Below are 117,902 nucleotides of genomic sequence, written 5' to 3' on the forward strand. Positions count from 1 at the left end.
ACCATGAAGGATTTTAATGCTATTCTAAATATGGGGAAATATAAGAATGGGGCTCATAAGGTAAACTCCTGAGAATATCTGTCTAAAGATCTGTTCTGCCAGTTTTCTAGAGCATAGAGTGCTTCATTTCTGCTTTCCACCCTGAATTTCTTCAGAAGGTGTTGAAGGTCAGCAGCTGCAGCTGCACATGATTTAATCCCTGTAGAAGTAGATGGCAAGCACCCATGACAAGTGCCAACTTGTGGCTGACATATTAAACAGGCCCCAGAAGGCTTCCTCAGGAGTGTTTGCAATAACTCTGTCAGCTTAAAAAATATTCACAATCTAAAACTTGAGAGTTATGTTTTGTTTGGTGGGACTTTTTAGGACTTAAGCCCAGGAGACAGCATCTCAAGTTGTCCCGAGAGAACTGGTCTGAGAAGTTGGGGTCAGGGAGGAGTCAAGTTATATAGAACTTTGCAACCAAGAGCAGGTAGTCTGAATATCAGAAGTATTTTTGTGAATTAAAATCAGATATCCCAAGTTAAGGAATTTAGTGCTTTTCTATGTATGGTAATTGTGCGGTAGTTTAAGCATTCTTTAGCATTCCCTTTCTTTGGGATTGGAATGATCTTTTCCAGTCCTGTGGCCACTGCTGAGTTTTGCAAATTTGCTGGCATATTGAGTGCAGCACTTTCACAGCATCATCTTTCAAGAATTGAAATAGGTCAACTGGAATTCCATCACCTCCACTAGCTTTGTTTGTAGTGATGCTTTCTAAGGCCCACTTGACTTCACATTCCAAGATGTCTGGCTCTAGGTCAGTGATCACGTTATCATGACTATCTTGGTCGTGAAGATCTTTTTTGTACAGTTCTTCTGCGTAGTCTTGCCACCTCTTCTTAATATCTTCTGCTTCTGTTAGGTCCATACCATCTCTGTCCTTTATCGAGCCCATCTTTGCATGAAATGTTCCCTTGGAATCTCTAATTTTCTTGAAGAGATCTCTTGTTTTTCCTATTCTGTTGTTTTACTCTATTTCTTTGCATTGATCACTGAGGAAGGCTTTCTTATCTCTCCTTGCTATTCTTTGGAACTCTGCATTCAGATGCTTATATCTTTCCTTTTCTCCTTTGCTTTTTGCTTCTCTTCTTTTCACAGCTATTTGTAAGGCCTCCTCAGACAGCCATTTTGCTTTTTTGCATTTCTTTTCCATGGGGATGGTCTTGGTCCCTGTCTCCTGTACAATGTCACGAACCTCCGTCCAGAGTTCATCAGGCACTCTATCTATCAGATCTAGTCCCTTAAATCTATTTCTCACTTCCACTGTATAATCATAAGGGATTTGATTTAGGTCATATCTGAATGGTCTAGTGGTTTTCCCTACTTTCTTCAATTTTAGTCTGAATTTGGCAATAAGGAGTTCATGATCTGAGCCACAGTCAGTTCCTGGTCTTGTTTTTGCTAACTGTATACAGCTTCTCCATCTTTGGCTGCAAAGAATATAATCAATCTGATTTCGGTGTTGACCATCTGGTGATGTCCATGTGTAGAGTCTTCTCTTGTGTTGTTGGAAGAGGGTGTTTGCTATGACCAGTGCATTCTCTTGACAAAACTCTATTAGCCTTTGCCCTGCTTCATTCCGTGCTCCAAGGCCAAATTTGCCTGTTACTCCAGGTGTTTCTTGACTTCCTACTTTTGCATTCCAGTCCCCTATAATGAAAAGGACATCTTTTTTTGGTGTTAATTCTAAAAGGTCTTGTAGGTCTTCATAGAACTGTTCAACTTCGGCTTCTTCAGCGTTACTGGTTGGGGCATAGGCCTGGATTACTGTAATATTGAGTAGTTTGCCTTGGAAAGGAACAGAAATCATTCTGTCATTAAGATTGCATCCAAGTACTGCATTTCGGACTCTTTTGTTGACCATGATGGCTACTCCATTTCTTCTAAGGGATTCCTGCCCACAGTAGTAGATATAATGGTCATCTGAGTTAAATTCACCCATTCCAGTCCATTTTAGTTCACTGATTCCTAGAATGTCTATGTTCACTCTTGCCATCTCCTGTTTGAACACTTCCAATTTGCCTTGATTCATGGACCTAACATTCCAGGTTCCTATGCAATATTGCTCTTTACAGCACCGGACCTTGCTTCTATCACCGGTCACATCCACAACTGGGTATTGGTTTTGCTTTTGCTCCATCCCTTCATTCCTTCTAGAGTTATTTCTCCACTGATCTCCAGTAGCATACTGGGCACCTACTGACCTGGGGAATTTCTCATTCAGTATCCTATCATTTTGCCCTTTGTTACTGTTCATGGGGTTCTCAAGGTAAGTATACTGAAGTGGTTTGCCATTCCCTTCTCCAGTGGACCACATTCGGCTGTGGTCCATGTGATCAGAATTCTCCAAGCCAGGCTTCAGCAATATGTGAACCATGAACTCCCAGATGTTCAAGCAGGTTTTAGAAAAGGCAGAGGCACCAGAGATCAAATTGCCAACATCCGCTGGATCATGGAGAAAGCGAGAGAGCTCCAGAAAACCATCTATTTCTGCTTCATTGACTATGCCAAAGCCTTTGACTGTGTGGATCACAATAAACTGTGGAACATTCTGAAAGAGATGGGAATACCAGGCCACCTGACCTGCCTCTTGAGAAACCTGTATGCAGGTCAGGAAGCAACAGTCAGAACTGGACATGGAACAACAGACTGATTCCAATTAGGAAAAGGAGTACGTCAAGGCTGTACATTGTCACCCTGCTTATTTAACTTATAGGCAGAGTACATCATGAGGAACGCTGGGCTGCAAGAAGCACAAGCTGGAATCAAGATTGCCGGGAGAAATATCAATAACCTCAGATATGCAGATGACACCACCCTTTATGGCAGAAAATGAAGAGGAACTCAAAAGCCTCTTGATGAAAGTGAAAGAGGAGAGTGAAAAGGTTGGCTTGAAGCTCAGCATTCAGAAAACAAAGATCATGGCATCTGGTCCCATCACTTCATGGGAAGTAGATGGAAAAACTGGAGACAGTGTCAGATTTTATTTTTGGGGGCTCCAAAATCACTGCAGATGCTGATTGCAGCCATGAAATTAAAAGACGCTTACTCCTTGGAAGGAAAGTTATGACCAACCTAGATAGTATATTAAAAAGCAGAGACATTACTTTACCAACCAAGGTCCGTCTAGTCAAGGCTATGGTTTTTCCCGTGGTCATGTATGGATGTGAGAGTTGGACTGTGAAGAAGGCATCGCCGAAGAATTGATGCTTTTGAACTGTGGTGTTGGAGAAGACTCTTGAGAGTCCCTTGGACTGCAAGGAGATCCAACCAGTCCATTCTAGAGATCAATCCTGGGTGTTCATTGGAGGGACTGATGCTAAAGCTGAAACTGCAATACTTTGGCCACCTCATGTGACGAGTTGATTCACTGGAAAAGACTCTGATGCTGGAAAGGTTGGGGGTGGGAGGAGATGGGGACGACAGAGAATGAGATGGCTGGATGGCATCACTGACTCTGTGGACATGAGTTTGGGTGAACTCCGGGAGTTGGTGATGGACAGGGAGGCCTGGCGTGCTGTGATTCATGGGGTCGCAGAGAGTCGGACACGACTGAGTGACTGAACTATGTATGGTAAGATACAAGAGTCTGGGATCACTGAAATCATTCCTTTCATATGCATCTCAACTATGGGGCCAGTACCCTGTGTTTTTCACATCCTGACTTCCTCTGAGCTCACCGCAGGGAATGGCTACAGACTGATGGCGGCCAGATCACAGGTATTAGTTTTCTTGTGTACCATTCTGTTCAGTTCAGTTCAGTTACTCAGTCGTGTCCGACTCTTTGCGACCCCATGAATCACAGCACACCAGGCCTCCCTGTCCATCACCAACTCCCAGAGTTCACTCAAACTCATGTCCATCGAGTCGGTGATGCCATCCAGCCATCTCATTCTCTGTCATCCCCTTCTCCTCCTACCCCCAGTCCCTCCCAGCATCAGAGTCTTTTCCAGTGAGTCAACTCTTCACATGAGGTGGCCAAAGTATTGGAGTTTCAGCTTCAGCATCAGTCCTTCCAATGAGCACCCAGGACTGATCTCCCTTAGGGACTGGTTAGATCTCCTTGCAGTCCAAGGGACTCTCAAGAGTCTTCTCCAACAGCACAGTTCAAAAGCATCAATTCTTCGGTGCTCCGCTTTCTTCACAGTCCAACTTCACATCCATACATGACCACTGGAAAAACCATAGCCTTGACTAGACAGACCTTTGTTGGCAAAGTAATGTCTCTGCTTTTTAATATGCTATCTAGGCTGGTCATAACTTTCCTTTCAAAGAGTAAGCGTCTTTTAATTTCACGGCTGCAGTCACCATCTGCAGTGATTTTGGAGAACAAAAAAATAAAGTCTGCCACTGTTTCCCCATCTATTTCCCATGAAGTGATGGTACCAGATGCCATGATCTTAGTTTTCTGAATGTTGAGCTTTAAGCCAGCTTTTTCACTCTCCTCTTCCTCCTTAATCAAGAGGCTCTTTAGTTCCTCTTCACTTTCTGCCATAAGGGTGGTGTCATCTGCATATCTGAGGTTATTGATATTTTCCCCTGCAATCTTGATTCCAGCTTGTGCTTCTTCCAGTCCATTAGGGCTGAGGAATTTACATGTGGAAGGCCAGAATTGCTGATGACCATGACATCGTTGGACTTCTCTCATGGCTCAATCTTTGTTTACTGTTATGGCAGGAAATACTCTGTTTCTCAACTCCAATAGAAATGATGATATCTGAGATAAGTAATGAAGTATAAGGGATAGATCTGAGAGATGTTACTGAAGTGAAATAAACAGTTTTGTTTGGACAGAAGGATTGAGTGAAGAAAATCTATAGGGGTTTCTGAGTTGGGTGAACAAGTGAAAAAGATAACAAGAAGACATAAGATAGGGAACTCAAGAGGTAGAACAGTTTTGGGGCAGAGAAATGATGAATTCCGATTGGAACTTGTAAATACGAGATTATAAAAGGATAAGTTGAGCTTTTTAATGTACGCACAGGAAATATATACCCATATGTAAATAACATATAAATACATGTTATAGATAAATTAGAACATTAAGAAAGGATGCTGATTAAGAAACATAGCCATTCCAGAAAGAAGTATTTAGAAATGGGACTCAAAAGGCCAGTAACCTCCAAAGGAGACTGTAAAGGCAAGCAAAGAAAATTTGACTAGAATGGTACAACTGAAGATGGAATGCCTCTTTGAAAAGGAATCATCTAAGCTAGAATTGGATGCTGATGTAGGATAGGATAAAGGTATTTAGGGAAAAGGAAGCGTAGGTATTAATGTCTTGAGGTGAGAGAAAAATGAAGTTTAGCAGTAAGAAGAAACAATAGTCTAAGAGTATAAATCAATAAGTAAAATATAGGTACTATATGTAGCAGAAGTATTTACATGGAATACAAGTAGTATGAGGAAAGATATAATTCTGCTTGTGGGTGGAAGGGAGGCAAGTATCATGGAAGCGTTTACAGGGGAGGTAACCGTGTCAGACTTTATTTTTTTGGGCTCCAAAATCACTGCAGATGCTGATTGCAGCCATGAAATTAAAAGACGCTTACTCCTTGGAAGGAAAGTTATGACCAACCTTGATAGTATTTAAAAAGCAGAGACATTACTTTGCCAACCAAGGTCCGTCTAGTCAAGGCAATGGTTTTTCCCGTGGTCATGTATGGATGTGAGAGTTGGACTGTGAAGAAAGCTGATCGCTGAAGAATTGATGCTTTTGAACCGTGGTGCTGGAGAAGACTCTTGAGAGTCCCTTATACTGCAAGGAGATCCAACCAGTCCATTCTAGAGGAGATCAATCCTGGATGTTCATTGGAGGGACTGATGCTAAAGCTGAAGCTGCAATACTTTGGCCACCTCATGCGACGAGTTGACTCACTGGAAAAGACTCTGATGCTGGGAAAGGTTGGGGGCGGGAGGAGAAGGGGACGTCCGAGAATGAGATGACTGGATGGCATCACTGACTCTGTGGACATGAGTTTGGGTGAACTCCGGTAGTTGGTGATGGACAGGGAGGCCTGGCGTGCTGTGATTCATGGGGTCGCGGACAGTTGGACACAACTGAGCGACTGAACTGAACTGAATGCCTTAGCAGGATTTTCTGGGATAAAAAGGAGTTTACCAAGTTAGGGATATTCCTTGCAGGCAGAAGAACATGTCCAGAAGCATATATAATTGAAACACCAAAAATTACCAGTGATTCAGTACTGCAGAAACACAAAATATGAGACACTGCTAGGGTAGAGGCTCAATATTAGGCAGAGGAAGGGAAGAGTCTTTTATCTCTAAGGATGTGGAGAGATGCTGAAGGCCTGTAGGTAGGATATGATAAGATCTTATGTGTATATGGAAAACGATCACCTAAGTGACTCATGTGGCAAATAGAGTGAGGAGAGGTACAGGCAGCAGACAAGGCAAAAACAGAAGCAGAGTGACCTGTTCCAATAGACTTTTACATGCAATGTTGGTGAGAGCCACAATTAAGATGGAGGAGCCATGAAGAAAAGTGCACACACTTTAGAAAACAGGACGAGCTAATGGATTGTAGAGGGTGTGAGAAAGAAAAATGAAAATGGTGATGCCAGTTGTTGATTTAGCAGCCAGATCTCAGAAATAATGAAAAAATATCGTAGGTCCCCTGAGGGGGAATGGGATGACTCTAGAGGGTAGGTGGAGGGAAGGAACAAAGGGAAGATTTAGATGAACTAAGGGAACAACCACTGTAAGAGCAAGGGGGTCTCCTGTGCAAAGTGTGGTAAGGGGCCTCAGGACTGAAGTTTTCAGATGGTAAATGTGGGAAATTTGCAGAGAGAACTGAAGACAGGCAAGCAATGTTGAAGAGTAATTGTGGTTATGGGATTCACTGATAAATATAGATAGACTGGAATAATCACGAAATTGGAAGCGTTAAAGGTGATATTTAGGAATGGCAGTACAAAGAGAAAATTTTGTAAGGACACAGGACACATACGATCAGACAGAGCCTATCTGAGTATTACTTTGGAGATGGAGTAGCTCTAAGTATGGGCACCCACGGTGCAGCTACAGTGGTAAACAGAAGACATGGAATGGAGATAAAGGTCATTGAACTTGAGGGAATCAAAGAACTAAGTCCAGACCAGAGTACTAGAGAGGCCATTCACACTGGTACTGAAGTCTGCATTATGTGGGAGTAAAAGAAGACCTGTGGATGGCAGACAGTAGGGAGAGAGAAACTTTTAAAGAAAGGAATCATATAGCAGATGTGTAGGAAGAGGCCAGAAAACAATAAGGCATTGCATAACCCGAGGAGTTCTCTACAAATCTCCTGAGCTTACTCTTGATAAAGGCTTAATTACTAATAAAAATTTAATGCATTTTCTTCAAGATTACTTAAATACCAAATACGTGAAGCCAATGGTGTATTTGGTGTAGAATATCAGACACTGTGGCAAGGTTTTTCAGAAATTATTTGAATAGTGGGTATTTATAGTAGTTCTATTTCCAGACATTACACATATGCATAAGACATTTAAAAAGACAGAGCGAAATCTGTGATCACTTCCTATTTTGTAAACTACCTTAAATGAGATTTAGTTACACTTAAAAAACTAAAGACTGTCTCTGTGATAGATCAAAGACTCTTACTTGTTAAATTACAAACTGGACTCAGATCTTTAGCCTTATCTGAAAACTTAATAGCCATTTTTTTTCTGTTTTTCACATGGTATTCTAACTTAAGATCAAATGCAGGTATATTTACCAAACATAAAGAATCTTAGTATTTATTTAAATTTGAAACTGAGCATGTAAAATACATATAAAAATTAACTTCTTTTTTTTTTATCATTTGGCTCTACTTAACAATCATTTAAATAAACTGCCATTACAAGAAAAAGAAGTTATTTTAATAAAAACTCATTGCAGGGACTTCCCTGGTGGCCCAGCGGCTAACATTCCATTTTCCCAATGCAAGGGCCTGGGTTCAATTCCTGGTCAGGGAACTGGATTCCCACATGCCACAACTAAGTATTTGCATACCACAACTAAGTTAGCAGACTGCAACTAAAGATCCCAAGTGCTGCAACTAAGACTTAACAGAGCCAAATAAATATTTTGTAAAAAGTAAAACAACTATAAAAACTCATTGTATGTCAATTTCCATATATTTAATATGTAATATCCCTGTAATATTGGTTTTTACTATACATATTTATTTTATTTTTTATAATTAACAAAATCACAGAAAAATTAGTAGGATTATGCTATAAAGAACAATACTGCATAACAACCTGGAATGTTAGGTTCACGAACTAAGGTAAATTGGACATGGCCAAGCAGGAGATGGCAAGACTGAACATCAACATCTTAGGAATCAGTGAACTAAACTGGATGGGAATGGGTGAATTTAATTCAGATGACCACTACATCTACTACTGTGGGCAAGAATCCCTTAGAAGAAATGGAATAGGCTCACAGTCAACAAAAGGGTTAAAAAAAATGCAGTTCTTGGGTGCAACCTCAAAAATAACAGAATGATCTTAGTTTGTTTCCAAGGTGAACCATTCAATATTACAGTATTCCAAGTCTATGCCCCAACCTCTAAGGTTGAAGAAGGTGAAGTTGACTAGTTCTATGAAGACCTACAACACCTTCTAGAACTAACACTAAAAAAAGATGTCCTTTTTGTCAAAGGAGATGGGAATGCAAAAGTAGGAAGTCATGAGAAACCTCGAGTAACTCACAAGTTTGGCTTTGGAATACAAAATGAAGCAGGGCAAAGGCTAACAGAGTTTTGTTAAAAGATTATACTAGTCATAACAAACACCTTTCTCCAACAACCCAGGAGAAAACTACACTTGGACATCACCAGATGGTCAGTGCTGAAAACGGATTGATTATGCTCTTTGCAGCCAAAGATGGAGAAGCTCTATACAGTCAGCAAAAACAAGACCTGGAGCTGACTATGGCTCAGATCATCAACTGCTCATTGCAATATTCAGGCTTAAATTGAAGAAAGTAGTAAAAACCACTAGGCCATTTAGGTACGATCTAAATCAAATCTCATGATTATATAGTGGAGTTGATAAATACATTCAAAGAATTAGATCTGGTAGACAAGAGTGCCTGAAGAACTGTGGACAGGTTTGTAACATTTTACAGGAGGCAGTGACTAAAACCATCCTTAAGAAAAAGAAGTGCAAGAAAGTAAAGTGGTTGTCTGAGGAGGCTTTATGAATACCTGAGGAAAGCTGAGAAAGAAAGGCAATGGAGAAAGAGAAGTAAGTATGAAACTGAATGCAGAGCTCCAGAGAACAGCAAGGAGAGATAAAATTTCCTTAAATGAACAATGGAAAAAAAATAGAAGAAAACAATAGAATAGTAAAGACTAGAGATCTCAAGAAAATTGGAGCTATTGAGGGAACATTTCATGCAAGGATGGGCATGATATGGGATAGAAATGGTAAGGACCTAACAGAAGCAGAAGAGATTAAGAAAAGGTGGCAAGAACATACAGAAGTACTATATAAAAAGGTCTTAATGACCAGGGTAATCACGATGGTGTGATAACTCACCTAGAGCCAGACATCCTGGAGTGTGAAGTCAAGTGCACCTTAGCATTACTATGAACAAAGCTAGGGGAGGTTGATGGAATTCCAGCTGAGTTATGTCAAATCTTAAAAGAGGATGCTGTTAAAGTGCTGCACTCAATCTGTCAGCAAATATGGAAAACTCAGCAGTGGCTACAGGACTGGAAAAGGTGTTTTCATTCCAATCCCAAAGAAGGACAAGCTGAAGAAAGTTCAAACTACCATATAACTGCGCTCATTTCACATGCTAGCAAGGTTATGCTTATTAAATCCTTCAAGTTATGCTTCAGCAGTACATGAACCAAGAACTTCCAGGTGTGCAAGCTGGGTGTTGAAGAGGCAGAAGAACCAGAGATCAAATTGCCAACATTATTGGATCATGGAGAAAGCAAAGGAGTTCCAGAAAAACATTTACTTCTGCTTCATTGACTATGCTAAAGCCTTTGTGTGGACCAAAGCAACTGTGGAAAATTCTTAAAGAAATGGGAGTACCAGACCACTTTACCTGTCTCCTAAGAGACCTGTATGTAGGTCGAGAAGCAACAGAATTGGATATGGAACAACTGGCTGGGTTCAACACTAAGAAAGAATATAACAACACTGTATGTTGTCATCTTGCTCATTTAACTTACATGCAGAGTACACCATGTGAAATGCCAGGCTGGATGAATCACAAGCTAGAATTAGGATTGCCAGGAGAAATATTAACAGCCTCAGATATGCAGATGATACACCCTAATGGCAGAAAGTGAAGAGGAGCTAAAGAATCTCTTGATGAGGGTGAAAGAGGAGAGTGAAAAGCTGGCTTAAAACTCAACATTTGAAAAACTAAGATCATGGCACTGGTCCCATCACTTCTTGGCAAATAGATGGGGAAACAATGGAAACAGTGACAGACTTTATTTTCTTGGGCTCCAAAATCACTGCAGACGGTGACTGCAGCCATGAAATTAAAAGATGCTTGCTCTTTGGAAGGAAAGCTATGACCAACCTAGACAGCATATTAAAAAGCAGAGATATCACTTCACCAACATAGGTCCATGTAGTCAAAGCACTGTTTTTTCAGTAGTTATGAACAGACCTGAGAGTTGGACCATAAATAAGGCTGAGAGCTTTCGAATTATGGTGTTAGAGAAGACTCTTGAGAGTCCCTTGAAACTGCAAGGAAATCAAACAAGTCAATCCTAAAGGCAATCAACGGAAAAGGCAATGGCACCCCACTCCAGTACTCTTGCCTGGAAAATCCCATGGACAGAGGAGCCTGGAAGGCTGCAGTCCATGGGGTCGCTGAGGGTTGGCCACGACTGAGCGACTTCACTTTCACTTTTCACTTTCAGGCATTGGAGAAGGAAATGGCAACCCACTCCAGTGTTCTTGCCTGGAGAATCCCAGGGACGGGGGAGCCTGGTGGGCTGCCGTCTATGGGGTCACACAGAGTTGGATACGACTGAAATGACTTAGCAAGCAAGCAAGCAAGCAAGCAAAGGCAATCAACCCTATTTCATTGGAAGGACTGATGCTGAAGTTGAAGCTCCAATATGTTGGCCACCTGATGTGAAGAGTAAACTCATCGGACAAGATCCTAACGCTGGAAAAGATTGATGGCAAAAGGAGAAGGAGGTGATGGAGGATGAGATGGTTAGATAGTATCACCTACTCAATGGACATGAATTTGAGCAAACTCTGGGCAATAGTGAAGGACAGTGAAGCCTGGCATGCTGCAGTTCATTGGGTCTCAAAAGGTCAGATACAAATTAGCGACTGAACAACAGCAACACATACTGTTAAGATAAAATGAAATAAAATTAATAAAGTTTGGTACAATAAAGTAAAAAATATTTTTAAGCTATAGTATTCTATGGTTTGTGAAATAAATATGTAGGACAAGTATTTTCTTTTCTTTCCAGAGGTGAGTTACACACAGTGAACAGCAGGGGACACAAAATTCTGAAGTTATTCTCTACATAGCAATGCACAGTGAAATCTCAAGTTGTAGTGGAAAGCAGATGAGTTATGGAGACAGACAGACTATTTGATTTCACCTTGCTCCTTCACGCATAAGCTGGCTGTGTTCTGCTCAGTCTCTTAGCCATTTCTGACTTTTGTGACCATTTGGACTGTAGACTTCCAGGCACCTCTGTCCATGGGATTTTTCAGGCAAGAATACTGGAGTGAGTTGCCATTTCCTCCTCCAGGGGTTCTTCGAGACCCAGGGATGGGACTTGTGTCTCCTGCATTGAGAGCAAACTCTTCACCACAAACCATTAGGGATGCCCACATATAAGCTGAGTGATCTTTAATTATCTAACCTCTCTGACTTCTTAGAATCATGATAACTACAACAGAGAGATGAAATCAATATGTGTAAGGCAGCTCAATAAACATTAGGGTTTTTCCTTCAGTGCTTACTATATAAATATGTGCATGTATGATGAAACCACACTGAACAAATGCAAATTTAGATTTTATAGTCATTTTTGCAAACCATGAACATGGCCATGGCTATAGTTTCACGATGGAATAGAAACACAAGTATAGCTAGATCAAAAACAAAAGCTAAGCAAAAGAAATGAGTTGTATATGAGTTGTTACTCACATCCAATCAAGGTTTTTTTCTATATATGAAAATGTGAATGCCAGAGAAAGTGCACCTGAACATGTGTTGTGCACATTTTCAGCATGGTTTAGTGCAGAGTGTGTTTCTCAGAGTATGACCCAGGAGAAACCAACAACAGAATTTAACAGGCAGTGCTTGTTGTCTGCAGTTGCCTGTTCTACGCAAAATCTTTCTCAGATCTTTGGGAATGGCATGTCAATTTCCTCTGGCAAAGGAGAAACAAGAATCCCTGCTTCTTAGGATTCCTGTGAATGCTAAACAGCACATGTGAAGCTAGCACCGTACTTGCCATTCATCATTAGAATTCTTTGTTTTCTTCCAAACTGACACGTGTACACTCACAAACGACTTGCTCAAAAACACCCGGTCATGATTCCATCTTTTCCCTCTTTAATAAGAACTAAGGCCTTTTTTCTTCTTCTTTTTTTTGCTACTTTGGTGCACAGGGGACAAATAAATCCTTCCTTTTCTGACTAGTGGCTATATTATATTCTCTCCAATAATGTTTTCCCAGCACTTTGTGTTCCACTTCTGTACTAGTCACTGGAAGACATGTTCTATTTTAAGTAAAACTAGTATAAGATGTCATAAATTTGGATGTAGTTAATTAAAAATATATGATAATTCATATAAGACTAAAGGCTATGGTTTTTCCCGTGGTCATGTATGGATGTGACAGTTGGACTGTGAAGAAAGCTGATCGCCGAAGAATTGATGCTTTTGAACTGTGCTGTTGGAGAAGACTCTTGAGAGTCCCTTGGACTGCAAGGAGATCCAACCAGTCCATTCTAAAGGAGATCAGTCCTGGGTGTTCATTGGAAGGACTGATGCTAAAGCTGAAACTCCAATACTTTGGCCACCTCATGCAACGAGTTGACTCACTGGAAAAGACTCTGATGCTGGGAGGGATTGGGGGCAGGAGGAGAAGGGGACGACAGAGAATGAGATGGCTGGATGGCATCACCGACTCAGTGGAGGTGGGTTTGTGCGAGCTCCAGGAGTTGGTGATGGACAGAGAGGCCTGGAGTGCTGTGATTCATGGGGTCGCAAAGAGTTGGACACAACTGAGCGACTGAACTGAACTGAACTGAAGCTTGAATATATAATGTGCTAATTTTAAACTTAAGGTTTTAGGAATTAAATTCATTGGCTTGGATTTTAATAAATTTATTTTAACTCTTTAAGAATCTAAATGACAATGTAACAAATATTGATGAGATCATCACTCAGCATTCTTATCTGTTTATCAAAAAGAAACTTAAGACTTTCCAACTATTAATCTAGTACAGAAATAAAGTAAAAATCAGTTATCTTTTATCACACAGAAAACGAATTCTTACATTTAGTGCTTAATTATCCTTAGTTTCTTCAACACATAATATGTAAAATTATTTTTAAGAAATGAATTATACTCTACATATTGTGACCTGATTTTGTCTCACAATATTTTGTAAACATTCCAATTGAACAGATGAAAAATTTAATTACTACATGTTGTTTTACAGTGTAGATATACCATAAATTATTTCACCTGTGCATGCTCAGTTACTAAGTCGTGTCCATCTCTCTGTGACCCCATGGACTGTAGCCCACTAGCCTCCACTGTCCATGGGATTTCCCAGGCAAGATTACTGCTGCTGCTGCTGCTAAGTCACTTCAGTCGTGTCCGACTCTGTGTGACCCCATAGATGGAAGCCCACCAGGCTCCCCCTTCCCTGGGATTCTCCAGGCAAGAACACTGGAGTGGGTTGCCATTTCCTTCTCCAGGGAATCTTCCTGCCCCAGAGATTGAACTGGGGTCTCCTGCATTGGCATGCAGATTCTTTACCACTGAGCCACCTAGGAAACCCTAATTTATTTCATCTACTCCACATGGTTGAATTTTTAGACATTTTCTTTTTAACCCCCATTATAAATTAACATTGTTGTACATATTTAATATTTTATCCATAACACCTTTAGGATAACTTCTTAAGATACAGAATTACTAGGTCCAAAAATGTGTGCATTTTCCTATATCTTCAAAACTGCAGGAATCTTCCAGTGTTTCTGCTCTATTTTACTTTTGTTTTGGTAGGTGAAATTTTTTTCATATAGTTTTTAATATATAATCTTCGACTGTTGGCAAATTTTCAAAGATGATGTTTATTAATTACTGTATTTCTTCTTTTTTGAATGGCTTTAGCATATTAAAAAGCAGAGACATTACTTTGTCAACAAAGGTCCATCTCATCAAGGCTTTTGATGAAACTGAGAAAACTACTGGTTTTTCCAGTAGTCATGTATGGATGTGAGAGTTGGACTATAAAGAAAGCTGAGCGCCAAAGAATTGATGCTTTTGAACTGTGGTGCTGGAAAATACTCTTGAGAGTCCCTTGGACTGCAAGGAGATCAAGCCAGTCCATCCTAAAGATCAGTCCTGGGTGTTCATTGGAAGGACTGATGTTGAAGCTGAAACTCCAATAGTTTGGCCATCTGATGCGAAGAGCTGATTCATTTGAAAAGACCCTGATGATGGGTAAGATTGAAGGTGGGGGGAAAGGGACGACAGAGGATGAGATGGTTGGATGGCATCACCAACTCAATGGACATGAGTCTGGGTAGACTCTGGGAGTTGGTGATGGACAGGGAGGCCTGGAGTGCTGCGGTTCATGGGGTTGCAGAGAGTCAGACACGACTAAGCGACTGACCTGAACTGAATCATGCCTTTAGTCCCTTCTCATATCAAACAGATTAATTCTTTATACTATTTTTAAAAGATCTTCCCCAGTTTGTCTTTTGGATTTACCTATGATTCTTTCTTTTAATCATACAAGCTATTAATCCTTTCTATTAATTTTTAAAAACTGAGGTATTATAATGACTTGCAATTAGATCCAACCAGTCCATTCTAAAGGAGATCAATCCTGGGTGTTCATTGGAAGGACTTATGCTAAAGCTGAAACTCCAATACTCTGGCCACCTCATGCGACGAGTTGACTCACTGGAAAAGACTCTGATGCTGGGAGGGATTGGGGGCAGGAGGAGAAGGGGACGACAGAGAATGAGATGGCTGGATGGCATCACCGACTCGATGGACATGAGTTTGAGTGAACTCCGGGAGTTGGTGATGGACAGGGAGGCCTGGCGTGCTGTGATTCATGGGGTCGCAAAGAGTCGGACAGACTGAGCAACTGAACTAAACTGAACTGACAATATATTTCAGGCATGCAACATAATGATTTGATATTTTAATATACCACAAAATGATCACCACAAAAAAATCTAGCTGCCACCTATCACTGTATTGTTATTAAATATTATTTACTATATTAAGTTATTGATCATGATTTATTACATTCCCTATGTTATACATTACATCCCTGTGACTTATTTATTTTTCTGTTGGACCTATTTTGTAATTGAAAGTCTGTACATACCTCTTAATCTCTCTTATCTATTTCTTTCTCACCTATTTGCTTTCTGTATCAATGAATCCGTTTCTGTCTTGTTTGCTTTGTTTTTTAGACTTCACATGCAAGTGAAATCCCATGGCATTTGTGTTTTTCTGACTTATTTCGCTTAGCATGATACTCTCTAGTTCTAGTGGCAAAATTTCATTCTTTGACAGCTGTGTAGCGTTCCATTGACTATGGATGCCACATCTTCTTATCCATTCATCCTTTAATAGCCACTCAGGCTGCACCCATGTCCTGGCGATCATAGAGTGCTACACTGAACGTAGGGGCACGTACCCCTAATGCTTTTGTTTCCTTCACAAAACCACCCAGAAGGGAGATTGCAGCATCCCGTGGTAGTTCTATTTTTGGTTTTTTGACGAACTGAAACACTGTGTTCCATGTATCTGTACCTATTTGCATTCACACCAACAGTGATCAATAATTCCCTTTGATTCGCATCCTCACCAATACTTGTTATTTGTTATCTTTTTAATAATAAATATTCTGTAAGTTGGTACCTTGCAGCTCTGGTTTGCATTTCCCTGATATTAGTGATACTGAGCATCTCCTCATGTGTCTGTTGACCATCTACATGTCTTCTTTGAAAAAATGTCTATTCAGGTCCTCAGCTCACTTTTTAATTTTTTTTTTTGATGTTGAGTAGTATGAGTTTTTTGTATATTTTGAATATTAACCTAGCATCAGATGTATTGTTTGCAAAGATCTTCTCCCATTCAATAGGTTGCCTTTTGTTCTGTTGAAAGCTTCCTTTGCTGAGAAAAAGCTTTAGCTTGATGTGGTCCCATTTGTTCATTTTTTACTTTGTTTCCCTTGCCTGATGAGACATACCCATAAAAAGATTGCTAAGTTTCAACGCAAAGAACATACTGCCTATGTTCTTCTAGGGTTTTTATGGTTTCATGTCTTATATTTAAGTCTTTAACTCATTTTGAGTTTATTTTCGTATGTGATATGAGAAAGTAGTCCAGTTTGATTCTTTTGTATCTAACTGTTCACCATTTATCGAAGACGTTGTTTTTACCCATTGTATATTCTTGCCTTCCTTGTTGTAGATTAACTGACCACATATGTGTGGATTTATTTTTGACTCTTGATTCTTGATTCCATTGATACTATGCTTGTTTTTTTTTTTTTTTGCCAGCATCATACTGTTTTGATTACAGCAGCTTTGTAGTATACTTTGAAATTGGGGAGCATAATATCTCCAGTTTTGTTCATTTTTCTCACCATTATTTTGGCTATTCAAGGTCTTTTGTGTTTCTATAAAATTTTAGAATTATTTGTCTTAGTTCTGTGAAAGATGCCATTGGTGTTTTGATAGGGATTACATTGAATCTTATTTTAGGAGCATTACATTAATTCTTCCAATACATCAGGATGGCATGGAGAAGGAAATATTTGGCACCCCACTCCAGTATTCTTGCCTGGAGAATCCCATGGACAGAGGAGCCTGGTGGGCTACAGTCCACCGGGTTGCCAAGAGTCAGATAGGACTGAGCGACTTCACTTTCACTTTAACGAGTAGAAGTCTTTCACCTCTAGTAAAAGATTGATTAGATTTAGTCCTGGGTATTTTATTCCTTTTGATACAATTGCAAATGGATCATTTACAAATGATCCATTACAAAAATGGTGTTTTCTTTCTGATAGTGTATACAATTCAATAGATTTCTATATATTAATCTTTTGTCCTGCAAGGTACTGAATTCATTTATTAGTTTTAGTAGTTTTTTGGTGGTGTCTTTAGCATTTTCTGTATTTATATATATAGTATCATATAATCGGTAAACAGTGACAGTTTTACTTCTTCCTTTCCAGGTTGGATTCCTTTTCTTTTCCTGATCTGATCGCTGCAGCTGTGCGTGTATGTACGCACGCACTCAGTCGCATCCGACTCATTGCAACTCCACGGACTGTAGCCTGCCAGGGTCTTCTGTCCATGGGATGTTCCAGGCAAGAATACTGGAGCGGGTTGCCATTTCCTACTCCAGGCGATCCTCCCTGCCCTGGGATCATATCCACCTCTCTGGCATTTCCTGCGTTGGCAGGCGGATTCTTTACCACTTGCACCACCTGGTGGCGGAAGCCCCGATTGCCATAGCTAGGACTTCCAATACTATGTTGAATCAAAGTGGCAAGGGTGGACACCTTGTCTTTTTCCTGATATTTGAGGAAAGGCTTTCAGCTTTTCACTGTTGACTGTGATACTGCTGTAGGCTTGTCATATATGGCTTTTCTTATCTTGAGGTATGTTCCCTCTACACCCACAATGTTGAGAGTTTTTTAAAATAAAAAATGGATGTTGAATTTCTTATGAATGTCTGCTTTGAGGTTCTACTTTGAAAGTGTTTCCTTAGCACAAGTCTATACAAATATCTACCTGTACACAGTATATAAGAATTAACATACCAATTCATTCAATCATTCATTCATCTATTGAACACATACACACTAGGCCTTGTTCTAAATGCTGGAAATAAAGCAACAAATAAGACCAAGTTTCTTGCTATAATGGAGTTATATTCTAAAAGGAATATGGTCATACAGGATATAATTTAATGTGGTTTAAAGTTAATAGGGAAGGAATGTATTATTCAGTATACAATGCTGCCACAACTAGTCAACCACTGAGAAAAAAATAGATAATTTCATACCTAGGATCAAGTATATTACAAATGGATTAAAAATCTTTATGCTTAAATATTTAAAATAAAGCACAAGAATACTGGAAAAAATGTAAGTGAATATTATATAAAGGAACATCATATGCATTCTTGAATATGACAACTTTACAGTAAGAGCTCAAGGCAACTTTGGAAAGATCTCCTTTTTTTTTAAATGGAATAGAACAAGGTAACTTTTGAACAATAATCTTTATTAGTGTATTTTCAAAGATACATATAATCCTGAGCTACTGCATTTATACATTTATCATTTACTCCTTGAAGTTTATGTGCATTTTCCCCAAACTCTCATTGTTATACTAATCAGGAACATAAATAATTAAAAATATTCTTATCCCTGGAATAGCCAATTGATTTACTCAGATCACCTCATTATCTAATTCTATTCAGTACTACTTCAAAAACTTTAGAATATTACCTTTCAGCTAAGTAATTTCTTTTTAAAACTACAAAGATGGGCAGTGCAAGAGGTGATTCTTTAAATCCTCATGGATTCCTAGAAAACTACATTGCTTTTTGTCCTTTATCTGTATTTGGAATAAATTTGGTAATCATTTGACCAGCTATCTTTGAGAAGGATGATAAAACTAACTACATCTAATCTTAATATTTTAGCCAGTGTAAAATGTCACAGGCTTCCTTCACATTTCAGTATTCCATGTGTGTGTGCTCAGTTGTGTCTGACTCTTTGCGACTCCATGGACTGTAGCCCTCCAGGCTCCTCGGTCTATGGAATTTTCCAGGCGGGTTGCCATTTCTTCCTCCAAGGAATTTTCTCGACCCAGGCATCAAACCCAAGTCTCTTGCATCTCCTGCACTGGCAAGCAGATTCTTTACCACTGTGGCACCTGGGAGGCCCCAAGTATTCCATAAATTAAGGGCATGGTAACCCACTCCAGTATTCCTGCCTGAAGAACTCCATGGACAGAGGAGCCTGGCAGGCTACAATCCATGGGGGCGCAAAGAATCAGACATGACTGAGCGACTAAAACACACACACACACCCCAATGAGAAAAATTAACCATGATCTAATGAAAAGGAGGACAACCTGATATGGATACATTTTTGTAAACTGTTAAATATTATGAAACATGTTACATGAAACACTTTCTTCAATTTCCATAAAGGAATACATACACAGAGCTGGTTAATATTAAATTTCATAAATCGAGGCCAGAACTTATATAATTAGAACATTTTCAAACAACGACAAAAATGAAAGACGAAAGTCCTGTGATCTTTGAGAACAAACATTTATCCAACATATCTCCAACGGTGGACAAATAAATATTTTTATTCTTATATTTTAAATTACTACCAAAATATTATTTATTTCTACAAACAACATAAAACAAGCATACAGTATCTAGAAATGGTCTTTATCTGACAAGAATGTCAAGTCTTTGAAGGTACACTAAACATTTTCTTTTTCCTGAACAATGTCACTATGATCTTAGGTTAAAGTTACTATAAGCAGTTCAAGCAAAATGCATATTGCTTAGATTTAAAGCAAGCAATTGTGATAGTTTAACTAAAAAGTGAGTATAAACGTGAAGCTATTATAGCAATATTTATAAACACTCCTTGGGAATACTCACAGACCAGCAAGTAACAGAATAATTGATTTAAAAATAATGAAAGCGTGGTGTTATGTGTAATGATTGGGAACAAATCAAAAATACCTTTAAGAGATGTAAAAGAACACGAAGACCAAGCTTTATTATTTGGAGCTTGAAAACTTAGCAGCAAAACAAACTATTTGCCTATAATGTAGTACAATAAACATTTGTTCATATAAGGCTCCCAAAGTCTTAAAACTTCATACATAAATGAAAATGAAATCCATTAGGTAAATTATTTAAAGATGTCCAGAGTAGCTTATCAAGAACTGCTAGATACCCTCAACCGCCTCACAAAGTCATAAATAAGCTTATGCAAAACTGTGTTCTGGATAACTCACTCTTATGGCTCCCCAATAACAAGCTCGGATAAGGCAGACCAAACCTAAGAGATAAGCAATTGCCCAAGAAACATAGGTTGCATGAAATCGTCTTGCAAAATCTTGGGTGCCAACCTAAAATAAAAAGCAATATAAAAATAAAAGGTTAGAAACTGAGAACTTGTGTTGGCTATTTTGGTGATTTTTATGAAACATATTCCCGAGATGACAGAGCAAAATTTCATAAAATGACATAGCAGATTATGTTAACTATAAATTTTATCAAATCAACCAAAATTCCACTAAAACATTTATAAAGGAATTTAATCTATGACCCTGGTACCATCTCCATATTGATAATAAATCTTTGTTTGACTTGAATAAAAAGAATATTTTTTAGACCATCGTAGCTGAATGAGTATTGCTTCAGGTCTGGCCATGGCAAAATTAGTGCTGGCACTAAACAAAAACAAATGGGCTTTTTGTTAAAGGGATGATAAAAGTTCCCAATATCAAGAACCTTCAGAGGGATCCCAAGACGTGATTTCACCTGGACGGGCAAACTCCTCTGAGAACAAGCCCATGGTTTGTCTTCAGATTGCTCAAAATTTTTTAGAAGCTTCTGGCATGGTATGTCAGGGAGGCAGGTTCTTTAGGGATCAATGAAAGTTGTTCCAAACCTAACCATTTACTACTGATCAAGTTAAGAGGAAAGAATTCCAACAATGAATAGAGTAATACTCACAGTTAATCCAATTCCAATGAAAATACATATCATTCCAATGGTAATATACACACAGCAGCGCCTTCGAGGAAGTGCGCTACCCACTGAAGAACTGTAAATTCATGAGAACAAAAAAGAATGGTTAAGTGTTTACGTGAAGGTTCTCCGTATCATCTTTGTGAGCACTAATCCACGGCTTTAGTAACACATACACTGCCGTTTATTTCTTCAACTTGAGAGACGAGAACGTGGATAATAAGAATGATATTTTGGGGGACTTCCCTGGTGGTCCGATGGTTTAGAATTCATCTTTCAGTGCAGGGGACGTGGGTTCAATCCCTGGTCAGGGAACTAAGAACCCACATACCGCAGGGCAATTAAGCCCTCGAGCCAGAACTAGGGAAGCCCGCAAACTACTCCCTGCAACTAGAGAAAGCCCGTGTACCGCAAAAAAGAGCTTACAGGCCACAGCAAAGACCCAAATAAAAATAATAAAAAAAGTGACACTTTTAATGAGTTGTCTAAATCATAATTAGTGAGTTTTTGTGTGACTCGTTGTGGTTTTAAACAAAATTCAAGTCTTGGTCATTGACAATATCCACAAAAACCCACAATAGTCAACAATGATTTTCCAAGATAAAATTTTATTTCCAAAAAACTCTATTTCAGCATGGAAAATAGGTGCTATATTAAAAATACCATTTGATTCTCTTACATTTATAACTGTTGGTGTATGTTTAGTGTAGAAAATAAGAATAAAGAATAAAAAGGAAAATTACCTATAATTCCACTACCATGAATACCACTGAACATTTTGCCTATTTTTCTACAGCCATCTTTTCTAACTTACCAATTTAGCATAAGCATTTTCTTACATCATTAAGTATTCTCAAACTTAATGATGAATATAACATAACTTAATGAATTCCCTACTATTGGACACTTAGCATTTTCCTTCTTGTAAATAATGCCAGCCAAGCTTCCTTGGTGGCTCAGCTGGGAAAGAATCCACCTGCAATGTGGGAGACCTAGGTTCGATCCCTGGGTTGGGAAGATCTCCCGGAGAAGGGAACGGCTACCCACTCCAGTGTTCTGGCTGGAGAATTTCATGGATTGTATAGTTCATGGGGTCACAAAAAGTCAGACATGACTGAGTTACTTTCACAAGCAACGTCTAAAATCATTGTGCTTTTTAAAAAATGGAAGTAGAGGTGATTTACAATGTTTTTTTAATTTCTGCTGTCCAGCAAAGTGACTCAATTTTACATTATATGTATATATATATAAATTCTTTACATTCTTTTCCATTATGGTTTATCACAGGATATTGAATATAGTTCCTGTGCTACATAGTTGGGCCTTGTTGTTTATCCATTCTATATATACTAGTTTGCATATGCTGACCCCAAACTCCCAATCTATTTCTCCCCTACCCCACCACTATGGCAACCAACTTACACTCCCAGTAACAGTGTAGGAGGGTTCCCTCTTCTCCAGTCCTCTCCAGTATTTGTTACTTGCAGAATTTTTAAACATTTCCTTTCTGACCAGTGTGAGATGGCACCTCACTGTAGTTTTGTTTGCATTTCTCTAATAATTAGCCATGCTGAACATCTTATAATGTGCTTTTTGGACATCTGTATGTCTTTGGGAAATGCCTATTTAGGTTTGCCCATTTTTCAATTGGGTTGTTTGTTTTGTTGCTGTTGAGTTTGCATATTTTGAAAATGTAGCTCTTGTCAGTCACATCACTTGCAAGTATTTTCTCCCAGCCACTAGTTTTTCTTTTCATTTTCTTTATGGTTCTTTTGCTGTACAAACGCTTGTAAGTTTCATTAGGCCAATTTGTTTATTTTTGCTCTTATGTCCATTGCCTTGGGAGACTGACCAAAGAAAATATTGGTGCAATTTATACTGGAAGATGTTTTGCCTATGTTCTCTTCTAGGAGTTTTATGGTGTCCTGTTTAATGTTTAAGTCTTTAAGTGATTTTGACGTTATTTTTGCACATGGTATGACAGTGTTTCTAATTTCATTAGAGACGTAGCTGTTCAACTTTCTCAACACACCTTGCTGGAGAGACTGTTTTTTCCCCGTCGTATATTCTTGCCTCCTTTGTTGAAGATGAATTGACCATAGGTTCGTGGATTTATTTTGGGCTCTCTATTCTGTTTCACTGATCCACATAAGTTTTTGTGTCAATATCATGCTGTTTTGATTACTGTAATTTTGTAGTGTAGTCTGAAGTCTGTTGCCTTCAGCTTTGTTCTTTTCTTCAGGATTGCTTTGGCAATTCTGGGTCCTTTATGATTCTATATAAATGTAAGAATTATTTGTTCTAGTTCTGTGAAAAAGGTAATGGGTAATTTGATTTTAATTACATTAAAAACATTGTAAATCACCCCTACTTCCATTTTTTAAAACACACAATGATTTTAGATGTTGCTTGTGAAAGTAACTCAGTCATGTCCGACTCTTTGCGACCCCATGAACTATACAGTCCATGAAATTCTCCAGCCAGAACACTGAGTGGGTAGCCATTCCCTTCTCCGGGGGATCTTCCCAACCCAGGGATCGAACCCAGGTCTCCCACATTGCAGGTGGATTCTTTACCAGCTGAGCCACCAAGGAAGCTTGGCTGGTATTATTTACAAGAAGGAAAATGCTAAGTGTCCAATAGTATGGAATTCATTAAGTCACGTTATATTCATCTTTCAGAATTCTAGTTTGAGAATACATAATGATGTAAGAAAATGTTTATTCTAAAGGCTATGCCAAAGCCTTTGAATGTGTGGGTCACAATAAACTGTGGAAAATTCTGAAAGAGATGGGAATACCAGACCACCTGACCTGCCTCTTGAGGAACCTGTATGCAGGTCAGGAAGCAACAGTCAGAACTGTACATGGAACAACAGACTGGTTCCAAATAGGAAAAGGAGTACGTCAAGGTTGTATATTGTCACCCTGCTTATTTAACTTATATGCAGAGTACATCATGAGGAACGCTGGGCTGGAAGAAGCACAAGCTGGAATCAAGATTGCTGGGAGAAATATCAATAAGCTCAGATATGTAGATGACACCACCCTTATGGCAGAAAGTAAAGAGGAACTCAAAAGCCTCTTGATGAAAGTGAAAGAGGAGAGTGAAAAGGTTGGCTTGAAGCTCAACATTCAGAAAACAAAGATCATGGCATCTGGTCCCATCACTTCATGGGAAATAGATGGAAAAACAGTGGAAACAGTGTCAGACTTTATTTTTTTGGGCTCCAAAATCACTGCGGTTGCTGATTCAGCCATGAAATTAAAAGATGCTTATTCCTTGGAAGGAAAGTTATGACCAACCTAGAGAGTATATTCGGAGAAGGCAATGGCAAGCCACTCCAGTACTATTGCCTAGAAAATCCCATGGATGGAGGAGCCTGGTAGGCTGCAGTCCGTGGGGTCGCTAAGGGTCAGACACGACTGAGCGACTTCACTTTCACTTTTCACTTTCACACATTGGAGAAGGAAATGGCAACCCACTCCAGTGTTCTTGCCTGGAGAATCCCAGGGACGGGGGAGCCTGGTGGGCTTCCGTCTATGGGGTCGCACAGAGTCGGACACGACTGAAGTGACTTAGCAGCAGCAGCAGCAGATAGTATATTAAAAAGCAGAGACATTACTTTGCCAACAAAGGTCCGTCTAGTCAAGGCTATGGTCTTTCCCGTGGTCATGTATGGATGTGAGAGTTGGACTGTGAAGAAAGCTGATCGCCGAAGAATTGATGCTTTTGAACTGTGGTGTTGGAGAAGACTCTTAAGAGTCCCTTGGACTGCAAGGAGATCCAACCAGTCCATTCTAAAGGAGATCAGTCTTGGGTGTTCATTGGAAGGACTGATGCTAAAGCTGAGACTCCAATAATTTGGCCACCTCATGCAATGAGTTGACTCACTGGAAATGACTCTGATGCTGGGAAGGATTGGGGGCGGGAGGAGAAGGGGACGACAGAGAATGAGATGGCTGGATGGCATTACCGACTCGATGGACATGGGTTTGAGTGAACTCCAGTAGTTGGTGATGGACAGGGAGGCCTGGCGTGCTGTGATTCATGGGGTCGCAAAGAGTCGGACACAACTGAGCGACTGAAATGAACTGAATTTGATAGGGATCTCTTCAAATCTGTATATTGCTTTGGGTAGTATGGCCATTTTAACAATATTAATTTTTTGCATTGTAAGAATTAGGATTAAAAAATTAAAGAGATTAAACTCTTAAAAATCTTAAATACATATGCAAGAAGCCTATGGGAAATTCATAAAATATATCTCTCAACTGAAATTCTAAATTCAATAGTTTTCAGTTCTACTTCTAATTTTTAAAAAAAATTCAGAATAGTAAAAGTATAGCAAAGGTCAAAAAGCCAAACTAGCACTTTCTCCTTTCCTAAACACACACACATTAACACATATCACATATTGTGTTAGTGGGTGATACTGCTGTTGTTTAGTTGCCCTGTTGTGTCTGACTCTTTGGACCCCATGGACTGCAACACACTAGGCCTCTCTGTCCTTCACCATCTCCCAGAATTTGCCCAAGTTCATGTCCATTGCATCAGTGATGCCGTCCAGCCGTCTCATCTTCTGACGCCCTCTTTTCCTTCTGCCCTCAATCTTTCCCAACATTAGGGACTTTTCCAAGGAGTTGACTGTTTGCATCAGGTGACCAAAATACTGGAGTTTCAGCTTCAGAATCAGTCCTTCTAATGAGCTTTCAGGGTTGATTTCTTTTAAAATTGACTTGTTTGTTCTCCTTGCTGTCCAAGGGACTCTCAAGAGTCTTCTCCAGCACCACAGTCTGAAGGCATCAATTCTTTGGCTCTCTGCCTTCTTTATGGTCCAGCTCTCACAACCACACAAGGCCACTGGGAAGACCATAGCCTTGATTATACGGACCTTTGTGGGCAAAGTAATGTCTCTGCTTTTCAGCACACTGTCTGTTTGTCACAGCTTTCCTGCCAAGAAGCAATCATCTTCTGATTTCATGGCTGCAGTCACCATCTGCAGTGATTTTAGAGCCCAACAGGAGGAAATCTGTTATTATTTCCACCTTTTCTCCTTCTATTTGCTGGGTTTCCCTGGTGGCTCAGCTGGTAGAGAATCCACCTGCAGTGCGGGAGACCTGGGTTCGATCCCTGGGTTGGGAAGATCCCCTGGAGAAGGGAAAGGCTACCCACTCCAGTATTCTGGCCTGGAGAATTCCATGGACTATACAGTCCATGGGGTCGCGAAGGGTCAGACACGACTGAGCGACTTTCACTTGCACTCACTCACTTAATGCAGCCAGATGCCATGATCTTAGTTTTTTTAATATCTAGTTTTAATCTGGCTCTTTCACTCTCCTCCTTCACCCTCATCAAGAGGCTCTTTAGTTCCTCTCCACTTTCTGCCATTAGAGTGGTATCATCCTCATATCTGAGGTTGGTGATGTTTCTCCCACCTATCTTGATTCCAGCTTGTAACTCATCCAGCTTGGCATTTCTCACTTTGTCCTTAGCGAACAGGTTAAACAGGGTGACAGCAGACAGCCCTATATATATATAATTATCTGATTTGTCTGTGTATAGCCAGTGTCAACATTATACCTATCATGTGGTAAATTACTCATAGAATGTCTATTGAATAAGTGAAATATAGAAGTACATCACTTACTAGGCATAATTTAGGAGTGTGTTATTCTAAAAAGGTTACTTTTGCATAACAGAAAAGTAACTTCCCTTAAGTCCCTTTTTAAAAATTGATGAATATTGTTGCAAATATGTATCATAAAAATTCCTGCATACTTGAACCAAAACAGAAACATCTTGATGATCTGGGGGTGGGGGGTGGTTATCATTAATTGCAGTGGTATACAGCCTATTATCTGGAGTTAATAGGGAATTTGTGATTCACTGCCAATGGCAAGCCACTCTAGTACTCTTGCCTAGAAAATCCCATGGATGGAGGAGCCTGGTAGGCTGCAGTCCGTGGGGTTGCTAAGGGTCGGACATGACTGAGCGACTTCACTTTCACTTTTCACTTTTACACATTGGAGAAGGAAATGGCAACCCACTCCAGTGTTCTTGCCTGGAGAATCCCAGGGACAGGGGAGCCTGGTGGGCTCCCGTCTATGGGGTCACACAGAGTCGGACATGACTGAAGTGACTTAGCAGCAGCAGCAGCAGCAGCCTGTATGTTATATTTAACCTTTGACTACTTTTAATAACCATGTGTGCATTTGGTGATTTCTCCTGTGTTACATCTCACAGCTGGCCATCATTTCTCACTTACCTACGTACGTATCTGCCTCTGGCGGTCTAATCTACAATGGAAGTGAAAGTTGCTCAGTTGTGTCTGACTCTTTGCGACCCCATGAACTATACAGTCCATGGAATTCTCCTGGTCAGAATACTGGAGTGGGTAGCCTTTTCCTTCTCCAGGGGATCTTCCCAACCCAGGGGTCAAACCCAGGTCTCCCGCATTGGAGGCAGATTCTTCACCAGCTGAGCCACAAGGGAAGCCTAATCTACCATGGATTAGAAGGCAACTAAATTTACTAGAATAAGTCAAAAGTTTCTAAGTGAATACTGTAACAGCTTTTCTATGAGCCAAAGGAACACACTTTTGTGTTTAAAGTGTGCTTAAAAACACACTTTAGTTTTCTAATACTTAGAAAACCCATGCTCATTTTTCATCAACATATACAGTCTCTACCTCTGGGAAATCTTCACAGGAAAGAAATAATTTACTGAGACTTTACAACACAAGTGCCATCTTATCACAAGGAAAGGCAATGACCAAAAACACCCATTGCGTGGATAATAAAATCTCTTATACATTTAATACAATGTGGTATCTGTATGTAACGCATAATATTGTTTTGCAAGTGTTAAAACTTTCTACACATACATGTGTTAAGCTGTATGCTTCTGTGACTTGTTTTTTTTCCCCTTGATACTCGACATGACTTTTCCATATTCACACGCAGAAAGTTACTTCATTCACTGTCACAACTATCTTCCCTTATACACACACACACACACACACACACATACAAACAGCTTTCTCATTCTTGTTGATGGACAGTCAGGGACTTGGAAAAAATTTTTTTGCTATTATAACAAGACTGTTTCAAACACACTCTAAATGTTTCCTTATGTAAATATGCAGGAATTTATCAAACATATACCTAGGAATAGAATTGCTGGGTTGTACTGTAGACATATCTTTAGTTTTAACAAATGTCAAATTTATATCTCCACCAACACTATATGAGAACTTCCATTGGTCTACCTATATTCTCATTAACACTTCAACACTTGGTAATGTTCTCAGGTTTGAGAATTTCATGAGTGTGAAAGGTATGCCATTGTGGATTTATTATGTATTAATATATAACTGATTTGTAGTGAGGTTGGACATCTTCTCATATGCAGGCTGACTACTGATTTTTTCTATTAATTGCTTGTTCACACCCATTGTCTCTTTGTCTTGGGCTGTATTTAGATAATTCATAGATGATACTTATATAGTCTGCATACTATTCCATGTAGCTATATATACCACACATATCTCTTTTTTTAAAAGGATTTTTTTATATGGACTATTTTTAAAGATTTTATTGAATCTGTTACAATAGTGCTTCTGTTTTGGGTTTTGGTTTTTTGGCCACAAGGCATATAAGGTCTTAGCTCCCTGATCTGTGACTGAACCCACAGACCCTGCACTGGAAGGCCAAGTCTTAGCCACAGGACATCTTCTTAGTCTGTTTCTACAAAGTCATCTTTAATAACATATTTTGATATGAGTATTTACTAGTGATACCAATGTAATACAAAGTACTTCTGATATAGTCAAAACTACCAATCTTTTCCTTTAAGGTTTGTACTTTTTTAGGAAATTCTTTTCTACTTCTTTCATAAAAATATTTTTCTACCTTTTCTTCTAAAAGTATTACAATTTTGTTTTTTGCATCGCCAGCTACAAATGGGCACTTGCCAGCTACCTCTACAAGGATTAAATCATGAGCTGCTGCAGCTAACTGACCTTCAACACTCCCTGAAAGGAGTTCAGGGTGTAGTTCAGGAATGAGACAGTTTGTTCTCTGAGAAAATCTGGCAGACAAAGTCTTCAGATAGATCTTTTCAGGAGAAGATTTTATGAGCCCAATTCTTGCAGCTCCTCATTTCTAGAAAAGCACTAATGTCTACTCCTCTTATGTCTACTAGTGGGATTAAGAATCACTAGTAGCAACTAACGACTTCATAAGACCAGCAGCAATCTTCTGCAAAAATAGGTGCTTGATTGCACGTACTCCCCCTTCACCAAAATCACATATATACTGACCTTCCTCCCTACCTCTCTGGACCGGTATCTATCCCCGATGAAACTTAACTCCCAACTCTCACACTGTGCCTTTCTTTTAGTTGACAGCATTTATGTTGATTGTCAAGAGCATAGTTCCTATAATTGTTCATCTTTTATTTTACATGTATCGAAGTTAGATTACTTGTTGCAGACAAGTTTGGAATTTATATTTCCGATGAAGTGACCATAATGGTAATAATACCCTAAAGCATATGAGATAATTAAGGTATATGCTAAAATGCTATAACAGAGAAATCTATAAAACAGTAGCTTTATTTCTCTTGCACATAAGAATTCAAAGGTAAATGTATACCCAAGGGCTGGTAAACAGTTCTGTTCCAGGACTGCCACTGACTCGATATGGTAACAAATGTTCTACTGCAGTTGCCTTCTCCAAGCAACTGGAAGAAGGGAGTAAAAAGCAGGACAAGCAGGTTTTGTCTTTAAATAGAGTTCCAGGAGGATGTATTCATCACTTTTGTTCACATCCTATGGTCCTCAACACAAACACATGGTCACAACCATCTGCAAGAGAGGTTAGGAAGTGGAGTCTGTAGCTGAGCAGCCGTTAAGACAGACAGTTCCACTGCAAGGAAGAGAAGAACAGCAGCTTCTGCTATTTTACCTAGTATTACTATTGCTGTTTTACTGTTGGTTAGTGTTTGCCTGGGATACCATTCCTTTTGGTTAGTGTTCCACGGTTTCACCTTTTACTTTTATTCTATGTTCTCATATTGTACGTGTTTCATCTTCAAATTGCACATAGATGTACGACGTGCATCTAGTAAGTCTAGTCTGATAATTTCTCACAAGTTTTATTACGTTTATATATATTCTGACAACTAATATATGTTGATTATTTCTTCTTATTTTGGTTTTCTACTCTCTGTCTTCTTTGCCCTCCCATCCCCTTTTCTAGATTTCTTTTGGATTGACTCTGATGCTCTTCGGAGAAGGCAATGGCACCCCACTCCAGCCTGGAAAATCCCATGGATGAAGGAGCCTGGTGGGCTGCAGTCTATGGGGTCTCGCAGAGTTGGACAAGACTGAGCGACTTTACTTTCACTTTTCACTTTCATGCATTGGAGAAGGAAATGGCAACTGACTCCAGTGTTCTTGCCTGGAGAATCCCAGGCCAGGGGAGCCTGGTGGGCTGTCATCTATGGGGTTGCACAGAGTTGGACACGACTGATGCAACTTAGCAGCAGCAGCAGCTGACACTCTTATTTCATTTGCTACCTACTATTTTGAATTTTAATGATGTATATTTCTATTCAATTAGCAGTGGAACTTAAATTTTAATATGCATACCTTTTAAAAACTAAAATCATTTGAAAAATCTATCTTTCCAACAAATCCAAGGATCTTAGAAAGCTTTAACTCCAAATACTCCACTCCCATGTTATGTGATTTTGTTCTTCAATATGTCAGTTCGATTCTATTTTTGTTTCTCCAAATTTGTTAGCATTAACAGTATTTCTGTTATTGTTTTCTTATAATTTTATTATTCATTTTTATTAAATAATTTAAATTGAATTAAAAATTAAATCTATTAAAATTATTAAATTAATGAATTAAATTTATTAAATAAAAAATGAAAATTTTATTATTTATTTATTTTGGCTGCGCTGGGTGTTTGTTGCTGTGTGGGCTTTTTCTCCAGTTGCAGGGTGCAGCCTTCTCACTGCGGAGGCCTGGCCTGTTACAGAGCAGGGCTCCAGGGCATGTGGGCTTCAGTCCTTACAGCGCATGGGCTTAGTTGCTCCACGCCAGGTGGGATTCTCCCCGACCAGGGATCGAACCCTAGTCTCCTGCAACTGAAAGGTGGATTCTTTACCATTGACCCACCAGCGAAGCCCATTATTGTTTTTTAAATTTATTCACTTTGGCTGTGCTCGGTCTTCGCTGCTGCACACAGGCTGTCTCTAGGCGCAGTGAGGCGGATCTAAGCTCTGGCTGCGCTGAGCAAAGGTCTCACTGCCCGGCTTCCCCTGTGCTGCAGAACAGTCTCTGGGGCGCGCGGGCTTCAGCATGTGCCGTGCGTGCGCTCAGCAGCTGGGGCTCACGGCCTCCAGAGCACAGGCTCAGTACCGTTAGCGCTCGGGCTTATTTGCCTCCCGGCACGTGGGGAAGGAAATGGCAACCCACTCCAGTATCCTTGCCTGGGAAATCCCACGGACAGAGGAGCCTGGCAGGCTACAGACGACAGGACTGCAAAGAGTCGGACGCGACTAAGCCACTTCACTCACTCACTCACTCACGTGGGATCTTCGTTCCCAGATCAGGGATCAAACCTGTGTCCCCTGCATTGGCAGATGGATTCTTAACCACTGGACTCCCGGGAAGTCCCATTGTTATTGTGTTTGCTACTTTACAGTCAGCGCTTCTGACGAATGTTTAGCATTTCTTGGTTCATACTTTCTTGACTCTTGCAGTGCAGAAGTTTCTTCAAGGATATTTTCCCTAATTTCATCTTTCATCAGTTTCTTTAGTGAGGGTATCAGAATGGTAACCACTCTGTTTTGGTTTTTACTGCTGGTGAGTTGGGGCTTCCCTGGTGGCTCAGCTGGTAAGGAATCCGCCTGTAACGTGGGAGACCTGGGTTCGGTCCCTGGGTTGGGTTCTGACTGGTTAGTTCTGCATTTGCCAATATCTATTTAAAAACTTCATTAGCCTGTGATGGTCTAGATAGGTCTACAACAACAGTGTGACAGTTGATTTCTCTTAGAATTTTGAAGTATTTTTAAACTTGTTGGCTTCCCTTGTTGCTATTGAGAGGCTTGCTGCCAGAACTGCTATCTTTTTCACACTAAAAATCTGCCTTTTCTGTCTCTGCTTTTAATATCTTCTATTTATCTTAGTTGTCTGCAATTTCACTATAACTCATTTATTTACTCTGCTTGGGTTTCATTGTGCTTTTTGAATCTATGGGATCATATCTATTATATCTCTGAAAATACTTAGGGATTATCTCTTCAAAATACCTCTATCCCATTCTCTAGTTTTTCCTCCTAAATTAGAAATATATCAGATGTTCTTACATATATTCCTTTCAATTTTATTTTTATATTTCTCTCTGATGGGTTCTAGAATTAGTTTACTTACTTAATTAATTCTAGAATTAATTTACTTAATTCTGTCTTCCAATCCACAGCTTCAACTGTCAAATTAATCTGATCTGCTGTTTAGCTTGTTCTACTGTATTTTCACTTCTGTAACTTTTAATTTCTAGAAGTTTCATTGTGTTTTTAAAACCCCGCCTGCTTATTGCTTGGGTTAATTAATTTTTTTTGTTTTAGACAAATGTCGACTCAAAAGCCGTTATAAGAAACAATACAGAGAGATCTCATTTGTTCTCTAACCAGTTTCCCCAATGGTAACACTTATACAATATTATAACCAATGTATTGACAGTAATACAATCCACTATTTTATTTATATTCATTTGTGTGTCAGTACTGAAATCAGATTGATTATATTATATTCTCTGCAGTCAAAGATGGAGACGCTCTATAGAGTTAGCAAAAACAAGACCAGGAGCTGACTGTGGCTCAGATCATGAACTCCTTATTGCAAAATTCAGACAAAGTGAAGAAAGTAGGGAAAACCATCAGGCCATTCAAATACAACCTAAATCAAATCCCTTATGATTATACAGTGGAAGTGACAAACAGATTCAAGGGATTAGCTCTAACAGACAGAGTGCTTGAAGAACTATGGACAGAGGTTCGTAACATGGTATAGAAGGCTGTGATCAAAACCACCCGAAGAAAAAGAAATGCAACAGGCAAAATGGCTGTCTGAGGAGGCCTTACAAATAACTGAGAAAAGAAGAGAAGTGAAACGCAAAGGAGAAAAGGAAAGATACCCATCTGAATGCTGAGTTCCAAAGAAGAACAAGGAGAGATAAGAAAGCCTTCTTAAGGGAGCAATGCAAAGAAAAAAAAAAACAATAGAATGGGAAAGACTATGGACTTCTTCAAGAAAATTAGAGATACCAAGGGAACATTTCATGAAAGAAGGGCACAATAAAAGACAGAAACAGTATGGACCTAACAGAAACAGAAGAGATTAAGAAGAATACATAGAAGAACTGTACAAAAAAGGTCTTAATGACCCAGATAACCATGATGGTGTGATCACTCAGCTAAAGCCAGACATCCTGGAGTGTGAAGTCAAGTGGGCCTTCAAAAGCATCACTGCGAACAAAGTGGAGGAGATGAAATACCATTGGAGTTATTTCAAATCCTGAAAGATGATGCTGTTAAAGTGCTGCACTCAATATGCCAGCTAGTTTGCTCATTATAATCACATCTGGAGTTTCCGAATAACAATACCTGGGCATTTGTATTTTTCAGAAAATTCCAAGATAATTCTGATGTACATCTGGATTTTAAAGAGTGATTATAGGTTTTTAAATTAAATGACAGTGTTAGTGATATATAATTCTGTTATTTTCTGTGAGATATAATTCTTAAGTATAATTAGATACATATATATAGTGATATATAATTCCATTATTTAATTCAACATATTAAAATGAATAATAGTTACATAATCACTATAGTAAAAGATATTTATCCATTTTCACAATCAATAGCCAAACAAAAAATAAAAGATAATTACAGTTGCAAGCCATAATGGAAACATGATTAACCCAATAGCACTGAAACATGTACATTACCACATGTAAAACAGATGGCCAGTGCAAGTTTGATGCATGAAGCAGGGCACCCAAAACTGGTGCTCTGGGACAACCCAGAGGGATGGTGTGGGAAGGGAGCTGCAAGCAGGGTTCAGGGTAGGGGGATACATGTATACCTGTGGCTGATTCACGATGAAGGATGGCAAAAAACACCGCAATATTGTCAAGTAATTGTCCTCCAAAATATTTACATACAATCTGAGGGGTTAAGTAGAATGATGTGGTAACTGGAAGTGCATACACGCGCATGTTTTCATCTACCCAGACAGTATGGGTCTTTTGGTTAGTGCGTGCATGCTAAGTCGCTTCAGTCACGAACGACTCTTTGCAACCCTATGGACTGTAGCCCGCCAGGCTCCTCTGTCCTTGGAAATTCTCCAGGCAAAAATACCGAAGCGGGTTGCCATGCTCTCCTCCAGGGGATCTTCCTGACCCAGGGATCGAACTGGTGACTCCTATGGCTCCTGCATTGCAGGTGGATTCTTTTCCACTGAGCCACTGGGGAAGCCCTTGGTTAGTGCATTTAATCCATTTACATTTAATTATCAGTATGTATGATCCTACTGGAGAAGCAAATGGCAACCCACTCCAGTATTCCTGCCTGGAGAATCCCAGGGACGGGGAGCCTGGTGGGCTGCTGTCTATGGGGTCGCACAGAGTTGGACACGACTGAAGTGACTTAGCAGCAGCAGCATGAGCCTATGACAGTTTTCTTATTTGTTTTGGGTTTATTTTTTATGGGTCTTTTCCTTCTCTTGTGTTTCCTGCCTTGAAAAACTGCTTTAGCATTTGTTGTCAAGCTAGTGCAATGGTGCTAAATTCTCTTAACTTTTGCTTGTCTGGAAAGCTTTTGACTTCTCTGTCAAATCTGAACTAGAGTCTTGCTGGGTAGAGTCTTCTGGGTTGTGGATTCTTCCCTTTCTTCACTTAAGTATATTGCATCACCAGTCACCTTTAATATCCCTCTTTCCTGGAAGCTTCCTTTCATATTCCCTTTCCCTCCAGTCTGGATTAGGATATCTTCAGAGCAGAACATGCTAGGTATAACCTTCCAAAGCACTTTATCGTACAACTTCATTGTAATTTTCTGTTCTCTTCCACATACCCATAAGACAAAGTTCCTTGAAGGTAAGATTATATCTTTATTTTGAGCAGCTAGTACCCAGCACAGGACTGTTGAATTAATGAATAATTATAAAAGAAAGCACTAACCAGAAAAGTAAAACGATAATTTATGAGAATTTATCGCTGTCGTTTAGTTGCTAAGTCATCTCTGAGCCCTTTGCCACCCTGCAGACTGTAGCCTGCCAGGCTCCTTCATCCCCAGGATTTCCCAGGCAAGAATACTGGAGTGAGTTGCCATTTCCTTCTCCAGGGGATATTTTTGATCAGGGATCAAACCCATGTCTCCTGCACTAGCAGGCAGATTCTTTACCACTGAGGCACCAGGGAAGCCCCAACTTATGAGAATAAGAAGTTTTAAATTGCTCTTGTTTAAAATGGTAGAGAGAGATCCACACAAAAGTACCTCAGTGATGTAGAAGGAATGATATTCATTGATAATTATCATGGATTAAGTTATCATGTCACCAATCGTAAATCCATTAAAATATTTTCATGGAAAAATGGTTCAGGTTGTCATTTCAGAATGCTAGGACTACAGCTCCTGTCCAGCATTAGCCACAAGTCGCCTAATCGAGAGAGAAACCTCACCATTAGCTGTTACAGCCTCAGTGGTCATATGAATAAGAAACAGTGATATTAAAAAATGTTTCTTGGTCTCTGGAGCCCTGGGGGAAGGTATTCCCCCCACTTGTTTTGTGAGATATAAAAATAATGCTAATTCCACAGCAATGATTTAGTAATTTCTATAACAAAAAATAATTTTAGGATATTTGCTATTTGAGTTTAAAAATCTCAGAATCTCACTTCGATAGATGACTCATCATTGTGTTAAGGAAAATATTCAAAGAGAAAAATCTAGATATGATTTGTGAATGTTCATGTGATAACATGATCTTTCCTCAAATAAGTAATGAATGTCCTAAGTCCTCTCGTGTTCAGCATGTGATTCCAATTCTATACACATTCCTCTAAGAATGACATTTAAGCTGATTCATTTCAAGTGAATTTCTAGGCAAATTGTTCCTTAAGAAAGAGATACAAATTCTTCTTACACTAAGAGACAGTCTTGTGGTAGAATATCTAAACATTCAATACTTCTTTCTTATTAGCAAAATATTGCCATTGTTCTAAACTAAACCAACAAAGCAAGTCACTTGAGCAAAATCAGTATCCTTTCTAACAGCTCCTCATTCATAAAATGAGGATAATAATTCCTGCCATGCAGGATTTGTAAAGATTACAGCTAATATATGTGCATACAAAGGAACGATCACCGTGCTTAGCACACGATCTGCTAATCACTAGAAGTCTCCAGTTTTTATTTTCTAAAATATTTCTTTAAATCCAATTTAATCCTTCTGGTGAGGATGCAATGTAATTGTCTTCATTTTTGGGAAAATATAGGTAACATACAGAAATATGGATTATTCACACACATATTCACACATGTGTGTGTTTGGTATGTCCCTGAAGTATCCATTTTCTGTGCACTAATCTGGGGTTATCCACTTTGCTTCACCATGTGCAGACTTGTCCTAGATTCAGCTAAGTTAAACATTCAGATGATTAATTTCCCAAATAAATAAAAAAGGAAATATCTGTTCCTTTGAAGCTAGAAATATGTTGTAAAGAATTTATTCTCATAGGATTATATTTAGCTGGAATCACAGCAAGCACAAATAAAAGGAGATATCTTGTTACATATGTTCTACTTCTCAGACATTTTAAAATTCTTTCCTCCTATAAACCATTCTGAGAATTACTTTACTCTCAAAATAGATACAGTATTTACTTCATTCAAAGGATCACAAAAATTTAACTATGAGTTCATATTTTTCATTTTCAATATTGAATTACCAAAACATTCCAGTTTAATTTCCTTTGCTTACTTTCCACACAGACAAGTGAAAAACAGTAATTTTTGAATTGAAATTTTATTATCAAAATAGATGTTGTGCAGAAAACAGTTAATATAGCTGGCCTAAGATTGCTATCCTTAGACAAGCTGGCAGACTCCTGGGAACTTAGATTTCAAAATAGTTCTAACTGTTCCCTTACTGATGAGTGGTTTGCTATGACTAAACTGCTTGTACAAAGTAAACTATGGTTTATGTTGAATACCTGCTTTCCTTCTGCGAGTATGGAATTGTGGTATGTGCTGTGCAACAGGTGCCTATGTGGCCAGCTCCAATTATACCTTGGACATTGAGTCTCCAATAAGCTTCTCTTGTCAAAACATTTCACATGTGTGTATGCTTAGTCATGCCCGACTCTAAAAGAACTCATGGACTGTATGCAGCCCACCAGGCTCTTCTGCCCATGGAATTTTCCAGGCAAGAATACTGGAGTGGGTTACCATTTCCTCCTCAGGGGATCTTCCCAACCCAGGGATACGACCCACATCTCCTGCATTGCAGGCAGATTCTTTACTGCTGAGCCAAGGGGGAAGCCCCTCAAAACATTTCACATGTTTTATAACAGTTTACTGATGGAGGAATAAATCCTGTGTGACTCTACTGGGAGAGGACTCTTGAAAGCTTGCTCCTGGTTTCCTCCAGATTTTGCCCATGTGCCTTTTTTCTTTTGCTGATTTTACTTTGCATATGTTCACCATAAAGCTGTGAGTACAACTGTATACTAATTCCTACCAGTTCTCCTAAAATGTCAAAAACCCTTAGGGTGACCTGGGGACTCTCAACACAGATGGCATAAAATGTCTTTAAGCAAAATATCTTCTACTTTTTCCCATTTTTATATTGCCTTTTGTTATTTTTCCTAGGTACACCATTTAGGAACACAGAGAAATTGAACTGTTAAGAGAGATAAATAATTATAAAAACGTTGCCATCCAATGACTTAATTATTAACCCCCCGAAATCTGTCTTTCTCCTAGATTACAGCCCACTTTAAAAAATATAAATTTTAGATTATTTAAAACAAATTATAACCACTTAGAACATTTGCAAACCCTTACTAGGTTACAGTTAATTCTTGCAATTTCCACCTCCTTAGAAATTGCTTTACCTTTAGAGAATAGGTTAAGTCCAATCATTTTAATTGCAAAATGGAATATATTAATCAGTTCAAAGATGTCTTTTTTTTAGTTTTGAAAATCATAAACATGTTAACCATGCATACATTCTGAACTATATCTTAAAATCGAAATTGACTTCAGTGAAAATTCTGAACAGTTTAAATTGTTCTCAAATATTTCCCAGTAGTATTTCCCGTGGTACAGGACTTACATTTTTTTGCAGTGTGGGCATTTTGCCAGAGTGTTGAACCTCAATTCCATCCACTGTAAAATAAATAAGAGAGGTTGAAAAGAAAAACAACTGGAAACCATCCAATCTGATAAGCTGTTTCTTTTGGTTCAAATGTTCTCAGGGATCACAACAGAAGCCATTAACCTTTTCATGTTTATAGAGCTTTCCCCCTCCAACTCATCTACCCCTCCCTTAAAATAAGGGTTACACTTCCCCTCTGAAACAGTTCCCAAGGTTTTCCCAATTTTCTGATGCAATCGAGGTTTGCTTTACAATGAAAACTGAATGTCATGTCATAATTGGGGTCATTTTATTCAGCTTTATGTCTCAGTCCATGCCAGAAAATAAAAGCATATTTCATGTATCTCCAAAGTTGTTTTTTCTCTGAATATTAATAACTAGCTTTTTTAAATACATGGATATTAAGACTCAATACTAAAATACAATTATTCTATTTATGTAGAAAATGCACAAGGTAAATAAATAAATTAGATACAAGTAGAACTAATGGCTACCTGATGCAAAGAGCTGACTCACTTGAAAAGACCCTGATGCTGGGAAAGACTGAAGGCGGGAGGAGAAGGGGACGACAGAGAATGAGATGGCTGGATGGCCTCACCAACTCGACGGACATGAGTTTGAGTAAACTTTGGGAGTTGGTGACGGACAGGGAGGCCTGGCATGCTGCAGTCTATGGGGTCACAAAGAGTCGGACACCACTGAGCTGAACTGAGAACTAACGTGAGGAAACTGCTTTCTGCTTATAGTTGTTTATTCCATGTAAAAAAAAAATACACTCCTATAAACAACTTTCTTTCAGTTTTCTTCCATGTGTTGTTGTTCAGTCACTCACTGCGACCCCATGGACTGCAGCACGCCAGGCTTCCCTGTCCTTCATTATCTCCTGGAGCTTGCTCAGACCCACGTCCATTGAGTCGATGGTGCCATCCAACCGTCTCATCCTGTGTTGCCCTCTTCTCCTCCTGCCTTTAATCTTTCCCAGCATCAGGGTCTTTTCCAATGAGTTAGTTCTTCGCTTCAGGTGGCCAAAGTATTAGAGCCTCAGCTTTAGCATCAGTCCTTCCAATGACTATTCAGGGCTGATTTCCTTTAGGATGGACTGGTTGGATCTCCTTGCAGTCCAAGGGACTCTTGAGAGTCTACTCCAGCACCACAGCTCAAAAGCATCAATTCTTTGGCGCTCAGCCTTCTTTATGGTCCAACTCTCACCTCGGTACATGACCACTGGAAAAACCATAGCTTCGACTTTATTACCTATATCTTCCCTGTAATACAGGCAGTAAAGTGGGCTACCTTCTTCACAGTACTGTTACCCAGATGCTTGATACAGTTTACTGGTATTAAAAGTAGGTTAAACTGTTTGAAAAGATGTGCAATATAAGTTTAAAATAAGTATTAATAGCACTGACAAATATACACTACCATGTGCAAAATAGCTAGCTAGCAGGGAGATGCTAGATAGCATGGAGGGATGGTAGGAGGGCAGTCAGGAGGGAAAGGGTATAAAAGTATACCCTTATATACTTATATATATAAGTATATATATACTTATATATGTCTATATATACATATAGTTATAAGGGATTTTCATTGTTGTATGATAGAAACCAACACAGCCTTGTAAAGCAATTATCCTCCAATTAAAAAATAATTCATAAAAAAGTAACTGATCACCACAAAAAAATGCATTTCCTCAGCCACTTTTCTTCTTTTAACAAAGAAAAACTTAAATTTGTTATTTATAAATACCATTTGCAATGACATTACAAGTTCAACAAGGGTTTCCCTTGTGGCTCATCTGGTAAAGAATCCACCTGCAATGCTTTCACCTCCCTTCATTTGCTTTTCTACATATCTTCTTGTAAAGTGTACACTTCCTTTATAGAATTCCTTCAAGTACGTTAACAGTTTTCTCATCAGAATAACCTTTCTTTCATTAATATTAATTTTTGTTTATGATTCTGGGTCACTCCTTTTTCTTCATAACTCTCAAATTCTAGGTATAGCGGGGCTTCAATAAGTTATGCATATTTAAATGTTTTCCACACAATAGAAGATAATGTTCAGAAAATATTTGATACATAATTTTTCTTTTTAATTTTTAAATGATTAACTTTTAAAAAGACAAATCTGAATTTGGACTTCTTTTTATTCATTTTAATTTCAAACTTTCTGAAAGTTACGTAGCCTTGAAATAATCTCAGTCACAGTAGGAATATACAGACCCAAGGTAAATAAACTAGAAATGAAACTTTACATGAATGCTCACTCTTTTCACAATGATTATTTTTCAATGTTTGAAAAAGCTAAACCAAGGCTACAGTTTTTTCAAGCACCGTTAACTGTTTCTTTCACTACTTATTTTGTAATGAATTTATTTCAAAGCTTATTATTAATAGTTAAAATGCTAAAATTAATGCACTAAACAGAGACTTACATAGATTTCTACATAAATTGGCATAGAACACTAAGAAGTGAAGAATACAGAAATCTTACTAATTACTTTTTATGTATTTGTAATTAGTTATGCGGAGAAGGCAATGGCAAGCCACTCCAGTACTATTGCCTGGAAAATCCCATGGATGGAGGAGCCTGGTAGGCTGCAGTCCATGGGGTCGCTAAGGGTCAGACACGACTGAGCGACTTCACTTTCCCTTTTCACTTTCACACATTGGAGAAGGAAATGGCAACCCACTCCAGTGTTCTTGCCTGGAGAATCCCAGGGACGGGGGAGCCTGGTGGGCTTCCGTCTATGGGGTCACACAGAGTCGGACACGACTGAAGTGACTCAGCAGCAGCAGCAGCAATTAGTTATGAGACAGTTGTTGAACTTGTAGTGAAAGTGAAAGTCACTCAGTCATGTTCGACTCTTTGCAATCCTATGGACTATACAGTTCAAGAAATTCTCTAGGAGTGGGTAGCCCTTCCCTTCTCCAGGTGATTTTCCCAACCCAGGGATCAAACCCAGGTCTCCCCCATTGCAGGCGGATTCTTTACCAGATGAGCCACAAGGGAAACCCTTGTTGAACTTGTAATGCCATTGCAAATTTTATTTATAAATAACAAATTTAAGCTTTAGCTTTTCTTTGTTAAAAGAAGCAAAGTGGATGAGGAAGCAATTATGAAACCCCTTAAAGCTGAAAGCTGAAGCTGAAACTCCAATACTTTGGCCACCTGATCCACAGAACTGACTCATTTGAAAAGACCCTGATGCTGGGAAAGATTAAAGGTGGGAAGAGAAGGGGAAGACAGAGGATGAGATGGTTGGATGGCTTCACCAACTCAATGGACATGAATCTGAGTAAACTCTGGGAGTTGGTGATGGATAGGGAGGCCTGGCGTGCTGCAGTCCATGGGGTCACAGAGTCACTCATGATTGAGTGACTGAACTGAACTAAGACAGTAACTCAAAATCCAAGTTTGAAGGCTAACACATTGGCAAAGATTCTAGAATTTTAGATGACCAACCTATAGGAGATTATTTAGTCAGGTTTTATCATTTCAGCACAGATTATGCATGATAAATTTGATTATAACTGACAAACAACCAAGACTCTGTTGTATAATTAGTAACTTATACAGGCAGCAACTTAGCATATCTGGTTTTGTTGTTATCTACAAGAATTCTTTTAAATGTGGCAAACCAAGACTACAAAAACATGTATTATTAGAAATAACTTTGTCATAATCTATTTGAATGAATGCAAATACCTGTCCTTTTGAAAGGACTGACCACTGTTCTCTTATCTAAAATGCAGCCTCTGCACTCTTAAAATTTTACTGCCAAACCTTCAAGTGTCAATAGAAAAAAATATCTAATTTTTCCTGTTTTTAATCAGACAAATTTGATAGGTAACATTGTATACATTTAAGGTGTACAGTCTACTACTTTGATACACTTATATATTGTAACATGGTTGTCACTGTAGTGACATTTATCACGTTACCTAATTATAACACAGTGTTATATTTATTATGTTATTGCTGTTTCTATTCATTATAAACTCTGGGAGATAGTGAAGGACAGGGAAGCCTGGCCTGCTGCACTCCATGGGGTCACAGAGTTGGATACAACTGAGCGATTGAACTACAACAACAATACTCATCATACTGGGCTTTATTTAGATCTCCATGACCTATTCACTAATTGTTACAAGTTTGTACCATGAGGCTTTCCCCCACCTCCCGTGTTCTGATATCTTCTGGAACCCACCATTTTCCTGTTGTTACAGGTTCAATTTCTTTCCATTCTGTAATTAAGGGATATCATGCAGTGCTTCTCTTTCTCTGTCTGACTTACCTTGTTTAGCAAATGTGCTCAAGAAACCCTGTGTTGTCACAAATGGCAGAATATCCTCATTTCTTGTAGGAATAGTGTAGTCGCTCAGTCGTGTCCGACTCTTTGTGACCCCATGGACTATAGTCCGCCAGGCTCCTCTGTCCATGGGATTCTCCAGGCAAGGATACTGGAGTGGGTTGCCATTCCCTTCTCCAGATCATTTCCTGTGGCTGGATGATATTCCATTGTGTATTTTTGTTTGCGCTCAGTCACGTCCAACTCTTTGTGGCCCCAGGGACTGTAGCTCACCAGGCTCCTCTGTCCATGGAATTTTCCAGGCAAGAATACTGGGGAAGGTTTGCCATTTCCTACTCCAGGGGATCTTCCAGGCCCAGGGATGGAACTCACGTCTCTTGTGTCTCCTGCACTGCCAGGCAGCTTCTTTACCACTAGCGCCGCCTGGGAAGCCCCACATCCTTTTAATCCATTCACCCACTGTGGGCATTTGCATTGTTTCTATATTTTGGCTATTATGAAAATTATTTTCTATCATAAAGGTTAAAAGCAACTTCTCTAAAACCCACTTGTTTTTAGTAGAGGTCTTCCAATATTTGGCTTATTTCTAACCATTCTGTAAATATAATAGATAACTTAGTTTTGCCAAGATATATTTTTAAATTGATCTTAGGAGATACATAAGAAAGTAATACTACTAAAAGCTAGTCAGCTGATAGGACCCTACTAGATTTTATTTTCTAATGGGTACAACGGACAACTGGGGTCATTTGATCTCTGGGATGGAAAGATCCCCTGGAGTAGGAAAAGGCAATCCACTCCTGTATTCTGGCCTGGATAACTCCATGGACAGAGGCGCCTGGGAAGCTGCAGTCCGTGGGGTCACAGTCAGGCCAACTGAGCGACTGAGCATGCACACACACATCAGTCTCTGCCAAGCAGCCGAACTATAGAAGCCTATGAACAAGTGAAGCAAATCGGAACCTGTCTGAAGGTACTGTATTGGCCCACTTCAGGGCAAAGTTTGGACTATCATCTATGATTCAGGCACATATGATAGGCTGTGTTAAATTTCACTGGGAAATGCCAACCCTACCCAGCATGTGGCCCTGCCCTCCATCAGTAAAGGAAAACACCTGCCCCACACAGATGCAATTAACCTCTTTGCTGTTTAGTTGTCTTGCTTGCTTGCTAAGTCACTTCAGTCGTGTCCGACTCTGTGTGACCCCATAGACGGAAGCCCACCAGGCTCCCCTGTTCCTGGGACTCTCCAGGCAAGAACACTGGAGTGGGTTGCCATTTCCCTCTCCAGTGCATGAAAGTGAAAAGTGAAAGCAAAGTCGCTCAGTCATGTCCGACCCTCAGCGACCCCATGGACAGCAGCCTTCCAGACTCCTCTGTCCATGTGATTTTCCAGCACATAATTCTTGTTTTAACTGTCTTTCTCCTGCTATTATTGGAAAATCCCATGAGGGCAGGGGCTGCACTTTCCTGTTTCCCAAGTATGTAACCCAGTGTCTGGTACACACTGAAAATGTATGTTTGAACAACTGAAGTCAGCTCACTTATAATGTGGTTTATAAGGATTATCCATGTCAAGGATTTGGATTATTCAAGGAAGAACTATGGATGGAGGTTTGGGACATTGTACAGGAAGTGGTGATCAAAACCATTCCCAAGAAAAAGAAATGCAAAAAGGCAAAATGGCTGTCTGAGGAGGCCTTATAAGTAGCTGAGAAAATAAGAGAAGCAAAAGGCAAAGGAGAAAAGGAAAGATATACCCATCTGAATGCAGAGTTCCAAAGAATAACAAGGAGAGATAAGAAAGCCTTCCTCAGTGATCAATGCAAAGAAATAGAGGAAAACAATAGAATGGGATCTCTTCAAGAAAATTAGAGATCCAAGGGAACATTTCATGCAAAAATGGTTACAATAAAGGACATAAATGGTAAGGACCTAACAGAAGCAGAAGATATTAAGAAGGGGTGGCAAGAATATACAGAAGAACTGTACAAAAAAGATCTTCATGACCCAGATAACCACCACAGTGTGATCACTCACCTGGAGCCAGACATCCTGGAATGTGAAGTCAAGTGGGCCTTAGGAAGCATCACTATGAACAAAGGTAGTGGAGGTGATGGAATTCCAGTTGAGCTATTTCAAATCCTAAAAGATGATGCTGTGAAAGTGCTGCACTCAATATGCCAGCAAATATGGAAAACTCAGCAGTGGCCACAGGACTGGAAGATATCAGTTTTCATTCCAATCCTAAAGAAAGGCAATGCCAAAGAATGTTCAAACTACCACACAATTGCACTCATTTCACATGCTAGCAGAGTAATGCTCAAAATTCTCTAAGACAGGCTTTAACAGTATGTGTACCAAGAACTTACAGATGTTCAAGCTGGATTTAGAAAAGGCAGAGGCACCAGAGGTCAAATTGCCAACACATGCTGGGTCATAGAAAAAGCAAGAGAGTTCCAGAAAAACATCTATTTCTGCTTCACTGACTATGCTAAAGTCTTTAACTGTGTGAATCACAACAAACTGTGCAAAATTATTAAAGATATGGGAATACCAGAGCATCTTACCTGCCTCCTATGAAACCCATATGCAGGTCAAGAAGCAATAGTTAGAACTGGACATGGAACAATGGACTCGTTTAAAATGGGGAGAGAAATACATCAAGGCTGTATATTGTCACCCTGCTTATTTAACTTATATGCAGAGTACATCATGAGAAACGCTGGGCTGGATGAAGTACAAGCTGGAATCAAGATTGCTGGGACACAGTAACCTCAGATATGCAGATGACACCGCCCTTATGGCAGAAAGTGAAGAGGAACTAAAGAGCCTCTTGATGAAGGTGAAAGAGGAGAGTGAAAAAGCTGGCTTAAAACTCAGCATTCAGAGCCATAAAGATCCTGATCAACTGCCTACCTTGTTGGGAGGCTTTTTTCCCCTCTTGATGCTTTTGAACTGTGGTGTTGGAGAAGACTCTTGAGAGTCCCTTGTACCTCAAGGAGATCCAACCAGTCCATTCTAAGGGAGATCGATCCTGGGTGTTCATTGGAAGGACTGATGCTAAAACTGAAACTGCGATACTCTGGCCACCTCATGCGACGAGCTGACTCACTGGAAAAGACTCTGATGATGGGAAAGGTTGGGGGCGGGAGGAGAAGGGGACGACCGAGAATGAGATGGCTGGATGGCATCACCGACTCTGTGGACATGAGTTTGAGTGAACTCCGTGAGTTGGTGATGGACAGGGAGACCTGGGCGTGCTGTTGATTCATGGGGTCACGGAGAGTCGGACACGACTGAGCGACTGAACTGAACTGAATAAAAGTAAGAGCTACCCATGCCTACTTAGCAGGGCTGAATTAAGAGCCATGACTATTAATTGTGTATGTGGGGGCAGGGGGGTGGGGTGGCTGACCCTCAAGTTTCTGAACATCAAATCTTTACATACATGTGGCAGTCTGCAGTTAGAGGCTGCCATTTCAAAGCTTTTAAGTTACCTGTAAATATTGGAAAACCTTTTCCTTTTTAAAATAAAAGCCTGTAACAGGCTTTTCAGGGAAAGAGGGATGTTGGCCAGATTAATTTTTTCCTTCTATACTGCCATAATCTCCTTTGAGTCTTGCATCAGAAACTCCAACAATATACAGGGGTTTCAAAACTTCCAGTGAAGTTAGTGACTCTGCAGTGTGTATGGATAGCAAACTTGTTAATATAGATTATTTTTATATTCCTTGAAGTGTTCTCAGGAGCCTTTTTTGTGACTGTAAATATGACCTTTTTAAAAATATAATAAAATACTTAAAAAAAAAACAACTCAGCATTCAAAAAAACAAGATCATGGCATCTGGTCCCGTCACTTCATGGCAAATAGATTTGGAAACAATGGAAACAGGACAGACTTTATTTGCTTGGGCTCCAAAATCACTGAAGATGGTAAGTGCAGCCATGAAATTAAAAGACACTTGCTCCTTGGAAGAAAAGCTGAGAAACTTCGATAGCATATTAAAAAGCAGAGACATTACCAATAAAGCTATGTATAATCAAAGCTATGGTTTTTCCAGTAGTCATGTACGGAGGTGAAAGTTAGATCATAAAGAAGGCTGAGTTCTGAAGAATTGATGCTTTTGAACTGTGGTGCTGGAGAAGACCCTTGAGAGTCCCTTGGACTGCAAGGAGATCCAACCAGTCAATCCTAAAGGAAATCAGTACTGAATACTCATTGGAGGGACTGATGCTGAAGCTGAAACCCAATACTAGGGCCACCCACTGTGAAGAACTGACTTATTTGAAAAGACCTGATGCTGGGAAAGATCGAAGGCTGGAGGAGAAGGGGATGACAGAGGATGAGATGGTTAGATGGCATCACTGACTCAATGGACATGAGTTTGAGCAAGCTCTGGGCATTGGTGATGGACAGGGAAGCCTGGCATGCTGCAGTTACAAAGAGTTGGACTGAGAGACTGAACTGAAATGAACTGAGTTTATTCCCTTAACTCCAAGTTTCATATTTAAAAATCAGAAAAAATTTGATAAATTATAATAAGAATATTTCTTGAATCTAGAACCATGAATCTAGAATCAAGCAAGGCCACTGCATGAGGCTGTACATTTTGTGCTCTACTAAGGAGGTGAGGGTCGGAGAAGGCAATGGCACCCCACTCCAGTACTCTTGCCTGGAAAATCCCATGGATGGAGGAGCCTGGTAGGCTGTAGTCCATGGGGTCGCGAAGAGTCGGACACGACCGAGTGCCTTCACTTTCACTTTTCTCTTTCTTGCATTGGAGAAGGAAATGGCAGCCCACTCCAGTGTTCTTGCCTGGAGAATCCCAGGGACGGGGGAGCCTGGTGGGCTTCCGTCTATGGGGTCGCATAGAGTCGGATACGACTGAGGCGACTTAGCAGCAGCAGCAGCAGCAAGGAGGTGAGGGCAGAAGGTAGATTCAATTGCTCACTAAGCCAAGATACCCGTTGCTCTGCCTAGAGGACAAGATGCTTGTTTATTATTGGTCTATCCAGAGAGGCCCCTTTTGCAAACGAATGAGTCAGAAGGTGCACCTTATATGTAGTTTACAAATAATGCAGTATATTATTAACTGCGGTTCTGATTAACTATCTTTCTTTAAAAAAGGTTTTATTTTAATCCTTTGGTCAATTTGCACTTGGACCAAACTATAAGACTACAAGCAGTGGTCAAATCTGTGTGATCATGACCTACATTGAACAGATTGATGTCTCTGACAAAGGTCTTGCTACATACCAGGAATGTGTTTCCACAGTGCCCACACACGACCCTTGTACCTTCTGGTTGCACAGGCAATGCAGGTTGAGTGGGCTGCTCTTCAGAAATAAGCATCACCGGGCCAAGGTTAATTATGCGTCTACTGTGGAAAGAGAAAGGGAAAACCTCATTATCCCACAAATGGAGAGAGGGCAAAACCTACAATATAGGGTCCAAACATGTGATACAGCATTGAAAATAAGATGCTCTTGCTTTATAAATTAAGTGAATTAAGTTTCAGCTTTTAGGGCCAAAATCATAGAAAATAGCAATAGTCAATATTTTAAAAGTAACAAAGCAAGATGGATTGGACCTAATCAAATCACCTTAACTGCTCCATATAATTTCAAATCTTATCATTCCTCATCTTACCTTATCTTATCCTATCTAGGAAGACAACTTGAGTTTGATAAAAGACTAAAGAAGTTAAAATATTCAACATTAACATTTACATGTGTGCATGAAGATACAAAAGTGCTGAGTCAAACCAAATTTTCAGCCTGGGTAGGCTGGTACTCCTTAATATCTATTTAATAAGAGCTGGACAGAAAAGAAAATGGTAGGCTCCTTTCCTTTCTGTTTCCCCAGTTACCATTAGATAGGGTTTCAACTGACTAACATTTAAAATGACAGAAATCACAGGGAAAAAATACAGTTAAGGTTTTGATATATTCCTGTTTGGGCACTCCATATGGCATTTGGCAGGGGCAAATAACTACAGAATTTATTGCGTAGATTATACTCAGCAAGGACTTCCCTGGTGGCTCAGATGGTAAACTGTCTGCCTACAATGAGGAAGACCTGCGTTCAATCCCTGGGTTGGGAAGATCTGGATAAGGAAATGGCAGGCCACTCCAGTATCCTTGCCTGGAAAATCCCATGGATGGAGGAGCCTGGTGGGCTACAGTCTATGGGGTCACAAAGAGTTGGACACGACAGAGCAACTTTACTCACTCATACTTTGCAAAGACTAGTGTATTAATATGTGGTAAAGTGCACAATGATTACTAAAACACTTCCAAATTAAGATGAAATACGTCAAAGATTCAAAGATAAACTAATCAGTTATTTTTAGTTAAATATGATGAGTCACTGATTTATTACAGTGCATTAAATAGTTATATAACATCAAGATAACTTGAATTGTTCATTCAAGAATATTGTTTTATGAATACTTGTAACCGTTGATTTCAAACTAAGCAGTATCATTCATTTAACAAAGAAAAAGTATTGAAGGTCTTATAATTACTTTGAGGATGAAGACTGTTGAGAACAAACCCTTCCACATAATAAATCTTTAATAAGGACTTGTCAAATAAACAAATGAACGAACAGATGAATCTTTATGTCTTACCAGTTGGGTCTTGGACATCCTATTCGCCGTGATGTGTCCTTACAAATGAGGAGACAATTACAAGGGCATCTAACGTATTTCTTCCCTGTTGGGGGATTTTTGATTGGCTAGATAAGAGAAGAAAATACAAACAAAGCAAATTAACTGAAGTACAGATCGCCAAAGCTTGTGTGTGTATAAAGAGGAAATGAATCCTAAAAATCTAAGGCTGCACATAGTGCTGCTGCTGCTGCTAAGTCACTTCAGTCGTGTCCGACTCTGTGCGACCCCACAGATGGCAGCCCACCAGGCTCCTCCGTCCCTTGGATTCTCCAGGCAAGAACACTGGAGTGGGTTGCCATTTCTTTCTCCAGTGCATGAAAGTGAAAAGTGGAAGCGAAGTCGCTCAGTCGAGTCCAACTCTTCGCGACCCCATGGACTGCAGCCTACCAGGCTCCTCTGTCCATGGGATTTTCCAGGGAAGAGTACTGGAGTGGGTTGCCATTGCCTTCTCCGGGACATAGTGCTACCAAAGTACAAATTAAGGAAAGTTACATCATAAATGATTTATTTTATTGAAATATAGTTGATTTGCAACATTGTGTTATCTTTTCAACATTGTATTAACTTCTACTGGCTTCCCTGGTGGCTCAGAGGTTAAAGCGTCTGCCTCCAATGCGGGAGACCCAGGTTCAATCCCTGGGTCGGGAAGATCCCCTGGAGAAGGAAATGGTAACCCACTCCAGTATTCTTGCCTGGAGAATCCCATGGACGGAGAAGCCTGGTAGGCTACAGTCCACGGGGTCGCAAAGAGTCAGACACGACTGAGCGACTGAATGGAATGGATGGATTAACTTCTACTGTACAGCAAAGTGACTTGGTCATACATATATATATTCCTTTCCATATTCTATTCCATCATGGTTTGTTGATGGAATGTTTCATACTCTATTCCATCACAGTTTATTGACAGAATAGTGAATATAGTCCCCTGTTCTATACAGTAGTGCCTTGTGTATCCATCGTATATATCAGGGGTCCCCATCATCCTTTTTGGTAACAGGGACTCGTTTCGTGGAAGACAATTTTTCCATAGACTCGGGTGGGGGGCATGAAGTGCTGGATGTTTCAGGTGTATTACATTTACTATCCTGCTGCTTATCTGACAAGAGGTGGAATTCAGGCAATAATGTGAGCGATGGGGAGCAGCTGCAAATATAGATGGAGCTTTGCTCACTCTGCCGCACTCACCTCCTGCCGCGTGGCCCAGTTCCTGACAGGCCACAGACCAGCGCCAGTCCGTGGCCCAGGGGCTGGGGACGCTGGAGACCCCTGCTGGATCTAAGAGTTTCAGCATCTGCTAGTCCCAACCTCCCAGTCCTTCCCTTCCAACCCCCTGCCCTTTGACAAGCACAAGTCTGTCCTCAATGTCTGTGAGTCTGTTTCTGCTTTGTAGATAGTTTCATTTGTATCATATTTTGGACTCGCCACACGTAAATGGCATCATATGGCATTTGTCTTTGCCTTTCTGACTTACTTCCCTTAGTGTGGTAATCTCTAGGTCTAGACATATTTATATATGTATATATACATCTTCTGTATCCATCCATCCATCAATGGACATTTAGGCTGTTTCCATGTCTTGGCTATGATAAATAGCGCTGCTATTGTACCTTTCCAATTTAGATATGTGACGAGATTTATGCCCAAGACTAGAATTGCTTATCACATGGCAACTCTGATTTTCGTTTTTTTGAGGAATCTCCCACACTCCTTTCTGTAGTGGCTGCACCGGTTTCCATTCCCACTAACAGTGAATGCTGCTGCTGCTAAGTCGCTTCAGTCGTGTCCGACTCTGTGCGACCCCACAGATGGCAGCCCACCGGCTCCTCCGTCCTTGGGATTCTCCAGTCAAGAACACTGGAGTGGGCTGCTGTTTCCTCTTCCAATGCATGAAAGTGAAAAGTGAAAGTGAAGTTGCTCAGTCATCTCCGACTCTTAGTGACCCCATGGACTGCAGCCTACCAGGCTCCTCTGCCCATGGGATTTTCTAGGCAAGAGTACTGGACTGGGTTGCCATTGCCTTCTCCAAAAGCTAGACTAAGTAACACTAAAGAAAACACTCCTTTCATTACTAGGATGGAAGCCCGTTAAAATAAATAAGCTATGGTGCAGTGAGAGGCATAGAACACCACTCCTGTGGCATACTTGCCAAAGATGTATAACCTGAATCTAATCATGAGACAGCATCAGACAAACCCGAACAAGGAACGTTCTACAGAATATCTTACCTGTACTCTTCAAAACTGTCAAGGCAATAGAAGACGAGGACTAAATTTCAGATTAAGGAAGATTAAAGAAACATGATAACCAAATGCAATATATAATTTTTATATATTTTTATAATTTTAATAATATTAAATATATTTATATGTATTATATTTATATAGTATATAATATATTTAATGTATTTAAATTTTAAAAATAATTTTTAATTGACTTCTGGATCCGATTTTTTTCTTTCACTGAAACAATTGGGCAAACATGAATTAACTCGGGACATTCCCAGTGGTCCAATGGCAAGACTCTGCACTCTCAATGCACAGAGCTGGGATTTGATAACTGGCCAGGGACCTAGATCCCACATGTACAACTAAATGTCCTGTGTGCTACAAGTCAGACCCAGCACAGCCAAATAAATAAATAAAAATAAATATTAAAAAAATCATGAATTAAGTCAAAAGATTAGATAACAATATTATATCAATGTTAATTTCTGATTTTATAACTTACTGTAATTATATAAGTGAATGTTCTTTTTATTTTTTTAAAGAAATTCACATTAAAATATTTAGGGGTTGAAGTGCACCATGTCCACAATTACCTTAAAAGATTCTGAAAAAAATATTTATTTATTTGGAGAGAGAAAGCTACTTTGTAAAATGTCAATATTTACAGACTGTGGGTAAAGAGCCTACCCTATGGGAATTCTCCATACTATGTAATATTATTTTTCTAGCTTTCTATAAGTCTGCAACATGTATTTTTTTTTTAAGATTTAAAAATTTTAAGTAAATAACCTTGGTAGAAATATGTATAAGTTAGCAATAAGTCAACCGTAATTTATTAAACTATCTTAGAATCTGATAATCTAAAATATCCAGAATATATTGCTATACAATATAAAGTATCAAGAACCAGAATTTGTGTTAATTTCTCTAAATGCATATTTACCATTAAGTAAACATGTTGACAGAGCTTCCCTGGTGGCTCAGACAGTAAACAATCTCCCTGCAATGCAGGAGATTTGGGTTCTATCCTGGATTGAACCAGGGGTTCTCCATGGGTTGGGAAGATCCCCTGGAGAAGGCAATGGCAACCCAGTCCAGTATTCTTGCCTAGGGAATTCCATGGACAGAGGAGCCTGGTGGGACATGACTGAGCAACTGACTAACTGACAATGGAATATTACCCAGCCATAAAAAGAATAAATAATGCCATATGTAGCCACATGGATGGCCATAGATATTATCATACTAAGTGGAATGTCAGGCAAAAAAAAAAAAGGCCCGTATCATACATTATTGCTTGTACATGGAATCTGAAAAAATGATAAAAATGAAGTTATACGCAAAATATAAATAGACCCATAGATGTAGAAAATAAACTTATGGTCACCAAAGTGGAAAAGGTGGAGGAATGAGGATAAATTAGGAGTTTTGGATTAAATACACATACATACCCTATAGAAAACAGATAACCAATGAGTACCAACTGTATAGCACAGAAATACACTCAATATTTTATAATAATCTATAACGTAAATGAAGATGAAAAATTATATATATATATGAATAACTTTGCTATACACTTCAAAGTATCTCAGCTGGTAAAGAATCTCCCTGCAATGCAGGAGACCCCGGTTCGATTCCTGGCTCAGGAAGATCCACCGGAGAAGGGAAAGACTACCCACTCCAGTATTCTTGGGCTTCCCTGGTGGCGCAGCTGGTAAAGAGTCGGCCTGCCATTAGGGAGACCTGGATTTGACCCCTGGGTTGGTAAGATCCCCTGGAGAAGGGAAAGGCTACCCACTCCAGTATTGTGGCCTGGAGAATTCCATGGACTGTGTAGTCCATGGGGTCGCAAAGGGTCGGACACGACTGAGTGACTTTCACTTTCAAACTAACACAACATTGTAAATCATACTTCAGTAAAAAAAAAATTGCAAGCTAAAGTAACAAGTTCTGATGTAGAAACTGCAGCAAGCTATTCAGAAGATCTAGCTAAGCTAATTAATGAAAGCGGCAACACTCAACAACATAGTTTCAATATATTTTCTTCTTCCCTATATAGGAAAAACGTGTCATCTAGGATCTTCATAGACAAAAAGGAGAAATTAGTGCCTGATTTCAAAGCTTCAAAGGACCGGCTGACTCTCTTGTTAGGGGCTAATGCAGCTGGTGACTAAGTCGAAGCCAATGCTCATTTATCGTTCTGAAAATCCTGGTGCCCTTAAAGAATTACGCTAAAACTGCACTGCCACTAGAACAAAGTCTGGACGACAGCACATCTATTTACAGTACGATTTATTGAACATTTTAAGTCCACTGTTGATACCTACTGTTGAAAAAAAATTCCTCTCAAAATATTACCTTCTATTGATAATGCACCTGGTCACCCAAGAGCTCTTATGGACATGCACAATAAAATTAACGTTTTCAAGCCTGCTCACACAGCATCCATTCTACAGTCCATGGATCAAGAAGCAATCTCGACTTTCAAGTTTCATTTTTTAAGAAATAGATTTCATAAGGCTACAGCTGCCAGAGATAGTGATTACTCTGATAGATGTGTCACTGTGGATTTAACCAACAGTCTAAATCTGGTTCTTTGAAGTGATGAGTTCATACAGGATCAATAAAATTTGGCTATAATAAGCTTCTGGGACATAAAGAAATTTTGGAATTTTTATATGATTTGTTGTTGTGCAGTCACTCAGATGTGTCTGACTGTTTGTGACCCCTTGGACTGGAGCATGCCAGGCTTCCCTGTCTTTTACTATCTCCCAGAGTTTGCTCAAACTCATGTCCATCAAGTCGATGATGCCATCCAACCATCTCATCCTCTGTCATCCCCTTCTTCTTCTACCTTCAATCTTTCTCAGCATCAGGGTCTTTCCCAATGAGTCAGCTCTTAGCATCAGGTGGCCAAAGTATCAGAGTTTAGGGTTTAGCATCAGTCCTTCCAATGAAAATTCAGAGCTGATTTCCTTTAGGATTGACTGGTTTGATCCCCGTGCTGTCCAAGGGACTCTCAAGAGTTTTCTCCAGCACCACAGTTCAAAAGCACCAATTCTTTGCCACTCAGACTTCTTTATGGTCCAACTCTTACCTCCTTACATGAATACTGGAAAAACCATAGCTTTGACTAGAGGGACCTTTGTTGGCAAAGTGATGTGTCTGCTTTTTTAAATATGCTGTCTAGGTTTCTCATAGTTTTTCTTCCAAGGAGCAAGTGTCTTAATTTCATGGCTGCAGTTACCATCCACAGTAATTTTGGAGCCCAAGAAAATCAAGTCTGTCACTGTTTCCATTTTCCCCCATCTATTTGCCATGAAGTGATGGGACCAGATGCCATGATCTTAGTTTTTTGAATGGTGAGTTTTAAGCCAGTTTTCTCACTCTCCTCTTTCACTTTCATCAAGAGACTCTTTAATTCCTTTTTGCTTTCTCCCGTTAAGACGGTAAAGGATCTGCCTTCAATGCAGGTAGACCCGGGTTTGATCCTTGGGTTGGGAAGATCCCCTGGAGAAGGGAGTGGCATCCCACTCCAATATTCTTGCCTGGAGTATTTTGTGGACAGAGGAGCCTGGCGGGCTATAGTCCTTGAGGTGGCAAAGAGTTGGACACGACTGAGCAACTAACACTTTACATGATTACTACCCCTAATAAATAAAGAAACGTAAATAATTGTGAATATTCTAGAGAAAATGAATAGTATTTAATTAGATTGCCTTGTATGGAATTAGTAATATTACAAGGGAGGAAAATAAGATGGAAAAAAAGAACCCAACACTTAAAGGAATGTTCTCAGGCTTCCCAGGTGGCACTAGTGATAAAGAACCTGCCTGCCAATGCAGGAGAGGTAAGAGATGTGTGTTCAAACCCTGGGTCAAGGAGATCCCCTGGAGGAGGGCATGGCAACCCACTCCAGTATTCTTGCCTGGAGAATCCCATGGACAGAGGAGCCTGTGGGCTACAGTATATAGGCTCCTCTGGAAAGAGTCAGACACAAATGAAGTGACTCAGCATGTACAGTGTTTAACTGAAAAAGAAAATAGCTAGTTTTGTAGGTATGATTTATTTGTACAATAAAGTTCCCTAAATGACATCCCTCATAAAAATGAAATATGTTGCTTCATGACTGAAGGTTTTATCTTATGACTTTTCCATAAAACATATAAAGTCCCCCATACTCATCTTTTATGGTTCTTAAAGACACAATAATCATTGGTTGACTTTTTAAAGACTTTTTCTAAGGAGAAAAAAAATGCAAATGCCAAAAATAAAATTATTAATTAATTTCAAATTTTGAGAGATTGAAAATTTAAAACTAAAGCCTAACCATGAGAGCAGAAATATATTTAATTTAACCAGTATACACTTGACCAGTTTATTACTTAAAATCTTAAAAATCTTACTTAAAATTTAGTTGCTCTTCCCAAAGATCAGGGGAAAAAATGCCTTTCGATTTTTTAAAAATATTTCACTAAATTAATATCAAAAAATGGAATAAAATATAAGCTGTTAATAAGTACTTCAACACAAATGTCAGTAACAAACTCACAGTCACAAAATCCCAGAAAAAACATATATCCTACAGATGTAAACAAGTTTAAACAATTTTCCACATAAGAAGTACAAAGTCCACATTTATAGGGAACTTCAGTATATTTCATTTTGGTAAAAACCAGAATAGATTCAGTTGCGATGTGGATAACACTGAAGATAATTATAAACGATCGTTCACATTCAGCTCATTTTCAAAAATAAAGAGTCAAATGGCATGACATTTAAATAATTCCTCATGAAATTTTCATAATGGAGTTAGCTTTAAACACTGGAGGCATCCTTGTATGATAAAAGAGAAACAGCCAGAGAGAAGAAAGAAACGCTAAAAAAAAAAAAAGGCCATTTCTGTATCCAGCCCACATCTACTTTTAAGTAACAATATTGACACACTTTTTTAGGGAGAAGACTTTAAATAATAATTTGGGTTTTATTAATGAAAATCTCCACTTACCGTAGCTTCATTGCAAACTGTGCACTTAACCACATGCTGGTGAAGCTTGCCATCCAGATTGATGAGAGACTGGCACACACGGCAGTTTATGACTGGGATTCCGCTGGCGTCTGGGCTGACAATGGCTGTATATGGAGGCGGGAGTTCCGCTAAAAAGATAGTAGCCACTGAATCAGAGTCTCAGAGCTATTACGACTGATTTGAGCATATAAGCAATAGAAGCAAAGCAGGAAACTATTAATAAATATCTCCTGTTCTTTACGTTTTTAAAGCTGGCCAACATTATATAGTTTCAGAACAGAAACACACAAGAACTATATCGAAAAGTAGAATAATTCCTAACTCTTAAAATCCAAATCACACTTACCTAGGTTCACACCTTTTATTAGCCTATACTCAAAAAATCCACTCCATTCCCATGTGCAAATGGCTAGAGTTTATCATAGGAAAGTGATGATTTATGCCTAAAGTAAAAAATCTTACACTAATGATCTGATTCCTATGAAACAGAAAATCAGTGAGGACAAAGTTTTAAAATCACTTACACTTATGCATAAATTGTGTAGTTGCTGAGCTCTGTTTTTACTAGAACCAGTGTAATAACTGCTGAGTATGACAAGAACAAAACAGGCGTTGGTGGCAGTCAAGAAGAGACAAAAATGAACTTAGGAAAACTAAACTTATCAACAAGGAACATGTTCTAATTTAATGGAACTATGCTAGTTCCAGATAAAAACAAGAATGAAGTAAATTCAACAATTTTTTTCTCAAACTTTCACCTAACATTAAAATACTAGGAAATGTTTCAAAGTATTTATGCATAAAAATATGTTACCTGGGATTTAGTAGAAATGCTGCAAGAAAAATTTTGTTAATAGATGAAACAAAACAGCAAATAACGATATTTATGAATGTAAAGACACAGAAGATATTTTGTTGTTACTACTTTGTGTGTGTTTGAAAATTTCCAAAATACAAGGATCCACAAGCACCCACATACAAACATACATGCACACACACAGACACACTGCTTTCTGAGAGTCCTTAAATTGACTGATTGGGTGATCGGGTAAAGGGTAGAAGCCCAACTTCAGAATTGTGTTCCTCAACCATAAGTATAATTTGTTACAAAGGTCAGAGGAAAGGAAGCTAAATATACTATACCAGGATGGAATTTCTAAAGGGGACTTGCCTAACCTCATTGTGTGACTATCTTAATTACAGGCATAGGAGGCCCTTTCAAGGCAAGGTCTTGTCACAGGCCACCTAGAAAAGGCTACGCCTCAATACATGATTGAATTCCCGGTAAAGAGAACTGATAGGTTCAGAGGCTTCCTGTGACACTATAAAATACAATCACTGCAGCTAATCATGAAAAGAGATATTTTTGAAATAGAGATTTTTCTATTCACTGGATTAGATTCTGAACTTTGGGATACTTTGAGAACAGCACATTATGGTATGTTCAAAATACCACATATTACCACCTGGCATGCTTGGGGTACATCATGGAGATATTTTTAACTTAAAAAAGGATTAGCAACAAGTGATATTCATTCAAATATTCATAATAAGCCAAATTTCTACAGCAGCCAAGGCTCTGAAAGAGGCCACATTGGAAATGATAATATGCACACATCTCTGGGAGGTTTATACCAGAATCCTGCCAAGCACTGAACTTAAAAAAAAGCTATAGATGTCTAAATTATAAAAATAGTTTTAAATCCTTGGAAGAATTTAAGGCTGATGCACAGTGACCTGTAATGTACTAATCAAGAAGAAAAAAACGGGTTAAAGGATCAGTGTGTCAGCAGTACATTTGAGCCCTTGCAATTTGCAGATTACTTTATCAGAACTCAATAAAGAAAGCATTGTCCTGGCAAATAGAATACACACCTTACTAAAAAGTCAAGACACACTGCCTGGTATGCAACAATAAATATTGTTTTAATAACTATTAGCAATAGCATTATTAATAAAAGCTTCTTCTTTTGCCTTGAGGATGAGGGGGAAAGGTCACATATTAAAGCCACAAATAAGGATGGTAAAAATCCATCCATTTCAGCAGGCAAAAGTTTTGCTCAGTGGAATCTCCTAAAGATTTCAATGGTTGATCTTCTGAAGCATCCTGTGAACTTTTCCTTTAAGATATGAACTACATAATTTTTAACCTGTAAAAAAAGAAAAGCTTTCAAGGACAAAAATATGCTCAAACCTTCTGGAGGTTTGGGGAATTGAAGGAGGGGGTAAAGAATGAGTGAGGATTTGAAGTCTAACGGGACTTCTGGGAGGGACTAAAGCCACCATGAGGCCAGGCCCATATCTGACTTGCTCAGGTCAGATTCAGCGCTTGTCACAGTGCCTGGTCTATGGCAGAGGCTCACTACACATTTACGGAATGAATGGTGGGTGAATAAGTGAATCACTGAAATTCAATGGACTCATCTATTTCTCTTGGGAAAATGACACTAAGTGTATTACCACCTCTTTCCTTAAAGAGGAGCTGGGATCCTCGCAGGGGAGCACGGCCTGACTGTGAAAAATGCTTTCTCCTATATGCAGACTAACCTCTCCAAAACATGCAACGAGGCAGGGAGGGGATAAGGAGACACTGGCCTGGTCCGCCAGATAAGTGCAGTCAATCCAAGAGATCAATAGAAGGACAGATGTTACAGCCTAACTGCTCCAGTAAACAGTGCTTTCAGGCCTCCCGATTCAATTTTCTGTCCATTACTTCAGCCCTAAACTCATTTAGAGATATATCCTGTACTTTTATCTCAAGTAAACCTTCACCTACAACCACAACTTCTCTTGAAAAGGACTTGTAATTCTAGAAATTTGTTTCACAGTCAGTAAACCTGCAGTAATTAGTAACTTAGATTGTTCATTTTATTTCTTTTCACTTTAAAACAGCCAACAGATCACTACTATTATATCTATTTTAAATGTCTGCCCTGGATTAAAAAGTCCACTGCAATCTCAGAATGTGGGATGGTTGGATATTAAGAGACATAAAAGTTCTTCATTTTGGAAGAGTCTTACTTGTTATTTTAAATAATGATCATTTTTTCTATGGAGGTTGTCTATGTGTAAAATCTTTTTCCTTCATGTGAGCAGTATTTATGAGAGCAGTAGTCTTCAAACCTGAAACCACCGCCCACAAAGTTCCATAATTGTACAGTGTTAGAAATTTATGCAATCTTAGTCTAATACATAGCCTAATTTATTCATTTTAATGGAAGAGAAAACTGAAGCCCTAAAATTCTAACTTTGGCTAGACTTTTATACAGCACTTCAGCAAAACCAAGAGCTGACTCTTCCCCAGAGGTCTCTCCATGATGAAAGCTGCCTCTCTTAATGAATAATGATTTAATATACGGAAAAGACATAAGGACTAGTTAAAGGGGATTAGGGGGATAAGAAAGAATACTCAGGGAAAACGAAGATTAGAATATAATATGAATAAACAATTAGTTCATGATAAAAATTTCATAGAAAAATAGACTCGATAAAATAATACAGACCACAAGGCACACATAATGGTCTTCCTTAAAGCACTCAAAAAGAGCCATTATTATTCTGTAAACCCAAAGTGATCAAATTACACTTTCCCATCAAAAACAATGACCTGATATTTATCTATTTCATGCCAAAAAAGTCCCTCTTTCCAGCTAAGTCATTCTGGTATAATAATCCATACTTCATTTTTTACCAGATGTACCCAGATACAGCATTTTAAAGGTTGAAAATGTTTTGTTGGAGAACTCTGGTCTTTATTACCTCAGTTATCCCTTTATAAATCTCTGCAATGACAATATTGTCCAGTTTAATTCACTTACTTCACTAATATACTCTTTATATGCAGTAGTTCAGGCTCTTGACAAAGATATTGTATCAGAATTGAAAAGTGACATCAGATTAAGAGATATTTTATAACACTATGATTATAGGATGAGCAAGAAAAGTATAAAGTACCTGCCAGTAAGGAACACTCTGGCTTTCTCTCTTCCGTAGGATCTTTGTAAAGAGTACAGTTAGGGATAGGGTGCACCCAGGTGCTATGGAATATGCACTTCCTGTATAAAATGTCTCCAGTCCAGCTCAACACAAAGAAAGAGAAGACCACCTTCTGTTCCTACCCTCTCTGAAAGCAAAGGAATAAGATTATTCCAAGAGACTCCTTGGTTCTTCTAGAACCATTATACCCTCAGAAGGATCCATCTGGCTAAAGCCAGTTTGCAAGGTAAATGTGCTAGCTGTTAGGTTACCAGCTCTCAGCTCCAAATCCACATTCTACGCTTTGTCATACCAGAACTAAAACTCTGCAAACCACATTTTTTTCTTTGCTAGTTGTCTGCAGGTTATATTCTGTTAATAGGAGGTGATAAAACAGAAACTGCAAGGTTAAAGAAAAAAGAAGGGACTTGCAGCATTTTCCCCAGGTATATAAAATCTTTCTCCAGAGCTCAGAGACATCAGCACCAGATGGTTGGTGCCTCTTGGAAGTCATGTTTCAATTATGTTCCACTAAATTACTAAATTTTATTTTTTTAAATTTATTTTTTAATTGCAGAAAAATTGCTTTACAACATTGTGTTGGTTTCCGCTATACAACAATGCGAATCAGTCATATAATTATGACATATACACACACACACACACACACACACACCCTCCGTCCATCCCAGCTCCAGACAGGGCTGCCTGTATCATATAGCAGCTATCTGTTTCATGCATGATCGTGTATATATGTCAATGCTGTTTTCCCAATTTGCCCCATCCTCTGCTTTCCTTGCCACAAGATCATTCTTTACATCTGTGTCTCCATTTCTTGCATGCAAATAGGTTCAACAGTACTCTATTTCTAGATTCCATATATATGTTTTAATATACATTATTCATTTTTTTTCTTTATGATTCATTTCACCCTAGGTTCATCCACCTCTCTACAACAGACTAAAATTTGTTCCATTTTATGGCTGAGCAATATTCCAATCCTCTTCACCCATTCATCTGTTGATGGACATCTAGGTTGATTCCATGTCCTGGCTCTTGTAAATAGTGCTGAAATGAACATTGGGGCACATGTGTCTTTTTGAATTGTGGTTTTCTCAGGGTATATGTGCAGTAGTAGGATTGCTTGGTTATATGCTGGATTTATTCTTATGTTTTTTATGTAATCTCCATACTATTCTCCACAATGGCTACATAAGTTTGTATTTCCACCAACAGTGCAGGAGGATTCCCTTTTCTCCACATCTTCTTCAGCATTTATTATTTGTAGAATTTTTAATGATGGCCATTCAGATTGTTGTGAGGTGATAACTCATTTTAGTTTTGACTTGCATTTCTCTACTATGAGTGATCTTGCACATCATTTCATGTTTTTATTGGCCCTCTGTATGTCTTCCATGGAGAAATGTCTGTTAGGTCTTCTGCCAATTTTTTTATTGAATTATTTGTTTTTCTGATATTGAGCTGCATGAATATATATTTTGTATATATTTGGGGGATTAATCCATTGTCAGTGACTTTGTTTACAATTATTTTCTCCCAATCTGAAGGTTGCGTTTTCACCTTATTTACAGTCTCCTTTGCTCTATAATTAGGTCCCATTTGTTTATCTTTGTTATTATTTCCACTAGGAGGTGGGTCAGATGGGATCCTGCTGTGATTTATGTCAAAGAGTATTAGTTCAGTTTAGTCGCTTAGTCGAGTCTCTTTGCGACCCCATGGACCCTCTGTTTGTGTTATATTTTATTTCTTTTATCAGTGTCTTATAGTTTTCTGCATATAGGTCTTTTGTCTCTTTGTGTAGGTTTATTCCAAGATATTTTATTTTTTTTTGTTACAATGATGAATGGGATTCCTTCCTTACTTTCCTTTTCTGATTTTTCAATGTTAGTGTTTAAGATTACAAGGGGTTTCTGTGTATTAATTTTATATCCTGAGCCTTTGCTGTATTCACTGATTCATTCTAGGAACTTTCTGGTGGCCTCTTTAGGGTTTTCTATGTATAGTATCATGTCATCTGCAAACAGTGACAGTTACAATTTTCTTCTCCAACCTGAATTCCTTTTATTTCTTTTTCTTCTCTAATTGCTGTGGCTAGGACTTTCAAAACTATGTGGAATAATAGTGGTGAAAGTGGGAACCTTTGTCCTGTTCCTGATCTTAGAGGAAATGATTTCGGTTTGTAACCATTGAGAATGATGTTTGCAGTGGATCTGTTGTATACTGGCTTTATTATATTGAGGTAATTCCTTCTATGTTGATTTTCTAGAGGGTTTTTTTTTTTTAAATCACAAATGAGTACTGAATTTTGTTGAAAGTTTCTCTGCATCTATTGAGATGATCATGTGGGTTTTGTCTTTCAGTGTGTTAACATGGAGTATCACATTATTGACTTGGTATATTGAAGAATCCTTGCATCCCTGGGAATAACCCCACTTGATCATGCTGTGTGATCCTTTTCATATGTTGTTAAATTCTGTTTGCTAGAACAGAATTCTTTCTGTTTGCTAGAACAGAATTCTTCAGGATTCTTTCATCCATGTTCATCAGCGATACTAGCTTATAAATTTATTTTTTGTGATGTCTTTGTCTGGTTTTGCTATCAGGGTAATGGTGGCCTCATGGAATGAGTCTGGAGTTTTCTTCCATCTGTAATTTTTTGGAAGAGTTTGAGCAGGAAAGGTATTAGTTCAGTTCAGTTCAGTCCAGTTCAGTTCCTTAGTCATGTCCGACTCTCTGCGACCCCATGAATCACAGCACGCCAGGCCTCCCTGTCCATCATCAACTCTTGGAGTTCACTCAAACTCATGTCCATCGAGTTGGTCATGCTATCTAGCCATCTCATCCTCTGTCATCCCCATCTCCTCCCGCCCCCAATCCCTCCCAGCATCAGAGTCTTTTCCAGTGAGTCAACTCGTCGCATGAGGTGGCCAAAGTATTGGAGTTTCAGCTTTAGCATCAGTCCTTCCAATGAAAACCCAGGATTGATCTCCTTTAGAATGGACTGGTTGGATCTCCTTGCAGTCCAAGGGACTCTCAAGAGTCTTCTCCAGCACCACAGTTCAAAAGCATCAATTCTTCAGTGATGAGCTTTCTTTATAGTCCAACTCTCACATGACCAATGGAAAAACTATAGCCTTGACTGGATGGACCTTTGTTGGCAAAGTAATGTCTCTGCTTTTTAATATGCTGTCTCGGTTGGTCATAACTTTCCTTCCAAGGAGTAAGCGTCTTTTAATTTCATGGCTGCAGTCACCATCTACAGTGATTCTGGAGCCCCCCAAAATAAAGTCTGACACTGTTTCCACTGTTTCCCCATCTATTTGCCATGAAGTGATGGGACCAGATGCCATGGAAAGGTATTAGCTCTTCTATAATCATTTGATAGAATTCACCTGTGAAGCCATCTGGCCCTTGACTTCTGCTTGTTGGAAAATTTTTTATCACAGTTTTGGTTTCAGTGCTTGTGATTGGCCTGTTCATACTTCCTATTTCTTCCTGGTTCAGTCTTGGAAGGTTGTAATTTTCTACAAATTTGTCGGCTTCTTCCAAGAAGTCTATTTACTGGCAGGTAGTTGCTTGTAGTAGTCTCTTACGATTCTTTGCATTTCTGCATTGTCTGTTTTAACTTCTCCATTTTCATTTCTAATTTTATTGATTTGAGTCTTCTCCCTTTTTTCCTTGATGACTATGGGTAATGGTTTGCCAACTTTGTCTATCTGCTCAAAATTCCAGTTTTCAGTTTTATTGATCTTTGTTGTTTCCTTCATTTCCTTTTGCTATGGTTTCTTTCATTTCCATTTCATTTATTTCTGTTTGATCTTTAGATTTCTTTCCTTCTACAGACTTTGGGGGTTTTTTGTTCTTCTTTTTCTAGTTGCATTAGGGGTAAGACTAGGTTACTTTTTTGATGTATTTTTCATTTCTTGAGGAATGCTTGTATTGCTATAAACTTCCATGTTAGCAATGCTTCTACTGCATCCTACAGGCTTTGAAATGTTGTGTTTTATTTTCATTGGTTTTTGGGTATTTTTTATTTCCTCTTTGATTTCTCAAAACACACAACTGGGCATGGCACTGCCCTTCAGAGAGACAAGATCCAGCTCCACCCACTAAACACAGGCACCAGTCCTCCCCACCAGAAAACCTTCATAAGGCACTTGTCCCACCCCACCCACTGGGGGCAGACTGCACAAACAAGAGGAACCACGACCTTGAAGCCTGCAGAAAGGAGACTTCAAACACAGTAAATTAAACAAAATGAAAAGACAGAGGAATATATAGCAGATGAAGGAGCGTGGTAAAAATCACAGAACAATGAAGAGGAAATAGGCAGTCTACCTGAAAAAGAGCTAAGAGGAATGATTGTAAAGAGGATCCAAAATTGGAAATAAAATGGAGGCACAGATTAAGAAGATACAAGAAATGTTTAACAAGGACCTATAAAAATAAAGAACAGAAAATCAGCAATGAACAACATAACAACTGAAATAAAAAATACACTAACTAGAGTGAACCATGGAGAAGGAAATGGCAACCCACTCCAGTGTTCTTGCCTGGAGAATCCCAGGGACGGGGGAGCCTGGTGGGCTTCCGTCTAAGGGGAGTGAACCATGGAGAAGGAAATGGCAACCCACTCCAGTGTTCTTGCCTGGAGAATCCCAGGGACGGGGGAGCCTGGTGGGCTTCCGTCTAAGGGGTCACACAGAGTCGGACACGACTGAAGTGACTCAGGAGCAGGAGAGTGAACCAAAGGCAGAATAACTGACGCAGAAGAACGGATAAGTGAGCTGGAAGACAGAATGGTGGGAATACATGAGGTAGAGCAGAATAAAGTATGAAAAGAAATGAGAACAGTGTCAGAGACCTCTGGAACAATATGAAGAACACCAATATTTGAATTATAGGAATCCTAGAAGAAGAAGATAAAAAGAAACTTGGGATGGGGCCATCTAACTATACCCAAAGAGACCTGACAATGTTAAACTCCTGAGTCACTCTGAGGCTCCTCTGTGAGTGAAACACAACATTCCTTCTTATGTCTGAGCATATGAGCCTGCTCTTAAAGGAAAACTGTAATAATCTCACCTGAAGCAGTTATCTTACAAGGAGACAACCACTGGCCTTGAGACCCATCTAAATACTTTGGTGCCCCAAGATTTATGAACTAGGATCAGATCTCAGTAAGCTTTAGGAGGACACGTACAACGTGTGACTCAGAAGGAAGCAACTTGTGCATCAAAATAATTGCAATGTTTTGATAATATATATTGTCAGAAACCCAGAGAATATATGTGGGAGTGAATCTTATAGGAGTGAAAGCAAAGATGATGGAATATAACACTGAATCAAACCAAATTTAATAATACAGGGTACCTGCCAGATATCTGGATTCAATGCTTTTTTGAAGCTGGAAGTGGCTCTATCAGTTTACTTGTTGATTGATGAGACTTGGCCTTACATTTAACGAGGCTGAGATGTCAAAACATCCCCAACATGATGCAGAAAAAGCAATCAAAGGTTTTAAGAAGTCAGGAATGTCAGACTGAATTTATCATAGGATATCTGTACCCCACAGCACACTGCATCCCCTGAGGGAAACCCCAAGTTAAAGTTATGCCTTTAACCACGGCAGTGATTTATACACGATTTAGAACAGAAGCGCTCTGCTGTGGTGGCTCTCTTACACAGGTCATGTATTCCGGTGCAGGGTGACTCCAAGTGAGATGATGTAATTCCAGAGTGAAGGTGGTCAAAGGGCAGCACCTAAGAGTCAAAGGCAAAGTGGGTGCATTTATTCTAATGGGAAAGAGTGGCTGTTATAAAATTTTGATCCACAAGGACCTTTGGCAGTGGCTCATTAAAACAAGCTTAAGAATGCAATGGATGGGTAACCTAGACAAATGTTACTTCTTCGTTATACATAATAGAAAAATCGCGGTCTTAAAACCAGCAACCTGACGAGTAGCCACAGTGGCGAGTCAGTCTTTTTACCCGTTTCCAGCAAAGGCAAGTTCACAGACACAGAGCATCTCTATTGAGGGTTTGATGATGTTTCTGAGAAACGGTCCAGCAACATTACTAAAAGTATATATTAGAAATCGCCGAGTCTTCCCTAAAGAGACCTGAGACCATTTACTAGAGTGACTGTTCACTAGGGAAAAAGAAAATACCCAGATATTTCCATTATTACTAGAAATTGGCTTGTAAATGTGCTAATTCTTCAAGACTCAAAAGTCCACTATAGCCCACCAGGTTATAGTCTGTCCCCTGGGCCACAGACTGGTATTGGCCCATAGCCTGTTAGGAACAGGGCCACACAGCAGGAGTGAGCAGCGGGCAAGCAAGTGACGCTTCACCTATATTTATAGTCACTCCCCATTGCTTTCATGACCACCTGAGCAGTAATCCAATGTTGCCACCTCCATCAAATCAGAGGCAGCACTAGATTCTCATAGGAGCATGAACCCTACTGTGAACTGTGCATGTGAGGGATCCAGATGCAGGAGAACAAGCTTGGGGCTCCCAGTGATTCTGCATTTTGGTGAGTTGTATAATTATTTCATTATATATCATAAAGCAGAAATACTGCGCACATAATAGAGATAAAGTACACAATAAAAGCAATGTGTTTGAAACATCCCAAAGCCAACGTCCCGCCGCTGCCCAACCAGTCCGTGGAAAGACTGTCTTCCAGGAAACTGGTCCCTGGTGCCAGATAGGAAAGGGAGTGCTGTTATAAACATAGTCTTACCCCAGATCCACCCGTACTGGTCTCAGTGGACCTGGAGACCCACTTTGAAGTTACTTTCCAGGTTCCTGAATATATTATTGGGGCAGACCTTGCTGTCAACCATCAAAAGACCTAAATTGACTTTCTGGTCCATAGCGTAAGGTAGGAAGGGTCACAAAAAGCAACTATCAAAAGCAACTTCACATCCCTAGGAGGACCACAAAGATAGTGCTGCTCTGAAAGTCACAGGAGTGGTGATAACTGTCACATCTTCGTCCAACTCATTTACTTACTAAGTTTGATGGTTGCTCCAGGGAAATTCTAGTTTTGGAACTGAGGAGACGTTATATAAGCCTCCTCGATGAGCTCTGATGCTAGAGAAAGCCAAAAGGCCTTCAGCTATAATTTGCCAAAAAGCAGCAGCAGTCAGCCAGGCCCTCTATGATGGATTTCCAGGGGTCAGTTGGCACTCAGTCACAAGTACTTAAGCATCTGTTCTGTATCTGGTTCTGTACTGAATGTATGTCAGAGGTGTCACCAGAAAAAGACATACTCCAGGGTCAAAGAGCTCACATGCTTAACATGTAGGAAAACAGTTAAAATGGCAAGTAGATTTTGGTGTGGTAAATGCTCGAATTAGGATGCACACACAGGGGATTTGGGGGGGTACAGAAGAGGGCATATAAATCCAACTAAGGAACAGTGTCGGGAGTGAGGAGTGGAGGAAGGAAGTGGTGACAAAGAGTCACTCTAGCACAATCTAGCATTCAAGTATTGCAACTTTTCTATGTATTTAACCATTAACTCCCTTCAAACAGGAGCCCCAGATAAACAGCTATACCTTATTAAGTTTGGTTGTGACATCAGCTTGGCATTAATGTCATCACTCTACATCCTAGTGCCTTCAGTACTGTTTGGAGGTGTTCATGGGAACCCATGGTAGATCCCGGACTTCCCCGGTAGCTCAGTGGTAAAGAATCCGCCTGCAATGCAGGAGTCGCAGGGGACAGAGGTTCAATCCCTGGATTGGGAAGATCCCCTGGAGGAGGGCATAGCAACCCACTCCAGTATTCTTGTCTGGAGAATTCCATGGACAGAGGAGCCTGGTGGGCTACAATCTATACAATCGCAGAGTCTGACATGACTGAAGTGACTTAACACACACACACACGATAGATCCCATGGCAACAACAAACTAGGCATTCTTATGCAGCCAGTGATGATGAGTACTGAATTCCACTATGGGTAATTGATCTGCTATTTTCCCCTCCCTGAGTGTTCTTAGGCATTTGGGTTGTATACTGCTATATAACTGAAGATACTGGCAAGAAATGCCCAATGATCTGCCAGTGACCAATTCCTGGATGACAAAAGCTTCTGCTCTATTTCTCATTAAGCAGTATTTTTACCTCATTCTAGTGCATTTCATCAGGGGCACTAGTACTTCCTTCTAGTATTGACAGTTAATAAATTACATATTCTTCTCTCATTTCATCAACTACTATGTTTATTTTTGTTGAAAAAAGGCATTTTTTCTGACTCTATATATGTGAAATCATATCGTTCATACGCATGGCTCCGTTCTTGTTGTTTACAATATTGCTTCCAAGAAAGTATGTGTTTCAAGAAAAATATAGAGATACTCTATTTTAGTACAGAAAAATAGTTTCCAAGGCAAAAAAATACTTGCCTAGAAATTTAGACGCTTCTCCTATAGCATGAGGAGAAAACAAATTCCTGCTCTGTCGCTCTTCCTAGACAGCTCAATTTCACTGTCACAGATTGTGCCCATTTTCTGAGGGAGGGAAAGCAAGCCACTCCTTTCCATATAACCAGGTATACACGCTAAATGGTAACTTGCAAGTTACAAGTATTCACGAATCACAGCTGTAAAATACATTTAAATATAACTGAACCCAGATTTTGCTTTAAAACATTTTAGATGAGAAAATATGGGGAGATAACTCAGTGTATGTGGAAAGGAACAAGCTCAGCTGGATTTGTATGTGTTATTTGCTTAAAGACATGAAACAACACAGCATGTTAAGCTCTGATGAAATTAGATGATACGATATATGAAGGATTATATTACACTCAGTAGTTTTCTATTTTGAAATATTTCACTCATTAAAAAAAATGACCTCCGGGAGTTGGTGATGGACAGGGAGGCCTGGCGTGCTGTGATTCATGCGGTCGCGGAGAGTCGGACCTGAACTGAACTGAAGGATTAATAGATTATAGACAAAAGTTGTTGTTGTTCAGTCACTAAGTCTTGTCCAACTCTTTGTGACCCTGTGAGCTGGAGCACACCAGGCTTCCCTGTCCTTCACTTTCTCCTGGAATTTGCTCAAACTCATGTCCGTTAAGTTGGTGATGCCATCCAACCATCTCATCCTGTCACGCCCTTATCCTCCTGCCCTCAATTTTTCCCAGATTTTCCTCAAAATCTTTTCCAACATGTCAGCCTTTTGCATCAGGCAGCCAAAGTATTAAAGCTTCAGCTTCAGCATCAGTCCTTCCAATGAATATTCAGGGTTGATTTCCTTTAGCATTACCTGGTCTGATCTCTTTGCTGTCCGAGGGACTCTCAAGAGTCTTCTCCAGCACCACAATTCAAAAGCATCAATCATCTGGTGCTCAGCCTTCTTTGTGGTCCAACTCTCACATCCATACATGATTACTGGAAAAACCATAGCTTTGACTATACAGACCATTATCAGCAAAGTGATGTCTTTGCTTTCTAATATGTTGTCTAGGTTTGTCGTAACTTTCTTTCCAAGGAGCAAGTATCTTTTAATTTCATGGCTGCAGTCATCGTCCAAAGTGATTTTGGAGCCCAAGAAAATAAAATGTTATTGCTTTCACTTTTCCCTTTCTATTAAAATATAAAAACTGAGAAACCACTAAAAAATCCTCCAGAAGTTAATCCATGAAGTGGGGGAGTTCCTCATGGTAGCCAGCTGGAAGTACAGTGGTAGAGCTTCTATCCAGCTTTTGTTCTTATGTTCTTCCAGATCCTTATAAAACCTTCACTCCCTAAGTGACTTCAAAATCACCATCATGCATCCTTCTTAGTTTTCTCATTCACTCATACAACTGATAACTTGTTCAATGCCTAGAAATATAAGATCAAGTGCAAGGGACTATGTAGAACTCAGAGATGAAAGATAACAAGAATCCTGTCTCCCTCCTTGTCTTCCTTGATAAGGTCATGTACACAAATAAGTTTTAAAATATACAGTAGAGACGTTGAGAGATATTGGTTTGGGAAAAAATGTTGTTCAGCAACAGAGATTAGAAAGGATTACACGGAAAGAAAGGACTTTGATGAATGGATAGAATTTGAATGCTTCATTTTCCAAAATCCCTTTCCTACTAACCTACCCACAGTAAGCAAAAAGTAAATCTTTGTCTAGAGTGGAGTAGAATAAATGATACTGGTATGAAGCAGTGAGTATGGTCTTAGGGAAAACACACACATAGTGATACATGTGTGTCTGCATCATTTCCCACGTGAAAACAGGATGCTTCCTATTCAAATCTTGACGAGCTGGAGCAATGGACTAAATCAAACACAAAGAAATGCAAGGTTCCACTCCAGGGACCTGTACAGAGATGTAGGGATAGGGTCTAAAAATTAGCATATGTTAAAGTACTCAGGGTCCCAGTCAAGGATAAAATCTACAAGAATCAATAACATAGTGTGGCCAAAGTGCTTTCTAATACATTAAATTTTTATAAGTAACATATTTTCATGACCCAAAAATCAATATTCATGCAAAAAATGTATGCTGAGAATTGTTACTCCAATTTCTGTGCTAATTTATCATGGCCCACTTCAAAGATTTCCACGTAAATCATTTTTTTAAAGTCCTTTCAGTGTTTCTTAAGCCTAATACAGGTAATATTAATATACACACACACATATTCTATTTCTCCATCTTGTGTAAAACAAACAAAAAAAAAGCCTTCATCGTTCTTCATCTGATGTTTTTCATTTTATTTTATATCCTGGCAATCAAGATTGCCGGGAGAAATATCAATAACCTCAGATATGCAGATGACACCACCCTTATGGCAGAAAGTGAAGAGGAACTCAAAAGCCTCTTGATGAAAGTGAAAGAGGAGAGTGAAAAGGTTGGCTTGAAGCTCAACATTCAGAAAACAAAGATCATGGCATCTGGTCCCATCACTTCATGGGAAATAGATGGGGAAACAGTGGAAACAGTGTCAGACATTATTTTTTGGGGCTCCAAAATCACTGCAGATGCTGATTGCAGCCATGAAATTAAAAGACGCTTACTCCTTGGAAGGAAAGTTATGACCAACCTAGAGAGCATATTAAAAGGCAGAGACATTACTTTGCCAACCAAGGTCCGTCTAGTCAAGGCTATGGTTTTTCCCGTGGTCATGTATGGATGTGAGAGTTGGACTGTGAAGAAAGCTGAGCGCCGAAGAATTGATGCTTTTGAACTGTGGTGTTGGAGAAGACTCTTGAGAGTCCCTTGGACTGCAAGGAGAGCCAACCAGTCTATTCTAAAGGAGATCAGTCCTGGGTGTTCATTGGAAGGACTGATGCTAAAGCTGAAACTCCAGTACTTTGGCCACCTGATGCGACGAGTTGACTCACTGGAAAAGAGTCTGATGCTGGGAAAGGTTGGGGGCGGGAGGAGAAGGGGACGACAGAGAATGAGATGGCTGGATGGCATCACCGACTCGATGGACATGAGTTTGAGTGAACTCCGGGAATTGGTGATGGACAGGGAGGCCTGGCGTGCTGTGGTTCATGGGGTCGCAAAGAGTCGGACACGACTAAGCGACTGAACTGAACTGAACTGAATCTTTCCATAACTGTACGTAGGACTCCCTCATTACTTTTCCAGCTGCACAGTGTTCCCGTTTATGTATATATCACAGATTATTGTGGTCGTTTTAAATATGGCTGCAAAATTTTTTGACACTCATCTACACTTGAGTTAGACTTGAAGTCTACATTTCTTCACCTTACACGCAGGTGACTTATAACTGTCTTGACCGATTAAGCATGGCAGAAGTGACTTCTCAGACTAGGTCATAAAAGATGTATGTCTTCCATGAAGCTCATCTTATTTTCAGGCATGTCTGGTAGGTTTCATAATAACCTATGTTCTCATTAGAGACTGTTAGTAAATGGAAATACTACTTTGGTTGTGCGAGGCATTGCACAAAGCATTCTATTTATGTAGAGAACCAGAACAGGATCCCTGAATTCTGTAAATTTGGAAAATATTAGAAATAATTTTTTATTAACTGGTAGAACCTATACAGCTCAGTAGAAATCAGCGTTTATTTGGGAAATTCCTATGTGTATGTGTGTGTGTTACTTGCTTAGTCATGTCCAACTCTCTGCAACCCCATAGACTGCAGCCCACCAGGCCCCTCCGTCCATTGGATTCTCCAGGCAAGAACACTGGAATGGGTTGCCATTTCCTTCTCCAAAAGGAACTATAGAAAGAAAGAAAGTGATGTCGCTCAATTGTGTCTGACTCTTTGCAACCCCATGGACTGTGGCCTACCAGGCTCCTCCATCCATGAAATTTTGCAGGCAAGAGTACTAGAGTGAGTTGCTACTTGCTTCTCCGGGAAATTCCTATGCTCTCGGATTAATAACAACTCAGATGTCTGTGAAAGTCTCTTATTTTAAATCTGTTCACTATCATTTCTAAGTATTGCTTTTCCTCTGGACGGTGAATCTTAGCACTTTAATCTCTGAAATTTTAAAACTTCACCTGTTCAGATGATGAACTATTAGAAACTTTCTGTATACTGGTTTTAAATTTGTATTATGGATATGCAAAGCTTAAATATTTCAACTTGACAAGGCATGAGAGGAAAAGAGATTTTTCCACTGCCTTTAGAAATACATGTTTTGAATCAAAGGCTCTAACTGGTCATGTGGCACATACAAATACTTTCTACAGAAGAAAAAATATCACATGCTAGTTGAGCTTCTGATGCTTAAAAGAGCTATGTAACACTCCGTAATATTCAATATATCGTCTTTGCAATTTTCAAAACTATACTGGGAGAAATAGTAATTTAGGTTAAAAAGGGACATTGGAAGTAAAAGAGTGAGGTAAAAACAAAGATAATAACCAGTCCCTTGGACAGGAAGGAGACCAAATCAGTCAATCTTAAAGGAAATTAATCCTGAATATTCACTGGAAGGACTGATGCTGAAGCTGAAGCTCCAGTGCTTTGGCCACCTGATGTGAAGAACTGACTCATTAGAAAAGACCCTGATGCTGGGAAAGACTGAAGCCAGGAGGAGAAGGGGACAACAGAGGATGAGATGATTCGATGGCATCACTGACTCAACTCAACGGACATGAGTTTGAGCAAGCTCCAGGAGATGGTGGTGGACAGGGAGGCCTAGCACGCTGCAGTCCATGGGATCACAAAGAGTCGGACACGACTGAGCAACTGAACAACGACAATATTTTAAAGTTATAGATATTTTTATCTTTCAGTTCAGTTCAGTTCAGTCGCTCAGTCGTGTCTGACTCTTTGCGACCCCATGAATCACAGCACGCCAGGCCTCCCTGTCCATCACCAACTCCCGGAGTTCACTCAAACTCATGTCCATCGAGTCGGTGATGCCATCCAGCCATCTCATTCTCTGCCGTCCCCGTCTCCTCCTACCCTCAATCCCTCCTAGCATCAGACTCTTTTCCGGTGAGTCAACTCATCGCATGAGGTGGCCAAAGTATTGGAGCTTCAGCTTTAGCATCAGTCCTTCCAATGAACACCCAGGATTGATCTCCTTTAGAATGGACTGGTTGGATTTCCTTGCAGTCCAAGGGACTCTCAAGAGTCTTCTCCAGCACCACAGTTCAAAAGCATCAATTCTTCGGCGATCAGCTTTCTTATCTAGATTCCTTACCAAGAACAATTATGTCATGAGATATAAAAGCAAAAGGGAACACACTATACTACTACTTCTCAAGTGGGAAATGGAGGCCTAGAGTTGTAAAGTAACTACTCTGAGGTCACAGCTATTAACTGACTGAAAGAATTCAAAAGTGCCAGGTCCCTTTAGGCCAAACCACATTGGGTGGCAGATCATCTCAGGCTACATAGGGATTTAGTTACACAATGCTTGAGGAACTTGCCCGAAGACCAGGAAGAGGAGACACATTTTTCTTTTCTTTTTTACATATTTATTTGTATTCTTTCGGAGAAAAAGAAATTCACTTTATAATAGGAAAGGAAAAAAATCTAGGGAAGTGCCAAAGCAACACAAACTCTGATGCACTCTCCACCAAACCTAAAAAAAAAAAAAAAAAAAGTAGAAAGTCTCTCAGAAGAACAGAGTAGCAGGCAGAATGCATTCCCTTTTAAAATTGATTAAAGGGTTGTCATTCTTAGGTTGTACAATATCTCTTCATCCTTATAAAAAGGAAACTTGTAACAGCTCAGCATAAAGCTGTATTCAGGGTTGTCTGCTTCCCTCCAAAGTGGAAGGCTTAGGGTTTCCACTGATCACTTCCCAGAAAGTTGCTTACCGCTCTGAAATATAGTTGTGAACACACATCCTGCTATGAGTCTCCTCTCTAACATCTGTATATATCTATCGAACATCTGTATCCATCTGGCAAATCTTGCAAGATTTTAACAGAATGCTGTACCCTAAAAGTCTTACATTTCTGAAGAGTCTGAAGAATCCTTGGGAATAAATGAGAAGCTGAAAGTATCATCTCCCACTACAGCAAAGTCTTACCATACATCTGATAGGTAACTGTTGAGTGAAATGTATTTCTCAGGCCTGATCTCTCCCTAGACTCCAGACTTGTATATCCAACTGCATACTGGACATTTTCAACTGAGTGATGACTGAAGGTATTTCACACTCAACTTGTCTGAAACGAAATATTTACTTCCACTGTCCTTCTTTCTTCTCATCCCCCTCCACACACCAAACTCTTCCGGGTTTCCCACTTTAGAAAAAAAAGTACAATTTACCTAGTTATTTAGGTCAGTTTTGGAAATTTGTGATTCCTTTCTTTCCACTGATTCAATCCTTCAGCAAGTTCTGCTGCTCTTTGCTTAAAATATGTCTTGAATCTAACCATATTTTACTGCTTCCATCACCTCCACCTTGGTTCAGAGCACCATTACCTCTCGCCTACTCCACTCCAACAGCCTCCTGATTAGTTTCATGTCTTATGAGGCTCTTCTCATTCCTCCCCCCCCACCAATAATTCATTCTGTAAACATCAACTAGGATGATCTACTTAAAGGTAAAACATTTCACATTTCATGTCTTCATCTGCTTCAAAATTTCCATGGCTCCTGTTACCCTGAGCACACAGTCCCACCTCTGATGGTGGCTGACAAAGCTGCCATGAAACCTGTTACCTGCCATCTGCCTCTACAAGGATAAAATCCTAGCCCCTGTAGCTGCTGACCTTCAGCATGCCCTGAAAGGAGGTCAGGGAGGCTATCAGGAATGAGGCATTCTGGTTTTGGAGAAAAAACTGGCAGAACAGGCCTTTAGAGAGGTAGGTTTTCTCAGGAGATTTTACGAGCCCAATTTCTTGCATCTTTTTTTTTCTAAACAGATGATTTTATTGAGTATTTATTGATTTTTCTTTTTTGACTGTGCTGAGTCTTCGTTGCTCTAGTTGCAGCACATGGGTGCTACCCTCTAGTCGCTGTGCAGGGGCGTCTCACTGCGGGGGCTCCTCTCGTTGTGGGGGCACAGGCTTCAGCAGCTGTGGGGCCCAGGCTCTAGAGCAGACGCTCAGTAGTTCTGGTGCAGGGGCTGAGTTGCTCCCAGACATGTGGGATCTTCCCAGCATGTGGGATCTTCCCGGCATGTGGGAACTTCCCGGCATGTGGGATCTTTCCAGCATGTGGGATCTTCCCGGCACGTGGGATCTTCCTGGTCCAGGGACTGAACCTGTGCCTCCTGTATCGCAAGGCAGATCCTTTACCACTGAGACACTAGGGAAAGCCCTTTGCACCTTCTCATATCTAGAAACACACTAAAATCATTAATGGAGAGACTTCTGCTCCTCATGACTAGCAGCAACATCCTGCCAAAATGAGTGCTTCGCTGCACACATACCCCTTTCACTAAAATCACATATATGCTGACCGCTGCCTTACCTCTCTGGAACAGTTCCTCAGGGCAATCTGAGGGGCTGTCTCCCAGGCTGTGGTCCCCATTTAGCCCCAAATAAAGCTTAACTCATAACTTTCACTTTGTGCAATTTTTCAACAGCGCTCTCTGGTCTGTCCTAGTCTAGACTGTAGCACTTTCTACCATACTTCCCCCAAGTCACCACCACACTCTAAACAACTGGCCTCTTTGTTTTAAAACAGCATGTTTTGTACCTGTTGCTCCAGCTGCCTGACACACCCCTCCCTTAATCTTCCGACTGATTTCAACTTCTTTTTCAGGCGTCTGAGCAATTGTCATCTCTGAGATATCCTTTCCTGAACACACTGCCTGAAGTACTTCCCATGCGGCCAGTTAACTATCCTCATGGCGCTTTATTCTCTTCAGTTTCTGGAACTGTAAAGCTCAGAGAAGGTATCTTTCACTGAAATGTAAGCTCCTGGTCACCTGGATCAGTGTAACAGGTGCTCAAATATTTGAAATGGTTGAATGAAATATTCCTTGATCAATGTTTTCAAGATATTTGGTAGAGCCAGGAGGCTATGCAGGCATCATAAAATAGAATAAAAGAATCATGGAGCTTTATTCATGGAGTCTGCTGAATAGGATTAAACAGAAAAGGATTATAATAGGAAACAGGTTTGCCAGAATACTGGAAAACTGGAAGAAGATATACTTCAGTAATGTTTGGGCTCTATTTTCCCTTCATAAGGATACGGTCTCAGTGAAGCAGATTTTGATTCAAGAACTGTTTTGTAAAAGCAGAGCACAGGGAACTATATTCAATATCTTGTTAATAAATTATAATGGAAAAGAATCTTAAAATTATATATATATTTATATAACTGAATCACTTGGCTATACACCTGAAACAGCATGGTAAATCAACAATATTTCAGTAAAAAACAAACAAAAAAAGAATTATTTGGGAAAAATCTCCTTAAATGGAGGATGAGCTCCAGCACAGCACGAAATCAAGCTTCCTACCTTCTCAGTGTCACAGCAGGTACACACCCTTACTGGGAGCTTCAGGTAGCTGCTTTCAAATATGCTGCCTCTACTTCCCCTCATTGTGACAACTGGTTTCTGGTGGGTTTTCAGAAACCTTGGCAAACAATGAGAATTTAATTTAATCCTACAGGAGCTAAGTGTAGCTCTCGGGGCCGACATTATCTGTTCCTGCCAATCCACAGCCAACCTTAAACTCTGCAAGGATTCAAGGAGGTTCAGAAATTTAAGACTGCCCCAAGAGATTAAAGAATGCTGGCTCAGTGCAATGGACCGAATGTGGTGTCCTCTCAACATTCATATGTTGGATCCTACCCACCTCCAATATGATGGTATTAGGAAGTGGGAACTTTGGGAGATAATTAGGTCATGAGAATGGAGATCTCATGACTGACACTGGTGTTCTTCTGAAAAGAACCCAAGAGAGCTCTCTTGCCCTCCTTCTGCCACATGAAGATACAATGAGAGGTCGGGGGTCTACAACCCAGAAGAGAGCTCTCACTAGACACCGAATCTGTTGGATCCTCCGTCCTGGACTTCCCAGACTCTAGAACTGTGAGAAATAAATGTTTGCTGTTGAAGCCATCCAGTCTATGGTATTCTGTTATAACAGCCTGAATCGAGACACTCTACAGCGTCTAGTGAAACTCTAGCCTAGTGTAGGAGGTAGCTCTAAGTGAAATAAACTTTGCCCCACTGTAAAGATGTTAAAGTGAGGAACCATTTTCACTTAGATTTCTTCAGGGAGAGGACGTAAGAGAATAACTAAAAATATACCTTGCTTGTTGTACAATTTCCAAGTAAGATGTACAAAGGCTCATATTAGATAACTTATCTCTCCAACCAGGAGTCAATTTATTTTCTAGTCACTGAAAACATTTCCTCAAGCAACTGTGAATTTACACACTTTTTAAAGTGAAACAAGGTGAAAAGGAAGTGTCAATGCCTTCTAAAATGTTTCATAGGTAATCTAAATTTGTTTTCGCAATAAAGGTGTATTAAAAAGTTGGTTTGAAGCTCAACATTCAGAAAACTAAGATCATGGCATCTGGTCCCATCACTTCATGGGAAATAGATAGGGAAACAGTGGAAACAGTGTCAGACTTTATTTTTTTGGGCTCCAAAATCACTGCGGATGCTGAATGCAGCCATGAAATTAAAAGACGCTTACTCCTTGGAAGGAAAGTTATGACCAACCTAGATAGTATATTAAAAAGCAGAGACATTACTCTGCCAACAAAGGTCCGTCTAGTCAAGGCTATGGTTTTTCTAGTGGTCGTGTATGGATGTGAGAATTGGACTATAAAGAAAGCTGATCGCCGAAGAATTGATGCTTTTGAACTGTGGTGCTGGAGAAGACTCTTGAGAGTCCCTTGGACTGCAAGGAGATCCAACCAGTCCATTCTAAAGGAGATCAATCCTGGGTGTTCACTGGAAGGACTGATGCTAAAGCTGAAGCTCCAATACTTTGGCCACCTCATGCAAAGAGTTGACTCACTGGAAAAGACTCTGATGCTGGGAGGGATTGGGGGCAGGAGGAGAAGGGGACGACAGAGAATGAGATGGCTGGATGGCATCACTGACTCGATGGAGGTGAGTTTGAGTGAACTCCGGGAGTTGGTGATGGACAGGGAGGCCTGGCACGCTGTGATTCATGGGGTTGCAGAGTCGGACACGATTGAGCGACTGAACTGAACTGAGCCTCTTTATTGAAGTTGATTTGAGGTAATTTTACGATTAAAACAAATGTATATTAGCACATTACATTAGATGGAAATGAACATTTTAAAAAGTATTTGCATATAAACATATCTAAACAATTCTCAACAAAGTCAGTGATAACTTTCATGACACTAAATTCAAATGACATTTTTTAGATTGTATCTATTTGTTCTTGTAGCTTTTGACATGTTTGATCATTCCCTTCCTGAAATGTTTTCTTTCCCTTGATTCTGTAATAGTATAGTCTCCTGGTTTTCACCCTATATCACTGGAAGAAACTTATCAGCCTTTTCGCAGGTTCATCTTAATGTAGCTGGTCATTGAATGCGGGAGTTTCTCAAAGCTCTGTCCGAGGCGCTCTCCTCTTCTCAAGTTTTTTCTCTCTAAGTGGTCGCACATAAAGCTTCCAACTTTTTAACATTTCAGTACACAGAGAAAATGATCATCTTTGTATAGATACTCAGAGCTGGAGGCCACTGGCCTAAAGGCTTCTGCTACTCCACGGGTAGAGGATAATTAACATCTTAACACAGGTATGTTCTATCTCATCACAATCCGTGGCACACTGGTGCAGATCTGGGCAACTCTAAATCAAGATCCATGTATTTGGCTATCACCAATATGTAACACAATTTTATATTTTCAGCCCAGGCCTCATTATTAGCCCTGCACCCCTAGATCCAATTGCCTATGTGACATCTGTTTTTGGATATTGGAAAGTACCTTAAATACATCATGTCTAAAACTAAGCTCACGATTTGTGTTCTTCAAAACTTGGTCCTCTTCTGGTATCCTCTGTGTCTCAGTGTAAGCACTCATACCAGGCTGCACAAGCCAGAGTTCTAGGAAACAGCCTGACACTTCTTTCTCATTCCTATATTTAATCTATCATCAGCCCCACGTCAGCAATTCCCAATGTCTTCTTATCTCTCCAACTCTACCACTACCTGAGTCCAAGTTATCATCATGGCATCCAGTCCCATCACTTAATGGCAAATGCTAACTGCTACTGCTAAGTCACTTCAGTCGTGTCCGACTCTGTGTGACCCCACAGACGGAAGCCCACCAGGCTCCCCCATCCCTGGGATTCTCCAGGCAAGAACACTAGAGTGGGTTGCCATTTCCTTCTCCAATGTGTGAAAGTGAAAAGTGAAAGTAAAGTCGCTCAGTTGTGTCTGACCCTTAGCGACTCCACGGACTGCAGCCTACCAGGCTCCTCCATCCATGGGATTTTCTAGGCAAGAGTACTGGAGTGGCTTGCCATTGCCTTCTCCGATAATGGCAAATAGATGGGGAAAAAACAGAAACAGACTTTATTTTCTTGGGCTCCAAAATCACTGTGGTTGATGACTGCAGCCATGAAATGAAAAGACACTTGCTCCTTGGAAGAAAAGCTATGACAAACCTAGACAGTGTAGTACAAAACAAAGACATTACATTAAAGGCAAATGTCTGCATAGTCGAAGCTATGATTTTTCCAGTAGTCATGCATGGACATGGAAGTCGGACCATAAAGAAGGCTGAGCACAGAAGAATTGTTGCTTTTGAACTGTGGTGTTGGAGAAGACTCTTGAGAGTCCCTTGGACTGAAAGGGAATCAATCCTAAAGGAAATCAACCCTTAATACTGGAAGGATCGATGCTAAAGCTGAAGCTCCAATACTTCGGCCACCTGAAGAGAAGAGCTGACTCATTGGAAAAGACCCTGATGCTGGGAAAGATTGAAGGCAGGAAGAGAAGAGATGACAGAGCATGAGATGGTTGGATGGCATCACTGACTCAATGGATATGAGTCTGAGCAAGTTCCAGGAGAGGATGAAGGAAAGGGAAGACTGGCGTGCTGCAGTCCGTGGGGTTGCAACTGAGTGACAGAACAACAAATGCTCCAGGGGAAGAGCAAAGAAAAACCTCCAGAAGGAATGAAGAGTCTGAGCCAAAGCAGAAACAATGCCTGGTAGTGAAAGTAAACTCCGATGCTATAGAGAACAATATTGCATAGGAACTGGAATGTCAGGTCCATGAATCAAGGTAAATTGGAAGTGGTCAAACAGGAGATGGCAACAGTGAACACTGACTTTTTTAAATCAGTGAACTAAAATGAACCGGAACGGGCGAATTTAATTCAGATGATTGTTATATCTATGACCATGGGCAAGATTCCTTTAAAAGAAATGTAGTATCCCTCATAGTCAACAAAAGACTCTAAATGCAGTACTTGGGTCCAAACTCAAAAATGACAGAATGATTTCAGTTCATATCCAAGGTAAAAAACTCAACATCACAGTAATCCAAGTCTATGCCTGAACCACTAATGAAGATGAAGCTGAAGTTGAACTGTTCTATGAAGACCTACAACACATTTTAGAACTAACAGGAAAAAAAGATGTCCTTTGGAACACCGGGGACTAGAATGAAAAAGCAGGAAGTTAAGAGATACTTGCAGTAACAGGCAAGTTTGGCCTTGGAGTACAAAATGAAGCAGGGCAGAGGCTAACAGAGTTTTGCCAAGAAAACACTCATCACAGCAAACACCCTCTTCCAACAACACAAGAGAAGACTCTACACATGGACATCACCAGATGGTCAATATAAAAATCTGACTGATTATATTCTTTGCAGCTGAAGATGAGAATCTCTATACAGTCAGCAAAAACAAGACCAGGAGCTGACTGTAGCTCAGATCACGAACTCCTTATTGCCAAATTCAGACTTAAATTGAAGAAAGTAGGGAAAACCACTAGGCAATTAAGCCATGAACTAAGTCAAATCCCTTATAATTATACAGTGGATGTGACAAATATGTTCAAGGGATCAGATCTGATAGAGAGTGTGTCAGAAGAACTATGGACAGAGGTTCACAACATGGTATAGGAGGTGGTGATAAAAACCATCCCCAAGAAAAAGAAATGCAAAAAAGCAAAATGGTTGTCTGAGAAGGCCTTACATATAGCTGAGAAAAGTAGAGAAGCAAAAGGCAAAGGAGAAAAGAAAAGACATACCCATCTGAATACAGAGTTCCAAAGAATAGCAAGGAGAGACAGAGTCTTCCTAAGTGAACAATGCAAAGAAATAGAGGAAAACAATAGAATGGGAAAGACTAGAGATCTCTTCAAGAAAATTACAGATATCAAGGGAAAATTTCATGCAAAGATGGGCACAATAAAGGACAGAAATAGCATGGACCTAACAGAAGAGTTCGGAGAAGGCAATGGCAAGCCACTCCAGTACTATTGCCTAGAAAATCCCATGGATGGAGGAGCCTGGTAGGCTGCAGTCCGTGGGGTCGCTAAGGGTCGGACACGACTGAGCGACTTCACTTTCACTTTTCACTTTCCACTTTCACACATTAGAGAAGGAAATGGCAACCCACTCCAGTGTTCTTGCCTGGAGAATCCCAGGGACGGGGGAGCCTGGTGGGGTTCCGTCTATGGGGTCACACAGAGTCGGACACGACTGAAGTGACTTAGCAGCAGCAGCAACAGAAGAGTTTAAGAAGAGGTGGCAAGAATACTCAGAATAATTATACAAAAAACGTTTTAATGACCCAGATAACCATGATGGTGTGGTCACTCACCTAGAGCCACAGACACCCTGGAGTGTGAAGTCAAGTGGGCCTTCAAAAGCATTACTGTGAACGAAGCTAGTGGAGCTATTTCAAATCCTAAAAGATGATGCTGTTAAAGTGCTGCACTAAATGTGCCAGCAAACTTGGAAAACTCAGCAGTGGCCACAGGACTGGAAAGGGTCAGATTTCATTCTAATCCCAAAGAAGGGTAATGCCAAAAAATGTTCAAACTACCACGCAATTGCACTCAATTCACATGCTAACAAGATAATGCTCAAAATCCTTCAAGCCTGACATCAACTGTCTATGAACCAAGAACTTCCAGATGTTCAAGCTGCATTTAGAAAAGGCAGAGGAACCAGAGATCAAATCGCCAACATCCATGGATCATAGAAAAAGCAACAGAGTTCCAGAAAAACATCTACTTCTGCTTCATTGACTACACTAAAGCCTTTGACTGTGTGGATCACAACAAACTGTGGAAAATTCTGAAAGAGATGGGAATACCAGACCACCTTACCTGCCTTCTGAGAAACCTGTATGCAACTCAAGGAAGCAATAGTTAGAAATGGACATGGAACAATAGACTGGTTCAAAATTGGGAAAGCAGTACGTCGAGGCTGTGTAATATCACCCTGCTTATTTAACTGATATACAGAGTTCAGTTCAGTTCAGTTCAGTTCAGTCGCTCAGTCGTGTCCGACTCTCCATGACCCCACGAATCACAGCACGCCAGGCCTCCCTGTCCATCACCAACTCCCGGAGTACACTCAAACTCATGTCCACAGAGTCGGTGATGCCATCCAGCCATCTCATTCTCCGTCGTCCCCTTCTCCTCCCGCCCCCAACCTTTCCCAGCATCAGAGTCTTTTCCAGTGAGTCAACTCGTGGCATGAGGTGGCCAAAGTATTGGAGTTTCAGCTTTAGCATTAGTCCCTCCAATGAACATCCAGGACTGATCTCCTTTAGAATGGACTGGTTGGATCTCCTTGCAGTATAAGGGACTCTCAAGAGTCTTCTCCAACACCACAGTTCAAAAGCATCAATTCTTCGGCGATCAGCTTTACATCATGTGAAATGCTGGACTTGAGGAACTCAAGCTAGAATCAGGATTGTTGGAAGAAATATCAATAACCTCAGATATGCAGATGATACCACCCTAACGGCAGAAAGTGAAGAAGAACTAAAGAGCCTCTTGATGAAAGTGAAAGAGTAGAGTGAAAAGCTGGCTTAAAACTCAACATTCAGAAAACTAAGATCATGGCATCCAGTCCCATAAGTTCATGGCTAATGGATGGGGAAAAAATGGAAACAGTGCCAGACTTTACCTTCTTGGGCTCCAAAATCACTGTGGACAATGACTGCGGCCATGAAATTAAAACACACTTGCTCCATGGAAGAAAAGCTACGAGAAACCTAGACAGCGTAGCAGGGACATCACTTTGCCGACCAAAGTCCATCTAGTCAAACTATGGTTTTTCTTGTAGTCATGTATGGATGTGAGAATTGAACCCTAAGGAAGGTTGAACAGCAAAGAATTGATGCTTTTGAACTGTGGTGCTGGAGAAGACTCTTGAGAGTCCCTTGGACAGCAAAGAGTTCAAACGAGTCAATCTTAAAGGAAATCAACCCTGAATATTCATTGGAAGGACTGATGTTGAAGCTGAAACTCCAATACTTTGGTCACCTGATGCAAAGAACTGACTCATTTGAAAAGACCCTGATGCTGGGAAAGATTGAGGGCAGGAGGAGAAGGGGATGACAGAGGATGAGATGGTTGGATGGCATCATTGATTCAATGGACATCAGTCTGAGCAAACTCCAGGAGATGGTGAAGGACAGGGAGGCCTGGCAAGCTGCTGCCCACAGGGTTGCAGACAGTCGGATACGACAAAGCAAAAGCTGGAAGACCTCTTGTGGCCTAGTCTCCAAAGTCATCCAGGTCTCTATTACAATATTCTGTAGGCTAAAAGCAATCACAATATCAGTCCAGATTCAAGGAGAAGAACTAGTCAAGGAGTTGAATATCAAAAAGCATAGTTCTTAGGAGAGGAAGGAAAGTCTTTGGAGAGCACGAACCACAGCACCCTCTCCACTCCCATTCCACAGCTCATCTCCTATTGCTCTTTCCACTCTGACCACACCGGCCTTCTCTCAGGTCCTGGTACTCACCACCCTCTATCCTGATACACGCTTTTGCTCATATCCCTTTTTTTCTTTTAGCTTAGTGTGTTCTTTTGATCCCCAGTTTGCCAAATAAACTACAGTGCAGCTTTCATACCTAAATCAAGTCTGAGGAAAGCCTTTCCTGACTTTCCTAACCAGGCTAAATCTTTTCATGATATCTTCTATACTCTCAGGGCACGGGATATATTTTTAGCACTGTCCTCTTCCCCACTGCACTTTGTATTTGTCTGAATGGCTACGTAATTTTTGCCTCAACATCCCCCACTACCCTGGAAGAAGAGCCATGTCTGTTTTTCCTTTCTTACCACAGAGCCTGGCTAGTATTCCAGTATTCACTTTCTGAATAAATAATAAACAGAAATAAACTAAACAAATGAAATATCTCTGTATAACAAAGTATCCTTTTCCCTACTGACTTATAGTGAAGTAGATAATCATATTCCCATAGTCAATGCATAAATAATTAGACAACCCAAATATAAACCATTTTTCACAGATGACGTCTCATGAATTTAGATGTCAAATTCATCTGCCACATCCTACCAATAAAATTAGCAGATGAAAGCAAGTAAATATAGCTAAACAGAGTAAGTTTTGTGGTATTTTCTAACCTCCTTTCAAATGAGGCTAAAACTCTTTGGTTTTAATTTCTATGATTTAAAAAAGCAGAAAAGTATACAAATGGAGAGGTGATTTCCTGCTCTACACAGGAATCCAGTACTGATAGCAAAGACCACTAGAAGCATTCTCCTTAAAAACCCAGGGGGATTTGATGCACAAATGAAATGAGACACAAATATGAACTGCCTCCCACTATGTTATCAATAAAAAAGTGCAAGTGTCAGTTGCTCAGTCATGTCTGACTTTTTGTGACCCCGTGGAGTGTAGCCTGCCAGCTCCTCTGTCCAGGGAATTCTCCTGGCAATAATACTGTAGTGGGTAGCCACTCGCTTCTCCAGAGGATCTTCCTGACCCAAGGATCAAACCTGGTCTCCTGCATTGCGGGCAGATTCTTTACCATCTGAGCCATAACTTGTCTATAAGTAAACATTCTATCAAGTTTCTATTTGAAATTAAATATTTCATCTTGTGGGATCTCACATTCTTATTCTTAGAAAGTTACACAAATGGTGAAAGGTTGAATTGGAGGAAATATTCACTGTGCTTAGTCATTCAGCTGTGTCCGACTCTTTTGTGACCCCATGGACTGTAGCCCATCGGGCTGCTCTGTCCATGGGGATTCTCCAGGCAAGAATATTGGAGTGCGTTGCCATGCCTTCCTGTAGAAATCAAACTTGAGTCTCCCACATTGCAAGCAGATCCTTTATCATCTGAGCCACCAGGGAAGCCCAAATATTCACTAGTTATGGCTATTAACCCACCTATAATTACCCAGACTTTAAAATTATTTTGTAGAAGTGGTTAGTAGCTGTAATATTCACTAGTTATGTTTTTTAACCACTTCTACAAAAATTTTTTTAAGTCTGGATAATTATAGATGGTAATTATCATAAGCCAAAGTTCTTTATCAAAAAGTACGTTTTATTTCTGGTCTTTTGAATCCCAAGCCTCTCAACTCTAATTGATGTCAACTACTGAAAATATTTGGTCCGGTGAAAGACTGTTTCTTGCAATCTGAAATGATTCAACCATGTCTTTACTTATCCCTTCTCCATATTTCAATGTGGATTCCACGAGGGCCTGAATTTGGTTAGTTTTGTTTACCTAGAGCAATCTCTGGCGCATTGTCCTGACCAGTGAATTACTGGGTGAGTGACTAGCACTGGTCTTCTAGAATCAGATCCTCTGTTTTTCTCAAAATATTTATCAATATTCTTGTTTGTTATTTATTAAGAAAAAATATTTTGCCAAAATGCAAAAAAAACGCCTTTTACTTATCATTTATGGTTCTTGCTTCCTGGGTATTATGCCATATGAAATTAGTGTTTCTAATTATCCAACCGGTTTCAACGACCAGTTAAGAAAAAAATTCTACAATAGGTGGAAAGAGCTTTTGGCTAAGTCCATTGTTAAGAGCAAGACAACAATCCCAAGTTGGAAGACCTGAGTTCAATCCCTGGGTCAGGAAGACCCCCTGGAGAAGGAAATGGCAACCCACTCTTACCTGGAAAATCCCATGGTCAGAGGACCCTGGTAGGTTACAGTCCACGGGGTCAAAAAGAGTCGGACACGGCTGAGTGACTTCACCTTCACCTTTCACTGTTCTTGCCTCTCCCAGAAATGGAATATTAACCTAATTAATCAGGAATCTCCTGATCATCAATAGTGAGACAACCCGCCTGATAGAGTCCTGCCATCCTCTAAAGAAAAGTGACCTGCCACAATCAATCCACCTTTTGCTAGTATAATTTCCTTTTTCCACTGCCTTTTGCCTATATCAGTCTTCAAAGTTTGTACTGATAGCTCCTCGGAGTTCCTTTCTATATGCTAGATGTGATGCTGCCTGATTCATGCATCAATAAATGGAGTCAATAAGACTTTTAAAATTTACTCAGTTGAATTTTGTTTTATAACACAATGAATTTCTTTGTTTGTTAAAAGTTTTCTGGAATAAAACTTCATTTTCTTAGTGACTGAGCTGGAACTTTTACCTTATTGTGTGATTTCAGAAGTCTTATCAAACAACTTCATGGCAAATGATAAAGAAGTCTACAAGCAGATCCATGAGTGTGACCATTTTTGTGGGATAATTTAGCTATTATTTGACTAAAAATTAAAAAAAGAAAAGGTACCAGATAGAGGGCATGAAAATCTGTTATAAAACTGTTTCTTAAACCTAAACTCTCTCTTAATAAATTGTCAAATATTTTGTCTTAAAAAGGTGACTTGATAAGTTGAAACAGTCATTAATAAGTGTTTAAACCTAATGGAGACTATAAAATTTAGATAATAGTAAATATATTAACATCAAATTGGCCCATGAAAGGAAATTCCCCCAAGTGGTCCTCGAACACATCTTTAATGCAGGCCAACAAACATGACTTGCGGGTTTTCAATATGTGAGTATCTGTACCATTAGCACCTTATTTCTCAGCTCATCACTCACACTGAATTATTCACCACTAAACATGTTTCCTTGGTCCTGCTTCTTGTTAGGTGTGGATTAAGATCTAGATTGCTGTTCTTAAAGTTACAAAGTGCTAAACAGAAATTTTAAATACTGGACATGTTCAACCTGCTCTGCAGCTGCTCCAATTTCAGACTTGAACTTAGAAAAAGTTGTGCTACAAGAAACATGATCCACTCACATTTTCAAAAGCATTAATGTGTGCCTCCTTAACTGCTCACATTTACCGAAAAAAGAGAGATACACAACCTACATTTGCAAGAGCCATATTTGACCAATCTTTTCACTAGTCTAAGTGTTTTTTCGGTTTAGCCTTCCATTTCCTATAACCCCTGAGTCTGCTTTCCAGTTATCTTTAACTCCTGACTCCTCCTTATTTCTACTATAGGCTTAGAACAAGGATAGTTACTGGAATAATTGAATAGTTGGCCAAATAGATTCCCCCTCATTTTCTTCAGATTCCATTGCCATCAAATCTTTCTTAATTCCACCTTGAGAAGAGAAATAAAGAGAAATATGCAATGTTATCGAGTCCATTTCAGTCTCAGATATGCATCAAAAATATTCCATCTTGCCTTCTACTCCTTTGCATTTACCACTCAGACTAACACATACTCCTTACAAGCAGGAGTAATAAGGGCAGGGGTTTCAGATATATTAGCAACGTCCATTTGACTGATTCCTTTTGGTAAGGCAACTCCCTGATTGAACGGAGTATGGTAGGAGATGCATATTTTTCAAACTAAGCCCTTTCAAGGACAGACGCCAAGGTTGAGCAGTACTCCCGGCTTCTCGGCCACCCGAAAGGAACTGTGAATGACTAGGGAAGATCTGCAGCAAACCATCCAGATGCAGTTCAGGAGCTGCTGCGAAACAGCAAAGCCCAGCCTGGGAAATTCATGTCACATCCCGTACGTGGGTCAGAAGTGGCGAAGTACAGACCCACAGAGCAGTGGATAAGACGGGGTGCACACGCACACATCCCATACCGGGGGGGAAGAAGGGGCGACACACACACACACCCCAAACGACGCCCCGAGGAAGCCGGGGGGCTCCCGGGCAGGCGGGCTCCGCTTCGGGGGCACCGCCAGCCTCCGCCTCCCATCGCGGTCTGCGGAACGCCCGAGGCTTCTCCCGGCGGAGTGCAGAGGAGCGCGCCGGCCTTACCTCGGGGGCTGCTGTCCTGGAGGTACGGGGGCGCCGCGGGAGTGGCACTCCCCGAGGGGGGCGCGGGCAGCAGCGGCGAGCGCTCGTCCACGCCGTCAGCAGCCATGACTGCGGCAGAGGCGGCCGCGCAGGCCGAGTCCCGGCCCCGGAGGCGGCGCCCGCGCCGGGCCGCTCGCAGGACCGCGCAGTGTCACACGGAGGGAGGCGGCGGGCGGGCCGGGGCGGGGCGCGGGGGCGGGCCCGCCGGGAGGCCGCGGGGGGCAGGGCCCGGGGCGCCCAAAGCACGGAGGAGCTGGTGGATGCGGGGGTCCCGAAGGCACAGAGGAGCCGAGTGGGAGGCAGGGGCCACCGAAACCTCAGAGGAGCTCATGGGGGGCAAGGGCCACCATAAACACAGAGAGCCAAGTGGGATGGAAGGGCTACCAAAAGCAGAGGAGCCAAGTGGGATGCAGGGGTCACCGAAACCTCAGAGAAGCCAAGTGGGATGGAAGGGCTACCAGAACCTCAGAGGAGCCAAGTGGGATGCAAGGGTCACCAAAACCTCAGAGGAGCCAAGTGGGATGCAGGGGTCACCAAAACCTCATTGGAGCCAAGTGGGATGCAGGGGTCACCAAAACCTCAGAGGAGCCGAGTGGGATGCAGGGGTCACCAAAACCTCAGAGGAGCTGAGTGGGATGCAAGAGTCACCAACATCTCAGAGGAGCCAAGTGGGATGCAAGGGCTACCAAAAGCAGAGGAGCCAAGTGGGATGCAAGGGTCACCGAAACCTCAGAGGAGCCAAGAGGGATGCAAGGGCTACCAAAACCTCAGAGAGCCAAGTGGGATGGAAGGGTCACTGAAAGCACAGAGGAGCCAAGTGGGATGCAAGGGTTACAACTCTTTCCTCTTTGTACTTGACTTTCCCTTGGCTAAGGAGAAAAAAGGGGAAAGAGGAAGCCTAAAAAGGGATAAAAAGGTCTGTGGCTTGATGACAGGATAACTACAGCCAACACAAATCCACATTTAACTCCTCCAGGGCGGAAAAAGGAGTTCTTAGCTGTCAAACGTGCCGCAGTTATATGAAGAGAGCTTATTTAACCCTAAGAAAGCTTGGGGTTATGAATTCCTTCTTGAGGACTGCTCCTTTTGTCGGAAAATCATTTTTCAAACTCTGCTGTCTAAGAGGAAGTAGACTTTTGGAGCATCAGTGCCATTCCCTGGTTTTCCTTGTTAATTTTTAAATACGTTTCGTGCTCTAGTAACAGTACCTTATGGAGACGATGCATAGTGTGTTGGCTTTTACAAGTTTCATTTTACAAAATGGATTGTCATGTTAGTTTTGTTTTTGTACTGTATTGTCTCTGACACACATATGATAATAAGTTTATGAATAATGTAAGACAGAACTGTTTTTTTTAGCTAATGGTTTAAAATAATCTTTCACATGTAAAAGAGAGCATAGAAAACAAGTTAGGGCACAGTTCTCATCTTGCTTGTTGTCTTTTGCTTTTCTTTTTTTTGGTGGCTCACTAGAATGGTTTTAAATCAAAGTTTTGACCATGCCCAGATTAAAAAAAATGCAATGGGAAGATAGTCATCATCTCAAACTGAAAATTTTTCTGCAACAGTTCTGAGTCATTCACCACATATTTATCACGTGATCACTGGTCTGCAAAGATGAGAAGGGCATGGCCTTCGTCTTCAAGATGCCCATGAAGCAGCAGAGTCAAAAACAAATGAAAAATGAGGCTGACAGTCTTTAAACGGGCTGTGGCTTTAAAGGAGCAAGGGGGAAAGCGAACTGTAGACATTTGAAACTACCTCTTATATTACATGCCCTCTGAAGATGTTCTTTATTCTGAAAAATCCATTTAGGCGTCAGCCGGAAATTCTAAGGGAAAATCAAAGTATAATGTTTTCTATTATGCAACATCTTTCGTGGGTCAGTAGTATCAGAATACAATAAAATATAAGGATTCCTATAGGATATAATCAAAGGGCATTTATAGGTCTCGGAAACCTGGAATGTGAGGGCTCAAGATGCAGCACTCCTTGCAAAAGGGAACAATTTACAAAAGAAACAGTACTGTTTTTACATTTGCAGCCTAGAAGCTGTGGAGATAAAGAAACCTTTAAGACGAATCAACAAAATCCTATTTCTATAAAGTCGGTCCTCCATATACGTGGGTTTCCACATCCACAGATTCAACCACAGTTCAAAATTTTTTGGAAAAAAGATTTCAGAAAATTGCAAAAAGCAAAATGTAAATTTGTCGGGTTTAGGCAACTGCATGTCATTTCCATTGTCTTTTACATATCATTTCCATTGTATCAATATTAGGTATATTGCAAGCAATCTAGAGGTGATTTAAAGTACATGGGGAGATGTGCATAGGTTACATGCAATTCTGTGTGATACTGTGCCATTTTATGTAAGGGACTTGAGCATCCAAAGATTTCGGTATCTTTAGGGGTGGGATGGGATGGTCTGGAACCAATCCCCAGGGACAGAGAAGGACAAGCGACAACTGTAGTGTCTTATCCGGTCATCTGTCACACTTTATTGTAATACTGTATCTACATTTTCATGACCCACTCACCTTTTACCCCCAGCTGACTTTGTGAGATCAGAAACCATCTCTATCCCATTCACTATTCCATGTCCAGTATCTGATACAAGGCACAGCACATTAATAAGCACTCAATAAATACTTGCCAAATAAATAACAAATGAGTGTATGAACAAATCCTACACAGTCCCAGAATCTTACTAAAATAAATCGTTAACAGGAAAAACATTAAAAGAGTATTTATTGACGTTTTGATATCAGAAGATGAGAGTTTTGCCATCTGACTATGTTTTTGTTCTGTTTTATCTTTACAACTAGAGTTCCGTTATTGCCCAGGTATAATGATCATTATCAATTTTTTTTCATTCTTTATTTCTTTATGTGATTTCTCTATTCATTTCAGAATTCATTTGAGGATGATACAGTTAATGGGTATATCGAGATTATATTTGCCACAATGTCAAATTTTACCAAAAGTAAAAAAAAACCTTTTTTTAGATGAGTATCACTTCATTCTAGTTTAAAGATAATATTATAGTTTATGGTTACTCAGTAAATGTTAAATGGTGGTGGTTTAGTCACCAAGTTGTGTCCAACTCTTGCAACCCAGTGGACAGAGGAGCCTGGCAGGCTACAGTCCGTGGGATTCTCCAGGCCAGAATACAGGGGTGGGGTGCTATTTCCTTCTCCAGGGGATCTTCCCAACCCAGGGATCGAACCCAGACCTCCTTCATTGGAGGCGGACTCTTTACCAACTGAGCTGCAAGGGAAACCCAAAATATTGATCAACCTAAGGCATTTTATGATTATGATGTTTTGCCATCACTATTTACTTTCACTTTTGGAATAATAGCATGGTATAAGCAGATATGTATATAATGACAGTATGGGATAAGCGTCTTTGGGCATCTTGTCATCTAAATCAATCCAGGTTTAGACAAAATTCTTTGAATATGATTCCGCAGTTCAGCTCCTTGAGTGCAGCACCCGTTTATTCAGAGAGCCATGAACTGGAAAAAGATAAATGATGTGCCTTCCTCGTCTCCGCCTGCTCCAGTCTCCAACATTTAACAGTGAAACTGAAGAGGACTCAGGGAAGGGGAGGGAGATGGCTTGCATTTAGAACGGAAAAAGCATAACATATGCTGAACCACAGAATTCTGAAATCCAGCTGAGCGCATGTCACTAGTCGCCGCCCACTGGAGCCAGGGAACGCCCCTTTATCAGGGGTGACGCTGCTCCCTGCGCTTCCTCATCTATTGCTCTCCTTGCCTCTTTGCTCTGCCACTGAGTTCCTTCTTGTCCATAAGGTATGGCTCCTGTTTGCAGCCGAGTAACTTCTCAGCCTGTCTCCTGTCTAACGCTGGAGGCCCAGAGGCCTTTTAAAAATTAACTCTTTTCCCTTTAATCCAAGTTGATAAATTCCATTAAAAACTTTACAGGCTTCTTATAAATCTGATTAGGGTTTACTTCCTACTCCCACAACCACAGACATAATTCTTCATGGAAGTGAAGCTAGGCCAGATTTGAGACCCTTCAGATTTGTGGAAACTCCTTTTTCTTGGCTAAGGAAGTCTTTGGGTCACTGCTTGAATCTTTCCGATGCCTTAACAAGGGGTTTTATAGCCATCCCTTGGATTAAAATTTTATCCTGAGGCCATTTCTTATTAAAAATCTCTTACTTGACTGGCTGGTCTGAGCCCTCTGTATTTCCTCTAAAAACTGTTGTAAACTCAAAGTTCTTTTTTAGTTCATCTCTGTGATAGACAAAATAATGACCGCTCAAAAGATGTCTATGGCCAATCCCTGGAACCTGGGAAACCTTACATGGAAAAAGAGATTTAGCACATGTGATTACGGAATGCAGATTTTACCATAGGGAGGCTATCCTGGATTATCCAGGTGGACCAGTGAGTCTTTAAAAGCTGAGAACCTTCCTGGTCGTTGTTAGCAGTATTCACAGGAGAAGAAGGTGGAGAGGTTAGAAGTGTGAGAAGGATACAGCCCACCACTGCTGACTTGGTGGCGGAAGTAAAGAGCGTGGGTGGCCTTCAGAGCTAAGAGTGACTCTCAGCTGACAAGCAGCAAGGGATTGGGGATTTCAGTCCTGTGCACAGCCACAAAGAAGTCGATTCTATAAACAACTTTAATGAGCAAAGAAGAACAAAAAGCATCACTCATCACCCACCTATACAAGGGTTAAGCTGAAATCCACTGCAGTCTCTCCTGAGAGGAATCCAAAATGAAAAGCCGGATGAAGCACTCTGTGGATAAACAGGCCCCTAGATAGACGCATGTCTCCGGAAGAATTTCAATGACCCCGATTTCTTGCATCTTCCATATATAGAAAAGCACTAAAATCATTAACCTGAGATGTCTGTTCTTTGTGATTAGCAATAATCTTTTACCAAGATTTAGGCTTGACTGTTTGTGTTTCCTAGTCCCTCTTCCCCACCCTCCCCGCCCCAAAGCATATATATTCTGGCTCCTCCTCTGCCTCTTTGAAGCACTTCCTCGGAGCTGTCTTCCTGGCTACACTCCTCAGTAAGACTCTGAGTAAAACTTAAACTCACAGCCCTTTATGTCCTGTGTTTTTTCCAAGGTGACATATAGATCTTTCCCTAGAGCTTGTAGGTGGAACACAGTCCTGCTAATAATCCCTTGACTGTGGTCCAGGGAGAACTACTGGACTTCTGACCTACAGAACTGTTAAGTTAAAACAAAATAGAAACCAGGTTTGAAAATCCCACAAGCAGACAAAAATCATTTAAGTTACATAAGCAAAATAAATCTAGCTTATTTCATGGGCAAAAGTAAAAATCAACTTGGGTTTTTTCTTGTAAGTGACTTATAATCATCTTCCTAAAATGATATAAGATAATCCTTTTAACCAATCCTCTACCACCTGGAGACCCCCATTGTAACACCCAATCACTGTAAAAGTTAAACAACTTTTTTGCTTCCACTTTATAAAATCATCCTGTGACGTCATGCCACTGAGCTTCATCTCAGTGTTCGATCTGAAGACTCCCAGTTTGCAAACTATCCTTTTGTACAACAAAACTCTTACTTAATATTATTTTAGTTATCTAGTTTTAATTTTTATTATCCCTAGACTTTGACAGAATTATAAAATGATTAACTTATGTTGTTTGAGCCGCTAAGTTTGTGATAATTTTTACAGCAGCAATATTGTCACCTTGCTTATTTAACTTATATGCAGAGTACATCATGAGGAACGCTGGGCTGGAAGAAGCACAAGCCGGAATCAAGATTGCTGGGAGAAATATCAATAACCTCAGATATGCAGATGACACTACCCTTATGGCAGAAAGTGAAGAGGAACTCAAAAGCCTCTTGATGAAAGTGAAAGAGGAGAGTGAAAAGGTTGGCTTGAAGCTCAACATTCAGAAAACAAAGATCATGGCATCTGGTCCCATCACTTCATGGGAAATAGATGGAAAAACAGTGGAAACAGTGTCAGACTTTGTTTTTTTGGGCTCCAAAATCACTGCAGATGCTGATTGCAGCCATGAAATTAAAAGACGCTTGCTCCTTGGAAGGAAAGTTATGACCAACCTTGATAGTAAATTAAAAAGCAGAGACATTACTTTGCCAACCAAGGTCCGTCTAGTCAAGGCAATGGGTTTTCCCGTGGTCATGTATGGATGTGAGAGTTGGACTGTGAAGAAAGCTGATTGCCAAAGAATTGATGCTTTTGAACTGTGGTGTTGGAGAAGACTCTTGAGAGTCCCTTATACTGCAAGGAGATCCAACCAGTCCATTCTAAGGGAGATCAATCCTGGATGTTCATTGGAGGGACTGATGCTAAAGCTGAAACTGCAATACTTTGGCCACCTTATGCGACGAGTTGACTCACTGGAAAAGACTCTGATGCTGGGAAAGGTTGGGGGCGGGAGGAGAAGGGGACGACAGAGAATGAGATGGCTGGATGGCATCACCGACTCTGTGGACATGAGTTTGAGTGTACTCCGGGAGTTGGTGATGGACAGGGAGGCCTGGCGTGCTGTGATTCATGGGGTCGCGGAGAGTCGGACACGACTGAGCGACTGAACTGAACTGAACTGAAATATAAAATGCCACCTCTGATCAAACACAGATAAATGAAGCAAAATGTTACTTTGTGGATGGAAATTAGAGAGATCAACAAGTTCATTATGTGCATTTTCTACCTTCCAAGTTACTACAAGCTATATAGTTCATTGGTAAACCTCTGTTATCACGTCTTTGTAGCAATCTCCTCCCTTCTTTTGTAACTTCTACTAACAGTTTCCCCTCTACACCTTCCAGCATTCTCAGTCTCCCTGGTCCTGAAGACGGTGGCATACCATATACTTGAGTTTTGTTAGAGCAATACTAATTTCTGTTACATTTATTTATTTATTTGCACTTTAAGTACCAACCTCTGTTGGATTTATCTTTTGCTTTGTACTTCCAGTACCACTTTTTACTGCTTTGTAAGAATCCACCATCTTACAACTTAGGTGGTTAAAACAGCAATGTTTTATTTTTCAGAAAGATGCATTCACCTGGTGGATGAGCTGGGTACTAAGAAAGCTGCATTGACTGAATCTCTGTCTACAAATGCACTTTTACTCTGGGCTTCTTCATTCCCTGTCAGTCTCAAAACAGTGTACCTAGAGGGCAAAGACACAGCTGCCAAGGCTTCACAAGCCCAAGGTTTTGGAACACGTACAATGTTACTTCTTCCATATTATCTTGGTCAAAGCAAAGCATAAGGCCAGCCCACATTCTGACAGGCAGAGGGATGGATTCAGTCTCTTGATGGAAGATGTGGCCTGTTACCTGCACAGGAGCATGGATGCAGGGAGGTGTAATTCACTGGAGGTCATTTTACAATCTGTTGCAAACAAACAAAATATTTTGTGTAACAGAAAAAAATCCATTAAAGACAAAGGAGAGCTCTCCAAGGGACATGACGCTTTGGAGAAGTTTGATTTGGAATTCTTTGCTTCTCTCTCTCTCTCTCTCCACAAATGGGCACTGAGGAGAGACCATGTGAAGAAGCAGAGAGAAGACAGCTGTCTGCAAGTCAGGAAGAGAGTCTCCATCAGAAACAGCTCCTGCTCGTAGACTTCCAGCCTTCATTTCCAACCGTGAGGAAAGAAACTTCTGTTGTTTAAGCTGTCTGTGGCATTTTGTTGTGGCAGCTTGAACTAATGCAATCTACTAGAGTAAAGCTGCTTTGTAAAAATCCTTTTAGCCCTTGGAGGCACACATACACTTATTTCATAGAGAAACCTATTTGAGACCATAGAAGTAGTTGATTCATGTAAAAACACATTTTATGATAAGAAACCTACTTTTCTCATGGCTTCAGAAGCCAGTTGTGTTACTGAGCTGGACCTTATGGAACCTTCCCCACTATCTTCTGCTTTAGCTTTTCTCTGAAGCACCTAGATAGCAGTATTGGACGCACAATTCCTGAGTTGTTTTGCAGAAGTGAAAGCCCCCACCAAATGGAAACTGGTAACTACTCGATGACCATGAGCACATAGCCCTAGGCCTCCTGGAGCCTAAGGACTGATAAAGTTAACCCCACCACTCTGTTCCCTCACCATCAGCCAGTAGAGGATTGTGCATGAGGTGATCAGCTGACCACAAACCCTGAGACCCCACCACCACCTGGCATTTAAAAGTGTTTTGCCAAAACCCTTTGGGGAGCTCAGGGCTTTTCAGGGCATGACCCACCAGTCTCCTTGCTTGGCCCTGCATTAAACCTTTCTCTGCTCCAAACTGACGTTTGGATTTGTTTGGCCTCACTGTGCATCAGGGAGTGTGTGTGTGTTCCCAGGACCCTAACGTTGCACGCTGGTCCCCTGCCTCCCCCACCCATCTCCCTGCACCCCCAGCACCCCCATGGCTCCCTTCCACCCTCTGGTGTTCGGGGTGGTCCTGCTCCAGGCTTCCTTTTCAAGGGGAAGCTGAGCAGAGGATCGGAATGAGTGAGTCTCAGATTTCAGCAGTGATCGCGACAGTTTACATCTCGATAAACAGTGATGAGGGTCAAAAAAAACCAAAACTTGAACTTACAAGAACACATGAACTTACAAGAACAGTTCTGGCGAATGAGCGAAAGTCTGGTTCTGTGCCTGTGGCAGGTCAACCTTGGCCGGGGATAGGCCCTTCCCTGAGCCCCTGCAGCTGTTGGAACCCGTTTTGCTCCAGGAATCTCAGAGGGACTATCGCCAATGGGCACCAGCCACCCATGGCACGAGGCTGTCTAGAGCCGGGAAAACTCTGGGTCTGCAGGCCACGTTTGGTGTCTTTGGGAGTGACAAGCTCCAGTTTGCTCAGGCTGGGAATTCTCTCCACTCCATTTGGGCTGCTTCCTTTGTGAGAAGTGAGCAGCTTGGTCCATGCTCGTTCGCGAGCTGGGCCTGTATGTTTGAAGGCCTCCGTCTGGGAATAGAAGTGGAATTTGAGATTACGCCTCCTTTGATTTTTTTGTTTTGGTGACCATAGCTTAGTCGTCGTTTGTGTTTTTGTGTGTATCATTTTGGGGTGAGCCACTTGTGCGTCATTCTTTTTTGGGAGCCAGGCTACTCTGGAGCCTCTGTCTACTTAAAAAAAAAGATGCACAACGTGTTATGAGAAGCTTTATTTGGGGTAAAATGGGGACTGCCGTCCAGGAGACAGCACCTCAGATAGCTCAGAAGTACTCCAAAGAGGTAGGAGGGAAGGTCAATATATGTGATTTTGGTGAAGTCAGGGGTTCATGCAATCAACCACTTATCTTACAAAAGATTTTCTGCTAGTCACGTGGTGCTGAAGTCACCATGAAGGCATATAGTGCTTTTCTAGATGTGAAGCGATGCAAGGATTGGGCTTGTAAAGTCAGATCCTGAAAATATCTAACCGTTCCACAGTTTTCCTGGAGCACAAAGCACCTCATTCCTGTTATCCACACTGGATTTCCTTCAGGGAGTGTGGAAGGTCATCAGCTGTAGCAGTGTAAAAGCCAGTCCCTCAGAGGTAGGTGGCAAATGCCCTTGGCAAGTGACAATTTATAATTGACAGGGCCCCCTTGTGTTCACAAATTCAACCATACTTTGGGAAGCATTTCATGACCATTTCCTCCCACGGGGCTAGGAAGGCTGTTTCCTAGGTCTGGTGAAGATTTTTCTGATAGGCCACTACTGGACTAAGTCAAAGGTCTCTGGACACCTATCTTCTAGCTATAAAACAGAAAGATGTTCCCTCGTATTGCATCTTCCCATATCTAGAGTGGCACAACTACAATCATTGATTACATACCAAGCAGTATATTTGATCAACTGCTTCAAGTTTAGATATTTGGTAATTGCAAGAAACAACCATCTTGTAAAACAAGTAAATACCAATAACACAGCTAGCCATATTATTAAGGTCATAAATGAGAGTTATGCCAAGAACTTCCATTAGGTGGAGCCCAGTATATCCTTAGGTTGTCTGAGTTAGTCTATTCTGTACCAATCTTTATTTTTTATTTTTTTAGGGAAATTATACACTGGCACCCCCAGCCCAATTTCCTAGTGTTACCAGGCTGATTATCCTTAGTATAATTTAATTGTTCCCAAGATAAAGGAGGGGGCCTTAAAATGTAAATGACTACAGTCAGGTGTTAACCACATCAATCAATCGATAATGGTTGGAGGTTTTATTCCTTGGCTGAATTTTTGCTTATTGTTCTGATTTAGCTTGAGTAACTTTGGAAGAAAATTCATATTTCTGGCCATGGTCAGAACAGGCATTACTAGTTGACCAGGTGAGAGGATCCTATCTACTAATATCAAGAGTAGCCTAAACAGAATTGAACTTTCTTCTAAATAAATTTCCTAAAGGCCATCTTCCAATTAGAGCCTTGGAGTTGAGTGGAGCACCAAGGTAATTTAGAAATACTTGACACAGGTAACTGGCCAAAAAGTCAACGGTTCACCTCCCTGATTGCTCAGCTGGGCTTCCCTGATAGTTCAGTTGGTAAAGAATCTGCTTTCAATGCTGAAGACCCTGGTTCAATTCCTGGGTCAGGAAGATCCCCTAGAGAAGGGATAGGCTGCCCATTCCAGTATTTCCCTGGTGGCTCAGCTGGTAAAGGATCTGCCTGCAATGCTGGAGACCTGGGTTCAATTCCTAGGTTGGGCAGATCCCCTGGAGAAGAGAAAGGCTACCCAGTCCAATATTCTGGCCTGGAGAATTCCATGGACTATATATAGTCCATGGGGTCCCAAAGAGTCAGACATGACTGAGTGAATTTCACTTTAATTTTTCAACAACTGGATTGATTTTTTAAAATTAGCATAGGGTCATGTTCATGATAGAAAACTTTTGATTCATATGTAAAGATCCAATAAGTCAGGAAAACATTGTGAATGATCACATGAGTCAGGTCCAGCATCTTGGGTAAGCTGTCTACTTCGGATGTCTTCTCAGTTCTTTACCAAATTACTAGAAGTTATAATTAGTTTGAGGAGAAGGTTTTCCTTACACCTGGAAAACACAGATTCAAATCAGTAATTTTTCAGATTAAGGAAAGTTATGACCAACCTTGATAATATATTAAAAAGCAGAGACATTACTTTGCCAACAAAGGTCCGTCTAGTCAAGGCTATGGTTTTTCCCGTGGTCATGTATGGATGTGAGAGTTGGACTGTGAAGAAAGCTGATCGCCGAAGAATTGATGCTTTTGAACTGTGGTGTTGGAGAAGACTCTTGAGAGTCCCTTGTACTGCAAGGAGATCCAACCAGTCCATTCTAAGGGAGATCGATCCTGGGTGTTCATTGGAAGGACTGATGCTGAGGCTGAAACTGCAATACTTTGGCCACCTGATGCGACGAGTTGACTCACTGGAAAAGACTCTGATGCTGGGAAAGGTTGGGGGTGGGAGGAGAAGGGGATGACCGAGAATGAGATGGCTGGATGGTATCACCGACTCTGTGGTCATGAGTTTGAGTGAACTCAGGGAGTTGGTGATGGATAGGGAGGCCTGGTGTGCTGTGATTCATGGGGTCGCAGAGAGTCGGACACGGCTGAGCGACTGAACTGAACTGAACTGAATTTTTCAGATAGAAACCATAAAAGTTATAAGCCTGTTCACCAGTTCATTCAGTCCTGTTGTTAACCTTTCGTGACACCAAGTTTCCCATTAGTTTCCTTTAACTTCTTACCCAGGTCAGCATTATGGTCTGAAAGTTAGAAACTTGTATTTATCTATAAGTCCTTTCTATAAATCTTCTTGAAAGGAAGCATTTTTGCAAAGGAATTAGAATCAAACAATAACTGTATATAATGACAGAAGTCTTAAGGCATGTTTAAAATCTGATTATAATGCAATTGACAAAGAAATTTGGGTACTGTAGTGACAACAGTTTAAGATAGTAACTCTAATTATGACTGATAGCATTTTTTACCAGGATGTATCAGAATTTTAAGAACTCCATATAGTTCTAGGATATCCATATTAGTAACATTTACCATTTAATGTAACCTGAGGAGATTTATTACTCATTTGATAATCCTCCCCATGCAATTAAACATACTAAATGGACCTAATTAGTTTAATGTCTCTCTTTCGGATGTTTCAGGGGCCCTTTGAGGCATCCCAAAGTTAGCTAGAGGTTAAAAAGGCTTCATTAGAATTTGATTTAGGAAATTTTGTCAATAAATATCAAAAAGGGTTTATAACATTCAGTCAGATAGGATCACAGGTCACTGTAAAACAGTATTTATTGCTTAGCCAAAATAACAATAAAAGTTTTCAAAGGCATATACATAACAGATCAATTAAGAGGTAATGAAGCATAAAATCTATTATTGAAGACAGTTCAACATCTGAAGAAAGCTTGTCCTCTTCACAGATGGAAAAGCCAAATTCAAGCTTTGTACCATCTTACTTTTAAATTCATTTACTCAATGAAATTTATTTTAAGCTTAGTCAATCCTGACCATGCACAAAACTCTTTTTTTTAGGGTCAACTGTCCACAAATAATTTTATCACTTTTTATGTTCATAACTTTGTTTTTCCATTCAGAAACAGACATCCATGTCAAACCTACTTCCTTTTCCCCTAACAAAATGCAATTCCATTCTTCATACCTTTACTAAAGCACATATTCTACTTTCCTTCAGCAACCATGAACGGTCCTTTAAACTAACATTCTGTAGAATGGTCAACATAAATACCGATGATAATTTCTAAAAAAACATTTGGTTTCTTATAGAGAATGTCTCAGGATGGCACCAAACATATTCATTAATAGTCCAAAATCACTTTAGTTTCTCTGTAAGAGAAAGTTCAGTTCAGTTCAGTTCAGTCGCTCAGTCGTGTCTGACTCTTTGCGACCCCAGTGTTCAGTAATTAATGTTTCAGTGTCTTATTATATTTGGAAATGACCTAGCTATTCAATAATCTTCCATCACTTAGTTTAGGATAACCCTAGAAATTTAAGTTACCAAAATCTAGAGAGACTATTTTAGACAGAAATTCCTGTCCAACATGATTGTTCTTAACAAGAGTTTATCGGAAAGTTCTTACCTCATTTACATTTTCTTTCCTAAGAAGTTTCTTTACATCAGGTTACTTTCTTTGGTGACAAATTTATAACAGATATGACAGGATTTTATTTGACTTAAATCTAGGAAAAATGAAAATACTGTGCTTAATGTTAATGACTCTTAGACATATCTATATTAATTAGATCAACAAACAAACATTGATTTGCTGTTGTGTTCAGTCACTCAGTCATGTCTGACTCTTTGGGAACCGGCATCCCTGTGGGTCACTGTCTCCCAGAGTTTGCTCAAATTCATGTCCGCTGAGTCAGTGATATTATTTAACTATCTCATCCTCTGCCGCTCTTTCCTCCTTTGGTCTTCAATCTTTCCCAGCATCAGGGTCTTTTCCAATGAGTCAGCTCTTCACAAGAGGTGGCCCAAGTATTGGAGTTTCAGATTCAGTATCAGTCCTTCCAGTGAATATTCAGGGTTGATTGCCTTTAGAATGGACTGGTTTGATCTCCAAGGGACTCTCGAGAGTCTTCTCCAACACCACAGTTTGAAAGCGTTAATTTTTTGGTGCTCAGCCTTCTTTCGGAGAAGGCAATGGCAACCCACTTCAGTACTCTTGCCTGGAAAATCCCATGGACAGAGGAGCCTGGTAGGCTGCAGTCCATGGGGTTGCGAAGAGTCGGGCATGACTGAGTGACTTCACTTTCACTTTTCACTTTTATGCTTTGGAGAAGGAAATGGCAACCCACTCCAGTGTTCTTGCCTGGAGAATCCCAGGGATGGCAGAGCCTGGTGGGCTGTTGTCTATGGGGTCGCACAGAGTCGGACACGACTGAAGTGACTTAGCAGCAGCAGCGGCAGCCTTCTTTATGGTCCAGCTCTCACATCCACACATGACTACTGGAAAAACCAGAACTTTGACTATACGACCTTTGTCAGGAAACTGATGTCTCTGCTTTTTCATACATGTCAAGGTTTGTCATAGCTGTTCTTCCAAAGAGCATCTTTTAATTTCATGGCAGCAGTCACTGTCTGCATTGATTTTGGAGCCCAAGAAAATGAAATCTGACACTGTTGCCTCATTTTCCCCATCTATTTGCCATGAAGTGATAGGACTAGATGTCATGATCTTAGTGTTTTGGATGTGGAGTTTTAAGCTAGTTCTTTCACTTTCCTCTTTCACCCTCATCAGGAGGCTCTTTAGCTCCTCTTCACTTTTGTCATTAAAGTGGTGTCATCTGCATGTCTCAGGTTGTTGCTATTTCTCCTGGAAATCTTGATTCCAGCTTGTGATTCATCCAGCCTGGTATTTCGCATGATGTACTCTGCATGTAAGTTAAATAAACAGGTGACAGTATACAATCTTGATGTACTCCTTTCTCAATTTTGAACCAGTCCATTGTTCCATGTCTGGTTCTGTTACTTCTTGTCCTGCATACAGGTTTCTCAGGAGGCAGATAAGTTGGTCTGGTATTCCCATCTCTTTGGGAATAGTCCACAGTTTGTTGGGATCCACACAAAGGCTTTAGCATAACCAGTGAAGCAGAAGTAGATATATGTATATTTTTAATTCCCTTGCTTTTTCTATGATCCAAGAATGCTGGAAATTTGATCTCTGGTTCCTCTCCCTTTTCTAAATCCAGCTTGTACACGTGGAAGTTCTCGGTTCATGTACTGTTGAAGCCTAGCTTGAAGGATTTTGAGCGTCATCTTCTGGCATGTGAAATGAGTGCAACTGTACTGTAATTTGAACATTCTCTGGCATTGCCTTTCTTTGGGATTGGGATGAAAATCGACCTTTTCCGGTCCTGTGGCCATAGTATGATAAAGTGATAGTAGAGTTTTCTTTTTAATTTTTGTTGGAATGTAATTGATTTACAATATTGTGTTAGTTTCGGGTGTACAGCAAAGTGAATCAGTTATACATATACACATATCCACTTTATTATTTTTTAATTTTTTATTTTATATTGGAGTATAGCTGATTAACAATTCTGTGATAGTTCCAGGTGCACAACAGAGTGACTCGGCCACACATATACCTGCATCCATTCTCTCCCAGACTTGCCTCCCACCCACGCTGCCACATCCCTGAGTAGAGTATCCTGTGCTATATGGTAGGTCCTTGTTGATTATCCATTTTAGATGCAGGAGTGTGTATATGACTATCTCATAATCCCTAAGTATCTGTTCCCCCCACCCTTCCCCCAGATAACCATAAGTTCCTTCTCACAGTCTGTGAGTTTGTTTCCGTTTTGTGAATAAGTTCATTTGTGTTATTTCTTTTTAGATTTTGCTTACGGGGGATGTCATGCAGTATTTCTCTTTCTCTGCGTCTTCATTCGGTACGACGATCTCTAGGTCCACCTATATTACTGTAAATGGCATTACTTCATTCTTTTTAATGACTGATATTCCATTGTATACACGGACCACATCTTCCTTTTCCATTTCTATGTCAGTGGACATTTAGGTTGCTTCTGTGTCTTGGCTATGGTAAACAGCATACAGTGAACATTGGGGTGCACATATACTTTTGGACAATGTTTTTCTCTGGAAATATGCCCAGGAGTAGAATTGCAGGGCCACATGGAAGCTGTATTTTTGGTTTTTTAAGGAACCTTCATACTGTTCTTCATAGTGGCTATACCAATGTACATTCCTACCAACAGTGTAGAAGGCCTGCCTTCTCTCCGCATCCTTCCCAGCATTTATTGTTTGTGTATTTTTTCATGATAGTCATTTTGACTGATGTTAGGTGATATTTCATTGTAATTTTGATTTGCATGTCTCTAATAATTAGTGATATTGAACATCTTTTCATGTGTATCTCAACATCTGTGTGTCTTTTTTGGAGAAATGTCAGTTTAGAACTTTGACCATTCTTTCTTTATTTTTTTATTGAAGGATAATTGCTTTACAGAATTTTGCTGTTTTCTGGTTTTTTTTATTGTTTTGATAATATTAAGCCTCATGAAGTGTTTGTAAATTTTGGAGAATATTTTATCCCTGTCTTTTGGTTGTCTTTTCATTTTGCTTGTGATTTCCTTTGTTTTGCAAAATACTTTGAGTTTAATTAGGCCTCACTTGTTTATATTCCTGTTATTCTGGGAGATGGATCAAAAAAGATCTTTCCACAATTTATGCCAGGCTATTATGCCTATATTTTCCTCTAGGCGTTTTATACTGTCTGGTCTCACATTTAGAGCTTCCCTGACAGCTCAGTTGGTAAAGAATCCACCTGCAATGCAGAAGACCCTGGTTCAGTTTCTGGGTTGGGAAGATCTGCTGGAGAAGGGATGGGCTTCCCACTCCATTTTTCTTGGCCTTCTCATGTAGCTCAGCTGGTAAAGAATCTGCCTGCAATTTGGGAGACCCTGGTTCAATCCTTGGGTTGGGAAGATCCCCTGGAGAAGGGAAAGGCTACCCGCTCCAGTATTCTGGCCTGGAGAATTCCATGGACTATACAGTCCATGGGGTCACAAGGAGTCAGACACAACTAAGTGACTCTCACTTTTCTGTGCATTCTTGACAGCTCTTCTTAATCTCTTCTGCTTCCATTAGTTCCTTACCATTTCTGCCCTTTACTGAGCCCATTCTTGCATAAAATGCTCTGTCGATATCTCTAATTTTCTTAACAAGATCTCTGATCTTTAGTTTTTCCTATTCTGTTGTTTTCCTCAATTTCTTTGTAATGCTTATTTAAGGTCTTCTTATTTCTCCTTGCTGTTCTCTGGAACTCTGCATTTGGTTGGACTCATCTTTCCCTTTCTCCCTTGCCTTTCAATTCTCTTCTTTTCTCAGCTGTTTGTAAAGCCTTCTCACACAACCACTTTGCCTTCTTGCATTTCATTTTCTTTGGGATGATTTTGGTCACTGCCTCCTGCACAATGTTACAATCTTCTGTCCATAGTTCTTCAGGCACTCTGTCTACTGGTCTAATCCCTTGAATCTATCCATCACCTCCACTGTATAATCATGATGGATTTGATTTAGTTCATACCCGGATGGCTCAGGTCTTCCCTGGTGGCTCGGTGCAGTGCAGGAGACCCGGCTTCAGTCCCTGTGTAGGGAAGATTCTGTGGAGGAGGGCATGGCAACCCACTCCAGTATTCTTGCCTGGAGAATCCCATGGACAGAAGAGTGTGGCAGGCTACAGTCCACAGGGTCACAAAGAGTAGGGCATGACTGAGTGACTAAACCTACCTACCTGAATGGCCTAGTGGTTTTCCCTATTTTCTTCAATTTAAGCCTGAAGTTTGCAATACGGAGCTCATGATCTGAGCCACAGTCAGATCCAGGTCTTATTTTTGCTGACTGTATAGAGAGTCTCCATCTTTAGCAGCAAAGTATATGATTCATATGACTCTAGCATTGACCATTTGGTGATGCCCATGTGTAGAGTCATCTCTTGTGTTATTGGAAGAGGGTGTTTGCTATGACCAGTGTATTCTCCTGCAAAACTCTGTTAACCTTTGCCCTGCTTCATTTTGTACTCCAAGGCCAAACTTGCCTGTTACTCCAGGTATCTCTTGACTTTTTCCTTTTGCATCCCAATCCCTTATGGAGAAAAGGACATCTTTTTTTGGTGTTAGTTCCAGAAATTCTTTTAGGTCTTCATACAATCAATCAACTTCAGCTTTATTTGGCATTAGTGGTTGGGGCATAGATTTGGATTACTGTGGTGTTTAATGATTTGCCTTGGAAACAAACTGAGATGATTGTCATTTTTGAGACTGCATCCAAGTATTGCATTTTGGACTCTTTTGTTGACTATGAGGGCTACTCCATTTCTTCTACAGGATTCTTGCCCACATTAGTAGACATCATGGTCATCTGAATTAATTCACCCATTCCCATCCATTTTAGCTCACTGATTCCTAAGATGTCGACGTTCACTCTTGCCATATCCTACTTGACCACGTCCAGCTTTCCTTGAGTCACGGACCTAACATTCCCAGTTCCTATGCACTGTTGTTCCATACAGCATCAGACTTTATTTTCATCACCAGACACATCCACAACTGAGCGTGATTTCTGCTTAGATCCACCAGCTTCTTTCTTTCTGGAGCTCTTAGTAATTGCCTTCCACTCTTCCCCAGTAGCATATTGGACCCCTTTGACCTGTGAGACTTATCTTTTGGTGCCATAACTTTTTGCCTTTTTGTATTGTTCATGGGGTTCTCTTGGCAAGAATCCTGGAGTGGGTTGCCATTCCCTCCTCCAGTGGACCATGTTTTGTCAGAACTCTTCACTGTGACCCGTCCATCTTGAGTTGCACTCCTTGGCATGGCTCACAGCTTCATTGAGTTATGCAAGTCCTTTTGCCACCACAAGGCTGTGATCCATGGAGGGATTTATTTTTTAATGAAAAATTAAAGAAAAAAATTCATGAAAGAAGAAGAAAAGTAATTTAGCAAAAAGGATTTGGAAATGGGCAAGAAATGAAAAATGTGAGATTTTTAAACATTGTAACTTAAAATATTTGAACAAAGTAAAACAGAATATAAATCAGAAGGCATCCTAGAAAGTTAAAAGACCAAAATATAAAGTTCTTTAAGGTGTTTCTTTTTATTTACTGGCGTTCTATTATTTGCCATTGGGTAAAAGCTCATCGAAGAGACAAGATCTGATCTTTCATCTTATAATCATGGCTGAGAAATTTTGAAGGTAAAATGTAAGAAAATATTTCTATAACTGTTGAATTCAAAGATAAAAGAAACCTTAAATGCTCTTTTATCTGCCTTTACTATTGCTAAGTGATTATCAGTTCATGTTTGATTTATTAAAATGTTTGCTGAAGGGCTTCTAAATACTAGGCACCGTACTAGGTAATGAGAGAGAAGACACACGTGGAGAAGACAGATCTAGTTAGTCCATGCTTCATGGAAATATATTCAAGTGCAGGATTCAGAGAAGACAAAAATATTATAAAGAAGAAAAATAAGGCACTTGCAATAGAGAATAAATGTATAAGATTGTGAATTACTTTAGATAGAGTGGTCAGAGAGTGATAACAGATCTATATTTGCAGTGTTGAGAAATCACTGTTTCCAAAGGTATTCCATTCCTGGAGAAAAAGCATGGTAGTTCAAGATACCAAATCGCAGATGGCTTAATCAGATCGCAACAGACTGTGGCGCGGGATGAGTCTGGTGGTGGCCCTAAGAAGCACACTAAAAGCTACACACTTACTGGAAAACTGAAGAGTTGGAACTCTTAAATCCGGCTTGCCTTGTTAAAGATCACTCCTATTGTGTTATAAAGAATGAACATGAGAGTGGCATGTTTTTGTAGTACAGGTGAGAAGTGGTTAAGGCTCAGACAGGTGCCAGTGAAAGTTGGGGAAAGTGGATTGATATAAGATATAGTTAAAAAGTAGGATTTAATGATTTGTTGTAGGTAAAGTAGTCAAGAATGATGCCCAATTTTTTTTAAATTTATTTTTAATGAAAGGATAATTGCTTTACAATATTGTGTTGGTTTCTGCCATACATCAACATGAATCCCTCTTGAACCTCCCTCCCACCTCCCAACCCCCACCTCATCCCACCCCTCTAGGCTGTCCCAGAGCCCCAGTTTGTGTTCCCTGAGTCATACAGCAAGTTCCCACTGGCCGTCTATTTTACATACGGTAGTGTATATGTTGGGTGTCCCGGGTGGCACTAGTGGTGAAGAGATGTGGGTTTGATCCCTGGGCCGGGACGATCCCCTGGAGGAGGGCATGGAAACCCACTCCAGTATTCTTGCCAACAGAATCCCATGGACAGAGGAGCCTGGAGGGCTACAGTCCACAGGGCTGTGGAGAGTCAGACACAAGTTCTCCAGGCATGCACGCAGTCTATATGTTTCCAAGCTACTCTCTCCATTTGCCCCACCCGCTCCTTCCCCCTGCGTGTCCATAAGTCTGTTCTCCATGTCTGTATTTCCATTACTGCCCTGACAATAGGTTCATCAGTACCATCTTTCGAGATTCTTCATTATGAGTTAATATACAATGTTAGTTTTTCTCTTTCTGACCCACTTCATTCTGTATAATAGGCTCTAGGTTCATCCACCTCATTAGCACTGACTCAAATGTGTTCCTTTTTATAGCTGAGGAGTATTCCATCATATCCATGTACCACAGCTGATAACATTCATCTGCCAGTGAATATCTCGGTTGCTTCCACGTCCTATCTATTGTAATTGCTGCAGTGAACACTGGGGTACACGTGTCTCTTGCAGTTATGGTTTTTTCAGGGCATATATTTATTGGTTGATTTGTTATAATTTACTATATGTCAATTATACGTCAATTGATAAAGCTTTAAAAAGATAAAAGGTTAAAAGAAGGTGCTATCAGATAGGAAATAGGGCTATGACAGTGAACAGCAGGTAAAGCATTTGGCGGTGCCTTGCAAAGAAATAGAGGAAAACAACAGAATAGGAAAAACAAGAGACCTCTTCAAGAAAATTAGAGATTCCAAGGGAACATTTCATGCAAAGATGGGCTCGATAAAGGACAGAAATGGTATGGACCTAACAGAAGCAGAAGATATTAAGAAGAGGTGGCAGGAATACACAGAAGAACTGTACAAAAAAGATCTTCACGACCAAGATAGTCACGATAACGTGATCACTGACCTAGAGCCAGACATCTTGGAATGTGAAGTCAAGTGGGCCTTAGAAAGCATCACTACGAACAAAGCTAGTGGAGGTGATGGAATTCCAGTTGAGCTATTTCAAGTCTTGAAAGATGATGCTGTGAAAGTGCATCACTCAATATGCCAGCAGATTTGGAAAACTCAGCAGTGGCCACAGGACTCGAAGAGGTCAGTCTTCATTCCAATCCCAAAGAAAGGCAATGCCAAAGAACGTTCAAACTACCGCACAATTGCACTCATCTCACACGCTAGTAAAGTCATGCTCAAAATTCTCCAAGCCAGGCTTCAGCAGTATGTAAACCGTGAACTCCCAGATGTTCAAGCAGGTTTTAGAAAAGGCAGAGGCACCAGAGATCAAATTGCCAACATCCGCTGGTTCATGGAGAAAGCAAGAGAGTTCCAGAAAAACATCTATTTCTGCTTCATTGACTATGCCAAAGCCTTTGACTGTGTCGATCACAAGAAACTGTGGAACATTCTGAAAGAGATGGGAATCCCAGACCACCTGACCTGCCTCTTGAGAAACCTGTATGCAGGTCAGGAAGCAACAGTTAGAACTGGACATGGAACAACAGACTGGTTCCAAATAGGAAAAGGTGTACGTCAAGGTTGTATATTGTCACCTTGCTTGTTTAACTTATATGCAGAGTACATCATGAGGAACGCTGGGCTGGAAGAAGCACAAGCTGGAATCAAGATTGCTGGGAGAAATATCAATAACCTCAGATATGCAGATGACACTACCCTTATGGCAGAAAGTGAAGAGGAACTCAAAAGCCTCTTGATGAAAGTGAAAGAGGAGAGTGAAAAGGTTGGCTTGAAGCTCAACATTCAGAAAACAAAGATCATGGCATCTTGTCCCATCACTTCATGGGAAATAGATGGGAAAACAGTGGAAACAGTGTCAGACTTTATTTTTTTGGGCTCCAAAATCACTGCAGATGCTGATTGCAGCCATGAAATTAAAAGACGCTTGCTCCTTGGAAGGAAAGTTATGACCAACCTTGATAGTATATTAAAAAGCAGAGACATTACTTTGCCAACCAAGGTCCGTCTAGTCAAGGCAATGGTTTTTCCCGTAGTCATGTATGGATGTGAGAGTTGGACTGTGAAGAAAGCTGATCGCCGAAGAATCGATGCTTTTGAACTGTGGTGTTGGAGAAGACTCTTGAGAGTCCCTTATACTGCAAGGAGATCCAACCAGTCCATTCTACAGGAGATCAATCCTGGATGTTCATTGGAGGGACTGATGCTAAAGCTGAAACTGCAATACTTTGGCCACCTCATGCGACGAGTTGACTCACTGGAAAAGACTCTGATGCTGGGAAAGGTTGGGGGCGGGAGGAGAAGGGGACGACGGAGAATGAGATGGCTGGATGGTATCACCGACTCTGTGGACTTGAGTTTGAGTGTACTCCGGGAGTTGGTGATGGACAGGGAGGCCTGGCGTGCTGTGATTCATGGGGTCACGGAGAGTCGGACACGACTGAGCGACTGAACTGAACTGAACTGAACTGAGAGAGGTGCTATATACCTGATGGCAGGGGTGCCCTGTGAGTTTTCAGGCATCTTTGACAAAGTGAAATATATGAATTTTTACCTGAATAGAAGGCCAGCTTTAAAAAACTTGTATTTTTTCCAATTCGTAAAAGTACCTTGAGAAAAGCTTCTGTGGTAAGAAGAAAAAGACACAGAGACCAACATCGCTAAGGTCTGGGGTTGGAAGTAGATGGGATCAGACATGAATGCAGGAACAAAAACAGGTGCGGTCTTCTAAGATGTGGAGTGATGCCATTTAATGAGTTCTTAAAAAATCCTGAAAATATGTAACTTATTTCAAAAAAGAACAAACGTCAAAGCAAAAAATCTGGAGGTCAAATGTAGAGGACTTAAAGTACGTTAAGTCTGAAGTACCTGTGGGGCGATCCAAGTGAAGTCAACCAGGGAGCTGTATACGTAGGTCTGACCCTGGCACTTGGAAGAAAGATTCAATCGGCACATAGATTGGTAGTTACAGCCGTGGGAAATGAAATTGGCAGAAAGTGTGAAGAGTGACAGATGTGCTTGGGACAGAGCCCAAAGGGATCCAGCAAATTTTAGTGAGTGACAGAGAAACAGCAAAGGAGAAAAAGCTGGAGAGGGTGTGCCACAGAGGCCAAGGGGGAGGTAGACAACACTGAGGAAAGTGTATACATACCCTAGATGGTGATAACTGTTATCATTAAGCAGGTCAAACAAGGCAGTAGGAGAGCTAGGTGGGGAGGGCACACTGCTTTTGGTTTTGTTTTCTGTAGAAGGACAAGGGCAGGCTGATTCATGTTTGAGTAGAAGTGTGGACAGGAGGGACAGTCAATGGTGTCTGATATTAGAAAGTAAGTAAGTTACAGGCTGAAAAGTGATGATTTTGACAGTTGTCTTATGTGATGGGAGAATATGTGGCATTAAAAATGCTTTACTGCAAGTGAACAAAGAGCAGAAATTTATATATATTTTTTATATCATCTCAATATGAAAAGTAATTTAAAAGTAATTTCCAGTAAGAAATATCCTGTTCTCAGGACATCCCTGCATAGTGGGTAACACTTATCATCGTCTACAATTTGTTCAAAATTTCTGCAGAAATGCTTTAATTTAAAAAGGTAAAATAACTTATTTTTTTCTGTTAACATGAACATGCTGATGTAAGATAAAGAAATAAAAAATTATCCAAAAGGCTACCACTCAGATGTTCAGTTCAGTTCAGTTCAGTCGCTCAGTCGCGTCCGACTCTTTGCAACCCCATGAATCACAGCACGCCAGGCCTCCCTGTCCATCACCAACTCCCGGAGTTCACTCAAACTCATGTCCACAGAGTCGGTGATGCCATCCAGCCATCTCATTCTCCGTCGTCCCCTTCTCCTCCCGCCCCCAACCTTTCCCAGCATCAGAGTCTTTTCCAGTGAGTCAACTCGTCGCATGAGGTGGCCAAAGTATTGCAGTTTCAGCTTTAGCATCAGTCCCTCCAATGAACACCCAGGATTGATCTCCTGTAGAATGGACTGGTTGGATCTCCTTGCAGTATAAGGGACTCTCAAGAGTCTTCTCCAACACCACAGTTCAAAAGCATCGATTCTTCGGCGATCAGCTTTCTTCACAGTCCAACTCTCACATCCATACATGACTACGGGAAAAACCATTGCCTTGACTAGACGGACCTTGGTTGGCAAAGTAATGTCTCTGCTTTTTAATATACTATTAAAGGTTGGTCATAACTTTCCTTCCAAGGAGCAAGCGTCTTTTAATTTCATGGCTGCAATCAGCATCTGCAGTGATTTTGGAGCCCCAAATAATAAAGTCTGACACTGTTTCCACTGTTTTCCCATCTATTTCCCATGAAGTGATGGGACAAGATGCCATGATCTTTGTTTTCTGAATGTTGAGCTTCAAGCCAACCTTTTCACTCTCCTCTTTCACTTTCATCAAGAGGCTTTTGAGTTCCTCTTCACTTTCTGCCATAAGGGTAGTGTCATCTGCATATCTGAGGTTATTGATATTTCTCCCAGCAATCTTGATTCCAGCTTGTGCTTCTTCCAGCCCAGCGTTCCTCATGATGTACTCTGCATATAAGTTAAATAAGCAAGGTGACAATATACAACCTTGACGTACACCTTTTCCTATTTGGAACCAGTCTGTTGTTCCATGTCCAGTTCTAACTGTTGCTTCCTGACCTGCATACAGGTTTCTCAAGAGGCAGGTCAGGTGGTCTGGGATTCCCATCTCTTTCAGAATGTTCCACAGTTTCTTGTGATCGACACAGTCAAAGGCTTTGGCATAGTCAATGAAGCAGAAATAGATGTTTTTCTGGAACTCTCTTGCTTTCTCCATGATCCCGCGGATGTTGGCAATTTGATCTCTGGTGCCTCTGCCTTTTCTAAAACCTGCTTGAACATCTGGGAGTTCACGGTTTACATACTGCTGAAGCCTGGCTTGGAGAATTTTGAGCATGACTTTACTAGCGTGTGAGATGAGTGCAATTGTGCGGTAGTTTGAACGTTCTTTGGCATTGCCTTTCTTTGGGATTGGAAGGAAGACTGACCTCTTCGAGTCCTGTGGCCACTGCTGAGTTTTCCAAATCTGCTGGCATATTGAGTGCAGCACTTTCACAGCATCATCTTTCAAGATTTGAAATAGCTCAACTGGCATTCCATCACCTCCACTAGCTTTGTTCGTAGTGATGCTTTCTAAGGCCCACTTGACTTCACATTCCAAGATGTCTGGCTCTAGGTCAGTGATCACGTTATCGTGACTATCTTGGTCGTGAAGATCTTTTTTGTACAGTTCTTCTGTGTATTCCTGCCACCTCTTCTTAATATCTTCTGCTTCTGTTAGGTCCATACCATTTCTGTCCTTTATCGAGCCCATCTTTGCATGAAATGTTCCCTTGGAATCTCTAATTTTCTTGAAGAGGTCTCTTGTTTTTTCCTATTCTGTTGTTTTCCTCTATTTCTTTGCATCGATCACTGAGGAAGTCTTTCTTATCTCTCCTTGCTATTCTTTGGAACTCTGCATTCAGATGCTTATATCTTTCCTTTTCTCCTTTGCTTTTCGCCTCTCTTCTTTTCACAGCTATTTGTAAGGCCTCCTCAGACAGCCGTTTCGCTCTTTTGCATTTCTTTTCCATGGGGATGGTCTTGGTCCCTGTCTCCTGTACAATGTCACGAACCTCTGTCCAGAGTTCATCAGGAGACGACCTTAGGTACTGTTAAATTTGAAATATCCAAATATTTTTCTACATTTTCTAGATAGATGGAGAGACAAAGACATTGAACATTAAAAATCATGTAAAAGAAGTATTATTATATTTGCTTTTGACTTTTATTTAGACTTTTTCCTTCCTATATGTCATGAAACCCTTTCTATTATCAATCAGCAGAGATCTCGATCTTTTTAATATTACACATTAATGTATGTAACTAACATCTTATACCTGGACAGATACATTGTCTCTAATTTTTGCAAGTTTTGTCATACTCTTCTATTGTTCAGTTCAGTTCAGTTCAGTTCAGTCGCTCAGTCCTGTCCGACTCTGCAACCCCACGAATCACAGCACGCCTTATCCAGGATAAATTTCAAGAGATTAAGTAGTTGGTTTTGGTATGAATTATTATGCTACCTTCAAAAATGTAAAAGGTTAATTACACTGAAAGAATTTATTGATCACTTCACCACTATTGTATTTTCTCCATTTCAAATCTCTCGGACCCTATTTTCTTTATCTCTAGCATAGGATTGATGATGGTAATAGTTTTTTTCTTATCTTAGTGAACTGAGGTCTTAAAATAGTAATAATATATAAGGACTTTATAATCATAGAGCACTGTGCCCGTTTTAGCAATCATAGAAGGCATATTATGGAAATTGAGTATCTGCAGTTTTTCTTTAAATAAAACTGTGTAGAAGTTCAGTTAAAATATTTTTTTAGAATACAGAAACCTCTTAAACTTCCAAGTTGATTTTCATTCCATGTTTTTATTATTATAAAACATTTAGCGTATAATAAGTGAGCAAAGAGTCGTACACGACTGAGAGACTGAACTGAACTGAACTGAACTGAGTAAACAGGTTACTGCCGAAGAGCTCAGTGTTGGTAAACTAGTAGTTGCTTTAGGCTGCACGTCTCAAAATGCACGGCCTTCTCACTGTTGTTTAGTCTCGGTTTCCCCCCTAAATTCATATGTGGTGGTGGAAGTTTAGTAGTTAAGTCATGTTCAACTCTTGCAATCCCATGGACTATAGCCCACCAGGCTCCTCTATCCATGGGATTTCCCAGGCAGGAATGCAGGAGCAGGTTTCCATTTCCTTCTCCAGGGGATCTTCCTAATCCTGGTATGGCTGCATAAGGAAGTGATTAAATGAGTTCTTAAGGGTGGAACCTTAATTCAATAAGATTTGTTATTTTGCTGTTCAGTCACTAACTCTTGTCTGACTCTTTGCCACCCCACGGACCATACAGTCTATGGAATTCTCCAGGCCGGAATTCTGGAGTGGGTAGCCTTTCCCTTCTCCAGCTCATTTTCCCAAACCATCAATCAAACTGGGGTCTCCTGCATTGCAGGTGAATTCAATAGATCTGACTATATGAATCTTTGTTGACTAAGTGATGTCTTTGCTTTTTAATAAGCTGTCTAGGTTTGTCATACCATTCCTTCCAAGGAACAAGTGTCTTTTAATTTCATGGCTGCAATCACCATCTGCAATGATTTTGGGACCCAAGAAAATAAAGTCTGTCACCACTCCCACTTTTTCCCCTTCTATTTCCCATGATGTGATGGGACCAGATGCCATGATCTTAGTTTTTTGAATGTTGAGTTTCAAGTGAACTTTTTCACTTTCCTCTTTCACCCTCATCAAGAGGCTGTTTAGTTCATCTCCACTTTCTGCCGTTAGAGTGGTGTCATCTTCATATCTGAGGTTGTTGATATTTCTCCCAGCACCCTTGATTCTGACTCGAGCTTCATCCAGCCTGGCATTTCACATTATCTACTCTGCATATAAGTTAAATAAACAGGGTGACAATACACAGTCTTGATGTACTCCTTTCCCAATTTTGAACCAGTTAGTTGTTCCATATAAAGTTCTGTTGCTTATTGACCTGCATACAGGTTTCTCAGGAGACAGGTAAAGTGGTCTGGTAGTCCCATCTCTAAGAATTTCCCACAGTTTGTTGTTATCCACAATCAAGGCTTTCTTGTAGTCAATGAAGCAGATATTTTTCTGGAATTCCCTTGCTTTCTCTATAATCCAACGAATGTTGGCAATTTGATCTCTGGTTCCTCTGCCTTTTCTAAACCCAGCTGGTACATCTGGAAGTTTTCAGTTCACATACTGCTGAAGCCTAGCTTGAAGGATTTTGAGCATAACCTTATTAGTATGTGAAATGAGTGCAATTGTTGGGTAGTTTGAAAATTTTTTGGCACTGCCTTTCTTTGGGATTGGAATGAAAATTGACCTTTTCCAGGGTCAATAGGGGCTTCCCTGTAGCTCAGCTGGTAAAGAATCTGCCTGCAATGCAGGAGACCCTGGTTCGATTCCTGGGTGGGAAGTTCCCTTGGAGAAGGGATAGGCTACCCATTCCAGTATTCTTGAGCTTCTCTGGTGGCTCAGATGGCAAAAAATCTGCCTGCAATGTGGGAGACCTGGATTTGATCCCTGGGTTGGGAAGATCCCCTGGAGGAGGAGGGCATGGCAACTCACTCCAGCATTCTTGCCTGGAGAATCCCCATGGACAGAGGAGCCTGGCGGGCTACAATCCCTGGGATCGCAAACAGTCGGACACAATTGAGCTAGTGACTAAGCACAGCACAAGGAGATGGCAGAGACCATGTTCTCTCTCCCATTCCTGCATCTTGCCCTCCCTTCTCCTCACCCTGAAACACATCAGGAAACAGTGAGAAGGCAGCTGTCTACAAGTCAGGGGGAGAGTGCTCATCAGAAACAGAATCTCTTGGCATCTTGACCTTGGACTTATCAGCATCCAGAACAGTGAGAAATAAACTTATGTTGTTTAAGCTACCCAATCTATGGTATTTTGTTATGGCAGTCCACATAGACTAAGAAATATCATGCATTTTCCTTTTTATCACTAGGAAAGTCTTTAGGATGACTGGCTCAAAATTGCCAACTAATAGAAACTAAGGCCCAGTTTCCCTCTGCTGTGTGTAGCCCTCCTGAGATAATTTGTGACCCTCACATATCAATCTCATTTCATCAATAGCTGCATTCTTGCCA

The 117,902-nt window shown here is 40.4% G+C and overlaps 1 protein-coding gene across 1 annotated transcript; it reads right to left on the reverse strand.

Moving 5' to 3' along the window:
- Positions 1–18,225: 18,225 nt before the first annotated feature.
- PIP4P2 (phosphatidylinositol-4,5-bisphosphate 4-phosphatase 2) lies at positions 18,226–89,603 on the reverse strand. Its single transcript, XM_055432029.2, has 7 exons — positions 89,412–89,603; positions 56,766–56,914; positions 49,485–49,591; positions 48,110–48,233; positions 38,493–38,545; positions 21,059–21,149; positions 18,226–20,448 (listed from the first exon to the last, which is right to left on the reverse strand). Exons 1-7 carry the CDS (start codon positions 89,515–89,517, stop codon positions 20,305–20,307), a joined length of 774 nt encoding a protein of 257 aa, XP_055288004.1. The 5' UTR covers positions 89,518–89,603; the 3' UTR covers positions 18,226–20,304.
- Between the last annotated feature and the right edge of the window lie 28,299 nt (positions 89,604–117,902).

This window comes from Moschus berezovskii, chromosome 16 (assembly GCF_049115385.1).
Source record: "Moschus berezovskii isolate FMDL1 chromosome 16, NW_MosBer_1.0, whole genome shotgun sequence".
Lineage (NCBI taxonomy): Eukaryota > Metazoa > Chordata > Mammalia > Artiodactyla > Moschidae > Moschus > Moschus berezovskii.

Bases quoted from the DNA above. Each gene is read 5' to 3' on its own strand.
- PIP4P2 (XM_055432029.2), bottom strand. From the start codon at position 89,517: ATGGCTGCTGACGGCGTGGACGAGCGCTCGCCGCTGCTGCCCGCGCCC. The intron at 48,234-49,484 runs GTAAGACATAAA...CTCTTTCCACAG, and splicing joins GGATGTCCAAGACCCAACTG to TAGACGCATAATTAACCTTG. The intron at 21,150-38,492 runs GTAAGTCCTGTA...ATGAATTTACAG, and splicing joins TGCCCACACTGCAAAAAAAT to TTCTTCAGTGGGTAGCGCAC.